At 35.2% G+C, this 127,840-nt stretch overlaps 4 protein-coding genes, 2 non-coding genes and 1 pseudogene across 7 annotated transcripts; 3 read left to right on the forward strand and 4 right to left on the reverse strand.

The window, feature by feature from the left end:
• Positions 1 to 14,824: 14,824 nt before the first annotated feature.
• Positions 14,825 to 14,931, forward strand: LOC128032877 (small nucleolar RNA R71). The gene has a single exon (XR_008189222.1). It is a non-coding gene; the product is annotated as a small nucleolar RNA R71 (small nucleolar RNA).
• Positions 14,932 to 41,199: 26,268 nt separating this feature from the next.
• LOC128033936 (uncharacterized) lies at positions 41,200 to 49,083 on the reverse strand (annotated as a pseudogene).
• A 38-nt stretch (positions 49,084 to 49,121) lies between these two features.
• On the forward strand, positions 49,122 to 50,537 carry LOC128033963 (uncharacterized). Its single transcript, XM_052622475.1, has one exon. It carries the CDS (start codon positions 49,122 to 49,124, stop codon positions 50,535 to 50,537), a length of 1,416 nt encoding a protein of 471 aa, XP_052478435.1.
• Positions 50,538 to 59,740: 9,203 nt separating this feature from the next.
• LOC105785829 (coilin) lies at positions 59,741 to 65,354 on the forward strand. Of its 2 annotated transcripts, none has more exons than XM_052633824.1 (13): positions 59,741 to 60,200; positions 60,300 to 60,364; positions 60,451 to 60,732; positions 60,837 to 61,058; positions 61,262 to 61,331; positions 61,686 to 61,763; positions 62,229 to 62,397; positions 62,527 to 62,567; positions 63,067 to 63,261; positions 63,350 to 63,421; positions 63,510 to 63,663; positions 64,318 to 64,488; positions 64,957 to 65,354. In XM_052633824.1, exons 1-13 carry the CDS (start codon positions 60,012 to 60,014, stop codon positions 65,142 to 65,144), a joined length of 1,896 nt encoding a protein of 631 aa, XP_052489784.1. In that variant the 5' UTR covers positions 59,741 to 60,011; the 3' UTR covers positions 65,145 to 65,354. The 2 variants fall into 2 exon arrangements, with proteins under 2 accessions (XP_052489784.1, XP_052489786.1); XM_052633826.1 differs by having other exon boundaries at positions 62,530 to 62,567.
• A 256-nt stretch (positions 65,355 to 65,610) lies between these two features.
• LOC105785828 (protein-tyrosine-phosphatase MKP1) lies at positions 65,611 to 70,009 on the reverse strand. The gene is made up of 2 exons (XM_012611993.2): positions 67,105 to 70,009; positions 65,611 to 66,048 (listed from the first exon to the last, which is right to left on the reverse strand). The coding sequence occupies exons 1-2, from the start codon at positions 69,622 to 69,624 to the stop codon at positions 65,977 to 65,979; spliced, it is 2,592 nt and encodes an 863-aa protein (XP_012467447.1). The 5' UTR covers positions 69,625 to 70,009; the 3' UTR covers positions 65,611 to 65,976.
• Positions 70,010 to 91,660: 21,651 nt separating this feature from the next.
• Positions 91,661 to 91,767, reverse strand: LOC128032728 (small nucleolar RNA R71). The gene has a single exon (XR_008189017.1). It is a non-coding gene; the product is annotated as a small nucleolar RNA R71 (small nucleolar RNA).
• A 25,128-nt stretch (positions 91,768 to 116,895) lies between these two features.
• Positions 116,896 to 117,801, reverse strand: LOC105787022 (mitogen-activated protein kinase kinase 7). Its single transcript, XM_012613489.1, has one exon. It carries the CDS (start codon positions 117,799 to 117,801, stop codon positions 116,896 to 116,898), a length of 906 nt encoding a protein of 301 aa, XP_012468943.1.
• Between the last annotated feature and the right edge of the window lie 10,039 nt (positions 117,802 to 127,840).

Raw genomic sequence — 127,840 nt, forward strand, 5'->3', positions numbered from 1 at the left:
CTTATCTCCCTGAGATTACAGCGGAGCATATTGAAGCTAGTAATCCTATCTCCCTGAGAATACAGTGGAGCTGATTAAAATAAAGGATCTTATCTCTCTGAAGTTATAGTAGAGTAGATCGCATCAGATTGAAGCCAAAAATCTTATCTCCCTGAGAATACAGTGGAGCAGATTGAAGCTAGTAATCCTATCTCCCTGAGATTACAGTGGAGCGGATTAAAATAAATGATCTTATCTCTCTGAAGTTACAGTAGAGTAGATCGCATAAGGTCTTATCTCCTTGAGATTACGGTGGAATAGACCGAAGAATTACAAATCTTACCTCCCAGGCGATGTAGTGGAACAGATTAAAGCCACATTGGTAAATCTTGCTTCCCCAACATTGCAGTTCAAAAAGATTAAAGCTACAACAGCGAATCTTGCCTCCCAGGTGATGCAGTGGAATAGATTAAAGCCACAATGATGAATCTTGCCTCCCTGACATTATGGTTAAAAAGATTAAAGCTACAGCAGCGAATCTTACCTCCCAGGCGGTGCAGTGGAACAGATTAAAGCCACAATAGTGAATCTTGCCTCCCTGACATTGTGGTTTAAAAGATTAAAGCTACAGCAGCGAATCTTACCTCCCAGGCGGTGCAGTGGAACAGATTAAAGCCACAACGGTGAATCTCGCCTCCCTCACATTGCGGTTAAAAAGATTAAAGCTACAGCCGTGAATCTTACCTCCCAGGCGGTGCAGTGGAACAGATTAAAGCCATATCGGTGAATCTTGTTTCCCCGGCATTGCAGTTAAAAAGATTAAAGCTACAACAGTGAATCTTACTCCCCAGGCGATGCAGTGGAGCAGATTAAAGCCACAACGGTGAATTTTGATGTCCCGACATTGCAGTTAAAAAGGTTAAAGGTACAGCAGTGAATCTTACCTTCCAGGCACTGCAGTGGAACAGATTAAAGCCACATCAGTGAATCTTGTTTCCCCGGCATTGCAGTTAAAAAGATTAAAGCCACAGCGGCGAATCCTACTTCCCTAGTGGTGCAGTAGAGCAGGTTAAAGCCACATCGGTGAATCTTACTTCCCCGAAATTGCAGTTAAAAAGATTAAAGCCACAGCAGCGAATCTTACCTCCCTGGCGATGCAGTGGAATAAATGAAAGCCACATCGGTGAATCTTGCTTCCCCGATATTGCAGTTAAAAAGATTAAAGCCACAGTGGTGAATCTTACTTCCCTAGCGGTGCAGTGGAATAGATTGAAGCTACAACAGCGAATCTTACTTCCTCGACATCACAGTTAAACAAATTAAAGTTATGAGTTACTAATCCTATCTCCCCGACGTTGCGGTAGAATGGATCGAGATACCAATTCCTATACCTCTGATGATGCAGTGGATGGAATGAGGAAACTCGAAGAAGAGGAGCACTAAGGTCCAACTCGACCGGGTAAAATTGGCCATTTTTAGTCTTTGCTTTATTCCCGTTACACGACAATAAGTAAAGAGGGGCAGCTGTAATAGGCCAATTTGCCCGACCCATTTTATTAAACCAAATAAAATAAATTAACAGTCCATCAGTCTTTACAAACCCAAAATCAACAGGCCCAAATACCCACTAAACCCAATTACACCAGGCCCAATAAGCCCAAACCCTGATAGCCCTAAACAGCTTCCAAAAACCCTAGGGTTTCTGGAACAGACCAGGCGACGCAGCCAAGCCTTCTACGACCAGCCTCCGTACGCTCCGCGCCACGTCACCCCAGCCACGCACGCCTCCGTACGCCGTACCTGCAACAAACAAAAATGGACAACGCAGCAGCAAATCAACAACAATAAGCCAACAAACGCAGAAAAGAAAAAGCGAAGAAATAACAAATCGAATTTTTTATTTATTTTTTTGTAATTTTGGCTATAAAGGGCCAATGCAAGCAATGCGAACGTCTTTTTTTGACAGAGATTGAATACAAAAAAATGGGGGATGATATGAGAAAACGAAATAAAAAAAAAAGGTTTCTTTTTCCTCTTTTCGATTTTGTTTCCGATTACTTTTTCTTCTATTTTTGTTATTAATCATATATATAAGTATATATAAAACTAAAGAGAAAAGGAAGAGCAAGAGAAAACTTACTGTCGCGAGCGCGCCAATGGATCCCATTCACTCCGTCCGAAATCAGAGATGGATGGGATTTCGGGATTGCGGCTCTGGAGAGAAAAGGGGTCTTCATTTCGGCTAGGTTAAGAGACTGATGAGGGTTTAGGTTTAGAGCTTAGGATTAGTTTTTATATGATGCATGAAACGACACCGTTTAGGGCCTACCACAGTGGCACCGTTTAGGGCCTACCTCAGTGGCCCTAAAACGGCACTGTATAAGGCTATAACCCGCGCGTGTGACCCCACCCGGGGAGGATCCGCTAATTTTTTTATTGGTCCATTTGCGCGACAAGCCCTTCTGTGTTTTGGGTTGTTTCAATTTGATTTTATTTAATTTCTTTTAATTTGCACCACATATTTGAGTTCGATTTCATTTAGATCCAGGGACAGACGACGTCGTTCTCGCTGATGAGATTTCAATTCTTGGCTTTGTGTTAATTTGCTGTACTGGTCCCTTGGATATTAATTGGTTCTCATTTTAATCATTTGTGCATTATTTTCAAATTCAAACTTAAGATTTTGTTTTAATTCAAAATTTTTCCTTTATTTTGTCATCCTATTATCAAATTAATTAGTTTATTATAATTTCTTATTATCATTATCATTTCTCAAATAATAAACCTAATTTTATTATGGCTTATATTATTTTTATTATATGGTGTTATCTTAAGTTTTATATATTATTACTTAAATATTGTAAATATTTTATTTTGATATTTTCATATATACATATATTCATATATATATTCGTTGGGATTTAAAAACACAATAGCATTTCATGATATTTTTCATATATATAATTTATAAAAAATTATTTTATTGAATATATATAATATAATGTTATTAACATCAAATCGTTAATTTTATTTTTATATGCACAAATATTTTATTCTTTCTAAACTTATTATTCTGTTTTACTCTTTTTATATACATTATTATTATATATGTACTATTTATTTAAATTAATATATGTATATGACTTAATGCATTTTGATTTATCCTTTTATGGTATTTATTTTGAATGTTGATATTCGTGTTTGCATGATGTGTGTTTGATATTTTTGTCTGCATATGTATTATATTATTTATTCGTATTTATTGGTTATCGATGATTATTAGTATACTTTAGCCTATTGTTTTGCGTTATATGTTAACATCCCATTGCATTTTTTTTAAATATTCGGTTTCACTAAAACCCCAAAAATCATTTTTATTTCATAATTTTAAAAAAGGGGGCCTAGCGTTTATAATTCTTGAGAGGATTGTGCCTTAACTTACTGGGTTCAAATTTTTCTCGATGAATTAGATAGCCATGTGTTTCTTTTATTAAAACATAAATAAAAAGCTCATTCTCGGGAATTCGATACGTTGTATCCTAACGCATTGGGTAGGAAATGTTGTTTTCTCGAGACGATGATTTTTCTAACAAATGGAAATAAAGGAAATATTCGATATTTAGGTATTTTGTGAAATCGAACCTTAACTTACTGGGTTTTGATTTTCTCATTTGACCCAAATAATCAAACACCCTTCTCAAGATGTATAGATTTTAAAAGTCAAACTTAATTTTGAGGATTTGAAATGTGCACTCTAACTTATTGAGTGTGACGATTTATTTTTTTGAAATAAGTGGGCCCTATCATCCAATTCATTTTATTCACGATAAAAGGATCGTATTTTAAAATCTTTTCAAAATTTCGACATTAAATAATCAATTCGGTACCAATTTTGGGCGTCACGAGGGTGCTAACCCTTCCTTGTGCGTAACCGACTCCCGAACCTGTTTTCTCAAAATTCGCAGACCTAAAATTATTTTCAAGGTGATCCGATCACACCTCAATAAAAGATCGATGGCGACTCCAATTTTCATTTTTAAGTCGACTAACTAAAATTTTTTCGTTTTCACAAAAAATGGTTTCGACACAAATGATTTATGAAATCAACAAAACTAAACTGAGCAACATTCCACACTTACCATAGCAAAGACGACTACACACGAATTGAATTAAAAATTACAGATTCACCGTCTTCACCTACGCAACCATTCACAAAATTTAGATTCCCTACAACTATCGTTACGCTACTACAACAAAAATAATTGGCAGGCTTACCGAAACCGCGAAAAGAACAGTAAGAGTGAACAAGAATTGAAGGGAACAAAAGAAAAATGATCAAGCCAAACAGAGGAGGAACAAAAGATGAAAATGACAGACAAGTGAAGCAAATGTAGAAACTAACGTCAGATTTCGGAAAGGGAGAGAAAACATAATTAAAATTTGAAAAAGAAAATAAAAGATATTCCAACATATCCCCTATGTTCCTCCCACTAACCCACTAACTCATAACTATCTCAGAATTTTAGCTCCACCGAAACTCTATTAGACAACCGAGCAAAAATTAACACACTCGCTCACGCAGGGATTCGAACACAGGACCTTCAGCACACCAACTCCTTACCATTTGAACCAGCAGGCTCATTCTGATATGAGTATACCAGAGATAGAATATAACCCAATCTACTAAGGATAAGGCTAGGATTAGAATAATAATAAAATTTGCAAATGTGGGACTTGGACCTAATACCTCATACACGCACCCAGAACACTTAACCACTGAAGTAAATACATATTTGTGCCAGGTGTTTACAGAAACAGAAATAAATCATTCAGGGCATTACACCTATTTTAGGTTTTAATTCAAGCAACTATCCGTTACCCTAGTAAGATCTCTCGATTCTCCACTAAACTAACGAGTCAACTAGAACTACTTATCTCTCAACCACAGAGTCTAGGCCGGTTCGGGGATAAAGTGTTCATAGATATGCCATACCAATTTTGGGTTAATTCTTACCTAAATAACTTTCTAGGGTTGTCAATCCTAGGGTTTAATTTCTTCTTTTCCCAAATAGCTGATCTGCTAAGAAAACCCTACATAACAATTAGTCAATCACACCTCCAGTCACTAATCCCCCATAAAAGGATTAGCTCATCATGGAATCCATAAACATAATAAATTAGATAATAAATTATACATAAAGAATAAATCAAGAATAGAGTTTAGAAAGTCTTATTTGTATTCAATTGATGAAGTGAAATAGTCCTCAAATGTTTGATCGCATTTACAAAGCAAGCTCTTTGAAGAACATGACTAGAATATGAAATGTTATTGTTAAACAAGTGCTACTTGGGCCTATTTATAGAATTAGGGTAGCTGTCGTCCTCAACCCTAGGTTAGCTGACATTTTCGTGTTTAATTTCCATTGTGCGGACCAAAATCCACTGGCTCATAGTTGTTTCCCGTATAAGGCTGATGTCGCGACACCTAATGTCTGTGTCGCGACATCGAAGGCAGTATGCTCTAGTTTAGGGATTACTTCATGGGTGTGTTACGACATCTGTCTCGTGTGAAATGGTATGCGAATTATGTATGTATACACGTCGAATCAAGTAATAAAGTGATAAGTGAGATCCTCTTCACATGGATCAGATTAGGTATAAAATTAAAATAGTGGTGAAACCAAGTTATAGCGAAACCAAGTTAAGTACGCAGTGGTAAATTAAAATAGTAAAGATGTGTGCAAAATGTATATTGACTAATACTAAAAAATGCTAAGGCAAAGCAAGAGTAAAAATACAATGGCTATTACGAGAATAATTATGTAAACAATCTGTGAGCGAATAAATAAATAACTAAGAATGACATGCCAAATATACTACTGCAAAGGATTAAGCATTTACGATGTTGATTCAGAAGGTTGCGATTACAAAGAATCTGCCATTACTTTTAGTAATGCCTCAGCCAAATTGTGCTCAATCTACTGCTCAAAAGAGACATAAAGTGACCTGCTTCTTTCAAGAGCTAGATCTCAAGTTACCTAGCCTGTGTCTATAGGCCTTAGCACGATACCCTGCACTGTTTTGTCTTCATTCTATCAAATGCTGCTTTTTTTCTAGAGTCTGTTGTAAATATTCGGTCGAATACCTGCTTGTATCATTCAATTCCAGTCCAACTAATCTAACCTTTTTTGAATTAGATTCAGTTTATGGTCATTACACTCATCTATGTCTTGATAATGTACGCATACAATTGGGAAATAAAAAAAATTGAATGAAACAATAGATTAAATAAATATATGCTTCAACCATTAACAAAAATAAAAGTTTCACCATGTAATCTCAACCCTATGAGATTTAGATCATGGGTTTGCAATAAAAATTCAAGTTCAAAATAACACTCAACATTATTCCAATCAAATCAATTTACGATAGAATAGATTAAGAAATAATGGAAGAACATAGAAAGATGGTTGTCGCCAAGTCAATCCATAATCTAGCATCACAGTCTCCTGTGGTGGCTGAGAGGGATTGCCTTAGGTTTCTTCCTTTTGTTTCTACTCAGTCGCTACCCTCTTTTATTGCCTCCGGATCTCTACACCCTTTAGTGTTTCCTACTTTAGCTTTTTATAAGCTTTTCTTCCTAGTGTAACTCCAACAACCTACAATATTTTCTCCTCTTTTTTAGGTACAATTTTCTAGCACAAGTAGAGTTGGGTTAAAACTGGCATGTGTTGAGTGTTGACTTGGTTATCTTCTTGAAATTTCCACGGCATTCGTCTTGGCAAACTGTCCAACCTTTTGACCTGGCAAACCTTCACTCCTTTATTTCTTTCTCCACATCCTGCACTTGCCAAACCACCAAACACAACTTTTCCACATGCAATTAAAAGTACCTAACATTTAAGCATGGTCTAAGCACCTAATGCAATGATAAAAATACCAATGAAATGTCCAAAAATGCAAATAAATGTACCAAATACAAGCAATTAGCTAGGTCTAAAGGCATGAAATATAACTCTTTTCAAGAGTTATCACACCCTCAAACTTGAGTTATTGCTTGTCCTCAAGCAAAATATGCATGAGTGCATGAATGCAAAAATATTGCCGGCGCATAGACCCATCTTGTACTGTCAATCTATTCGAAGATCAATATATACACCAGTTCTCAGCAATCTTATTATAAACTTGTTCGAGTTTCAAAAGTTCAGTTTAACAAAGGTAGTGTAGAAAATTACTCCCTAAAAACAAAATTTCCTAAGTACCATGTGTTTTCTGGCCATAGAAAATATCTCCTAATTTACTTAGTTCATTTGTTACCTAAACTCAAGTTACTCTTGCTCTAAGCATACTTGAAATGTATAAGCCATTTATATTTGTGTTTTTTTTCTTAACCTTTTTTTCTTTAGAATATTAGTATATTAGGGGATTTAGCATGTCACAAAATTCATTGACTTGATAATCACAATGGAGCATACACCGAATTAGCTAATACTCAATCATGGCACAATTTAAATAAAAACCACTCTTTAAGCTAAAAATTTTGACTTAGAAGATGGATGGAGCAAACAACCACCTCTTTAGCTACTTAGCCCGTTACTACAGTGGAGAGCCCCTAATTTATTTACTTTCTATTACACGCTCTTACTTAAACTCACATTTCTAGTCAACAACATCATGGAGCAAACAAAGTGGTGCTAACTTACTCGGCAATTCTAAGCATTGGAGTGCCTATTGTCTTTTATTTAATAATACTGAGGCAGTATGACTAAATTTGGCTTCAAAAGTCTCTAAGTTCGTTAGAAGATACTCTCTATAATCTGAAAAAAACTGAGTATAGGACATCTCAGTTTTAGAAATTGATTTTTAAGCAACCAATCCTAAGCTAAATTCACCTAATCCATTGTCACATATTCTAGGTGTATTGAAGAATCTAAGCTCATCATTGAACATTATAAGTACAGCTTGTACTCCTCATAGGCAAACAGTACTTAATAGTTACATTGCAGTGGAAAAATAGATTTAAATATATTAAAATGATCATACATACTAAATATAAAATGCAGCCTAAATACACAACACACCCCCAAACCTAAAGGATGCATTGTCCTCAATGCATGACTAGATATGTAAGAGAACAATCAAAAGGGAAATTTGTACAAAAAATGCCATAACAAAAGAAATAGAAAACTTAGCTGGCTTGGACTAGCATGTAGATACTTCAATCTGCCCGACGAGTGGATTTTTGGGCACAGAATTTATACAGTCGTTTCCTCTTTTTAGGGTTCATTTCTTCCCCCCTCCTTATCGATTTCCATGAGCTCATCGATCAGATGATCAATGTCACTATCCTGTATAGTTACGGAAGCTGTGGCGAAGGTGGAACAGGGTCCTTACCTTTGGTGGTGGCAGGAGTGGCAGTGTCATCTTTTTCTTCTTCTTCATCCTTCTCAATATTTAGGGATGCCTTCTTTTCGTGCTCTTCAAAAGTAGGTTGAGTAAGCTCCTTAACAGTAGTTTGAGTGGCTCATTAGCAGCATCAGAAAATGGGAGCAAAATGGCAGGGAAAATAGGAAAGTTTGGGATCTTCTAATAGCCAAATCCCTACTCTTCACATAGGCCTAATATTGAGCTTGTTGCTACTAAGCCTAGACCATCTCTTTAGCCAGGTGATACTACTGAATTTCAAAAAGGGACATCCTCTGCTCCAACTGCTTTAAGGAGTGCAATATTTGCTGTTCGAGGGAGCTATAAGAAACTGAAGGAGTTGTCGTAGGAGATTGTGTAGCAGTGGAAGTGGTGGTCTAACTACGCTAAGTTGCCCTAGCAGTATCAGTGTCTTGAATCTTGGCAAAGCTGATCCTGGACAGTCCATCCTTGTTAGGGGTGATATCCTCATCCTCATTGAGAGGGACTCGGGCAGTTCAACATTGAGCAGTAATAAGAGAGGGAAAGTTTAAGCTACCAGCATTCTTCTTAGCACACCAGTGTACTTCCTGAAAAACTATCCTACTGACATTAATTTTTCTCCCTTTTATGGTGGAGTGTAGTAAAAGCATTCTCTCTTTTGAAATAGTTGTATTGTGCGTAGACGGTATAAGTCGGCTCCTTAGAAAATGATACTATATTTTTTCCAATAGGCTTCAACAAAGCCCTCTCAACAGTATAACACTCTTGACTGGAAACAGTCCATCGTGTTCCTTCGATACATAAATTGTCCAATACCTAGGCTAAACCCTCAATAGTGATACTGTCAACAAACGATGTGTGTTCATCTTGGACACCTATAAGACCAAACTATACATTAATATGATCTTCATCAAAAGGAACAGAAGTGCCCCTTACGTACATAAAAGTGGAATCTGGAGAATTGACACGGGCATAAAATTCTCGAACAATTTTCCCTAAAACATCTTTGGGGTGCAAATAGAAAATATTCCACCCATGCTTTTCTACTATGGAGGATACAGAGTCATCGTATCCCATGTATGATTCATCTTTGAATAAGAACCCTTGCTCAAAATAGAAAAAGGTGTTTCGTGATGTTCATATTGTATCTCGTGGTTACAGGACTATTAAAGATTGTCTATGGCTAAGTAGTACCAGCCCTTGATGGTTCAGCAGTTTTGGAGGCAGTTTTGACGCGAGCGATTGGAGAAGACTGAAAGAAATCTTGGAGAATCTAGTGGAAGAAACTATAAGAGAGATTGAAGAGAAAGACTAATGAAAATGAAAAATGTAGGAGAAACTTAAGAGATATGAGCAGTTGAGAAAAGGAAAATAAGGGAGATAGTGATGACAGTTTAGCAAAAATGAAATGAGCTAGGGGAGCTGCGTGACGTGGAGGAGAAAAAAAGGAATAAGCAAGATTTTTTGTGGGGGAATATGAAGTGCCCTAATCCTTAAACAAAAAGTTTAACTTCTCTTCCATCAGCTCGTGAAGTAACAAAATTAGCCCAACTATTAAAAAATAAATCTATCCCCTTGGACTTATCTGACAGGTCATCCTCACGTTATCCATTTACCCATTTTGTCGCAATGCTACGGCAAACTCCTTTTAATATCGCAACTGCTCAGTTCACATTCTTTATTCTATCTTTGGAAGTCATAGAAAACTATTCAAAAATAAGAACAAAAATGGAAACAATATTAAATGAGTACTAAAAATAAAATTAAAGTAAAACAAGTAAGGAAAAGAGAGATAAAATAAATTGTTGTCTCAAACATCTCGGAGGTTAATAGAGTGCTTGTGTAGATCCACATGGGCACCCCCGTAGTGCTTTAAGCGTTGCCCATTAACCTTAAATGTGACCTCATTTTCAAGTCTTTGATATTAATAGTTCCATGAGGATACACTTGAGCTACTTCAAAACGACCTGACCAGCGAGATTTTAATTTACCAGGAGACAATTTGAGCTTAGAGTTTAATAACAATACCTGTTTTCCTGGTTCAAGTTGCTGCGGCATGATTCTTTTATTGTGGCAATGCTTGGCCTTTTCCTTGTACAACTTAGCATTCTCATATGCGTATGCTCGAAACTCCTCCATTTCATTCAATTCTAACAACCTTTTATGGCCAACAATGACTCAATCCATGTTCAGCTTCTTAATAGCCCAAAATGTTTTATGCTCAAGTTCAACAAGAAGATGACATTGCTTGCCATAGACAAGCTTAAAATGTGACATCCTCAACGGTGTTTTGTATGCAGTACAATACACCCACAAAGCTTCATCCAATCTGGTAGACCAATCCTTACAAGTAAGATTCATCATTTTTTTAAATTTTTTTATTTCTTTGTTAAAATTTCAGCTTGTTCGTTTGTTTGGTACTGATATGTTGTGGTAATTTTATGTTTCACCCCATATCGATGCAAAGCATTAGCTACCAACCTACAGTCAAAATGAGACCCCTCATCACTAATAATGGCTCTAAGTGTACCAAATCTGTAAAAATGTTCTTATGTAAAACTTCATTATTGATGGTGGAAATGGACCCATAAAACAACTCAATCTCCAGTATACTTTGCAATGGCATTTCGTGTCTTCTAGATAGATTTCATGTTCTCTGACAACGATCGTATGACTGATAGAATTCATGAGCATCATTGAACAGACTTGGCCAATAAAATCCTAATTGAAGTACTTTGACAGCAGTTCTCATCCCTCCAAAATGCCCTCCATACGAAGCTGAATGCTATAGGTTTCGCCATCAGGGACACATTTCCTAATTATTTGATCAACACAATGTTTAAACAAGAAAGTTTCACCCCAATAATAGTGTTTGGCATCATGAAGAAATTTTCATCTTTTTTGACTGTTGAGATCGGGTGGCAACACACCACTCACTAAACAGTTCATTATGTCGGCATACCAAGGTAATTCTGTAGTAACTAACAGCTCTTCGCCTAGAAATTATTCTTTAATAAGTGTGTCATGCTCACCTTTACTTCAAGATTCTAATCTCGACAAGTGATCATCCTCTTGATTCTCAGTCCCTTTCCGATCTCTAATTTCCAAGTCAAACTCCTGTAGCAAAAGTATCCACCTAATCAACCTTGGCTTAGCATCTTTCTTGCTCATTAGATACTTAATAGCAGAATGATCTATGTAAACTATGACCTTTATACCAACTAGATAAGAATGAAATTTATCGAACGAGAACACCAAACCCTATAACTCCTACTCCATGGTGGTGTAATTAAGCCACGCTTCCGATAAAGTTTTACTAGCATAAAATATAGCACGTAGTATTTTTCTTTCCTTTGCCCCAATATGGCTCTCACAACATAATCGTTGGCATCACACATGAGTTCAAAAAGGCAGTGTCCATTTCGGAGCTACTACAATTTGTGCTGCTATAAGTTTTTTCTTTAACTCTTCAAAGGCTACCAAATAATGTTCATCAAAATTGAAACGTCTATTTTACTCCAACAAAGTGCACAAAGATTTAGATATCCTTGAAAAATCCTTTCTGAACCATATATAAAAACCTACATGACCTAAAAAACTTTTAATACCCTTGACACTGGTGGGAGGTGGCAATTTTTCTATCACTTCAATGTTTGCTCTGTGCACTTCAATTCCTCTCTGTGATATCCTATGCCCCGGACAATTCCTTCACGAACCATGAAGTGGCATTTTTCCCAATTTAAAACAAGATTTATTTTTTCATAGTGGCACATAACCAATTCTAGATTTTTCAAACAATCCTCAAAATTATTCCCGAACACAGAAAATTCGTCCATGAAGACTTCAAGAAAATTTTCCACCATGTCAGAGAATATAGATGTCATACAACGTTGAAAAGTTTTCGGGGCATTACATAACCTGAACGACATCTATCTAAATGCAAAAGTACCATATGGACATGTGAAAGTTGTTTTCTCTTGGTCATTGGGAGCTATGGCAATCTAATGATATCCTGAATAACCATCCAAAAAATAGTAGAAAGCTTTACCAGCTAATCTATCCAACATCTAATCAATAAATGGTAAGGAAAAATGGTCCTTCTTAGTTGCCTTGTTAAGCTTGCGATAATCCATACATACTTTCCATCTCGTAACAGTGTAAGTTGGTATGAGCTCATTATTATCATTACTTACCACTGTGACACCTCCTTTCTTGGGTAAACATTGTATACTCACCCATGAGCTGTCTAAAATCGAGTAAATAGTGCCAGCATCAAGCCACTTAATAATCTATTTCTTAAAAACTTCTTTCATGCTCGGATTCAGTCTTTACTGTTGTTCAATGGAATTTCTAAGGCAATCCTTCAATAAAATTTTATGCATGCAGAATGCAGGGCTAATTCCCTTTATATCAACCAGGGTCTATCCCAATGCCTTCTTAAATTGCCAAAGAACTTCTAACAACCTTGCCTCTTGCTCGGGTGTCAGCTCCACAAAAATTACTACTAGCAAGGTACTGTTCTCACCCAAGTAAGCATATTTCAAATGCTGTGGCAATGGTTTAACTCCAGTGTGGGGGTTCCTATATAGAAGGTTCAAGAGGATTGAGGGATTGATTTGATAAATCCAAGGATTCAAAGTTTTTCCCTGGTCTATCCACTATCTACTCGAGTGGCTTTCATAAATTCACTGAATTTTCCAAAACTTATTGTATCACTCTACTAGAGTGGGTCTTCGTCACTGTAAAAAATATTGTGGCAAAATCTGGTGAACTCCTTCACTGTTGTTTCTATCAGCCCAATGGCCTGACATTCATCATTAGCATCTGTACATTTCAAAACATTAAATACATTGAAGGTAACCTGCTGATCATTTACCCTCATGGTCAGCTCACCTTCCTGCACATCAATTAATGTCCTGCCAGTAGGAAGAAAAGGTCTTCCAAGAACAATTGACACATCTTGGTCCGCAGGAAATATAAATTTATCTACTCTTACCAGCACATATTCAATTTTACCTTCCGAATGCACGTAGAATCGATCAGCCAATTACAACACACCGTAGTAGGCCATGCTTTTCAAATTCCCAGTTTTTTGAAAATAGACATAGGCATCATATTTATACTCGCACCGAGATCACATAACACCTTACCAACATAATGATTTCCAATTGAACATGGGATAGTGAAACTCCCTGGGTCCTTCAGCTTCGGAGGTAATTTATATGCCAATATTGTTGTACACCCTTCAGTGAGAGCGACAATCTCAAATTCTCTCAATCTATGTTTTTTTGAAAATATATCTTTCATAAATTTCACCTAATTAGGCATTTTCGTCAAAGCTTCGACTAGTGGTATGTTGATGTGGAGTTACTTCATTATGTCCAAAAATCTTTTGAACTAAATATTCTGCTTAGAATTATGAAATTGCTAAGGAAAAGGTAGAGGTGGTCATCCTTCAGGTTGCTGATATTGTTTTGTCGTGGCTTTCTGGTTGACAACATGATCTGATTCTGCCACAGGATTTTTTTGCTTACCCTTTTTAGGTTCAGTATGTTTTTCAAATGACTCTGGGATCTTGTCATGGTTGTTATTCGAGTTATCCTCTCCTGTCATGGCATCTTGAGCAATGTCATCAAGCTGAGTTATGCCTCTAAAAGTGACGGCTTTGTAGTGTTCCTTCCCTTGTGATATTAAACTCTCGGTATCACTTGACAATGCTCCTTGTGGTCTTGAATTCAAAGCATTCGCTATTTTTCCCACTTGATTCTGAAGAGCTCGGAAACATACAGCCTGACTCTGAATTACGACATCATTCTTGGCCATATATTCCTTCAATAAGGATTCAATAGATGATGGAAGTGGTGAAGTCGATGCCTAACCATGCTAGACATTTTGCCTCAAGATAAGATGATTATAATCGGACGGTGCACTATTGGCATTCTGCCTTGTAGCATTGTTAAAATTCCCCACACCTTGATTATTCGAACTAAAGTTTGGATGTTGCTTCCACCCTAGAATATAATTGTTGGAATATAGGTTATTTTTTCAATTGAAATTACCCATGTAACACACGGATGCTAGGTTTGATGGGCATTCATCAAACACATGGTCTTCACCACAATAAACACATGAAAGCTTTGTTGATTTCATCTCCTGAACTGTAGTGGGCTTCTTCATTATTCTAATCATATTAGCCAAAGAAGATACCTAGGCTATTAACGAAGTGATTGCATCTAGCTCTATGGTACTAGCAACTCTCTTGCCCATCCCAACTCTTGTGGTAGGATATTAATAATCATTGTTGGAAATCTTCTCTATAATTTCATATGCTTCATTATAAGATTTATCCAACAAAGTACTGTTGGCAGAAGCATCAACTACCATTCTCGTATGTGCATTTAACCCATTATAGAATATCTCTATTTGAGTCTAGGGTTGAAATCCATGCATCAGACATTTCCGAATTAAGTCTTTAAATCGTTCCCAAGATTCATATAGTGTTTCATCCTCCGATTTCCCAAAAGATGTGATGTTATTTCTAAGTTTGGCATTCATATTTAGGGGATTATACCGTAGCAAAAATCTTTGGAATTATCATTCCATAATGCCACTGTTCCTAACGGCAAAGCATTGTAGTGTTGGATCTTCTGTGGGTAATCCACTAAACTGTCCTACTATTTGTAACATCTAAAATATTACTGGTTTTAGTTCAAACTACTGAGCTTGTATTTATGGTCTGACTATCCCTCAATTAAGGTCATCCAAAATTGGTACAACATGCTTTCGGATTAGTGTATCTCGGTTAGGATTAATATCTTGACCATTCAGATTATCATTGAGACCAAGATCATTCCCATTCCTAGCCATTTTTCACAATTCTTTCCACCTTCTTTGTAAAGTTATTTCGATCTCTGGGTCAAAAGGATACTCTTTATTAGCTGGAATGTCTCTTCTCATGCACTAATGGCAAACTTGTAGAAATTAAATTAAGTAAAATAACAAAAATAAATTTCACCAAATTGATAATCCGCGATAATGGTGCCAAAAACTTGTCATGTGTGAATGGTATGCGAATTGTGCAAGTATACACATCGAATCAAGTAATAAAATGATAAGTGAAATCGTCTCCACAGGGACCGGATTAGGTATAAAAGTGGTCAAGTTATTATAACGAATTATGATTAATGTTATGACAAAACCAAGTTAAGTACACAGTGGTAAATTAAATTAGTAATGATGTGTGCAAAATCAATATTAACTAATGTTAAAAAATGTGAAGGCAAAGCATGAGTAAAAATCAAGTGGCAATTACGAGCATAATCATGTAAATAATCTACGAGCGCATAAATAAATAATTAAGAATGCTATGGCAAAGATACTACGATAAAGGATTAAGGATCTACGACTCTGATTTAGAAGGTTGGGATTACTAAGAATCTGCCTTTACTTTCAATAATGCCTCAGCCAAATTCCATTCAATCTACTGCTAAGAAGAGACCTAAAGTGACCTGCTTTTTTCAAGAGCTAGATCTCAAGTTACTTGGCCTGTGTCTATAGGCATGATAACCTTGCACTGTTTTTTCTTCATTCTATACAAATACTGCTCTATGTCTAGAGTCTACTGTAAGTATTCGGTTGAATGCCTGTTTGTATCATTCAATTCCATTCCAACTAATCTAACCTTTTTAGAATTAGATTCAGTTTATGGTCATACTACACCCTCATCTATGTCTAGAGAATGTAAGAATACAATTTGGAAATAAAACAATTGAACGAAATAATAGATTAAATCAAATATATGCTTCAACCATTAACAAAAATAAAAGTTTCATCATGTAATCCCAACCCTATGAGATTTATCTCATGGGTATGCAATTAAAATTCAAGTTCAAAATAACACTCAAAATCATTTCACTCAAATCAATTCACGCGAAAACATATTAAGAAATAATGGAATAACTTAGAAAGATGGTTGTCACCAAGTCAATTCACAATCCAATAGCACATAGTCCAAAAGGCATTTGTCGAAATGCGTATGTATCGAATGGGCATGTGAAAGTGGTCTTTTCATGATCATCTAAATGGATTGGGATTTAATGATATCCTGAATACCCATCAAGGAAACATTAATACTTTTTTCCTATCAATCTTTCGAGAATTTGATCGATAAATGGGAGTAGGAAGTGATCCTTTTTGGTTGCGTTATTCAATTTCCTATAGTCAATACACACTCTCCATCTTGTTATGATTTGAGTCGAAATTAACTCATTTTTCTCATTTGCAAAAAATGTCAAGCCACCTTTCTTGGAAACACACTGTGTCAGGCTTACCCTTTAACTATCAGATATAGGATAAAGGATCCCTGCATCAAGCCATTTTAGTAGCTCCTTCTTCACCATTTCTTTTATTACTGGAGTACAACACCTTTGGGCATCTACTACTGGCTTCTTTCCTTCCTCTAGACCTACCTTATGTTGACACAGTATTGGACCGATCCCCTTAATGTAGGAAACGGTCCACCCAATCACCTTTTTATGTGTTTTTAGAACCTCCAATAAAGTTTTCTATTGTCACCCAAATACCCGTATTTTAAATGTCCCGAGAGCGGTTTTAGTTCTAGTGTTAGTCGTTTAATGATTGAAGGGACTATTTTAGCCAAATAAATTTTTGGTTGGCCTAATAGTTCCTTATGCTAATTCCACCCACCTACACGATAAATTTGTTCCAACTATTGCCTCAACAATTCTACGAGGAATTCTTTTTTGATTATTTCTTCCAGGTCAGAGGTATAGGAGTCACTATCACTTGACTACTCATCACTTCTTTCTGAATTATCCTCGTCTATTATCGATTTTTCCTGCTTAGTGACATTCATCAGTTCATTTGCTAGTTGTGGTTTTTTTATTCGCCTCCAGCTTTAATTATTACTACTTCCTCTAAAGAGTGCAACTATCTCATGTGTTGTCTTCTTCCAAACACTACTCCCAACCATAATGTCAAACTATCTTTTGCTATCTTGATCTAAGCCCCCATATAAGTGTTATAGTTGAATAACTAGACCAATACTACCTCCAAGGACTTTTTGAGGAATTGTTTTGAATCTATCCCATGCTTGTCCCAATGTTTCTATTGGTCTTTGTTTGAATTTGAAGAATTCATCATAACTATTTAACACAACAAGCATTGATATGATCCTTCGTAAAAATAAATGTACAAATTCCTCCCAGGATGTAATAGTTTCAGGCGATAGTGCTTCTAACCATTCTCTAGCTTAGCCTCCAAGTGCGAAAGGAATCAATAGTAATTTGATTGCTTCATCTGAAATCCCAAAATACCCAACTGTGCTATAGATCCATTCAAATCATCTAAGGAATGCTATAGGATCCATGTCTGTACTATCACTAAAATGTAAATTTGTGGACACCCAGGTTAGTAATGTTAGATTGACTTCAAAGTAGGAATTACTGATGGTCGATCTTGTGATGCTTGGTTTTAACCAATTCGTATCAAACTTAGTTCATCCGAGGAGTGTTTTCATCCTGTCATACCCAATTTAAAACAATTAGTGCGAATTTCGACACATTAGGTCCATTAGAAAATTAATAGAAAATGTGAATCATATATATAATTCTCAATTTTCCTATTTATCCTACTATTTGTAGAAAATAAAATAAAATTTAATGTCAAAACCTCCTCAGCAACGGCGCAAATAACTTGATTATCGTCAAACGTGCAAATGTTTGGAGTGGAAATACTGTGGCAAGAAGATATATAATAAGACAACGATATCCACAAGTATACGAGTCAAAATGTAATATAGTTTATTTACAACAAAACACTGAGTAAGTATTTTGAGGATCGTACCCAGGGGAGGATGGGTTAAACTTGATATTGTTTTCTACTGTAATGGGTCTAAATAGTAATAATTGAAAATCATATTACATCAAATAATAGTAGAATATAATATCATAAAAATAAACTAAATTGGCTAAAAACAAATTAACAATTAACGAAATCTCAAATAACAGAAAAAAGATTAACTTGCTTTAGTGTTTGTAGTTAACTTCAAAACTCGGGTTTTATTAGTACACAATTGTAGAGAATGAGGATAATGAGTTGATTCTAACAACGAAAATCACAGGAAGACAAATTTGTGTGGATGATAGGAAGTTGAATAAAGCAATGTGGAAGGACTATTTCCCGCTACAATTATTTCATTAGATGTTGGATAGACTTGTTGGGTGAAAGTATTGTTTTTTTCTTAGATGAGTATGGTTGGTTTGACAGATGACCCTTTGACCCCGTTTTGGGCAGAGACGACTCCGATAGTAATTTTGAGGGTTTTTCTTTAAGCTCCTTATTTCTTTTATTTTTAATTTCCATTTATTTCTTTTTAATTGCTATTATTTAATGTTGTTTTAATTTTTAGTTTAAAAAAATATGAATATATATGTAATATATATTTATATTTTTTAATAAAAGGCTTTTTGTTTTAACCTAATTTCCCTTGTTTTTAGTTGTTTTATCTCCTCGGGTTAAAATCTTTAACCTAACTCCACCCTTTAAAAATTCACCACCATTACACGCTAACATATCATATAACACCAGCCACCCCCTCCTAAAAAACTCCTATAACTGCCACAAACATCCATCTCTTAAAGCCTAAAAGCCATCCCTCCCTCTCTTAAAAATATCATCGCCAGCCACTCCCACCATCTTATCCCACCACTCAATCCCCAACTTTTAACCATTTTCGTCACAACAATCCATTATCGCAACTCTATCACCACACCTTACCGCTGAACCTTTCTTGTCGCCGATACCCCCACAACAAATTCACCATCTTACCGTCTACCTTGTTGGCCAATTCTAAACCATAATCGCCACCATCATTACCAAACACCCGTTTTGACATAATCCTACTGATTTTCCATAAATCACAAAATTGCACACCAGTTGTTCGTATAATGTCTTGTAAGAGAAAAAGCTTTACATCCCAATTCGATTATCTTCAAAACCGATTCCATACCGAAGAAGCAAGTGAGACGTTTGAATCCATCTTTAAAAATTAATCGATGCTCCTAAACAAAAGGTTTAGCTTGATGAATGTTGACTGTACAACAGTGTTGCCAATCATTTGGAAGACAATATATGCATTGAGATGGAATTTATTTTGTGATGTCAAACCACTTCTGGAAGAAGAATTAGTTCGGGATTTCTATGCGAACCTGACTTCATCCACTACATCAGAGGTATATATTCGAGGAAAGAAGGTAACCTAACTTTGGCTTATATTAATAAACTGTTTGAACTGCCTAACATCAAGGACGATGATTATTCTTCTATTTTGAAAAATGTTGATCGTGAGATGCTCAGAGAAGTTTTACAGTAAGCTAAAGTTCTTAGAACCAAATGGATAACTTCAAATTTTGGTAATCACATTTGCCAAAGGGAATTTCTAAAACCAATAGCAAAGGTTTGGTTTTATGTCCTCTGGTTTAGTTTTATACTTATCTCACATAGTTCCACTAGCTTGATGGAACGAATTTTCTTATTGTATGATATTATGACAAAAAGGTCCATTGATGTCAGAAGAATCATCTTGAAAGAAATTCAGGATTGTGCTGCAAAATGAGTTGGTTGTGCTTACTTCCCATCATTAATCACTCTACTATGTCTAAAATCTAATATCCCTCTGAAGATAGAAATTAGATAAAGATACACCAAAGGATGTATGATGGATGTTGATATTGCTAGAATAGTGGGTAATACTGCTAGAAAGAAGCAAGCAGAACCAATGAGTTAACCAACCAGAGAAGAACCGCCTGATTATCTAGACATGTCGAAATCTGTAAGGCTCTAAAAATAGGTCTAATAGTTTCGGGTAAGTTTGCCGAGTTTCGAGTGAAAATTAGAAATTAATTGAGTTAATTAGAAATTTATATTCTTAATTAGTTACCTTAATTTCATCTAAAAAATTGATAAATAATATTCTAGAAAATAAAAATATTTTTATAGAAATTAGTTTTATGGTTTTAAATCCTGTTTGGGTAAAAATAAATATTTTGGGTTAAATTGGAATTCAAAAATAATTTAAAATGGGGGTTTAATTGGATCATTTACAATATTAATTAAATGAGACTAATTTGAAAAACAACGGAAATGTGTAAGAGGTTTTATATCAAATAAACCATATTTTTAGAATTTTGGAGGGAAAGGAGCAAACTGTAAAACAAAGGAAAATGGAGAGTGGCCTAATGACAAATTCCCCAAATTTTGAAAATCAGGTAAGGGTTTTCATTTTTAAAAACTCTGTAACTACCTCACTTTTCACTAATTTTTCACCCGAATTGAGAGTTTTTTCTCTTTTTTTTTACTTGTTTATTAAACCAAATATTAGAGAATAGATTTAAACCTTTTCTCTCCCAAAATTCTTCCTAAAATCTTTGGAAATAATTTCCAAAGTAAGGAGAAAAGTGATCCGAATTTCTTCAAGCATTTTGATTCAAACTTCCAAATGAATGATTTGAGTTCAATTGAAGGTAATCCTCATCACTAAAATTTTTGTAAGTTTATTTCAATCATTATTTGTTAATTAAATTGATTATAATGGATTTTCAACTTTAATTTCTTCTTTCTAGAACTTGAGGATCAACAATGGTGTATCTTTAATTTTGAGTTGGAATCCAAGTATTAATGGATTTCTAAGCTTAAAATAGGTCTAATAAGAGGTTTTAATCTTAAACCAAAAGATCAAATACATTTTATGAATCAATTTTGAGAAATTCAAATTTGATAAAAACATGGATGATTTTTCAAGAAAATTATGAAACAACTTAAATAATCAAATTAACACTTAGAATACATGTTACTAGGAATGAAGATTAGAAGCGTTTAAGGTGCTAAAAAGGGAGTTTAGTTGAATAATTCCATATTTCAGCTTAGTTGTGCAACATCGATAAGGTAGTTTAGAGCAATGATTTAGATTCCAAATTTTATGTTTCTTCTTGCTATTGTTAGTTTGTAATGTATACTTTGTCCCTGTTAAAGCTCCGCATCAAGAGGAGGAATGTGAAAATCAAAATTGAAGCTCAAACTAGCTTATTTGAACATGTTTTTGCTTAAAGAACTAAGTCTGGAGGTGAGTGATATTAAGGGCAATTTGGTAAATTGGCCTGATTATGTGTTAAATTAAAGGTTTAATTGGAGTTATTAATGACTTAATTGCATATTGGACTGTTGGATTAGTAAAAATAGGTTTCATTTTATAAAAGAGCAAAATGGCAATTGGTTTGGTAAGTTATGTATTACGTTTTTAGCATGATTAAATTTTATGAAATAAATTGATATTTGGAGCATGAATTGTTGATTTATTGAACATTTGATAAAGGTGTTCTAATTGGTATATGAATATTGGGAAAATGATATTTGTTATGCTTAATTTTATTAATGTTAAAATTGCTTAGCAACATACTTTTACTTGCATTTTAACATCCTAAATAAAGTGATTAAACATCAGATTCTATGCCTTGTGTGCATGATTATATTGGCAACATTGCATGATGAATGCATTGGATATAGTTACCATGCCATAGGATTTGTGATTACTCACCATTATTTGTGATATTGTGAGCATATGGCTCTTGGTGGACTAATTTGTTTGGTGTAGATAAGGAAGTGTTGAGCTTGAGTCTCTACTCATCGGGTTATTTGATACACTATAAGGGAGCGTGTGGCTTTGTCCTGCTCAATTCAGAGAATTGTATTTGATTTGTGGGAATTTTGAGTTCCATTTATCCAATGTATGATCACACGTTTACTTATTGCCATAGATGTATTATGCCTGTTCATCAGGGATTACCGTTAGAGCGTTTGCGAGCTGTAGGTGGTAAGGAATTCCGAGGAGTTAGGGGTGGAGACTCTACTTGTGCTGAGTATTGGTTAGAAGGAGTTGTTCGTATCCTTGGTCCAATGGGATGTTCTCACGAGGATAAGCTCAGATGGGACATGTTGTTGCTTGTAGATGAGGCTCATCGTTAGTGGATGACTGTCGACTCTGGTACTACACCCGAAAGAGTGACTTGGAACTCTTTCTTAGAGTCTTTTTGGAGCAAGTTTATGGGAGACTGGCATCTGGAGGCAATGAGATGCGAGTTCATGTATTTAGTCCAGGGTACTTTGTCTGTGGATGAGTACGAAGCTGAGCTTGTGCATTTGAGCAAGTATGCGCCTGAGTTGGTGGCTCACGAGGCGAGTCATTGTAAGAGTTTCAGGTTTGGACTAAACCGTGAGATTAAGTTGTATCTGGTAGCATAATCTACTGAGGCCTTCGATGAGTTGGTTGAGAAGGCCTGTACTTTAGAGGAGACTTTGGGGGTGGAGCCCAAAGCTGTTTCTGCTGGTGCTTTTAAGAAGACGTCTGAGTCTAATAGTGGATCTGGTCAAAAAGGTAAGAAAGGTCGTTTTGGGAGGTCAAGATGACGTGGTGTTGCAAGCTGAGGTCAGGATAGGTAGGTCGCGAGAGCTTAGGCTAGTACGGGTGATCAAGGAGTTGTTACATGGTTGTTATGTGAGCATTGTGGTCATTTTCATCATGGTGAGTGTTGGAGAATGACTGACACTTGTATTGTTTGTAGATCGATGGAGCATCATGTTAGTGATTACCCAAGGAGAGCAGTTGTGGTTCGAGACCAACCCATTGCTGTTGTTGTTGCTATTGCACCTGCTCCGATTCGAGGGAGGTGTCGTGGTAGAGGTGATGATGGTAGAGGTTTTGGTCAGTGTGGAGCTGCTCGGGGTGGTAATAGAGGTCTAGCCAGGGTTTATGCAGTTAGAAAACCCCGAACTAGAAAGGTCACGGATGTCATCGCAAGTACTTTCACGCTACAATCTTTTCCTCTTCTAGCTTTAGTTTATTCGGATGCTACGAGATCGTTTATTCTAAGTGATGTAGTTAGAGAGTTAGGGATTCCTGTAGAGACATCTAGGTTGGGTGTTACACTTAAAATCCCTCTAGGTGATAATGTAGTGGTGGATCGGGTTTACCTTTGTTGTCCTCTAATGGTTCGAGGACAAGTGTTTCCTTTAGATCTTTTAGAATTTTCATTCTGGGGGTTTGATGTTATCCTTAGGATGGACTGGTTGACCGAGCATCAAGTGAAGGTTGATTGTGAGGCGAAGATGGTGCTTTGTGTTGCGCAAATGGGTCCGAAGTTAATGTTGGAGAGAAGTTCGAGTTGTTTTCTAATGTGATTTTTTTGCTTAGAACCGAGAAGTTGGTCCAGAAAGGTTGCGAAGCTTATCTAGCCTATGTCCTGAATGTTGATAGTAAGGAGTTGAGGTTGGATGAGATTCAAGCTGTCTGTGATTTTTTAGATGTGTTTCCTGATGAGTTGTCTGGTTTATCATTGGATAGAGAAGTTGATTTCGGTATTGAGTTCTATCTTGGTACAACTCTGGTGTCAATTGTGCCCTATCATATGACACCTACGGAATTGAAAGAGTTGAAGATTTAGTTGCAAGAGTTGTTGGATAGGGGTTTCATTCGACCGAGTGTGTCGTTATGGGGAGAGTCGGTTCTGGTTGTGAAGAAGAAGGATAGGACTTTGAAGCTATTCAATGATTACCACCAGTTGAATAAGTTGACCATCAAGAATAAGTATCCATTTCCGAGGATTGATTATCTGTTTGACCAGTTTAGGAAAGCTTCAGTTTTCTAGAAAACTGATTTGAGGTCTAGGTACTATGAGTTGAAGGTGAAGGAAGCAGATGTTATGAGGACGGCTTTTAGGACTAGTTATGGGCATTTCGAGTTTCTTGTCATGCCATTTGGATTAACGAATGTAATTGCCACATTTATGGACATGATGAACCATGTATTCGGTTCCTATCTGGATTGGTTCATTGTGGTTTTCATAAATGATATATTGGTGTATTCTCGATCGGAGGATGAGCATGACGAGCATTTGAGAGTGGTTTTTCAAGTTTAGCGGGAGAAGCAATTGTATGCTAAGTTGAGCAAGTATGATTTTTGGCTTCGTGAGGTGGTTTTTCTTGTTCATGTCGTTTCAGCCAAGGGTATTGGGGTTGATCCGAAGAAGGTTGAGGCGATCTTAGATTGGAAGCCCCCGAGGACTGTGTCTGAGATCAGGAGTTTCTTAAGCTTAGCTGGTTACTATCGCCATTTCGTCGAGAGTTTTTTGAGTGTTACTGCTCCGTTGATGGAGTTACTTCAGAAAAACTCTGTCTTTGAGTGGACTGATGAGAGGCAAAAGAGTTTTGAGAAGTTGAAGTCAATTTTGACTGAAGCGCCTGTATTAACACAGTCGGAATCTGGTAAGGAGTATGTTGTTTTCAGTGATGCTTTTTACACAGGATTGGGTTGCGTGCTGATGCAGGAGGGAAAGGTAGTTGCTTATGCATGAGTGTAACTTTCCGACCCATGATCTGGAGTTGGCTGCTGTAACAAATTGTAATGTGTTTATGCAAGTATACATAGTCGTTTAAGTAATAAGTAAGTAAAAATGAGTTACCGTCTCCACAGGGGATTGTATAAGCTTAAAAAATTAATTGCAAAATTATAATTAACAATTTTATGTAAAAAAAACTCAATAAATTTGGATAGTGATGATTAGATTAATTAAATGCAAGAGTGATCCCTAATGCAATTTCTAATCTAAATGTAATTTACCTAAGTGTATGAATGAAGGCTTTAGAAACAAAAACAATCAACATTAAATGGGCTAGGATAATTATATTAATCAAATCAACTTACTTTCATCATGCTAACATGTTCAGAATTACTTCTATAGCAACTCTATCTCTTATGGGTTTGGAAACCAATTTAAGTCCTCTCGGATATTTTACTTAGTTAAATATGCATGTTACTGATCATATTAGACTAAGGGTTTCTTAACATTTATGTAAGGTCACAGGGTCATTTACGTTTGCAACAATTTAATTACATAAATCTAAAAACCATGCAAGATAATAGAGCTAACTAAAGATATTATGAACCTTAACTTAGTCGGTTTTAATGACCTAAATTAACATTGCACTTTTCAATTATGCATCTACTAACCGTCGTCTGGTTAAGATCGCTCAACTAATCTGAGTTCACTCAATCATGTATGAATGAATTGCATCATGATATTAATTGAAAACATAATTGACTGAGGCACAAAACATGTTAACATGAATTAAATAAATCTCATTAAATTAATATAATCATCCGAGCATATAGGAATTAAAACTTCATAGTTGATGTAAAAAACATAAAACACAAAGCAAACATGTTTAAAATAAATGACAAGAGGAAAGAGTTTGCTCAGTTCAGTAGCCTTTCAAATCTATTCTGACTAATGTGCTCAACTCTACTCAATTCAACAGCCTTCGGATCTATTTTGACTGAAGCGCTCATTCGTTTTGATTGAAGATTCTTTTGCTAAGGGTTTAGAAGGTAGCCAACTAAAGAGTGTTATTAACAAAGCTTTTGAGGGTAAAGATGGGAGAGGGGATAGACGGCTATGCAAGGGAAAAAGGGAGAAGGAATTGAGAGAAAACTAATGTGAGTGAGAGAGGAATGTTGAGTGATGAGGGATGATGGAAAAGTAAGGAATGCCAAGGTATTTATAGGTGAAGGTAAGGGTTTGAGTTTACTAAAAATAGGTTTAAATTTCCTTCCTTCCCTTTCTCATGTGGCCGGCCATGCTTCAAGGAAAAAGGATGACCAAGTCTTTTCAATTTGAATTCGAATTTCAAGCTAAAATAGCTATAGAGTGGACGATTTCAACAGGGAAGTTTTTAAGCTAAATTCTGATTATTTTCCAATTGTAGGGACCTTCAATTAAATATCCCAAAACATATTTTGGGCAGCCAACATCAAGTGCCGAAATTGGGCTTTTAACTCCCCTTGTTGGATTGTTTTTCTTAGACCAATAACTTAGCAAACATGTCAATCTTTTATGACATTTCTTTACTAGGTCAAATAGCCATCCTTATGCCCAAAATTTCTTGGTCTTGCCATCCACATGGATAATTTGTGCATGGCCATCTTTTATTTATCTAAATCATGTCTCCAATAGCCTACCTACATAGTGAAAAATACATGCATTAATAAATTAACATGAATTAATATAAAATATGCATGAAAATCATGTACTTAAGCATAATTTCACATACTTTCTAAAGTCATGTCTAAAATTACTAATTAAGTAAAATTCACTTATTTCAATACTAATTACTCGAGATAAACATAAAAATTAAGTAAAAAGGTGGAAAAACATATAGAAAAACCCTATATAATTTCAAGCTTACAACTATTGTAGTCTTTGAACTCAAGATTTGGCGTCACTACATGTATGGTGAGAGGTGTGTGATTTACACCGACCACTAGATTCTTAAGTATCTCCTTACCTAGAAGGAGTTGAAATTGAGACAGAGGCATTGGATTGAGTTGCTGAAGGACTATGACTATGTGATTGAGTATCATCCATGAAAGGCGAATGTTGTCATTGATGTCTTGAGTCGCAAGTCTTTAGTTGACTTAAGGGCAATGTTCACGAAGTTGTCAATTTTCTAGGACGGTGGTTTGTTGACTGAGATTCAAGTGAAGTCGACCCTTGCGCAGCAGATTCAAGAGAGACAACCATTTGATGAGAGTTTGGCGTGTCGTATCCATCAGGTTGAGTTGGGTGTTCTTGGAGACTTTGATCTCAATTCTAATGGTGTTCTTTATTTCTGAGGTCAAATGTGTGTTCCAATGGATGAGAATCTGAGACACTTGATTCTTATTGAAGGTCATAGTAGTCCATGTGTTATGCATCTTGGCAGGAACAAGATGTATCAGGATATTTGGGCTTTGTATTGATGGCCAGGGTTGAAAAAGGACGTAGCTGATTTTGTTACTAGATGCTTAGTCTGCCAAAAGGTTAAATCTGAGCATCAACATCTGTCTGGATTACTTCAACCAATTAGGATTCCAAAGTAGAAATGAGAGCGAATCACAATGGATATTTTTTCGAGTTTGCCAATGACTCCATATTGAAAGGATATAGTTTGGGTGATAGTGGATTAGTTTATGAAGTGTGTGCATTTCTTACCTGTGCGTACGACCTTCAATTTGCAACATTTGGAGTTCCAATTTCTATCATATGATCGAGATCGACGGTCTACGTTGAGATTTTATAATACGTTGCATGAGGCTTTGGGTTCGAAGCTTCACTTCAGTACAGCATATCATCCACAGTCAAATGGTCAGTCTGAAAGAGTGATCCAGATTCTCGAGGATATGCTTCAGATTTGTGTGATCGATTTTCGTGGCAATAGGGATCGTCATTTGTCGTTGCCTAAGTTCACGTACAACAATAGTTATCAGAAAAGTATTCAGATGGCTCCATTTGAGGCACTTTATGGTAAGAAGTGTAAAACTCCACTATGTTGGCTTGACATGGAGGAGTAGAGGAATTTGGGTCCCAATTTGGTTCATGAGATCGAGGACAAGGCGAAACTTTTCTGTGAGCGATTGAAGGTTGCTTCAGATAGGCAAAAATCTTATGCTGACTTGAGACGTCGAGATATCAAATATTAGGTTGGTGATAAGGTGTTTTCGAAGGTTTCACCTTGGAAGAAGGTTTTGAGGTTCGGGCAGAAAGGTAAGCTCAGTTTGAGGTTCATTGGCCTTTACGAGATTATTGAGCGAATTGGATCGATTGCTTATCATCTTCTATTGTCGCCTGAGCTTGAGCTCATTCACGATGTCTTTCATGTTTCCATGCTACGGAAGTGTAGATCGAATCCTTCCTATATTGTTCCTGTTGAGGAGATTGTGGTTCGATCTGACCTTTCGTATGAGGAGGAACCGATTGCAATCCTAGATTGTAAGGTCAATGTGCTACGCAATAAGACGGTTCCATTGGTGAAAGTTTTGTGGCACAACCATAAGACTGAGGAAGCTACTTGGGAGTTGGAAGATATCATGAAGTGTCAGTATCGTACCTATTTGATTTAGGTAGATTTCAAAGACAAAATTTCTTTTAAGAGGGGGAGAGTTGTAAGGCCCCGAAAATAGGTCTAGTAGTTTCAGGGAAGTTTACCAGGTTCCGAGTGAAAATTGGGAATTAATCTGGTTAATTAGTGATTTATATTCTTAATTAGTTAGCTTAATTTCATCTAAAAAATCGATAAATAATATTTCAAAAAATAAAAATAGTTTTAGAAAAATTAATTTTATGGTTTTAAATAATTTTTGGGTAAACATAAATATTTTGGGTTAAATTGTAATTTAAAAATAATTTAAAATGGGGGTTTAATTGGGTCATTTAAAATATTAATTAAATGGGACTAATTTAAAAAAATAAGGGAAATGTGTAAGAGGTTTTATAGCAAATAAACCATATTTTTGGAATTTTGGAGGGAAATGAGCAAACTGTAAAACAAGGGAAAATGGGGAGTGGCCTGATGGCAAATTCCCCAAATTTTGAAAATCAGGTAGGGGTTTTCAATTTTAAAAACTCTGCAACTACCTCACTTTTCACTAATTTTTCACCTGAATTGAGAGCTTCTTCTCTCTCTCTCTCTCTCTCTCTCTCTCTCTCTCTCTCTCTCTCTTTTGCTTGTTTTCTTAAACCAAATATTAGAGAATAGATCTAAACATTTTCTCTCCCAAAATTCTCTCTAAAATCTCTCTAAATAATTTTCAAAGTTGGACAAAAAGTCATCTAAATTTCTTCAAGCATTTTGATTCAAACTTCCAAATCAATAATTTGAGTTCAATTGAAAGCAATCCTCATCTCTAAACTTTTTTAAGTTTATTTCAATCATTATTTGTTAATTAAAGTGATTATAATGGATTTTCAACTTTAATTTCTTCTTTCTTGAACTTGAGGATCAACAATGGTAGATATTTAATTTTGAGTTAGAATCCAAATATTAATGGATGTCTAAGCTCAAAATAGGTCTAATAAGAGGTTTTTAATCTTAAACTAAAAGATCAAACACATTTTATGGATCAATTTTGAGAAATTCGAATTTGATCAAGAACATGGATGATTTTTCAGGAAAATTATGAAACGGATTAAATGATGAAATTAACACTTAGAATACATGTTATTGGACTAGGAATGAATATTAGAAGCGTTTGAGGTGCTGAAAAGGGAGTTTAGTTGAAGAATTACATATTTCAGCTTAGTTGTGCAACATCGATAAGGTAGTTTAGAGCAATGATTTAGATTCGTATACTTTATCAAAATTTGTATTTCTTGTTCCTATTGTTAGTTTGTAATGCATACTTTGTCTCTGTTGAAGTCCACAGCAAGAGGAGGAACATGCAAATCAGAATTAAAGCTCAAACTAGCTTGTTTCAACACATTTTTGGTTAAAGAACTAAGTGTGGAGGTGAGTGATATTAAGGGCAATTTGGTAAATTAACCTTAATATGTGTTAAATTAAAGGTTTAATTGGTGTTATTAATGACTTAATTGCATATTGGATGGTTGGATTTGTAAAAATAGGTTTAATTTTATAAAATAGCAGGATGGCAATTGGTTCAGTAAGTTCTGTGTTATGCTTTTAACATGATTAAATTGTATGGAATAAATTGATATTTGGAGCATGAATTGCTGATTTATTGAACATTTGATAAATGTGTTCTAATTGGTACATGAATATTGGGAAAAATGATATTTGCTATGCTTAATTTTATTGATGTTAAAATTGCTTAGAAACATGCTTTTACTTGAATTTTAACATCCTAAATTAAATGATTAAACAATAGATTTTATGCCTTACATGTATGATTATATTGGTGACATTACATGGTGGATCCATTGGATATAGTTGGCATGCCATAGGATTTTTAAGTACTGACCATTATTTATGATATTGTGAGCATATGGCTCTTGGTGGACTAATTTGTTTGGAGTAGATAAGGGAGTGTTGAGCTTGAGTCTCCACTCATTGGGTTATTTGAGGCATTATAAGGGAGCGTGTGGCTTTGGCCTGCTCAATTAGGAGGACTGTATTTGATTTGTTGGAGTTCGAAGATCCGTTTATCCAATGTATGATCACATGTTTACTTATTGCCATGAATGTATTATGCCAATATAATTGATTGATTGTACCAATATAATTGAATGTTTATGTGTTAAAAGATGATTTTACATGCCATGGAAAAATTGATTCTTAATTCTTGAAATAGCATGTGATGTTATGGTGAAATGTTAACATGTTGTGACTGAAAATTTAATGCTTAATTGCTTTGATTTATGCATGATTTTGTGCAAATTACTTGATATTTTTACTATCATTCACTGAGTTTTTTAGGCTCACACCCTCACATTTCGTGCAGAGAATTTTCAGGCGTAAGGAGTCGAGAAGCGAGTGCAAGGGCGATCCAAGGATAAGGCTCGGTAATGGCTTAAGAAATTTAATTTAGAGACTATATAGGGGTATTGTAATGTTTTTGGGACTAGTGTTATTTTATTTGTAATGGAAATTGGACTTTAAATTTTGGGCTTTAATTTTGGTGATTTTATAATATCTTTAATGCACAATTTTATGTTTAATTGATGTTTGAGTTAAGGTATGTTGATGAGTGTTCGTACGGTGGTTGATAACACGGTGTATGGAACATGTATTTTATACTAACAATGTTTAACTGAAGCTTACAATGGAGTGGATTGCTTGCGACTAAGGTATGTAGCTTGTGTGAATTAATTAGGTGTTTGTTAAGCGAGTAATTTATTTGTTGTAAATAAATTAAATTGGAGATGTGTAGATGCTTATGGTAATTAATTGTAACTATTTAAAGTTTCATGGGTAAGTAAAATATGTACAATTGGGAAATTAAAATGAATTTTTGACAAAATAGGTGCAGTGGTTAGTACACGGGTGTGTGTCTTTTCACACGAGCGTGTAGGTTTTTGGCGGTTTGATTTTTGGTTTTTGTAATCTAGTATTCTAATTTGCTTAATTTATAATTTTGTCCTAAAAGTTGATTAGATTAATTGAAGCCTTTAATGATTGGGAAACTTGGTAGTATTTTAGGGTTAGGCTTGTAACTGTTAATATTTGGTAGAAACACTCTTAATTTTTAGTTTTGAAGATGTACTAAAAGTTTGTAACAGTTACGATTTAGTCCCTGATAATAAAACTTGAATTAGACATAGTAAATGAACTCGAATTAAGCTGAAATTTTTAAGGTTGCACAATTTAACTAATAGAAGGTCAGTAACTATTAAGAAATAAAATCGGGATTGTTTAACCTTAGGTGGTAAAATGACCAAAATACCCTCAGGTTAAAATACTTAGAAAAAGTTTGAAAATGGTTCACAAATTGCTTCCGCATTAATAAATGATAGTTAATTAGTCATAAATGAGGTGTTATAAGGTTGGGGTGTGTGTCAGGTAGTCGTTAGCTGGAGAGTCGCTTCGGTGGCTAATGTAACACTTCGAATTCAGTCCGATCCATCTCGGTCGAGTTTGGGGTGTCACAGAATCGATTTTTGAGCCAAAACCAACTACCTATCTTGACTTCGCTACTCTAATCAAACATGTTAATCCAGGTTGGACCAATCCGATACCCAGCTTTACATCATCCAACATTGCTGCAAAATCGAGCCAATCTGCAATCATGGACATGCTTCATCACATGCGTCGATAGTAGCAAGCTTATTGGAGATATGCGAGAATCTGAGACGACTCAATAAGGGGTGTATTTAGAAAAATCTCACGTAACTTGTTTGACTTTGTGCCTGAATTTCTAGATTTTATCTTTGATCCATGGACTCTAACTCTGGATATTAGGCACAATGATTTCACCACTTCTAAAAGAGGAACTAGATGCAAAGATGGTTATAAAGAAGTGGAAACAATATTGGATAGCAAGGATGCTACCAAATAAATAAGGGGGTTTTCTTTTTCTTTAATATTTTAGGATATTTTAGGTTTAATTACTCTTAATTGTATTTCCCTTTCTATACAATAAATATTAAGTTGCAATTATGAATAAAATTGAGCAAACTTGCACATTATTTTTAAATTCATGAAAAATAAGAAGTGTGTAAATAGGCATGTGCATTTGCATGTCTAGAGTTGGCTTTGGCTAGGAAAGGCTTGGAATTTAAATAGCCAAAATTGACTCACCTTCTTTTCCTAGGACCATAGCTGGTGCACAGTTCACATTCACTTCTTCGATATTGTCCCTTCTATTTTATGTTTTAAACTATGAAGACATTGTTTCTTTCTAGTGGGGGTGACCAAAAATTAAACTTTTTTTGAGATTTTTTACAAAAATTAATTTTTCCATCAAGTTGTGTTTAAGTAAAATATTGCTCAAAAAATTAATTTTTGCTTAATTATGTTAGATTTAGTATATATAAAATTCTATTATTTCAATTATTCTTATGTTAGCTTAATTATGACAAAAATGTTAAACTTAGTAATTCTGTATAAGGGCTGCCATGAAAATTTTTAATTCCTTTGAAAAACTAATCATGCATGAAAGTTTAAGTCTTTAGATTTGACTTAGTAATTTCCTTGAGGTGAAACCCTAGGAGGCATGGTAATTTAAAAATGCTTTAGACAAATTTTTGTTTGGATTGTTTGGGCCTTTCAAGCCAACCTTAGAAAGAATTTTCCCTTGAAAACCTACTTTAAGCTGTATGGCTTGATTTCCTCTGAACCTTACATTAATGAGCCATCTTTTATTTAATATTTATCTTTATTTGTCCCAAACCTTAAACTCAGTTCATCCTGAATATTCTTGTGTTTAAGTTTGGGGGAGTTAGAGAGAAGTACTGGATGCTCAACACAAGTACAAAATGTTAAGGTACATGTAGCAGTATGCTCAAGAAAGCATCTTTGCTTAAAAAAATAGTTGGATGTACAAACAGCATATTTACTCAAATTGAAAAAAAAACTAGGTATTTTTGGGGATAATTGCATTTCGGAGGTTCGAGGTAAGGCAAGTCCAAGGTTTTAGCCTAAAAATTATCTATCTTTTTCCTACCTTGACCCAAGCCACATTACAACCATATTAAAGACCTATTGATTTAGATTTTTGTGCAATACATTAGTGGAGAGGAATTTCTGAGCTCAACATATGAAGGCATAATTAAGCTTTAGGATTGTTGCTTAACTTAATCAAGGGAAATAAAAACTGATTAGAAAGCACTAAGTACACATTTGTTAAGGGAAGGCATTCGGTACATATTTTTGTTGGCATGTTAATAATTGAGAGTAATTGAATGATACATGTACTCAATTTACATGTTTACAAAATTTTTTATTTTTGAGCATAATTTCACTAAACACTTTACTATGGGAAAGAATGATTTCGTTTGAAGGAATCTTGTAAAAATGACTCCTTGAAATCTATTGTAAGTTACCATATGTCATCACTCAAATTGAGAAATGAATTAAGTTCAGGGGTGTGTTGACACTAAAATATATAGAATTTACAACACTTTCTGACGAGTAATTCATGCAAATTTTGAGTTTTTGATTGCAAATTATGTAGTTTTATTACGAATTTATAAAGTGGATGAAATTAAAGTCAATTTTCTATTCTTACTTAATTATATGTTGATTTTACATATTTTTTCCAATTTGCAATAGTTTGGTGCATTAGAAAAAAAGACAGTCTTGAAGCTCACCTATTGATACTCAATGTTATGTATTTTCACAGCATAAGCCATGCAAACATGGGTTGATAAAATCATCAGCATGGGATGCCCCAAATTGAGTTATTGGACTCTTAAATTCACTTTGACCTAGTTCTCAAGTGGGTCACTGAAGTGGACAAGCTTGCTACTAAGAATGAGGCCCAAACAATCCACTAAAGGAATGAAGAGCCTAAATCAGCCATGGGGTGATAAAATTATCCAAAGAGACTTGGTAAACCCCCAAATCAGCTTCTAAAGTCAATAACCAAACTCCCTTTCCAAAAAACATGTTAATCGTCTGCTCTTTCCACCCTCTCTCCCTTGAATCAAGCATGAATCTTCCCAAAATAGCAAACTATTCATCCACCTTCCTTAACTCAAGGGCCAACCACCTCTAAGAGAAATTCAAGGAGATATCAAATGCTAAAAATAGCAAAGACTTAAAGGGACTCTCAAGTATAAATAGGGGAGCTAAATTCACTTCTCATTATCAACTCATTCTTTATTTCTCATTCCTCTACACGCATCCATCTCTTTTCACTTATTTTTCTCTCATTTTCCATTCATGAATTTCCACTTGAGCGAGTATTTGTAAGGTCTTGAGAGCAGCCATTTTAGGTAATATTGAGAGCTTCTAAGCTTGCTAGTCACGGCAAAAAAAAAAGAATGAAGGAGGAGTAAAGTGAGTAGTGCCACAGAGAACACCTAGAATCAACTTCTCTTTCCTTTCATTCTTTTATTTTTGTTCAATTCAAGAAACATGATTGTAACTGAGTTTTCTTCTTTGAATATAATCATGATTGCTTAATTTTGTTGGTGTTAGAATGATTTAAATTCTTTAGCTTATATTATTTAACTCTATTATAGATGTTCTATGCATTTTATATGTTTATTCATTCAAATAAAATTATGAACATGTTTCTCATGAATTTTGAATGAAGGGAAGCAATTGAATTAATTATTTAATCTGAACAAGATTAAAATTAAGTGACACAATATTTGAATGGTGTATTTTAATCATTTAGTGATTGAATTAGTAATAATATTGAAATAAAATATTGTTACCATGCATAACCTTTGTATAATGTTTGCTTATGAAATTATGAGTTGATTAAATATAGAAGTATGCTAGATAAACTTTATAATTAAATAAGTATAAAATTATAACTTAATTAAATAGGGTTAATAAATTATTAACTTGTCATGGAATCTCCGTAACGCTTTTAACATTGTTTAAATATTCTAAGTTTGGAAGGATAATTATTCTAACACATGCATGCTATTGTGATTAACTCTTAAGAACTTGCATCATTAATTATTATGTGTTTATTTTATTTGTACTTAGATTAATTTTTAGGGTAATTAGATTAATTAGAAAATTCATCACACTTTTACTTGTTTTCCACAACCTAACTTGCCAAGTGATAATTTTCCAAATCCTAATTCACATTTACAGTTCATGTGAAGACGATAACTTTTACTTACTACATTATTACTTGTCAACGACTGTGTACACTTGCACATCATTCGAATTATTTCGAGACAAGCACCTTGTATCCAACCCGATCGACGGGTTTGGTTACAAAATGTCACACCATCTCTGAAACAAATTATAAACAATTTACAACTAAATTTTATGACTAACCTGACTAAAACAACCAAATATGCCTTATTTAATCATACTTAACTTAGTTCGCATATTGACAATAACATCTTAACATGTTTAATTAGTTGGTCTACTAAACAAAAATACAACTATAAACTTCTAGTTTAAAATTCTTAACAAGCAGACTTATGAAAAATTAACAATAATAACTTTAATATTTTGAATAAATTTTCTTCGATGAAAATTAAACACTACAGTTCATACTTAGTTACAAAAAAAATTTTGACCCTGAGGCTCTGCCTCTAGTTGACCCCACTTTATGCATGTTACAATAAGAACACAAGTTCACCTAAGATTGAAGAATTCTGGCTTAATCCCTCTTCAACTCCTTATATAAACTATTATACATGGAAAACATAGGAAAAACTAAGTTCAAATGAACTTAGTGAGTTAGTGTCATATCATACTATTTATGAATTTATAAGATAGAACTTTATGGGTCTGATCTCCTGTTTGACATCACTTGCACTAGTATAGTTCGCACATCTTCCTAGCGTACTCTTGTCCTCCCTTGCGTTGACTTAACTTGAGAATTTGCACACTTTCTATATTGTCACAATCCTCCATTTCTATTGCTCATGCTATATGCTACAATGCGGATTGATTTCACTTACCCATTTGTACTAATTTCATACAAGAAGGATTATTACCTCATTCGCCAATAGAACATATGCAATTACCTTAGCAATTCTTATTATTGCAGATTAATGAACAACAGATTTATTCCAGAAAACTCATACATAGAGATTCACACTTGGAGAATTTTTACCTGCGGATTACACTTAAAGTGTAACACCCGTTACCCGAGACCGTTGCCGGAGTCGAGCATGAGGCGTTACTTGACTTAACTTAAAAGTTCGGGGCATAAAAATTTACTTTTAAAAGTTATTTCACTGTTCATAATAAGGCTGTCCACCTGCGCAGCAGTCACTAAATTAATTATAACTCTAGCTACGAAACTTAAAATTTAGATCTGTAAATTTTTCCTAAAACTAGACTCATATATCTTTTTACCATAAATGTTTCAGAATTTTTAGTTCAGCCAATTAGTACAGTTTATTAGTTAAAGTCTCCCATATTTCACTGATCGACTATCCTGACCTCTCGTCACTAAAATTCAATTATCTCATCGTACAGACTTCATATGGTGCTTCCACTTATTTCTAGTTAAAACATACTCATTAAATAATCTAAAAATGTAAATTATAACTCAAAACTCCTTTTTTACAATTTTTAATGAATTTCTAAAGTCAAAATAAGGGACTTCAAAAAACATTCTAACCCTATCTCACTAAAATTCAAATATCTAAAAATATATAACTCTTCTGCTTACTCTATTTCTTTCATGTGAAAGTAGACTAATCCAGCTTTAATTTCATATCTCACTCAGCTTCTAATTCAATTTCCACCATTTTTGGTGATTTTTCAAAGTTACGACAATGCTGCTGTCCAAAAACTGTTCCATTAAAATTTTATTAATAATTTTTTTAAAAAAAATTCAATATAACCCCTTTATAATTATTTAACCTTCCCTGCAAATTTCAAATTACAACCAATTTCAGTATTTCAACTAATTCATTTAAATACTAATAAAGTTCAACCAATAAACCATTCCAAGCTAAAAACATGTATATTTCATTGTCTAACACAGCCATCACATTCAGATTTACTTTGCATTCTTAATCATTCATACTATTACTTTTTACTTCAATTCCCTATACATGCCATATAAATCAAAAATTTGTTTAACAAAATCTACCGGAGTAAATCTGGATTGTGTGATTCTTGATGTAGATCCGATCCTCCGAACGTATTTATATGTCAATCTACAAGAAACAATAAACACACACAAGTAAGCTTATAGAAAGCTTAGTAAGTTCATAGGCATTTAAGATAAATCTTAACGAACTAATCATAATAATTCACATCTTATTATTCACTACACTTCCTGCCATACACAATATCCAATTGATGAAATCATTTAATTGAGCTCAATTTCAACAACTACGATAAATCTACCACTTGAATATGAGTCTATGTAACACTTCCCGACTTTATCAAATTAGTGAATGTCTTACGGAATTGAGTACTTCATTTCCTCGATACCATAGTCCAACTATGGTCTTACACATAATCACATAACACATACCAATGCCATAGCCCAGCTATGGTCTTACACGGAATCACTTATCATTTATCTCTTCTCACTGATCAGATAAGTGTAGCTAAGCTACCACTTATCACTTATCACTTGTCACTGATCAGATAAATGTAGCTAAGCTACCACTTATCACCTATCACTTGTCACTAATCAGATAAGTGTAGCTAAAGCTACCACTTATCACTTGTCACTTGTCACTAATCAGAAGCACTCAAATCCGACGTTCCGCTCAATTTAATCATTTATTCGGTTTTCGCATTGTTATTTTATTTTCAATCCATCAACAAATATATATATATATATATATCATCATACACTATATAATTCATGAAATTAACATTTAATCATTAACTTTCAGCCATATGAACTTACCTGACTACTTTGGAAAAGTTGCGGAAGTTTAGTGACTAATCGGTAATTTTTTCCTTTCCTCGTTTATCTTCGGGTTCTTGATCTAAAATATAAATTTATTCATTCATCAGCATCAAATTCAATTCTAATTCATTTCACAATTTATACCCATTTAATTTTCAAAATTACACTTTTACCCCAAACTTTACAATTTTTACAATTTGGTCCCTACTCAATTAACCTCTCAATTGATCTAATTTTTCTCAATTAACACCTTGTACAACTATTTGATATTCAAAACCGCAACACCAAACCCTAATTCCAAACTTTTTCACAATTAGGTCCCTAAAATCAATTTCTATCAAAATTACTTAATAAAATCATCATATAATAAAATTAAAGCTTTAATTCCATGTTAATTCATCATAAAAATTCAGAACTCATCAATGGTAACTCTCAAAATCAGCCATGAAATCAAAAACTAATGAAATAATTAGTTGGACCTAATTGTAAAAGTATTAAAATCACAAAAATTAGAAGGAATAATCAAGAATTAAACTTACATGATTCAAATATATGAAAAATTAGCTTGGAGGACCCTTAAATGGCGTTTTTTGCTAAGAAATATGAAGAATTTCCTAGAAACTCTTTTAATTAAGATTTTTATTTGTTAATATTTACAAAATTTCCAATTTTGCCCTTATTACATCACTTTTTCAGATTTTTCCTCTCTTATGCCATCTCAACTATTCCATATTGGCATATTTATGCCTTAAGTCCCTCCTTATTTACCACTTAAGCTATTTAATCACTTTTAACAAATTTTACATTATTTTCGCTTTAGTCCTTTTAATTAATTGACCACCCAAACATTAGAATTTTCTAACGAAACTTTAATACCAACTCAATGACACTCTATAAATATTTCTAAAAATATTTATGGCTCGATTTATGAGTTTGATGTTTCGCTACCTCATTTTCGATTCTAATCATTTTAATATTTATTCCTAGTACACTATTCACTATTTCAAAAATTTTCCTAACTTCACATTTAACTTATACTCACTAAATTAATAATATTTTTTACTCATTTGTCAGATTTAGTGATCTCGAATCACCATTCTGACACCACTGAAAATTTAGGCCATTACATAAAGTCTTATATACGCGGACCCGAGCTTGGTAAATACATACTTGTAGACTATAATTGTGAACATTTATATACGGAATCATAATCACAGATTTACATATGCGAGTTCTTTCTTGTGAACTCATTTTTAAATGATAATCGCTACCAGACTCTTGTTTGGCGGATAGTCACTACGAACTCTTGATTTAAAGATAGTCCTTAGCAGACTCCTATATGAAAGAAGATCCTTGTGGGTTTTAGCTTGAGAAAAATAATTTATACGAACTCTCGTAGTTTGAACATAAGGACAAGCCCATGCGATCTCTTGCTTGGATAGTAGTCCATATTGACTCTTGTGAAAGATAGTCTCTTTGAACTCTTAAACTTAAAACGTGAATATAAGATCAGCAGACTATCATGGCTTGAATCATAAAGATAAATCCAGTGGACTATCATACATACAGATTCATATAAAAGATTCATGGATGCAAATTCATATATGACAGACTCATACATGCGGGTTCATAGATGAATTTACATATAGATGTGGCTTCATATACGTGAACTATTCTGCAGACTTTTACATAGAGAAATTTCACATATAACTTTGTCATGAAGCTTAGAGACTAAGTTCGATGGACTATCGTAACTTAAATCATGAGATAAGTCTAGCAGATCGCCTTATCTTACGCGTGCCCATGGCCATGGGGCTTGCTTACATACATGAGGCTTTAAGCCTTAGACTTTATAAAGTCTCATACTTGAAAGAACCCACGTAGGTTTATCATATACATATGCGCATATATCTCTGTCCAATCCAATCGAACCTCTGCAAAACCAAATATCATGCATATACATTCTCCATACAACCCACCCAAACCTCCTCAAAACCAACAACATATGGCACAGGGTGCACAACATGACATTTCTTCAACTTCCACCCGTTATTACATGCCTCCACATTCTGTATATCATTCATTTTTATGATAGACATATAATAAGCAATCAACCAAACATATGGTTAATAACACAACACAGATCATACCAAACATCCCACAATAATTCAACTCCTCATCATTAGCAAAACATGAAGTCAAACGTACCACGACAACACAATATTGATATACATAAAACAAACACTGAGAATTTAAGTTTACAAACTCACCAACACAATACCTGAAAGCTAATACCGACTATATCTACTTAATTTTTCTCTTTTCGCTTGAGCCTCATCTTTCTTAGTTAGCTAAGCATAACAACAACACCAGGATCAAAATGAAGGCATACATATGTAAGAAAACCATGATTCATTTGCATGTAGAAAAACTTTAAAGGTTAACTATGACCTTAATCACCACAGTACATATACAATGAATTAAATTGAAATCCTCAATTTTTCTTCCCTTTTTTTCAATCGAAAGATTCAGAAGAGTTAGAAAGATTACCTATTTACTAAATTCTCAATTTCATAAGCTAATATGTAGTTTCTTTCCTCATACAGACCACTCCTTAAATTTTCTCTCTTACAAAAACAAACCAGAGAAGAAGATAAAAGAAAGAAAATGAGTACAAAAATGAGAGAGTGCTCATAGGAGAATGATGTCCATCACCTATATAACTTTCTCGCACTCAATCACCAAAAGCAATTCATCAGCATCAAAATTAATGTTCCTCATCATAATGTTTCCCACTAAAGAAAGTATCTAATTCTAATGTAACAAGACTAATAGTTGAAATCTAACCAATTACCAAATCAATTAGCAAGATTCACGTAATTACACTAAGACCCTCATTAATAAAAAAATTTTATAATTAGATACCCAGAATTTACTACTGTACTTATCTTTTAACAATTTCGGGTGTGACAATGACCATGCAGAGTAGTCTTGTCGATTCCCTGATGATGATAAGACTTACACACATAGTAAAATACACTATGCCCTAACAACCCCCCAAATTCACTATCACCAACACTCCAACCAAGAATCCCCCATCATAACTCTCCAAGAACCCCATATCAATCCCTATATCCTCACTCTCCCTTTCACTAACTCATAGCTTCATAGCTACAAAATCGTAAATCGCCTTAAGCAACGACACCGCACTAGCCAAATGGCAAAGTGTTGTGATGTAAACATGAACGCCCCAAAACAACACCAAGATCACCATAAATGATAATAAGGATAAAATGACATTTTGGGTATCAACAATAATGACAAACAAGACCAAGAAACCAATCAACAAGCCATTGTAAACAAATATCAAGAACGAAACCCATGTGAAAGTTATAAAAAAGGCGCTTAAAAACCTTGGGTATGGCTAAGATCATGGAAGTGAAAGAGATTAGCTTTAACATGTATATTGATGCTACCATAAAGACAATTGTAGTTGTTGATAAAAGAGAGAAGGCAAAGACAAAAATTAGGTAACAAAACTGAAAGGTTCAGCTTGTGGTGGGTCAATCATATTCCCTTTATATTTTTTATTTTATGCTTTTAATTTAATTTTTTCTATAAAAAGTGTTTTTGCACATAAGAGACAAATGAAGTTAGAGATGTGAAGAAAGAGAGGTTGTTGCTACGACATGGAAGAAATGAGAGGGTTTTAGATGCGATGAACAAATGTGAAAAAGAGAGAAAAGAGATAAGAATAATTTTTTTTGTCTAATTATAGAAAGGTCCCTAAGTTTTAGTCAAAAGTAAAAAAAAAAATTGTCACGTGTCATCACTTAATGGGCTAATGTGCCACACCAACAATCCATTAATAGAAAATAAATTATTGTAACATGAGTGACTAGTTTGAGCAAGTATTTTAACTAGAGTGACTAAATTGAATAAAAATTTAGAGTGATCAAAATAGGAAAATATGTATATTAGAGTGATCTTGGGTGTAGTTAACCCTTACTGTCTGTTTGGACAAAGTAATTGAATGAAAGTGTAATTAGACTCTCTTATAATTACAAAGATTGTAATTCCCTAGGCATGTCTAGCCGACAGAGTGTAATTATATTGTAATTCTCGATGTCATGTTTGGTAGTATAAATTCTAATTATACAGTTACATAATTTATATTCTTTTTAAAAATTAATTACTATAAAAAGTATTATTATGATAAAAATTATTTCTAAAATGTAACAAAATTAAAATCATATCATCATATGTAATATGTTAGTCTAAAAAATAATTGATAATACGATTGCTAATAATAATAATAATAATAATAAACATCATAGGTAATTTTATCTAATTGATCTAGTGAATATTTGTTGAGTTATTTCCTCTTTAATATTTAACATATTCTCCTTATCATCATCTATTGGTTCTTAATTGATTTCATTATCATCTAAATTTGAATCAGCATAATTAAGATAATTAAGATATCCTTCTTTAATATACTCTTGAAGTATGAATCATTTTGATTTCATCTATCATTGAAGTTAAATATGCACCATGCTAGCACGATCCAACCTTATTTTTTATACTATACTAAGATGATGTTGTTAATATAGGAAATATTTTTTAGAACAATAAATGTCTTCTAACCATATTTCAAATCTTAAATGTCTCAAATTAAAGAGTTTAGGAGTTGTCTATAATACTTGTGTCTTACACCATTCTCTCAAATGGTATTATAACCCCATGATATGGTGCAAGAAAATCTTTTGTAATTGTATAATCAATATCGATCTTATAATATTTGAGTTCAAAATCCAAGTAATTTGTAACTTTAATTATAAAAGCTTATATAAACTTAAATTGGAAAAAAATTATACTACGTTCTATCTTTCTTTTATAAATCATAAATTAAGTAAAAAATAATATAAAATTTATAATATCTAACTTTTATAATAATGGCTTTATAAATTGTTTAATAAGTTTCATATCTTTTCCTACAAATAATATATTTTTTTTTGTCATAACTTTATAAATTTTTTTTATAAACAAGCGATGACAAAAAATAATGTTTTTTTTATTAATAAGTATTGTAATAACAGATTTTGCCCGAGCTTAAAAGGGTCCAAATTACAACGGGCCTATGTAGCCCAAAACTCGAAATAAGCAGAGGCCCTAAACAATGGCCCAACACAATATCAGAAACCCTAGGGTTTCTGTGATGAGTCTCGCTTCGCAGCCACCTAGCCTCGCCCTCCAAATCTCGGCCCCCGAATCCTCATCTGTGCACAAAAAAGGAAATAAACAGTATATGGAAAACAAGATCGAAGATTTGCAAATCAAATCAATATAAGCAGATTAGTTTCTTTATATATTTTTAGAATGGTTATAAAAAGCCATTAAACATACTGTAATAGGGGCCGAAAAATCAAATAAAAAATAGAGGCTTTTACTTTCGCAATACAGAGAGCATAGTCGATTAAAGGTTCATACTTGTATTTCTATTTTATTTTTTTCATTATATCTATTTATTTTTATCATTTATATAAATAATATGAATACAAAAGGAAGGAAATAACCTGTATTCGAGTCCTAACCGCCGCGGATGGCCGAGGAAGTCGTCACCGAGGATTGACGGCCAAAAACTGAAGGGTTTTCTCGAGATTTGGGCCCTCTCCATCAATATTTTGGCAATTTCGGGGTTAGATTCGAGTTTAAAGGCTTTAGAAAGGTCAGATTTAAAATTTTCGGCTCTCCGACCACCACATACGGTGGCGCCACCGCCGGTGGCCTGTGGCCGGCGTGGTGGCCGATGACCGGCCGACGCCGGACTTAGGCCGGATGACTGAAGAGGGGGGACAGTTTTCTCAAAGTCTTTTTGTTTTTTTTTTGAAAAAGAATGGGAAATGAAATTTTTTGGTTTAAATTTGGCTTAAATAAGCCCATCAAAACGGCGCCGTTTGGAAGGAGGTGGGATCCGTGCGTCGACCCGATCCAGACCCAGGATCCGCACGTTTTGATGTGGAGGGGAAAATTGCGTTTTTAGCCCCTCCGCCTTTTAATACTTTTACAATTAAGTTTTTTAAAAAAAATTCGCCTTTAATTTGTTTTTAATTTCAATTTAGTCCTCTTCGAACGGCGTCGTTTTAGAGGAGAGGGGAAATTTCCCTTCCAGCCCCTCTATGTAATTCGCGTGTTCAAATTAGTCATTTGGGTTTCATTTATTTGCAGATTTGCCCCAAAATTTTTCAATTACTGTTCAATTTAGTTTTTTTATTATTTTCCTAATTAATTTTAATAATGTAATTGTTATTTTTTATTTTTGCAATTATTTTTCAAAATTTATTTATTTATTTTTATGCGATTTATATTTTTAAACTAATGTTTTTTCATGTATACATTTTTTGAATTTTGATAATATTGACATTATTAATATATTTTATGTTTTCATAAATACATTATAAATTTTATAAATCAAAGTTTTACATGAAAATTCATTTGTATGCCTCTAATTCTTCATAATTTCATTTATTTTACTTATTTTGCTCATTTATTTGATATTTTACATGTCATTCGTTATTTTTGCTTTTGTCTTAATTTAGTTTGTTTAAACTTCATGTTATTACCTCATTATTATAATTATTGTTGTATTTGTTATTGTGACATTTATACATGCATTCAACCTAATATCACTTTGAAGGAATTGTGCCCTAACGTATTGGGCCGCGATTTCTTAAATATTGAATAAATGGATATTCTTTTAAATTTTTATTGCACGTATTCTGGCCTAATTCATTTTTGGGGAAATTAGAATGTCGTGCCCTAACGCATTGGGTGTGACATTTTCCTTCTCTGAAATGATAAGGGTCTTAATAGTAACGTTTTTAAGTTTTTTTGCTAAGGATTATATATTTTCAAACTCTCGACTTCAAGACATTAATTAATCAATTTGGTAACAATTTTGGGCGTTACGAGGGTGCTAATCCTTCCTCGTACATAATTTACTCCCGAACCCATTTTTTAAAACTCGTAGACCAAAGCCATTTTTTTAGGTGATCCAATCACACCTTAATAAAAGATTGGTGGCGACTCCCAATTTTTCATCGACAACTAATTTTTGTTTTTTCCAAAAATAAAAATGGTTTTGACAGCTTGGCGACTCCACTGGGGACATTTTTTTAAAATAAATAAGAGAGTCGAGCTATAAAATTGATTAATTTTTATCTTATAGTCGAAAAATAAAATTCGTTTTAAAAATCCTCTTGCATTCATGCTTAATTGATTTAAGTACTTTAAATTATTTTGCATTGTACATTACATATACTGGATAATTTTACCCTTTAAATGGGAGCGAGAAACTAGTCCTTCGTGAGGTTTTTACCTCCGTGCAGGGTAGTGGACCGCTTTCGGGATACATCCATACCTATGTCTTCGTGAGATTTTCATCTCCGTGCAGTCATAGGGAAATGTATTCCCCTTAACCGAACTCGATCCATATGAGCCTATAATGGGTGAGGATTGAGGAATCTGCTGGTTCGAGTACCTTTACCCTAGAAGCCAAACTTCATAAAATGAACCTTAGGAATCCACCCTAGGTAGAACTATACTAAACCCTAGTAGATATCCAATTAGGAATTTTACTATTTCTTGATTATATCTTATGTTTTTATGTGATACTGACTTTTTGTGTTTTATTGCATGACATGGCATTTCATTTCATCATAAAAGGCGTCAGTCTATATTCAGTTGCTAGATAGAAGGCTTATTATGGAAAGAGGGTTTCTTGATAAAGTGGAGGACAATGCTGCTGTCCGAATTTGGTTTGAAACAACGCAGCAAGAAAAGGGTGTAGTTTGGCTGACGGGCATGTATCGGAGTTATAGGCTTTACGCATATCAGTGTAACTCAAAACAATTTGCAAGAATTGAAGGAAATCTGGGGTCAGTGGAGCGATGAGGTTAAACAGTTATTTTATAATAATTATGGGGAGCTGCCTTATTTGCTTGATGTAAAGGTAGACAAGCATTTGTTTCAAGCCTTCACCCAGTTCTAGAATCCTGCTTACAGCTGCTTTATGTTTGGGAAAGTCAATTTGGTGCCTACGATAGAGGAATATATGGCTTTACTCCGATGTTAAAAGTTTTAAGTAGATAGAGTCTACTCAAGAGCGGTAAATGTACCAACCTTTTCAAAGAAGTTGATGAGTGTAATAGGAATGAGTGAGCAGTGGGTTGTCGCACGAATTAAGCAAAAAAGGGATAGTAAGTGCGTCCCTTGGAGAAGCTTGAAAGATGCAATTCTCACACGCCCAGATGTAAGGAAAATGTTAGATGTTTTTGCTTTAAGTATATACGGTTTGGTTGTCTTCCCTAAAGCCTTGGGGTATGTGGATGAAGCAGTCACTGATTTATTCGACCGGCTCGATAAGAAGGTTACACCGATTCCAACAATTTTGGCAGAACTTTCAGGTCATTGAGTGCATGCCGGAAGACGGGCGAAGGTAGATTTATTGGATGTACACAGCTTCTACTCGCATGGTTTCATAGTCACTTTTGGAAGGTGGATAAAGTTTCGTATCGGGTTTTCTCTAAAAATTATTCACCACTAAAGGAGATAGTCACTACGCCAAGGAGAGACGACATTTCGAATGAGAAGTGGATGGCAATTCTTCAAAATCTTTGAGAGGAGGACGTTGAGTGGAGAGCTCCTTGGTTACTTCCAAATGAGATCCTGTATAGGTGTGGTAGTTTTGATTGGGTTCCTTTGCTAGGGGTTTGGGGAGCTACTGGATATGCCCCATTATTGGTGCTAAGGCAATATAGGTCAAGGCAATTTATACCTGCGACCCAAGGGATAGCTGATTGTGAATTTTCGTACAAGGATGATGGTTATAGAAAGAACATTCAAGAGATGGCTAGTGCGTGGAAACAAACTCGCCGAATGAATATGCTAGCTGTGGGTCCAATGACAACTCCTGAGTATCATGAATGGTGGGCTAGAAGGATTAATGATAATACACCTAAGTTAAATCAGGAAGACAGCCAGTCAATAGAAGAGCATTTGCGAGTCATTCCTTCTGAGTTGGAAATCATAAGGCAAGATTTTGAGAGGAGAAATATGGATTTGGAGAAAAAGAAAAAGTAAATGGAGGCAGAAAAGACGAACTTAAGATTGGATATAGAAATTCAGAAGCTTGAAAATGAGAAGTTAAAGAAAGAGAAAAACAAGGCTAAGGAAGAGCTGGGTAGTCTGGAGACGGATTATAAAAAATGCGTTTGTCAATAAGAACTGCTGGGCTGGGAAAGACTTCAGAACAATGGCGAGCAAAAATTCGAGAAGAAAAGGACAAAGCCGATAGATGGTAACAGAAATGTCAGGAGATGTAGAGACGAAATGAAGTTTTAGAAAAGAGTTTGTCAGAAAGCCAAAGGGAAAAAGGCGAGCTAAAGGATAGGGTGGTTGTGTTGGAAGGATGTCTTCGTCAATATCAAAATCGAAATTTGGCAAAAGAGTTGAAAGCTAGCTTGAGCAAGATTGAAGAAATGAAGAAAAAAATCGAAGAGCTAGAAACGGAGCTGTAAAATTGTGAAATCCAGATCAAGCACTTGAAAGCAAACGAGAGTCGCAATAATGAATAGCTTCACCGCTTTCAGAGTCAAGTTAGAAGCAGAGATCATCTTATCGAGGAAGCTGTGGTCCAGATTCGAGAAGTAGCTGATTATATCTGAGCTTTAGCGAGACAAATGACACTGAGTGTGAAGTATGAATTAGAATCGGATCTGGGGCAAGAATTAGCTTTGTTACTTAGAAAGATTAGAGTTCTGGGTACTAGGGCAAAGTCTTATTTGTAATTCACTTTATGTAAAAGAATTTAATTTCTAGTAAAGTTTTCTTATATGGAATTGAATCAAAATTGACACCTTTCTGCATTCATTTCATGCATTGCATTGTTTCATATGCATTAAGAAATACATTAAGGGATTCTAATTAATTTAAATCACTCCTCAGTTAATCTGGAAACCAACCAACCTACCAAACACCACTACGGTACTCGATCAAAAACTAAGGATATGGATCAAAGGATGGAAAGACTAGAACAATCCCAAAAGGAAATGCAGGAGCAGCTTCAAAAGTAAATGAATGAGCAGCAAAAGATGATAGAAAAAATGATGGAATCTCAAGAGAGTATGATGGCTCATTTAACTCAATGGTTCAACAAAGGAACTGATAAAGGAAAAGGCTCTGTGCTCAATATTGAAGAAGGAGACAATGAGGGACCTGTCTATCCTCCGGACTTTACCCCCCAACAAGTTGAGATATACCCGCGTAGGTCCTCTGTTACCATTAATCCTCCGGGTGACGCTACAACGCTAATGAATCTCCAGGCAGGATCAGGCTCTAACCCCGGAGCCAACTTTGTTAATCATGCTAATCCTGATTTTGATGAGACGGCTGGAAAGGAGAAAATGAATGATGAATTGCCAAAACAGCTAGAGGAAAAGTACAAATGGCTGGAAGAGAAATTTAGAGCGATGGAATGTACAGAAGGCTACTATGGGATGGATGCTAAAGAATTGAGTCTGGTTCCTGATTTAGTGCTCCCTTACAAATTCAAAATGCCAGAGTTTGAGAAATATAATGGAACCAGTAGCCCCGTAGCTCATATTACCATGTTCTACAGACGAATGACCGGTTATGTCAATAATGACCAACTCTTGATTCATTGCTTCCAGGATAGCCTCACAGGGGCAGCATCCAAGTGGTACAATCGATTGAACCGTACTCAGATTAATTCATGGAGAGATTTGACACAAGCGTTCATAAAGCAGTACAGCCATGTGCTGACATGGTACCTGATAGGATCACTCTACAGAATATGGAAAAGAAACCAGGCCAAAGCTTTAGGAAATACGCGCAGAGATGGAGGGAGGTTGCCGTACAAGTTCAGTCGTCTTTTCTAGAAAGAGGGATGACGATGCTTTTCGTCAACATATTGAAGGCACCATTTATTACACATATGTTAGGAAGTACTACTAAAAATTTTTCCGACATAGTTATGAATGGCGAGATGATAGAAAATGCTATCAGAAGCGGGAAAATAGATGCTGGAGAAAATAGCAGAAGGGCGGCCTCGAAGAAGAAAAAGAACGAGGTCAACAACACAAGTTCATATTTGAAGACGATTCTGATGAAATTAGCGGAAAAGTGGTCATTAACCGAAGGATCATCAAAGCAGAGATCTGATACAAGACAAAATACAGAAAAGATTCAATTTACGCCAATTCCAATGACGTATATTGAGCTATATCAGAATCTATTCAACGTACACGTGGTTTCCCCTTTCCACTTGAAACCTCTGCAGCCTCCATACCTCAAGTGGTACGATGCAAATGCACAGTGCGACTATCACGCGGGAATTGAGGGGCATTCTATAGAACATTGTACGGTGTTCAAGAAGCTGGTGGAAAGACTTATAAGTATGGGTGTGGTTAAATTAGATGATTCGCCCAGTACAGAAAATCCGTTACCTAATCATAACAGAGTGAACATGATAGGTAGGAGCATGGGTAGAAAAATTAAGGAAGACATAGCAGAAGTGAAAATTCCTTTGAAATGGGTCTGGAGAAATATGGTAAAAAGGGGATTGATTGTTCCGAATTCAGAGAGAAGCTTCGAAAGGATGGAAAATTACTGTGAGTTCCATCACGAGGAGGGACATGAAATCCAGGAATGCACTGAATTCAGAGCCCTAGTTCAAAGCCTGATGGATAATAAAGAAATGGAATTTTATGAGGAAGTTAGAGAGGAAGGGAGTATTTGCACATCCGAATCCTCGAAGGTTCCAAGAGTAGCGCAGCCTGTGGTCATCATCTCGCGACCAAAGAAGGATGAAGTGAGAACGCCAGTGATGCCAAGAATCATAATAAAGAAACCTGCAACCTTTTCTTACCAGGACAGTAGGAAGGTTCCATGGAGCTACGAGTGCAATACAACTGTCCCTGGAAAAGAGACTACAAAGGACCAGTGTGTGAGTGCCAAACCAGAACCTATGAAAGGGGCCATAATAGGAGAGCAGAAAGGGAAAATAGTTGAGCTAGTAAAGGAGGAAGAAGCTGTGGAATTACTCAAATATAATATTGTCGAGAAGTTACATAAACAACCGGCTCGCATATCTGTACTAGCCTTACTCTTGAATTCAAAAGTACATCGAAATGCACTAATGAAGATGCAAAATGAGACTTATGTGTCCAATGATATTTTCTGTCAGCAAACTAGATCGGTTGGTCAATAATATCAGTGCTGATAATTTCATATTTTTCAATGATGATGAAATACCTCCTGGGGGCATGGGATCTACCAAAGCTTTGCATATCACTGCACAATGCAAATGGCATATTTTGCCAGGAGTACTGATTGACAATGGATCAGCTTTGAACGTATTGCCATTATTCACACTTAAAAGGCTACCCATAGACAGTTCGCACATAAAAACATGTCAAAATGTAGTAAGGGCGTTTGACGGTATAGAAAGGAAGGTCATGGGAAGAATTAAGATACCCCTACTGATTGGCCCAACAGTTTATGAGGTAGATTTTATTGTGATGGACATCAAACCTTCCTATAATTGTTTATTAGGAAGACCATGGATACATTCGACGGGGGCAGTACCGTTATCATTACATCAAATGTTGAAGTTAGTGTCAGATGGTCGGCTAGTGACAATAAAAGTCGAAGAGGATATAATAGCAGTTGTATCCAATAAGACGCCATACGTGGAGACCAATGACGATTCAATAGAATGCTCATTTCGATCTTTGGAGTTTGTAAATACGGCATTTGTTCCTGAAGGGAGTAAAATTTTGGTGCCAAAATTATCCAAAACTACAGAGATGTGTTTACAATTGTTGGTGGGAAAAGGAGTTTTACCCGGAAGAGGGCTAGGGAGATATCTTCAAGGGAGGACTGAGGTTCCAATGCTGAAAGAAAAGCAGGATCACTTTGGCTTAGGATTCAAGCCAGATAGAGGATAGAGAAGGATGGAGATAGAAAAAAGGCAGGAAAGGAGAAGGGCGCGTTTAAATGGGGTGGAAGCTAAGTGGGAGCCAATGATAATTCCCCACATATCCAAAACTTTCATATCTAGAGGAGTTATTCATCATGAGAGAAAGAAACCGGTTGAGGAAAGCATTGAGGAAACGTTGGGAAATATGCACATCAATATCATTCATGAGCATGTAAATGAAGAGATGAGCTGGCTGAACATTCGTCCTTATGAGCCCGGGAATGTTCCAGATAATTGGACTGCGAAAGAAATACCTAAAGTCTTTAGAAATGTCTCAGGGTAATATTCAGAACAAACTTGTTGTTTTAGCCTAGAAATAACAAGAACTCTTTTGTGAAATAGGCTTATGTTTAAACATCATTATTTTAATAAAATACATATTTGCAATTGTTTCGAGTAAATATTCTTTCATTCTTTCCATACAAGTAAATATATTTTTTCATTGCACAAATAATTATACATAAATTCATACATTCTTTTGTAACCATATTAGGTCCTTGTGTATCAACGACGTGAATGACGCCGCTACGAGCACAGAGTGCCCTTTTGAACAAAACGTGTGTTTAGAGGGATCACACGACTTTGAAGGTGACGAAGATAGTGGTTTATCTTTGGACTTGTTGAGGATGGTAGAACAAGAGGAAAAGCAAATCCTACCTCACAAAGAATCAGTAGAAATTGTGAGCTTGGAAGAAGAAAAAGAGGTGAAAATTGGAACTGAGATTTCTACAAAGAAAAGACGAGACCTCATTGAATTACTCCAAGAATTCAAAGATGTCTTCGCATGGTCATACCAGGATATGCCCGGATTGAGTGCTGACATTGTAGTGCATCGCCTGCCCATAAAAGAGGATCGCAAACCAATTCAACAGAAGCTCAGAAGAATGAGGCCTGATATTGTGCTCAAAATAAAAGAGGAGGTTAGGAAACAGTTTGATGCTGGGTTTTTGCAGGAGGTTAAATATTCTGAATGGGTAGCCAACATCGTTTCAGTCCCTAAAAAAGATAGAAAAGTACGAATGTGTGTGGATTACAGGGATTTGAACAAAGCAAGTCCAAAGGATAATTTCCCATTGCCACATATTGATACCCTGGTGGACAATACGGCAGGCTTTTCACTGTTTTCTTTTATGGATGGGTTCTCAGGATATAATCAGATAAAGATGCATCCAGAAGATATGGGAAAGACTATGTTCATTACTTTGTGGGGAACATTTTGCTATAAGGTGATACCATTCGGATTAAAGAATGCGGGAGCAACATATCAGAGAGCCATGGTAGTCTTATTTCATGATATGATGTACAAAGAAATTGAAGTATATGTTGATGATATGATTGCCAAATCCAGAACAGAGGATGAACATGTACAGGTCCTGAGAAAATTGTTATTAAGATTAAGGAGGTTCCAACTCAAGCTTAATCCGACAAAATGCACTTTTGGAGCCAGGTCAGGAAAGTTGTTAGGCTTCATAGTCAGCGAAAAGGGAATTGAGATTGATCCAGACAAAGTCAAGGCAATACGAGATTTATCGCCACCACGTACCCAGAAAGAAGTTCGAGGTTTCTTAGGAAGACTGAATTACATTGCTCGGTTCATTTCACAGTTGACCGAGAAATGTGATCCCATATTTCACCTTTTGAAGAAACATAATCCTGATGTCTGGAATGAAGAATGCCAGAAAGCCTTTGAAAAGATAAAGCAATACTTATCCAATACTCCAGTTCTGTCACCACCTAGCCTAGATAGACCCTTGATTTTGTATTTAACGGTGTTCAACAACTCCATGGGAAGCGTGCTGGGTCAACATGATGTGACCAGAAAGAAGGAAAAGGTGATTTACTATCTCAGCAAGAAGCTCACTGATTGTGAGATGAGATATTCGCCTATCGAAAAATTGTGTTGTGCCCTGATTTAGATGACCAAGAGGTTGAGGCAATACTTACTCTATCATACGACTTGGCTAATTTCAAAATTAGACCCTTTGAAGTATATGATAAAGTCAACAACATTGAATAGAAGAATGGCTAGATGGCAAATCTTGCTCTCTGAGTTTGATATCGTATATGTAAGTTAGAAGGCCATTAAGGGGAGTGCGATAGCAGATTTCTTGGCTAGCAGAGCTCTGGAAGATTATGAGCCTCTGGACTTTGATTTCCCGAATGAAGATTTAATGTATGTGGCAAATGCTGAAGAGGATCCCCAAGAAAATCATTCTTGGAGATTAAACTTTGATGGAGCATCGAATGCACTAGGCAATGGGATTGGGGCAGTCCTGGTGTCTCCGAATGGAGATTATCATCCTTTCACCAGTAAGTTGGACTTCGATTGCACTAATAATATGTCCGAGTATGAAGCTTGTATCATGGGGATTCGAGCAGCTATAGAGCGGAAGATTAAGATACTAGAAGTATATGAAGACTCAACATTGGTAATTTATCAATTAAAAGGGGAATAGGAAACGAGAGATCCCAAGTTGATCCGTTATCGGAGATTGGTTCTGGAATTAATTGAAGAATTTGACAACATTACCTTTTGTTATCTCCCACGGGAAGAAAATCAGATGGCTGATGAATCAGTTAGAGGACATGAAGCCCATTCAAATTAGTATTTTCGAGATCCTTGCCCACTGTTACAGTATTGAAGAAATGGAGAATGATAATCGTCCCTGGTACAAAGATATATTGCTATATATGAAGAATCGCGAATATCCTGATCAGGCAACGAAGAATGATAAGAGGACATTGAGGAGACTAGCTATTGACTATGTCTTAGATGGGGAGATCCTATACAAAAGGGAAAGGATCGAGTATTGTTGAGGTGCGTGGACGCTGTAGAGGCTAAGAAAATTTTAGAAGAAGTCCATGAGGGTGTCTGTGGAACGCACGCTAATGGATTTACCATGGCTAGATAGATTATGAGATTCGGATATTACTGGTCCACTATGGAAAGAGATTGCATCAATTATGCCAAAAAATGCCATAAATGCCAAATTTATGGGGATAAAATGCACGCGCCTCCTTCTCCTCTTCATGTGATGACTTCTCCGTGGCCTTTCTCCATGTGGGGTATGGACGTCATTGGACCAATATCACCGAAGGCTTCTAATGGACATCGTTTCATTTTGTGGTTATTGACTACTTCACTAAGTGGGTGGAAGCAGTATCATATGCTAATGTCACGAAGTCAGCAGTCAGTAAGTTTTTGAAGAAGGAGATCATATGTCGATATGGAATGCCTGAAAGGATTATATCTGATAATGCATTAAATTTGAACAACAGCAAAATAGCAGAAGTCTGTGACCAGTTCAATATCAGACACCATAATTCGTCACCATATCGTCCAAAAATGAATGGTGCAGTAGAGGCGCCGAACAAAAATATTAAGAAGATTGTGGCAAAAATGGCTGAAACTTACAAGGATTGGCATGAGAAGTTACCATTCGTTCTTTTGGCTTACCGAACATCTGTCAGGACTTCCACTGGAGCAACACCTTTTTCGTTGGTTTATGGAATGGAGACAGTTTTACCCATTGAGGTTGAAATTCCTTCTCTCTGGGTATTAGCGGAGTTAAAATTAGATGAGGCCGAATGGATCCAATCTCGGTATGATCAACTGAACTTGATTGAAGAGAAAAGATTAAAAGCCATTCGTCATGGTCAAATGTATTAGAAGCGAATGATGCGAGCTTATAATAAGAAGGTTCATCCCAGAGAATTTCATGAAAGGGATTTGGTTTTGAAAAAGATCCTACCTTTACAAAAGGATTTCAGAGGGAAATGGATGCCAAACTGGGAAGGATCTTATGTTGTGAAAATGGCTTTTTCTAGAGGCGCTTTGATTTTGAGTGAAATGGATGGAAAAAATCTTCCGCATCCTGTAAATTCAGATTCGGTCAAGAAATATTTCACTTAAAAGAAGAGAGGAATCAAAGTGAAAAACCGCAAAGGGCGCTCTGATTTCCTAAAACAAAAAAAAAGGAAAGGCCAAGGTGAAAACCCGAAAAGGGCGCCTTGAGACCAAAGGGGGTTTGAGTTGAAAACCCGGAAAGGGCAGCTCAAACATTGTCAGATTGGGGCATATAGTGATCTTGCTTCACTTAAGTCAACAAATAAAAGATACGACGTCTTGGGGCATTGACAGAGTACTGTAGATCCCCTAAACACATGTTAAATTTAGAATGGTTCTTGGCTTGCACGGAGAAGTTCAAGCGGCGATATCTAAAGCACCTAGTCTTCATATTATTTGTACCAAATTTGTTGGTTCTTGTAAATACTTCATTCTTTGCTATTCTTGAATACTTTTTCTTTTCAGGACACTTACTATCAATAAACTCTTGAATTAATTCATCTCTTACTCAGTATTTTTTATCTTTGCGCAAGCATGTCGCATTAGAATAATGATTGATGGACTAATAAACTTTCACAAAAGAAGTTTGGTAATTTGGTAACCTGAAACAGGACTATTGTTTAAAACACCCCGAGTTCAAAAGATAAAGAGCCTAAAAAGGAAAAAGTCTAAATTAAGACTGCTTTTTCGGATTTGGTTGTCTAAATAGTGAATGAGACAGCAAGAAGTCTTGATGGGGTAGGAAGAAGTCCCCTATGGAAGGAAAGCTCCTCATTTAGGCATAAGCATTTGATAAGACTACCCTGAGAGTGGTGTAAATAAGTTTCATAATCTGTATCCTTGAATTACGATAGGAGAAGATTGAGAAGAGTCAAATTTTCCTACTCTTAAGTCACGGTGGAAGAAATATAGTACAAATTCTGTGTCCTAGAGGGTTGAGCTTTGAAGTGCACAATGGGGGCAATTTGATTGAGTGTTTTCGAATATATTAGCCAAGCAAAAGGCGTCAGCGACAAAACCTTAATAAACTTCAAGAAATGATAATTCTTGAAAAATGACATTCTGCATTCATTCAAATGTCATTCACACATGCCTAGTTAGGAGCATTTGATGCATTTTATGCCATCCTAATCATTCAGCACAATTAGGTTCACTATACAGGTCATGTTCCCCAGAGAACAGATCAGTGAAGATAACAGATCGAGTCTTATCCTCCTGAAGTGCAGTGAGGCAGACTAAAGATGACAAATTTTATCTCCTGAAGTTACAGTGGAGCAGATTAAAGTCGGTAATCCTATCTCGCTAAAGTTGCAGTGAGCGGATTAAAACCTTAAATCTTATCTCTCTGAAGTTACAGAGAGCAGATCGCATCTAGTCTTATCTCCCTGAAGTTGCAGTGGAGCAGACTAAGTGGACAAGTCTTATCCTCCTGAAGTTGCAGTGAGGCAGACTAAAGATGGCAAATCTCATCTCCATGAAGTTGTAGTGGAGCAGATTAAAGCCGATAATCCTATCTTCCTAAAGTTAAAGTGGAGTGGATTAAAACCTTGGATCTTATCTCTCTGAAGTTGCAGAGAGCAGATCGTATTTAGTCTTATCTCCTTGAAGTTGCACCAGGAGTGGACTAAATCAAGTTGAAGCTATAAAAGTTGCAGTAAAGTAGATTGAAGCATTAGTTCCTATACCTCTGAGGATGCAGTAGGAAGGAATGAGGCTACTTGAAGAAGAAGAAGAGTACCAAGATCCGGCAAGACCGGGCAAAATCAAGAGTTTTAAAGTCTTTGCTCTGTTCTCGTTACCCGACAACAAGCAAAGAGGGGCAACTGTAATAACAGATTTTGCCCGGGCTTAAAAGGGCCCAAATTACAATGGGCCTATGTAGCCCAAAAATCTGAAATAAGCAGAGGCCCTAAACAATGGCCCAACACAATATAAGAAACCCTAGGGTTTCTGTGATGAGTCTCGCGCCGCAGCCACCTAGCCTCGCCCTCCGAATCTCAGCCCCCGAATCTTCATCTTGCACAAAAAAGGAAATAAATAGTATATGGAAAACAAGATCGAAGATTTGCAAATCAAATCAATATAAGCAGATTAGTTTCTTTATATATTTCGAGAATGGCTATAAAAAGCCATTAAACATACTGTAATAGGGGCCGAAAAATCAAATAAAAAACGGAGGCTTTTACTTTCGCAATACAGAGAGCATAGTCGATTAAAGGTTGATACTTGTATTTCTATTTTATTTTTTTCATTATATCTATTTATTTTTATCATTTATATAAATAATATAAATACAAAAGGAAGGAAATAACCTGTATTCGAGTCCTAACCGCCGCGGATGGCCGAAGAAGTCGTCACCGAGGATTGACGGCCGAAAACTGAAAGGTTTTCTCGAGTTTTGGGCCTTCTCCATCAATATTTTGGCAATTTTGGGGTTAGATTCGAGTTTAAAGGCTTTAGAAGGGTCAGATCTAAAATTTTCGGCTCTCTGACCACCGCATACGGCGGCGCTGCCGCCGGTGGCCGATGCGGTGGCCGATGACTGGCCGACGCCGGACTTAGGCCGGATGACTGAAGAGGGGGGAAAGTTTTTTAAAAGTTTTTTTTTTTTTTTTGAAAAAGAATAGGAAATGAAATTTTTTTGGTTTAAACTTGGCTTAAATAAGCCCATCAAAACGGCGCCGTTTGGAAGGAGGTAGGATCCGCGCGTCGCACCGATCCGGACCTAGGATCCGCGCGTTTTGATGCGGAGGGGGAAATTGCGTTTTTAGCCCCTCCGCCTTTTAATACTTTTACAATTAAGTTTTTTTTTTTAAATTCACCTTTAATTTGTTTTTAATTTCAATTTAGTCCTCTTCGAACGACGCCGTTTTAGAGGAGAGGGAAAAATTTCCCTTCCAGCCCCTCTATGTAATTCGCGTGTTCAAATTAGTCCTTTGGGTTTCATTTATTTGCGGATTAGCCCCAAAATTTTTCAATTACTGTTCAATTTAGTTTTTATTATTTTCCTAATTAATTTTAATAATGTAATTGTTATTTTTATTTTGCAATTATTTTTCAAAATATATTTATTTATTTTTATGCATTTATATTTTTAAACTAATGTTTTTTCATGTATACATATTTTTTGAATTTTGATAATGTTGATATTATTAATATATTTTATGTTTTCATAAATACATTATAAATTTTATAAATCAAAGTTTTACATGAAAATTCATTTGTATGCCTCTAATTCTTCATAATTTCATTTATTTTACTTATTTTGCTCATTTATTTGATATTTTACATGTCATTCGTTATTTTTGCTTTTGTCTTAATTTAGTTTGTTTAAACTTCATGTTATTACCTCATTGTTATAATTATTGTTGTATTTGTTATTGTGACATTTATACATGCATTCAACCTAATATCACATCATTTTTTTTACTCGATTTCAAACTTTTCAAAATTGAGCGAATGCTTGTATTTAGGATTTTCAAGGAAATTGAGCCCTAACGTATTGGGTTCCGATTTTTTTCGTTAAATCTAACAATCGAGCATTTCTCTTTAATCAAAAAAATAAGAAATCATTATTGGGAATTCAACACGTTGTGTCCTAACACATTGGATATGACACATTGATTTCTCGAAATGAAGATTTTTGCTAAAAAATAATAAAAGAAATATTCCAAGTTTGGGACTTTGAAGGAATTGTGCCCTAACGTATTAGGCCGCGATTTCTTAAATCTTGAATGAATAGATATTCTTTTAAATTTTTATTGCACGTATTCTGGCCTAATTCATTTTTGGGGAAATTAGAATGTCGTGCCCTAACGCATTGGGTGTGACATTTTCCTTCTCTAAAATGATAAGGGTCTTAATACGTAACGTTTTTAAGTTTTTTTTTTTGCTAAGGATTATATATTTTCAACTCTCGACTTCAAGAAATTAATTAATCAATTTGATACCAATTTTGGGCGTTACGAGGGTGCTAATCCTTCCTCGTACGTAATTTACTCCCGAACCCATTTTTTAAAACTCGTAGACCAAAACCGTTTTTTTAGGTGATCCAATCACACCTTAATAAAAGATTGGTGGCGACTCCCAATTTTTCATCGACAACTAATTTTTGTTTTTTTCCAAAAATAAAAATGGTTTTGACAGCTATATTATTTTTATAATATATATAGCATAAACATATAAATAAGTTATGCCAATACTTCTTAGTCATAATTTTTTATTATAAATAAATATTTTATAACACTTTTATAACATGTAAATTGTTTTTATAATAAACTTTTAATCATAAATTTAAAATTTTTAAAATTTATAATGTAAGAAATTATTTTACCATAATCATTCCACTTATACTTATTCATGCTTATAATATAATTTTATAATTCATATAAAAATAATTTTAAAATTAGATTTAAATGTAATTATGATTACTCTAATTCTTACTCTCTCTCTTAATAATTAAAAAGTGTAATTAAATATTCTAATTATAAATAGGATTAATCAATTACCGTGATTATCCAAATATATAATTATAAATCATTACACATAAATTCGATTATTGGGTAACTTTCCAACCTAGAATCAATTAAACCAATTTGTGAAATATCGCACCCGCTGCTTTGTGGCCTGTAGTTCGAAATGAAAAGGAATTAATCCAGGAGCAACCATCCGGCCCAAAGCCTTTTGAGCGGACCCAGACAGCTGGTGAGTCATCTTGACTCGACGGTCGACGGTCGCTAACTCACAGTCACAGTACAGAAACCACGAAACCCCGGCAGAGGGTTTATGAAACGAAACGAAGGCCAAATAGCAAAGGTCACCTTTGGGTTTTCTTCAAATTTCCTCAGACTTCGAAAATGGAGACGGCAAGGCTCCGTTTGGTGTTCGAGGATCCAAACATTCTCAGCAAGTCTCAGAAGAAACAAGGCCTAAAGCGAAGCTGGTTTATCCTTAAACCCCAACATCAAACCATCTTCGATCTTTCCTCCGATCTTCTCCACATTTTCGACCTCCGAAAATCTTGCCCTAATGGCCTCATACTCTCCGTATGTCTCTCTACCTCTCTCTTTCCCTCTCGCACCCGTCATGCCCTAATATATATATATATATTGTTGCCATGTTATGCCATTGATTTTTCATTGCAGATGGATGGCTTTGTTTTGCCTCCTTTCGAGCCAACTTGTATTTTAAAAGATAAAGATATTGTTAGGTTAGTATATGCAAATCGTCTTCTTTTTTCTTTTGTAAAATGTGTGTGCTTTGTTCTGCATTTTTAAATTTTAACTATGAAAACAGTGTGAAGATGAAAGGAGGGAAATCGGCCGAGATTATTAAGGCTGGAAATGGTATGAATTATTTGGAAGAATTGGAAACAATGGAGCGACTGCCCGTTAAGACCGGCGTCAAGCATCTAGCCAATGAGGAGTTTGATAAGGAAACCGGGGGATACAAAAGCGAACTGGAAGAAGATGAGCAAGAACTTGCGCCATTGGAGGATCAAGCACAAGTTGAAAGCACACCAATTGAAAACATGGTTTCAAAGAAAAGAAAGGCACGGGATAAACTTCCGAGCTCTAGGTAATTTACTTCATACAATTTTCATTAAACCTTCTTTTTTTACTCGGTTTGTTAAGTACTTGCACTGGTAATTACTTATTATCTTTAATTACATTTACCTTCAGGAAGAAGAAAAGCAAATTGGCTAGTGCTGAAAAATATCCGGTTTCTGGAGATGATGGAATTGATGTTCGTCCAAAGAAAAGCAAAAGCTCTCATAAAAAAAAGGTTTCCATCAATGACAAGGTTGTTGGTAAGGACAAGCCAGCTGACATTCAGGGAGAACCAGAGAATTCAAGCACCCCTGAAATTGATGAAACTGGTGATGACAAAACCAATCTGGGGAGGTAACATTTATCTTAAATGTAGGTGATTACAACGTATTGTAAGAGAGAAAGATTGAAAATATTGTTTGGAGTTTTAAATCCCTCTATTTGGTTTTGGTTCACCTTTTGTGCAAAATTAACCCTTTTTATTTTCCTTGTCATTGCTTCTCTTATATTTGCCTTGTGGAAGGGTATTTCTTCATTTGCTTGCTTCTGTATTATAGGTCTGCCCAGCTTCAAAACACTGGTAAAGGGAGTGCTGATGAACTTATTACAACTACTGAAGTTAAAAAGGTTATTATTGACATTATTGTTTTGAATGGAATGAATCATTAGTTTCTAATAAGATTCATTGATGTCCGAGATGGTATCTTATATCTTGGAAAAATGGTTTATGAAGTTGTGTTGTGTCCATGAAGAGTCAATGTCATTGTTAGTAGGAGCAATAAACCTGAGCCATGCACTAGCTAGCACACATATCCATGTCACATAACATAGTTTGATGTTGATGGTTAATGTTCTTGGCATGGAATTTAGAATTTTACTTTCATAAATTTCAGTTTGTCAACCAATCTTAATGGTTTATTGCTTTATCCATATTCAAATTCTAACACAAGCAAACCTTCTATTTAATTTCTTATTGTGCAGCTCCCTAGCAGAAGTGCACGACGTAAAAAGGCTAAAAGGCGATGGTTGAGGGAGCAGGCCAAACTTGTAAAGGAAAAGGTAATTTAGTCTTTAGAAAAACTGCTAAGTTATTTTGGACCTTTTAAGGCCAAGATTCAGATAAGCAGTTCTAGCAATAAAGAAATGATGCTTACACATAAATTATTGAAGTTGACAATTCAGTGTTTCTTTTGTTTACCATAGATGACTGAGTATATACACTTTTTTTTTTTTCACTTTTAGATGCTTATAAGCAAATTGTACATGGATGCAATTGAGAGTTAGTGTGATTTCTCCTTGTTTATTATAGTAAGGTGAACATTAAAGGTTGCAGCTTTATGTATTCTAGTATGTGAATGCATGCAGACATGAGTGCAATATTTCTTACACTGTTTGGTAAGCCATAAATTTTGTTAACTAATAAAGCATATGTATGGTTTGTTTGTCCATACCTATTTACCTTTAGAAAAAAGAAACTCGTACATTATTGACTTTGAAGATAATTAAGTTTTATCCGACTTGCAGCCGCAGTCAAAAGAGCTGCTGGGAAAAGATGATCAGCAATCACCTGCAAAAGAAAATCTCAAATTTTCTGAAGAATGTCTACAAGCAATTAGCAATAATGATGTCGAGGATAACGTGGTTCCAATAGTAGTAAGGCCAGGACATATTCGCTTTGAGCCCCTTGAAGAAGGTCTTGGTTCTATCTCTTTCTGGTTCTTGAGGCTTAGCTGGGTGATATTAGTGATTCACAATCTGGAATTGCAACATAAAGCTTGAGAAATGGTTTACAATGTGTCTGACATGTGTTCTTGTTTTCCAGAAGATGCTGAGCAAGCTATCCAACACAGTCAAATTTCTGTGGTATGTTTTATTGATACTTTTATCTAGTTTATAAACTTCACCATGGCTCTTTTTTTTTTCTTTCTTTTATTATCATTTTTTTGGAGAAAGTAGTTTGAGGAGTTGTACTGTCTAGCAGCAATTGGATGCCAGGGTGGGGGTGGGTGGTGATCTTATCTTAAAAGGAAGGGGAAGGAGGGGAGGGAGGGGTTAGTTTGCTGGTGAAGGTGTTTTTTTGGTTATGTCATACCTACTTTTCTGCAATTCTTGTTTACATATATCTGCATAACATATTTCCTTTATTTTCAGGTTCACAGTTTACTTGAAAAAGATAATAGAGCTAATTTAGCATACCCTTTGCCCTAAAATTTTATCGTTGTTGTCACGACCATCATTTTTTATATTGCTTAATCCAGGTCGTCAGTTTGTAGATGCATTAACATTTTCCATCATGGTTTCTTATTCAGATGGCTACTATGTTTTCATTGATGTCAAATTTTTGTTGTTTGGTTATGGCCAGAAAACCTTTCAATGGAATGGAATAACCAGCAAGAAGAAGGGTCAAAAATGGGGTATGGAGAAAACTCCTTTTCTGAGAAGGAATGATAACAATTTTAGCCATGTGAGTTCAGAAATGGTGGATGTTAACGATAAGGCCACTGTAACTAATGACATGGACTTTGACAAGCTTATGCCCTATTCTAGCTTGCCTAAGGTATATTGTGTTATTTTGCCATATATTTATTTTGGTTAATATCTTCAGAGATAGAAGCATTAATTCTTTTTCTTTAAACATAATGCAGGAGGGAGATTTAGTTGCATATCGCTTAGTTGAGCTATCTTCAACTTGGACCCCTGAGCTTTGCTCCTTCCGGGTGCTGCTCTTAACTAAAATGTTATTGTTTTATAGTTCCTAATCTTATCAACATTGAATTTTTTTTTTTGACCTAATTATGCTTATAGGTTGGAGAAATATCACATTATGATGCTGAATCCAACAGGATTATGCTGACACCAGTGCCAGGATATCCAAATGCCTCTGGGAAGAAAACAGATGAGGAGGCTTCTGAACTACCAGATACATCTCTTTACGGAGAAGATGGGTCATTAGAGGCATGTAACTGGAATTATATATTCCTCATCTGATTAGGGATTCCTTTAGTTTTCTGTGCCTGTAAAGTAGGTGGTCAGTATTCAGCTTAGACTTGTCAAATCCTTCACCATGTCTTTCTGCAATGTATTCTCTCACATGTTATACTTGCGCTTTTGAAAAATTTACATGCATGTTGAATGTTCCTTGTTTTTCTGGGACCTGTGTCATTTTGACAACTTAGACATTGAAGCCTGTGAAGTAGGTAGTCAGCTTAGACTTGTCCAATCCTTCAACATTCACCTCTGCTACATGGTCTCTCATTCATTTTAGTTATGCTGGGGAAAATTTTCATGCATGTTGAGTGACCATTTGGACTAGTCAAAGTCTCATAGAAGTTCAAACTATTTTTTAAACCATCTTATATGGAAATATATACGAGAGTGATGACCTCTCCCCATCAGTTGTTCAAGGTTACAGGACTAGGAGTGTCTTTAACTATAGTTGGGTAATATGAATAGAACTATGGCATCTTAACATCCGCATATCTGTACCTCATGTCTGTTACAAAAATTACTTGCCAGGGCTGAGTTCCAGCAGCTGTTTTATTCTTGTTGCTATTGTGCTTTCTTCCTTAGTGCAGAAAGCTAACTAGACTTATTATCATTTCTACCCAGATAGATTATTCCTCTCTAATTGATGTCCGCCTCGTCAAGCTTGGCAATTCAAATGCCACAATAGCAATTGCTGATGACAACAATGAAAATTATGCACAAAATCAAGATGTTTTAACAAGACAACCAAATGGCAGCAAGGAAGCAAACAGTGTCTCAGCTGCATCTCCTGCACAAGGTATGGATAATGCTCAGTGTTGTGAATGTTTTGTGGGCCAAACCTATGCAAGGATAGGCCATTAGTTTCAATTTTCTACTTAAGACTTAGTTTTCTCGATTGCAATCTTATTTCAGTTCATTTCTTTCCTTAGGTTTCTCAATTGTGATTTTATTTCACTTTACTTCATTTTTTTTGGTTTCAATTGCAATTTTATTTCAGTTGATTTCTTTCCTTTCTAGAATACGTTTCCAATTTCTGCAATAAGACTGATCCTTATGTAAAAGGACAAATGGAGTAATAAAACTGAAGTCAAACTTATATAAAAAAACCCTAAAGAGATCTGAGTCTTTCTAATGAGTCCCGAGATTTCAAGCTCCTTTTCATGATCTTGAGTGATGCCCATGACTCAATGACTAACTTGTCATAACATTCTGTGTGTTGAAATATCAGGTTATTGAACTGAACTAACTTCATGTTTTTTGGCAGCTAATGGTGCAGTCAATGTATGGGAAGAAATTAACCAGGCTTTGAGTGCAAAGAAGGCTGAGCTCTCTAAAGAGGATGGTTGGAGTCGAGCAGATAGTTCAGGTAGGAGCGCCTGGTCTTTTAGGGCTCTCAGACGCAGTGCTCTTGGCCCAACTATGGCCTTCTTAAGAGCACAGAATGGGATCTGAGGATTGGCACCAGCATCAGTTTGAAGTGTAGTCTCTCAATGTTTTTGAACCTCTGAAAGACGAGAGCAAGGCAATTTTGTTTTGGCTTTTGCTTTGTCATGTACACAAATTTTTCAAGTGTCGTCCAAAGTTAACGTCTTTTGTGTAGAATGCGAATGCGCTGGTTTTCACTTGTTTAACTACAGAGGAGTTTTAATCTTCTTTTTCTCATATTTAATTCCATGAGGGCGCATTTTTTGGCGGAGATAGCTCGTTTATTAGCAGCAGATTCAGGTTTAATCAGATGAATTACTGATTGTCGAGGAAAGTCTTCAATCAGAGCTGCTTCACTTTGAAGAGTTGCAAGAGATGTTAACTCGAGAAATTCTCACAGGCTTGGAGGTTGGCATTTGAAACTTGAAACTTGAATTCAATTATCATTTACAGATAATTAAACAATCACCTTGGTAGATGATGCAAATAAAGGTGACGATGTTGAAGGCTTGGATTGAACATGTTCCCATACAAACAAGGCAACATCTGTGGTACAACTGAAAGACTATAGAAATGATTGCAACTGAGTATTTATTTCAAGTTCCTATTGCTAGAGTACGGCAGGGCTTTATTTTCTTTACATGTTTTGTTAAACAATACCTTAGATGTTGTCAACAATACATCACACAAGCAGATAGAAATCACTTGCACTGCTTGGGATGCTAACTCACCTTTTACTGAGCTGCCATTTTTCCTTTTCTTAATCCATTGAGGATGTTAGGAAAAAGATCATTACCAACCTCTTCAAAGACACCCCACATCATGGTTAAGCCCCTCTTAAACATGGAAGCCCCCCCGTTCAGCCTTCTAAAACCATATAACAGTTGAAAAGTTTCAGGAACTGCTCTGGCTCCTCACCTTCTCGAACTATCTGCAGGTTGAGTAAAATTTACACGTTAGATTTTACTTCTGTAACTTATATCCATTAGCTCATACTATCACACCATGAGCAGTCTAGAACGGCTTTACAACCTAATGCATTTAAGTTCATGTTTAGGCAAAAGAAAAAATGAAACAAGAATGTCAAAGGACACTTAAAACTGCTCCAAAAGAAATCTTCAGAGAAAGTGAAGACATGTAATATGCTAACAACGATATACAATTGAAAAGCATAAAATGCCATCCGCACTTGGGACTACATCACACCCAGTTGCGGAGCCAGGATATTAATCTTAGGGGGCCAAGCTAAAATTAGCTTCTTCAAGAAGATTTTTTTTGTTTTCATCAAGAATAATTTTTTTAATATTATTTTTAATCCTATAAAAATATTGGAGAGGCCTACTTATATTTTTAGGAGGGCTATAATATATATACAAAGGGGAAAATTGTAAAAATCTTAAACCTCAGGGGGGCCTACTTATATTTTTGAGAGGGCCATAGTGTAAATTTACAAAGGATTAAATAAAAAAAATTTAAACTTTGGGGGGGACATGGCCCCCCTAGGCCTCAACGTGGCTCCGCCACCGGTCACACCCCCCATTTTTGTTTTATTGTAGAAAGGGTGTTCAGCTCACTGCTAAGGTTCAAGCCCTAGCTTGCGCAGTTGATGGGAAAGGGATCAAACTGTGTATCCAACTTGCCTTGAGAGGATGCCCATGGAACTTACTCATCTTTACTACTGTTAGTTAGCTGCAGGTATAGTCCAGTTTTCCATGCCATTTTTTCTTGTTATTCTTTATCTTCTTTATTACCTAAGAGGAAACTGATTCCACTTTGATGGCTCATGATGAATTCCAAATCAGTAATAGTGATTTATTGTAGAATGCTGAATTCTAAGTTCTATTGCCAAGGTACAATCCTAAGTCCTAACTACCTAAAATACAAAAAAAAAAAAAGGGGGAAAAAGACACGTACAATTACAAATTTTGAAAGAACATATAATTTGTCATGTAACATTCAGAACAGAAGTGCAGGGTAGCCAACTAACCTGTACAGAGGCATTTAGGGGCAAATCCATTTTATTAAGAAAGTCATGGCCAATAGATTCCCAGTGATGATGGCTATTCCCGTGTGTGTCATCACAGCTTAAAAATTGGCTCTGCCCTTTTTCACACGCGTCACGCCCTAGCCAGATATATAAAACAGTAGAATGATCACTTGCACCCAAACTTCTTTCTGAAGCCAACAACACATATACTGCAGCAGGCTCAAGGATGTCAGATCTATGCATCTCCACTTTATTGAGTGTAGGCCACTGATACAGAGCCGGGGTGGTTACCCTGGTAGGTGTCTTAAAGATACCACTAGATTGAGCTTGACATTCTCCATATTCCCTTTTATCTTCACCCCTACTATGTGACTCAATGCTAGGAACAGCTTCAACATCTAACATTAACTCTTCTCCACCATCTTCAGGTTCATAGCGATTACAATCAATGTCATTCATTACATCATCCTCCAAGTTGGGCAGAGAAAAGGACCTAGACCTTACAAGAGTACCAGGGACCTGTGCATCCGCTGATGGTAACCACATGCGTGGTGGACGATGACTCCCCCTGCGCTCTGCAAGTGAGGGGGGAGTACCTTTACAAGGCATGCAAGGATTTTCCACTCTCAAAATACAATCGGAAGAAAATGACTTTGTTGATGATGGGAAACTTTCTTTATATGGTAAACAAGAATTCTCCATCGAGGAAACATTCTTTTTGATTGGAGACAGATCGGTGGCTTCCAGGCCAGAGGGTGAAGGCTGCTGAGAAGACAAATATGACAAGTCAGACCAATTAGAGGATGAGGGTGAAAAGGTAAAAGAACTGGCATAGTCAGATGCTGAAGGTGAAAGTGAGGGAGACTTGGAACTGAGTTTTGGGCTAATAGCTGCAAAACAAGAAAAAGAGTTTGATGAACCGCAAGGAGAGCTTGGTAATAATGGAGAACCAAAAGGTGTGACTAACTTTTCTACTTCTTCACAAGGATCTTTACTTTGAATTGGGCTACAATCTGGGAAACAATCAAAGGATTCTGGTTTACCACATGGGAAGATTGATGAAGATGATGGTGACAAGATCAAAACGGTATCTTTTGTATCTTTATGAATTTCCATAACCATATCTGATCTATCATAAACTGGAGACAGGTTACAACAACCCAGTTTAGATGAATTTAGAAACTCTTTCATGATTCCATTAGCAAACTTCTGTCTTAGCCTACCCCATCCATTTTCTCTGGCAGGAAGGCAAGTTTCTGATTCAGTGTTTGACACTGAAAAAGGTGGAACAACTCCACCAGCAAGTGCTTTGTGGAAAAGTTGAAAATCCAAATCATAATCATCTACCTTCCTTTCACCTACAAAAATTTTGCTTACTGCAGCTATGTTATCATTCTCAGAAGCCAACTTAACTACCTTCCTGACCTCAGCTCTGTCACATCCATCTGCTGAGATCTGTCCACTAGCAAGGGCATCCCAGAATTCCAAGGGCTCATCCCCTTCTCTCACAGTTAAAATAGGACCCTTTGCCTGTTCATACCGAATAACCTGATTGGCAGCTGATCCAGCACTATTTGACATTACACAGTTGCATTTCTTTCCAACCCAAACATATATGGCAGAAGGAACATGCACAATAAAGGCCCCACGAGAGTCAAGTGCGAGTTTACCTGGATAATTTACCATTTTTGGCACAAGATGAAGAGCATCGTATGAGGAATGTGGAGCCATCCTATACATCCTAAGCACAGAATTGGGGCTTGCAGGCACAGCATGAACCCTCTTCTGGCACTGCAGAAGTTGGAAAGCAAACCCTGTATTTGGATTAGTCACCCCTCGAGCTGCCTTCACATACTGAAATGCGTCCTCAAAGCTCTGTCCTTCCCTCCACATGAGATAGGCAATAACCAGAGAAGATGATCTTGAAACTCCTTGGCAGCAGTGTACCAGCACCTTCCCGCCTTGTTCTTGGACATCTTCAAAGTAATCAAACACATCATAAAGAATGCTGGTGATATCCTCAGACGGGCTATCTTGTAACCAAAGTGTTTTATAAACAAGATCATGCTTGAAATACTCGGGACAAACAAAGCCAACACAGTTCAAAACATGAGTAATCCCATTTTTTCTCAAAAGTTCCCTATTCTTAGCCACGGCATCACTCCCTAAATAAATATGTTCAGCAATCCTGGAACACTCCTTATCAAAGAAAGCTAGCTTATCCCTCCTCAACTGAAACTCCCTATTGGAACCAGGACTCTCAAGGGGCTTAACTGAGCCCCTAGGCGTCTGGGGATTAGGCCAAACACCAAGATCATCAGAACCAGCTTTTGGCCACTCTTCCACAGGTCTTCTTGTTATAGAAAGGGGAGGCAAGCAAGACCTCCCCTTTGTGTTTTGCGGCGGTCTGGGGTGAGGCTTAATTGGGGAACGGTCAGTCCAAGAAACAGACCGTAGATATGGTTTACGGGCAGCAACACCGGCCCTGGCATGCCGGTCTTTTTCATCTTCGCCTAACATCTCTAATAACAAAAAAGAAAAAAGGGCCGGAGAATTCTAACAAAAAATTCCAACAACTTAATTGATACGCATTAAAGGATACTTCCAGGAAATGAAAATTATAGTCATTTTGATAATAAATAAAGAACCCTATTTTCAACCAAAACCCCTTGACTCTTCTCTCTCTTTCTTTGTTTATATTTTCCAAGTAAATGTACAAAAAGCCAAGACAAAGAACGAAGAAAATTCAAATACGAATGACCCAGTAAAACTAGTACCTGCTAGTCTTAGTTATTTACCAATAAAAAACCGTGATAGACAAAAAAGAGCAACAAGAAAGAGAAATATGTATTGTTTATTTATTTTAATAAAGCTTAGCTTAGCTGAGAGAGCCTGAGATATTTGAAGAGAGACTTACTTGAAGTCTATGGAAAACTCAACTTTGGGCAGCGGAATTTTGAGAAAGAAAAGAACAGAGTCTGATGGAGCGAGTTATGCAGGACTTCGAAATAGCCGGTACAACAGTTTGTTAATATTTAGGGATTTCATATTTAACTTATTTTCGTGACCAGATAGTACAAAATTACCATAAATTATAAAAGTAGTCACTTAAGTTTTATTTTCATCATTTAACTACTGGATTTTTCGATTTAGTCACTTAGTTTCTCAAAATTAAATATTCTAGTCGTTAACTATTGGATTTTTCGATTTAGTCACTTCATTTTTAAAATTAAATATTCTAGTCGCTATTGGATTAGTTTCCTTAAATGAGTGATTGAAAATTAATGTGGCTTTTTTTATTGGTTTAAAACAAATTTAGTCCTTTAATATTTACATATTTTATCAATTTTATCTTAAATCTAAAAATTCAACAAATTTTAGCCCTCAATGTTTACAAAATTTGTTATTTTAGTTCGATTCTTAAAAACTCAATAAATTTATCCTCAACATTTATCAAAACTTTAGTTGTAATTCTAAAAGTTTGAAAAAGAAAATAATAAAAATTCAATTTTGAATTAAAAATTATAAAAATATATTTAAAATTCTCAAAAGCTTAAATAAATTATAAAAAAACAAAAACATATGTATTAAAACCCCAAAAAATACAAAAAAAAAAAGAGAAAAGTATATCAAATGATTCAAAAAGAAATGAACACAAAATAAATTGATGAGTATTAGAGAGATGAAATTGGACATCCCCATGCGACATAGAATCGATAAAGTTATCTCTTTTGGTTTAGTTCAACTTACATTTGCAAATAAGACCTCCCCAAGAGGCTATCCCTTCATGATTCGCTACAAAGGCGTTTCTTTCATATTGTGCCACATAGGCGTTCCTTTCTTGATGTATTATCATATGATGTCATGATTCTACCTTTTGGTAAGTCTTATAGCTTTTCATGTTACAATTATAGATGGAAAAAGTGTTACAAGAAGGCCTTGCATGAGGGTTGCATGTACTTGAAATGTTAGTAGAATGTCTGTGAAGAGGATTCTAATGGAAATCTTATGATCTGTTAAGTAGTTGCTGCTACTGGATTGGGAAAGATAAACGAAGCAGAAAATCCAGATTAAAGTAAAGGTAGGCCTTTGGTTAGTTTCTAGAACTGACTCATGTATATCATTTTAATTCAAATAAATGGTTGATGCCTTTGCAGATAGGTATGCCTCATTGGGAAAATATCTATATAGAGGTAAAATATGAGAATTGATATTTGTTTGAATAAGAGGTGGTGTGATAAGTGTCTTTGTTGTTATAGAGAGAGTTGCTACATTGACTTTGGAATGTGTGGGTGATAATAATCAGTACTACATGTGTGTGTGGTCAAAGTCTAAGTAAAAAGACCTTTGATATGGTATGAGTCCAATATAGGCGAGTCTATGATATGAATAACTATGAATAGGAGATATATTGTCTAGCCTCTAGTAGGACAAGTATATTGTTAACCAGACAGACATATTACTGTGAAATGGAGATTGATTTTGTAGCCTCTGGTAGGGCAGGTATATTGCTAACCAGACTGATAGATCACAAAATAAAATTTGTGGAAAGTCCATAGCCATGACATCATATGATAATATGCCAAGAGAGCGTAAAGGTATAAGACCATATGGGAGAGGCCCTATGGCATCCACAACAATGGTCTGTCGGGACAGTAAACTTGGATTACCTGAAAAGCTTTTATGGCAATTTCTTTGGAAAGCCTTTGTTGCAAATTCTCTAGAAAGATTTTGTGGAGAATTCTCTAGAAAGCCTTTGTAGTGAACTATCTGGAAAGCCTTTGTGGTGAATTCTTTGGAAAACCTTTGTGGGAAACTCTCTAGAAAGCCTTTGTGGCAAACTCTCTAGAAAGCCTTTGTGGCGAATTCTCTTAAATGCTTTTATGACATATTATCTGAAAAATCCTTTGTGGCATATCATTTGGAAAGTCTTCGTGGCATATCATCTAGAAAGCCTTATGGTGTGTCAACTAGAAAGCTTATACGGTGGATCACCTGGAAAGCCTATATGGCGAATTCTGTAACGTTTAAGTGGTAAGTTGATATTCCGCCCTTGTGGCAAAACCTAGGCACGTCTATGAGGCATCTTCTGAAAGAATTCTCGACAATGTAATCGTTTGATGAACCAACCATAATAGTGTGCCAAAATAAAGAACTTGACGAGTCCGTAGTGATAGATAGCGTAAAAGACCATCAAACTTAAAAATGTTCTCATTCTATATAGAAACCCTTTTGAAATCCTTGAGATGATCTAAGTTATTACATTAATCTATGTAAGTATGTTTATATGAATTAATTGGAAGATTTTGTGTGAACTGTGTTGGTGACTACCAAAGTTAGTAGGAGAATAAGTCAAGATTAATATCCATATGAATATTATCTTGAGGCATGTATTTAACTACTATGTTTAAAGAGAATGCAGAATAGATTTTTTACTAAGGTTGAAGCTTGTAATCCACTAGTCAGATGGATCGTCTGTAAGGTGTTCAATTGTAGAGGCAGGCATATAATTATCCGCCAAGAATCAGAAATGTATCCTAAAAAAATCTGAAAGGAATTTCAGAACTCTCAAGTTGAGAAATCCAACATCATCGTTTAAAGGTAAACTAATTGAGACTCACTAGGTTCCATTGAACTTATGGGTATTTATTTGTAATGTTGGTTACTGAGTTAAATCAGCTCGCTTGGAGAGGCCAAGCCAGGGATACGTCAAGGTGGATGACTGTAGAGCGATATAAGGCATATAGAGGGACACTTTTGAAAACATTTTTTCAAATGGAAAATAGAATTAGACACCACATTAAGTCTGTTTTAATAGAGTTTTAAATAATATGGTCTTATACTATCATTAAGAATCAATTGTAATCAAACAAACATTTACCTTTAGAATCTCTGACTTAGAATAAAAATAAATAAGAAAGCAACATATTCAGTAAAATATTTGCCAATTTAAAAATTTTTGTTAATTTCTTAAGTCTGGTAACATCCTAAATTCAAATTCTATAAGTCGGGTCGAGAATAGGGTGTTATATCCTCAATTTTTCGATTCTATCACTTTGATCGCTGCCAAACACGCGAACGTCTGGACTAGAAATACTGCAGCAAATAAATATCTAATTAAACAACGATGTCTATAAGTATATGTGTCAAATTATAATATTGTTAAGAATGTTATAATGAAACACTCCGGGAAGCATTCCAAAAATCATACCTAAGGGAGGTTGAATTAAACCTAAATTAACTCTCTACACTAATAGGGCTAAATAGTACTAATTTAAAATCATATTACGAAAACCAAATTAAAATGGATTAATTAACATAAAATTATTTAAAACTAAAATCATCCAACTAACAATTGAATTTATATCCAATAAAACAGGCAAGTGATCAACTCATTTTAGTGTTCCTAATTAATTTGAGATATGAATTTATTTGTTTATTTAAATCATGATATTTGTAACTAGCATTTGGATGATATTGATGAGACATTGTTTCATTGCTAAAATGAAACTTTGTAGATGATTATAGAATATAAATAATTTTGGTGGTTGTTTTGTTAAAACCTCAAGCTAAATGGGTTTTATATATGATTGCATATTTTTTATGTTATAAAATTTGGATTAGAAGTGGTTTTGACTAGAAATGAAATAAGTCATATGCATATGCATAGTTAATTTTTCTAATAAGATCACTAGTCCGGTATGAGATCGTCTAATGACAATATATAACATGATAATCATATATTTGAAGTTGAGATCTTATTATGCATATTTATGATTATGTATTTTTTATATGGCTTGGATATGATCTATAATCTCATGGTTCTATAAAATTTTGAGATGTGGTAAATTTTAAAATTTATCTTAGAAGCCATGAATCAAAGATCTCATGAGTATGAGATAGTAATATGAATGTTAGTTGACCCATATACGTAATGGACATGATTTTTATCATAGTCAAAAAATAATTGATAATGTCCATGATGGAGGGTGAATAAATGTGTGATTTTATAGTTGTTTGATTGGACAATTGATGGTCCTTTAATATGACTATATGTTACACCCTTGGAAAACCTCAACCCCCATCTGGCGGACTGAGGCGTTATACAGCAAGCAGGCTTAAACTTGATTTATTATTTTTATAATTTTAGCAAAACGTAGGAAAACATTTGGCAATTTACCATAATAAAAATAGTTGAAGCTATTGAAGCATGATCGACAAAGTAGGGCACTTTAAAACGATACGCCAAGCAGGCCTTTTAGAGTGCACCATACATTTTGTAAAATATATTCATAATAAGAAACATGTGCATCGTTTGAAAATACAAGATTGATATATCACACCACCTCGATATAATCATATGGATGTTACATAACAAACATAGCCGAGGCTCACAACAGAGGTTGTTTTATCTGGCTGAGTCCCTTCTACAAGCCCTTTACGCCGAGGTGCTGCCTGAAAAATGGAATGAAAGGGAGTAAGCTCAAAAGAACTTAGAAAATGCTCAACCCTTTCCAAGAAAATTCCATGAGTAGAAATGATTGGACATATATATATATACATATATAAATAACAATAAGTTAACAGACTTCCCATAGAGACAGTTGGGCTTCTACCCTCTTACATACAACAACGTCGGATACATATACCTGGCGGATAGTATCCCCTGGCGGACTCTACCATTTGTAGAATACAATATGCAACTACTTTCCCAGAGAACAGTCTCGTTAACATCAATAGAATAGATACTTCCCAAAAGCTACGTTCACTTACTCTATCATCCCAGACATACTTGTTGACTAGAATCTATATGCCTACGGAGCATGACTCTCCTTTGGCGAATATACGCTAAGCACTACAACTAACATATACATTTCACCAAAAACACAATAAATAAGATTAATAATTAATACTTATCATGCAATACAAGTACATAATTAACCTTTCTATTTTGTGGTCTTATAACTTACTTCGAATTATGTAACATGCATTACATGCAACAAATCTAGATTCATATTTTCTTACCCTTTTCCACGTCTTTCCTTGTGCTAACCTTGAATCCAATATTAAAACATCATAATGGATCTCTTAGTCCACACTATTTCGTACATATGCATGTTTTCCCATGAGATTAGGTCTCTTTGCCTTGGTTAACAACTAACATGCCATACAGATGGCATCACCCATAACGCCAGGTTGGTTAGCAACTAACATGCTCTACCAGTAACCCAACACATACGCCAATTTGGTTAGCAACTAACATGCCCTATTTGTGGCCTACCTTATTCGCTTGTCTGGTTAGCAACTAACATGCCCTACTAGTGGCCCAACTTATCCAGATACTGGGTTTGCACACTAAGGAAGTCATGTTTGTTTCTTATCACTTATATGAGTCTGCAGATGATTACATGCAACAACTTACCACGGTTCAGAGAATAGTTTTACTTGTACTCATAACCTTTAACTATGATAAACCATAAACTATCAGTATATATGGACATGAAGGAGACTCACAAAAGATTCAAACAAATTAGATACTCACTAAAAATCTCAAAGAAGCTGGTTACACCACAAGTATTTCACTACACTCCACGACCTCTACTTATTATTCAGACCCTCGTTGGTTTTTCTTCAATGAGGTTATTCCCTCTTATCGGGGTATAAGAAATAAAACAAATTAGAAGAAAGAAAGAAGAACCCCCTACTGCGTCAGTTACACAATTATTTATATTCCACATGATTCTCACAATAAACCTACACGTGGCCAGCAGTTAGAGCTGATTTTGCACCCCCTGGTGGCCGACATATCAATCTATAGACAACCCTTTCTACCAAACACCACTGCTACCACTAATTAGAGTGGTACACTTTGCTTGTACTCATAAGCAACCAACTAAACAACTCATTTAACTACCTAAACACATCAAGTTGTCATTTACAATGCTTTAGTTCAAATCCAACTAGGTCTTAACAAGGAACCTACTAAAACTGAACAATATACTCATGTCTCACAAGCAAGTATGGTAAACTGTTCTACAGTTGCGACCTCACCCATCGTACTTACAAAGAAAACTATCGGGTCTAACAATTTGCCACTAGTGGACTTTACATACCAAATAAAATAGACCACTTGGCGAATACTAACAGAAGGGTCCACCAACACAAAACTCACCAGGAGAATCTGTTCATTGGTGAGTTCTCCACATCAACCATGCCAAGACATATAGATCAGTAACCTACACTAGGCCAAGAGACGAAAATTCTACCACATCTTTACAGACTTATCGAAGTAGTCAAACAATGCGCCAATCATAGCACAACAATCAACACTAACTTAACCTAACGATAGGGCATAAATCAGCCTTCCTTAGCTTATACTTTAGCCAACAACCAGCCCACACAAAACACCAACTGGGACTATGTCGGGCGGGGTGTTACAACCTTTGTATGTATATGGTCTATTATATTTGACTATAAATACAAAAAAAAAAACAAAGGTTTTAAAGTCAAGTATTGACTTTGAAAAGAAATTACGAAAAATAACAAATATGTTGTCTAGTTTCACCAAGGGAAAAGATATGATGTATGGTTTCATATATTTGGTGTTTGTGAAATTAATTTCTTGGACACCAAGGAATAAATAAAGTATCCAAATATGAAATTGTAATGATAAAAAAGATAAAGTGATCATGTAATTTGACTATAGTAGAAATGATATCCTTGATAATATTTTTTTTTCTGAAAGAATCGATAATTGAACATGGTGGGGATGTTGGTCTTGTGAATTTTCAAGACACAAATAAATATAAAGTTTCACCTTGTAGTATAGTTAACTACCATAGCTATGTTGGAAAGTTGAAATTTTGGGATGAGATACAAGCCTATTATATTTGAGTCACCCGTTATGGAAACTCAACTGAACGCTTAGTATAATGTCAAGTCTTAAGTTCAATGAGAAAAAGTACATCATCAATATGTGTTAGAGTGTTATAATTATGGGAGCACTCTCGATTGGATCTACCTATGTGAGTGGAAGTAAGGTCGCTTCTAGGAGCTCAAGGCTTGGCTCTGAAAACACTCATGAAAAGAGGTTACAGACACATGGTCTTAATAATGTCTTTGTATACTATACATTGATTGGTGTTGAAATCATTGTGCAGGATGTGTTCGGTTAATCAAATGGAATATTTGGTTCAAATCATAGCCTACCATGCAATTCCAATTAAATTTAACATGTTTTCACTAAGTGAAGGTTCAATCATAAGACACCTTCATTTATGTAATTGATTTCCAAGATTATCAAAATCTAGATTATTTTGAAAATGGGGAGATTGTTGAAATATTTTCAAAATATATATAGTGTTCCAATAGTTACAAATGAAAAGCTTCAAGTAATCAAAAGTTATGTCACTTGGTTATTAACAAATAGTCATAATTATTCAAGTAGATATCTATTGAATAATTATGTTTATTGCTAAAGATATGACTACCCATTTGAGTTGTTATGTCTTTATGAAGAGACATAAGGCCTCTTATAAATAGGAGTGAAGTTTCATTTAGATGACAACCAAAAAATATAGAAAAATTTTACTTTCTAATCTCCTACCATTTTTTATATTTCTAGATTGTTCTATAAAGAATTACTCTAGAAATTCTTTATAAACATGGATATCCTTGTTATGCTTCATTCAGTGCTTAATGGATTGTTTCCGTTAATGCAAAACATAGACAATCATTAGGCTTCATTATATCCTTGATATAACACCCCAAACCCGGCCTAGACGTTATAGCCGAATCTGGCGATGTCACATGAAAAGGGATTTGAAGATAAGATTGCCGATTTTAAAAACCGTTACAGAAGTTAACTTATATTTAATTGAAAAAAAAACTATTTGATTTGCTTTAAAACTTGTCTCTTAGCGGAAGCTTTTGTAACCAATTAATTTAGGGAAAATCATTTCTATTTACGAAAAGCCTTAGCTTTTAGAAAAAAATCGTGTTTTGTGGAGTTGCAATTTTTAAAAAAATCGATAAAAAATAGTATAAAGTCCCAAATTAAAAGCCAACCAGTCCATAGTCCAGAAGATACATCAAAAACCCAAAATAAGTAATAAATTCTAGGTATTAATGGAAAGCAGTCTAAAATTTATGTGTGGCCACCATTGAGTCCTTCACTGCACCGACCCGTCAAGTTTGGGGATTACCTATACAGATTAAACAGAGAAAGGGCGAGTTTTCGCAAACTCAGTGTGTAATCCCCACAGAAAACATGCTTACAGATAATCAACAGAATTGAGCTAGATACAGTCTGGGGCCCGTGCCCATCACAGAATCAGTTTGGGCCTTAGCACATTCAAATACAGTTTCAGAAATATATTAGGGCCTTGGCCCATATCAGATACAGAACGCAGATACAGTAAATCAGAATCCTACCCACCAGCCTCTACAGACCATCTCCTTCCAACCCTACACACCATGTGTGGATTAAACCAACCCATCCATCCCTTCACACCATGCTGTACCAAAATGCGACACATAGTCAGAAGGTTGCAGTTGAGCTACCAGATAACAGGCTTAATAGCCTTTCAGACACTTCCTCCAAATATCATCAACCCACCTCGATGCAATGCAACATAAAAATTATGTCATGCCATTATGCAATTAATAATACATACATTCAGATATCTTAAGTCATGCTCGATATAGAAATCAGACAGACAGATCACACATATAAGAGTGTAAGTAAAGCTTACCGACCCTACAATAGGTCCACAGTCGACTTGGGCGACCCGTGCAACCTTACAAAACTTTTTAGAGAAATGGGCTTACAAACCCATATGGCCCACTCGGCCCAAATTGGCCTTGGCCACGTGATCCATTTTTAATGTAACTCGTGCTAGTTATTTATTCATATATGTTTTCACTATTTACTTATATGTTCCTTCAAAGCTGTCTACTTGAGTCACTGTTGCTAAATTACTTATATCTTGAGGTACAAGATTCTGAATTAAGATCCGCTAAATGTATTTGAAACTAGACTCAAATACCTTTCTACCATAAAATTTTTAGAATTTTTGGTTCAGCCAATAAGTACAGTAAAATTTTCTAATTACCCCTGTTCTGCTGTCTGACAGCTTCGTCCTTTCTTTGCTAAATATTAATTATCTCTTAGTACAAAATTTTGATAATTTAAATATGTAAATTTTAACCCCTAATTATGTTTCTCCAATTTTTGATGATTTTCCAAAGTCAAAACAGGGGAACCTAAATTCAATTTGACCTTGTCTCACAAAGTTTATTACACCTCACGATTTACAATTCCATTACTTACACCGTTTCTTCTATGAGAAACTAGACTCAACAAGATTTAATTCCATATTTTTTTAATCCTCTAATTCGATTTCCACAATTTATGGCAAATTTTCAAAATTATCCTACTGCTACTGTCCAAACAGCAAACAATTTCTGCTTTTCGTTGAATCTTTTTTTTTTTTGTGTTTTGGGTACACACCTGGTTTTTTTTATGCTAAAACAGTTTCCGAGCACTCCAAATCCTATAATCAAGACACTCAACATCAATTTAACGGATTTACAAGCGAATTGACAACCAAGAACGAATAGAAACCCAACTTAACACCAACGATAACCCTCCATTTAACTATTGTTAAGACGAGAACATTGAATTCACCAGTCTGAGCCTCCCCCTATGCCCAAATCGCAGAGAAAAAATATTGCTACTTCAGTTGTTAAGAGATTCATGATAGAAACGAAGAGAAACATTTATCGAAACTAAGCGAGCACTAACCGCGTGCTAAAATGAAGGGAAATAAATGGATTAGGGAAAAATCAAGAAGAAGAAAAAGAAGAGGAAGATGGAAAAACTCAGAGAATTTCGACAAGAGGAGAGGGAGAAGAATAGATGGCAAATTTTTTTTGGAAAAAAGAGTCAAAATTTGATTAAATGAAAAAATATAAAATAAAATCCCGATAATCCCCAAAATCCTTTAATCTTCTCCCCTAATTCCCACTGCACATCCACTACTCAGAATCTCCTTATTACGCAACTCTATCCCGAAATATGAGCACAAAAAATAATATCGTTGCCTGCACAGGGATTTGAACACAAGACCTCCACCATAATAACACACCATTTAACCACCAGACCAACAGACCCATTCTGATATAATTTACCCAACAATCAAATAAAAGCATACTAAACAAGAGTAAGGCCTAATTCATTCAAAATACCAAAATTTGCTCAAGCAAAGGCTCGATCTTGCGACCTCCCAAACACACCCAGAACACATAACCACTAAAGCAGATATATATTTTGTATCATATTTTCCCAATAGTGAAATTAGAAATTTTGGGGTGTTACAACTCTACCCCCTAAAAGAAAATTTCATCCTCGAAATTTTACCTGATCAGAACAGATGAGGATATTGCTGACATATCTTATCCTCAGGCTCCCACATGGCCTCCTTAGTGCTATGATTATGCCATAGAACCTTCACTAAGGAAATAGACTTTTTCTGAAGGGCCTTTACTCAAGCTCCAGAATCTGAACCGACTCCTCCTCGAAGGTCAAGTCTGGTCTAACCTCAATCTCCTCAACAGAAACAACATGTGTGGGATCAGAGCAGTAGTGCCTCAACATCGAGACGTGAAAAACATCATGAATGCAGTCTAACTCCGAAGGTAACTCTAACTGATAAGTGACAGGTCCCACACATTTCAGAATGCAGTAAGGTCCAATAAACTGAGGGCTCAGCTTGCCTTTGCGACCGAACCTCAAAACCTTTTTCCATGACGAGACCCTAAAAAAACAAAGTCCCCCACAGAATACTCGATCTCATACCTCTTCAAATCTGCATGCGATTTCTGCCCATCAGAAGTCGCTTTTGAACGATCCCGAATCAATCTAACCTTATCCTCTATCTTAGAGACCAGTTCAGGACCCAGAACACGTCACTCGCCCAACTCTGTCCAACATAAATGAGTGCGACACTTATGACCGTACAGTGCCTCGTAAGGTGCCATTTGGACTGGAAGTTATTATTATAGGCAAACTCCACTAACGGCAAGTACTCCTCCCAACTGCCTCGGAAATCATTAACATAGCTCTTGAACATGTCTTCTAGTATTTGAATCACCCTTTTCGACTAACCATTTGTCTGAGGATGAAAAATAGTACTGAAGTCTAATCTTAAACCCAGAGCCTCATGAAGCTTCTTCCAGAATCAAGATGTGAAACGAGGATCCTGATCGAAAATGATCGAGACAGGTACCCCATACAGTCTCACTATTTTTGGTATGTAGAGCTTAGCTAATTTTTGAAGAGAAAAGTCTGTCCTTACCCGGATGAAGTGAACAGATTTGGTAAATCAATCCATGATGACCCAGATAGAATCCTTCTTAGTGGGTGTTAGAGGCAACCCACTAATGAAGTCTATCGTTACTCGCTCCCATTTCCATAACAGTATCTTAACCGGCTGCAGCAAACCTAAAGGTAACTGATGCTTAGCCTTAACCTACTGACAAGTCAAACAGCGAACAACAAAGTCGGTAACCTCACGCTTCAACCCTGACCACCAGTACAATTCCCGAAGATCTCGGTACATCTTGTTCCCACCAGGATGCATAGTATAGGGACTACCATGTACCTCTCTCAGAATCGACTGCCTTAAATCCTCATCATTCGGTACACAAATCCGATCGCAGAAAAAAGTACCCCATCACTGTTCATCCCAAAATCAGTAGTGCCACCATTCTCAACCTGATGAAAACGTAACCTGAGAGATTTATCCCCAACTGTTTACCTCGAATCTATTCAATCCATGTCGGTTTGACCTGAAGTTCTGCCAACAGACTTCCATCGTCGAGTAGGCTAAGTCAAGCGAATATCACTCTCAGATTGGTCATAGCCCTACGACTCAATGCATCGGCCATCATATTGGCCTTGTCAGGATGGTACTCAATGTTACAATCATAATCCTTAAGCAGCTCAACCCATCTACGCTACCTAAGATTTAACTCATTCTGAGTGAGGAGATACTTGAGGCTCTTATGATCAGTGTAGATAATACACTTCTCACCGTACAGATAATGCCTCCAGATTTTCAATGCAAAGACTACGGCGACCAACTCCAAATCGTGCGTCGGATAGTTTGCCTCATGTGTTTTAAGCTGACGAGATGCATATGCAACCACCTTACCATCCTGCACCAACACACATCCCAAACTGACATGTGATGCATTACTATAAACTGTGAACTCCTTTCCAGGTTCAAGCTGTACCAAAATAGGAGCCTCAGTCAGTACAGTCTTAAGCTTCTCAAAGCTCTCTTGCTGCGCATTAGTCCAGTCAAACGGTACACCTTTACGTAACAGCTTAGTCATGGGTGCTGCGATCAGTGAAAATCCTTTCACAAACTGTCGGTAATAACTTGTCAGCCCCATAAAGCTGCAGATCTCAGACACATTCTTAGGCTGCTTCTGTTCCAATACAACCTCAATTTTTTGAGGATCGACTCGAATCCCCTTAGCAGACACCACATGACCCAAAAACGTTACTTCATATAACCAGAACTCGCACTTGCTGAACTTAGCATAGAGTTGTTTTTCCCTCAAAATCTGAAAAACAATCCTAAGGTACTCGTCATGCTCATCCTAAGTTCTCGAATAAACCAATATGTCATCGATGAACACCACTACAAACCGATCTAGGTAGGGCTGAAACACTTGGTTCATCAGATCCATGAAAGTTACCGGTGCATTAGTCAGTCCAAATGGCATCACTAGGAAGTCGTAGTGACCATAACAAGTCCTAAATGCCGTGTTATGCACATTAGCCTCCTTAACCCTCAAGTGATGATACCCAGAACGCAAGTCAATTTTGGAGAACACAAACGCCCCTCGGAACTGGTCAAACAAATCATCAATACTCGGAAATGGATACTTGTTCTTAATATTCAACTTATTTAGTTGTCGGTAGTCGATACACATCCTCATGGATCCATCCTTTTTCTTAACAAACAGTATCGGTGCTCCCTACGGGTACACACTAGGGCAGATGAACCCACGATCCAATAACTCCTAAATTTGAGCCTTAAGCTCCGTAAGCTCCCTCGGGGCCATTCGGTAAGGGGCGATAGACACCAGAGCTATACTAGGAAGGAGCTCTATCCCAAACTCCACTTCACGATTCAGAGGTAAACCCGGCAACTCTTCAGGAAAGACGTCCTGAGCATCTTATGCTGTTCTGATATCCTTAACTATAGAGTCTCCAAAATCTGAAACACTTACATAGGCCAAGAATGCCTCACATCCCTTACGAACCAACTTCTCCACCACCAGTGCAGAGATCACATTAGATAAGTAGTTTCGACGTTCTCCGATCCTGACTACCTCTATATCCTCCTCGGTGATTTTTGCCTTCTCGACCAGGGCAGAAAGATCTCATTCCCTCTGCGGGGCTATCAAAACTCTCAAATTATCTCTGAGCCCATCCTCAAAGCGGACACATCGCTCATACTCAGCTGCCACCATACCTCGCGTATAGCGGCTTAGTTTTAGAAACTCAGCCTCACACTCGACCACTGATCGATCCCCCTGTGTAAGATTCAGAAACTCCCCCTACATGCATCCACATAACTAGCTCTGACATATTTTCCCTAGAATGCGATCTTAAAGAACACCTAGGTCAGACGTTTGGGCTGAGTGCCCTCCTTAACGGTCAGCCACCACTGATAAGCCTCGTCCCGCAACAGCAAGACTGCACCCTTTAATTTCTACTTAGGGGTGCAATCTAGATCATCCATGATCCTCTCCGTGGCCTCAATCCAATATTCAGCCACATTAGGGGTGACCCTAGTAACACCCTTGAAGAGCTCATCTCCATTGGACTACAGTCATTCTGTAACCGACCCTAGACCCCTAAATCTAGTATTGGGCCCAGCGACCCTCTCCGAAATCCTTAGCATAGCCTGGGACAATGCATCGTCCCAGCCATGCAATCTGGAGACCCAGTCTCAGTAGCGGGCGACACTGGCATCTCAATCGTATCCAAATTTGGCAGGCTACCCAATGACGAGGACTCAGCTCGAGCCCCTCTACGGCCTTTACCTTGGCCTCTAGTACCCTGTCCACGGATACCTCGTGCGCTCATATCTAATTAGATATATCTAGTATTATAAGTTTTATGAATCAGTTACAGTTCCAGTGTTTATTAACAAATGTTTTATGTAAAATTGTATCGGTTATTCAGAGTTTATTTTCATAAATCACAGTCTCACTATAGTTTCCAGTTTCTCTACAATTTTCAGTATACACTAACTAAAGTGTTTTCAGTACAGTTTACTACCTATAGTAGTTTTAGAATATACTATCCATAACAGTTTCAGTTTAAAATAAATCACAATTCAGAATACTTATAGGATCGGCGCTGGAGACTCGGTGTACCACTTACTCAGTAAAAACATTTCAAATCATTTAGAAATCAATCAATTTTTTGAAAGCCCAATTTTTATAAAACCCATAATCCACAGCCGAGTTTTGTAACCTGACGCTGATACCACTAAATATAACACCCTAAACTAGGCCTAGACGTTATGGTCGAATCTGGCAATGTCACATGGAAAGGGATTTGAAGACTAGATTGTCGAGTTTAAAAACCGTTACACTAAGTTAGCTTTTATTTAATTCGAAAAAAAACTAGTTGATTTTCTTTAAAACTTGTCTCCTAGCGGAAGCTTTTGTAACCAATTAATTTAGGGAAAATCGTTTCTATTTATGAAAAACCTTAGTTTTTAGAAAAAAAATCGTGTTTTATGGAGTTGCAGTTTTAAAAAATCCATAAAAAAGTATAAAGTCCCAAATTTAAAGCCAACCAGTCCATAGTCCAGAAGATACATAAAAAAACCCCAAATAAGTAATAAATTCTAGGCATTAATAGAAAACAGTCTAAAATTTATGTGTGGCAACCGTCGAGTCCTCCGTTGCACCAACCTGTTAAGTTTGGGGATTACCTGTATAGATTAAACAGAGAAAGGGTGAGTTTTCGCAAACTCAGTGTGTAATCCCCACAGAAAACATGCATACAGTAATCAACAGAAATTAGTTAGATACAGTCTGGGGCTCGTGCCCATCACAGAATCAGTTTGGGCCTTAGCCCATTCAGATATAGTCTCAGAAATACATTTGGGCCTTCGTCCATATCAGATACATAATGCAGATACAGTAAATCAAAATCCTACCCACAAGCCTCTACACACCATCTCCGTCCAACCCTACACACCATGTGGGGATTAAATCAACCCACTCATCCCTACACACTATGCTGTACTGAAATACGACACATAATTAGAAGGTTGCAGCTAAGCTGCCAGATAACAGGTTTAATAACCTGTCAGACACTTTCTCCAAATATCATCAATCCACCCGATGCAATACAACATAAAAAATATGTCATCCCATTATGCAATTAATAGTACATACATTCAAATATCACAAGTCATGCTTGGTATAAAAATTAGACAGATAGATCATACATATAGGGGTCTAAGTAAAGCTTACCGACCCTACAATAGGTCCACAGTCAACTTGGGCGACCCGTGCAACCTTACAGAACTTTTCAGAAAAATGGGCTCACATGCCCATGTGGCCCACTCGACCAAAATTGCCCTTGGCCACGTGATCCATTTTTAATGCAACCTGTACTAGTTAATTATTCATATATGTTTTCACTATTTGCTTATATCTTCCCTCACGATTTTTCAATGTTAGCCTACTACTGTTGTCCAAACAGCAAGCAATTTCGACTTTTCGCCAAATCCCTTATTTTTTTTTGCTTTTCGGGTACACACCTGGTTTTGTTTGATGCTAAAACAGTCCACAGGCACTCTAAATCCTAGAATCAAGACACTCAACATCAATTTAATGAATTTACAAGCGAATTGACGACCAAGAATGAATAGAACCCAACTTACCACCAACGGTAACCCTCCGTTTAACTATTGTTAAGACGAGAACACTGAATTCACCAGTCTGAGCCTCCCCCTATGCCCAAATCGTAGAGAAAAAATATTACCACTTTAGTCGTTAAAAGATTCATGGCAGAAATGAAGAGAAACAATTACCGAAACTAAGAGAGCATTAACCACGTGCGAAAATGAAAGAAAATAAATAGATTAAAGAAAAATCAAGAAGAAGAAAAAGAAGAGAAAGATGGAAAAACTCAGAGAATTTCGGTAAGAGGAGAGGGAGAAGAATAGATGGCCAAAATTTTTTGAAAAAGAGAGTCAAAATTCGGTTAGGGAAAAAAATAAAATAAAATCCTGATAACCCCCAAAATCCCTTAATCTCCTCCCCTAATTCCCACTACACATCCACTACTCAGAATCCCCCTACTACACAACTCTATCCTGAAATCTGAGCAAAAAAAATAATAACCTTGCTTGCATAGGGATTCAAACACAAGGCCTCCACCATAATAACACATCATTTAACCACCAGACCAGAAAGCCCATTCTGATATAATTTACCCAACAACAAAATAAAAGCCTACTAAACAAGAGTAGGGCCAAATTCATTTAAAATACCAAAATTTGCCCAAGCAAAGGCTCGAACTTGGGACCTCCCAAACACACCCAGAACACATAACCACTAAAGCAAATAGATATTTTGTCATATTTTCACAATAATGAAATTAGAAATTTTGGGGCGTTACACTTGAGGCTCATTTTTCTGTAACTCTTTTGCACACCATAATATAGGTGGGGGGTGAATAGAACCTTAAAGAAAGTGGCATTGATACATGCCTTGAAGCCTTCGTTAATTTCTCATGAGTTTATTTTTATCCCCACTCACCAACATATTTTTCCTTTATCAATATGGATTACTCATTTGTTTGTCATCTTTCACTAAACATTACCATTTCAATTTATCATGGTATATCCCACGTTTATTTACCAACTATATCACATTCAATTTCAACAAAGCATAAATATTCAACTCTTGCGATTATCCACTTGATGCAATGACATAACCATGCTATATATGCCATTTGTTACTTTATACATTTAATCCAACCTTTACCATTTAAATGCTTATTTGACAAGTATAAAAAATGATCATGACAAAAATTGACACCAATGTCTTTACAAGTCAAATATTTAATATTTAATTATTTTATGTAATGAAGTTGAATTATGCTAACACAAATCGATTTCGCTATCCATCGTCCCCTATCACCTTGCTCCTCGACATTTCGACCTCGTCATTAGCTATTTACAAAAAATTCGAAATAAAATGATATTAGTTTCTCATCAATAAACATACAACTTATATCTAAAACATATTTTTCACACTTTTCACTTTAGTCCCTTATAATCCTAATATCCAAAATTTATGTATATTTAAATTTTCCCGATTGAATTTGAAATCCAACTTCATAATTATCCTCTAAGAACTTCAAAATATCATATATACTAATAAATCTCATAAATCTCATATCTTACATATAGGTCCTTAATAATTTAATCGTGGTTTTAAAGATTAAGCTTAACCAAGCTTTGTTCGAACATCACCCACTTCAATTCTAACATGAATAACAAATAATCTAAACACAAAACTAATATTCTATGATTTTCTAACTTGACTCTCTACAATCTCAACCATTGAAATTTAATCTAACTTTACCAATAATTGATGAAATTAGAGATAAATACTCTAATGTATTGAAGAAAAGCTCTCTCAAAAGTATGTATTTCTTAGAAATATGTACAACTATATATACATGAAGCATTGATTCAATTAAGGAAAGAAAATCTCTAATTAATATCTATAATAATCAACTGTAATATCTAAAGATATGTTATTCAATGCTATCAAATAATTAAAGATTCTCAACACTCCCCCTCAAGTTGGTGCATAGATGTCTCGCATACCCAACTTGCAAAGAAGATTATGATAAGTCTTATAGTTGAGCCCTTTAGTAAAAATATTAGCCAACTATTTTTCAGATGCTAGATAAGATAGACTTAAGGCACCACTGGCTTCTTTTTTCTTTATAAAATGATAATCTATTCGATTTGCTTGGTTCTATCGTGCTACATTGGAATTTGAGCTATGCTCATGGTCACTTTGTTGTCACAGTACAAGGTTGATCCATTTTCGTTCAACAACTTTAGCTCTTCCAATACTTTTTGCAGCCATAAAAGCTCACAAACAGTTTGAGCCATGGCCCTATATTCAGCCTCTGCACTTGATCGAGCTATAACACTTTGTTTGTTGCTCCTTCAAGTGACAAAGTTTCCTCCTACAAGAGTACAATAACTCATTGTAGACCTTCTGTCATTAAGAGAGCCAGCCCAATATGCATCTGTAAATACTTTTATCTTGAGATGATTATTTTTGGAGAGGAGAATACCTTTTTCCGTTGCAGACTTCAAATAGCACAAAATTTACAATACTGCTTGCATATGGGGTTCGCAAGTGTCATGCATAAACTGGCTTACTAAACTAACCGCATAGGCTATATCAAGTCAAGTATGAATGAGATAAATCAATCTCTAACGTCTTTGATATCTCCCATTATCCACCATTTTACCAATCCCTGCTTGTAACTTGTGATTACTCTCAATAGGTAATTCTGTTGGTTTGCAACCTAACATGTCAGTCTCTGTTAGAATATCTAAGACATACTTTGTTTGAGAAATAAAGATTCTCTTTTTCGATCTAGACACTTCTATTATGGGGAAATATTATAACTTTCCCAAGTCTTTGATTTCGAATTCCTGAGCTAATTGTTTCTTAAGTTGGGTCATTTCTTCCCTGTCATCTCCCATCATAATTATGTCATCAACATAAACTATAAGGAGAGTAATCTTATAATTACGATTTTTTATAAAGAATGTATAATTAGCATTACTTTATGGATAGCCAAACGACACCATGTCCATACTAAATCTATCAATCTAGGCTCTTGGAGATTTCTTTAGTCCATATAGGTCTTTTTTCAGTCTGCATACCTTTCCTTGAGAGCCCTTATCCTCGAATACTAAAGGAACTTTCATATACATTTCTTCTTCCATGCCTCTATGTAAGAAGATATTCTTTACATCAAACTATTGTAAGTTCCAATCGAGATTTTGTACACATGATAGAAGGATCCTGATCATGTTCAATTCAGCAACTAGAGCAAATTTTTCTTGATAATCCACTCTATATGTCCGAGTGAATCCTTGCGCTACTAATCTAGCTTTGAGTCTTTCAATTGAAACACCAGCCTTATACTTAATAGTAAACACCTTTGCAGCCAACCATTTTCTGCCCTTCAGGAGGATTAACCAGTTCCCACGTCTTATTTATTCATTTATAGCCTTTTTCCATATTGGATTAGTGATAGCTGATAACTCTTGAAAAGATTTATATTTCATTCCTTTAGACTTAGCTAATTGCTTGTACTCGGGTACATTTAGTGGCATTTTAGGACATTTTATTAGTATTTTTATCATTTACATTATGAGCTTGGACTATTTGTATATGTTAGATACTTTTAATTGCGTGTGGAAAGGTTGTGTCTAGTGGTTTAACAGGTGCAGGATGTTGAGAAAGAAATAAAGGACAGAAGGTTTACCGGGGCAAAAGGTTGGACAGTTTGCCACCTTGTATGCCGTGGCAATTTTAGGAAGATGACCAAGTCAACATTCAGGGCATACCAGTCTCAACCTATCTCTACTTGTACCAAAAAAATCTACCTAAAAAAGAGAAGATATCATGGGCTGCTGGATTTACCCTAGGAAGAAATTCTTGTAAAAAGCTGAAGGAAGAAGCCCTAGGGGTGGAGATCTGGAGGCAACAATAGAGGGTAGTGGTTGAATAGAGACAGAAAGCAGAAGTTGAAGGATGTCCTTCTCAGCCACCAAAGGACACTGTGCTGTTGCATTGCGGAATGGTTTGGCGACAACCATCTTCCTGAGTTCTTCCACTATTTCTTATTTTGTTCTCCTATAAATTGATTTGATCGAAACAATGTTGGATGTTATTCTGAACTTGAATTTTAATCACCAACCCATGAATTAAATCTCATAGGGTTGGAATTACATGATGAAACTTATATTTTCTTTAATGGTTGAAGATTTGATTTAATCAATTGTTTCATTCAATTTCTTTTATTGCCTAACTGTATGCATACATCCTCTAGACATAGATGAATGTACAATATGCCCATAAACTAAATCTAATTCTGAAAAGGTTGGATTAGTTAGATTGAAATTGAATGATATAAGTGGGTATTCGACTGAATACCTACATCAAACTTTAGAAATAGAACAACATTTGTATAGAATAAAGAAAAAATAGTACAGGGTGCAATGCTAAGGCCTATAGACACAGGCCATGTAACTTTAGATCTTGCTCTCGAAAGAAGCAGGTCACTTTAGGCCTTTTCTGAGCAGTAGGTTAAGTACGATTTTGTTAAGGCATTATTAAAAGTAAGGGCAAATTCTTAGTAATCCCAACCTTTCAATCAATATCATAGAACTTCTATCCTTTACTGTAGTATCTTTGCCATAGCATTCTTAGTTATTTATTTATTTGCTCGCATTTTATTCAAATAATTATTCTCGTAATTGTCATTACATTTTTACTCTTACTTTGCCTTATCATTTTTCTGTATTAGTCAATGTACATTAATCATAATTCGTTATAATAACTTGACCACTTTTATACCTAATCCGATCTTTGTGGAGACGATCTCACTTATCACTTTATTACTTGATTTGACGTGTATACTTGCACAATTCGCATACCATTTCACACGCGACAAGTTTTTGGTGTCGTTGATAGGGATTGATAATTTGGTGTAATTTGGTTTGGTTATTTTACTTAATTCTGTTAGTTTTATTTAACTTAGTTATATTTAATTTCTATAGGTTTTCCATCAGTGAATGAGAAGAGGCATTCCTGCTAAAAAGAATATTCATTTGACCCAGAGTTCAAAAGAACTTTATGATGAAGGCAAAAAGAATTGTGAAAAATGACTAGTAACGGGAATGATTCTAACCTCAATGATAATCTGAATGGTCAAGATGCTAATCCTCCTGTTCATGGGGTTATACCTGGTCTGAATGATATTTTGAATGGTTAGGGCACTGATCTTCATGTTCGTGGGGTGATAGATGACCGAGATAGACCAATTTGAGGGCATGTTATGCCAATTTTGAATGACCTTAATCCTGGGATAGTCAGACCACAAATACAGGCTCAGCAGTTTGAGCTGAAACTAGTAATGTTTGAAATGTTGCAAACAGTAGGACAATTTGGTAGATTTCCCACTGAAGATCCAAGACTGCGTTTAAGACTTTTTTTAGAAGTTTGTGACTCATTTAGGCAATAGGGTGTTCCTAAAGATGCTCTGTAACTTAAACTGTTTCTATATTTTTTAAGAGATTGTGCGAGAGCGTGGTTGAATACTTTGATGTCAGGAATAGTGACATTATGGAATGATCTTTTTTAGATGTTTTTGATATGGTATAATCCTCTAAATATGAATGTCAAGCTTAGAAATGACATCACATCTTTTTGGCAATTGGAGGATGAAACACTATATGATGCTTGGGAATGATTTAAAGACTTGATTTGGAAATGTCAAATGCATGGATTTCAACATTGGACTCAGATGGAGATATTTTATAATGGGCTGAATGTACATACGAGAATAGTAGTTGCTTCTGCCAATGGTACTTTTTTGGATAAATCTTATAATAAAGCATATGAGATTTTGGAAAAGATTTCCAACAATGATTATCAATATCCTACCACAAGAGTTGGGATGGGTAAAAGAGATGTTGGTACTATGGGGCAGGACGCGATTACTTCATTGATAGCCTAAGTATCTTCTTTGGCTAATATGATTAAAATAATGAAAAGGCCTACTACAGTCCAAGAGATAAAATCAGTCGAACTATCGTGTGTTTATTATGGTGAAAATCATGTGTTTGATGAATGCCCACCAAATCTAGCATCTGTGTGCTACATGGGTAATTTCAATCAGAACAATAACCCTTATTCCAATATGTATAGTCCTGGGTGGAAGCAACATTTCAAATTTAGTCATAATAATCAAGGTACGAGGAATTTTAACAATACAACAATATAGAATGCCATCAATGCACTACCTGGTGATACTCAACCTATGCTGAGGCAAAATGTCTAGAAAGATCAGGCATCAGTTTCATCATCATCATCTATTGAAGCCTTGTTAAAGGAGTATCTAGCCAAGAATGATGCTATAATTCAGAGTCAGGTTGTGTCTCGTTGAGCTCTTGAGAATCAAGTGAAGCAAATAGTGAATGCTCTAAATTCGAAAACATAGGGAGCATTGCCAAGTGATATCGAGAATTCAAGATCGCAAAGGAAGGAGCAGTGCAAGGCCATCACTCTTAGAAGCGGAACTTAGCTTGATGATGTTGCTCAAGATGCCACGGCAGAAGAGGATAACTCAAATAACAACCAGGTAAAGATCCTAGAGTCATCTAAAAAGCATACTGAACATAAAAAGGGTAAGCAGCCAAATACTGTGCTAGAATCAAAACATGTTGTTAATAAGAATTACACAGCAAAACAATATCAACAACTTGATGGGCGACCACTTTTACCTTTTCCTCAGCGATTTCATAATGTAAGCAGGATATTCAGTTCAAAAGATTTTTGGAGGTTTTGAAGCAACTCTAATCAACATACCGCTAGTAGAAGCTTTGGAGCAAATGCCTAATTACCTAAAATTTACGTAAAATCATTGAAGGGTGTAGAACAATGTTGAAAAATATATTACCTCCGACATTAAAAGACCTAGGGAGTTTCACTATCCCATGTCAATTGGAAATCATTATCTTGGTGAGGCATTATGCGATCTAGGAGCGAGTATAAATCTAATGCCTATGTCTCTTTTTAGGAAGCTAGGAATTGGAAAAGTAAGACCTAAAACGGTTACGTTGCAACTGGCTGACCGATCCTACGCGTATCCGAAAGGTAAAATTGAAGATGTGCTGGTAAGAGTAGATAAGTTTACCTTTCCTGTGGATTTCCTTATTTTAGAATGTGAAGCTGACCAAGATGTGCCAATTATTCTTGGAAGACCTATTCTTGCTACTGTCAGGACTTTAATTGATATACAGAAAGGCGAGCTGACCATGAGGGTAAATGATCAGCAGGTTACCTTTAATGTGTTTAATTCTTTGAAATGTACTGATGTTAATGATGAATCCAACGCCATTGGGTTGATAGAAACAATAGTGGAGGAATTCACTAGATATTGCCCACTACAGCAAATTAAGCTTTTAAAGACGTTTTTAGTGGCGTTTGGATCGAAAATGCCATAAATATATACCATTAGTGGTGCTAACCAAAAAACGCCACCATAAGTCATTATATAGTGGCGTTTTTCATTTTAACGTCACAAAAGGTAAAGCAATAGCAATGTTTTACCCATTAACGTCACAAAAGGTAAAGTAATAGTAGTGTTTTTCCCATAAACGCCATGAATTTATTTAATTTTTATTGAAACGGTGTCGTTTTCACAAAGAAATTAGAGATTCCTTTTCTTCTTCAATATCATCTCCCACGATTTACCTAGTTTCTTTCTTAGTCTAAATTTTTATACCCCAAAATCCTGTCCCTTTTTTTTCTCATTTTTTCTTTGCTTGACTAAAATATACAAAAAAAACCCGACTTCCTGGACTGCTGACGCCTCTCGGTTCTGCTCTACAGGTTATTTGATTTCTTGAAACCCTAAACATCCACTGTGCTCCCTTTCCTCAAATGCTGTCACTGAGCAACCAATGCCTAACCACTTTACCCAACAGCCAAGGCACTTTCCTGCCTCCGTGAGTCTTAGGAAAATTATCTTCTATTACATTTTAATTTGGGTAGTTCATATGTGCTTTGTTCATTAACTGACCTGGAATTCGAATTTTTGATTTAGATTAAGAATTTACATGCTTTCCTAACTATGGGTTATGTGAAGAAATCCATTCAAAGGGATTTGGACAATTGCAATGCTAAGTTTTAAGTGATTGATAGATTTTTGTTTCTTTTTTTTAAGGATGATAATTCTTTTGTCGTTGTTGAAATGTGGGTAAATCAGCTTCAGATCGATGGGGGTTTTTGGATAATTCTTTAATTTCATGAGCTTTTGTTTGTCCTAAATATCTTTCCTCTTTTTCTTCTTTTTTTAATTGAACTTTTTTGTTTCGATTTCACATTAAGAAAAACTATAGGTTTGCTAATGCTTATTGGATTGATGATGCTAATAGTCTTTTTTTAGATATAAATTTGGTTAAAGAGTATAGGGATTGATTTAGTTTTATGAAATACAAGCATGAAAATGAGAGATTTAATTGCATTCATGTATTTATTTTTTTCATTGGTTTTATGTTTTTTGTTTGTTAAGCCTATATGATGATAAATTTGTAACTTAACTGTTTCATTGGTGCACTTATTTGTATTTGAGAGCTTTATTTGGTCATAGTCATAGAGAATTTTAGCCAGCTTTATTATATTGTTTTAATTAACATTACTAGAATTTGGAATGGAATGTAACGATCATTCCCCACTAATTTTTCATTGTTCTCTTTTTTGAGAATCATCGGAAACTTTGGTTGGGCTAATTGTTATTTGATAAAATTTGGTTTTTCTATGGTATGGTATGGTATGTATTATTGATTTATATTGATTTGATGAATCTTTTTTTTCTTGATGGTTATTGTAAGTCAAGAAGTGAAAGGTGCAAATGGAACATACACTTTAGCTAGAAGTAGCTATGATATACATGTGAGTTTACTCATTCGATCAAAGATATTAAGGAGATATAAATTTCTCATAAATTTGAACATTATGAGGTTGGATGCTTAGGTGGTTGTTTGAAGGTACACTAAGTTCTTTTGCCATTAAAAAATTGAATGTGTATTCTTACAAAAGCTTACCCCATGCAAGTTTCTGGTTATCTATATTTTGAGATGCTTTGAAATACATATGAGTTTAATTATTGTGTTTTTAAACCTTTTCCATTTAAACATATGACAAGAATCTAAGCAAGAAAATAGATGATAGGTTGTGGAAATGTGCCTGATGGGGCATTAAAAGAGTAGTATGTTACTGATTAGAGACGTAAAAGAGTAGTTGAAGAGATGAGTAGAGAGATGATAGTACATTTTGTACTGGTTCTACTTTCAGAATTAGGGATTAGGGTAGCTTTATGATGTTTCAACTCAAAACTTACTAGGAATATGTTCATTCTTTTTCTACCCTGACAGAACAGGAAAATGTAAACCATTGCTATTCTTTAAACAAAAATTAGTAATTTATTAATCCTTTGTTAAACAGATTTTTCTTTAATGCAGTTACGAAGTTGGTTGCACACAGATTCATCGTTGATTTGAATAAACCCCTTGTCTTCTAGGTACCAAGATCATATGTTGGATTTCAGTTTATCTTGTGGAACAAACATATGTGGTGACAGCTTTGGCGTTATTGGTTTTCAGTTCACTTATTTAGTTTCTTATGTGATTAAAATAGCGACATATAGATATGTTATGTGATTACAGCAGCAAGTTCTTGATATAGAGCACGGTTTTGCAAGGCAGTTAGTAAGCTCTAAATTTTCTATTTCTTTCTCTTTTTTGGTCAGACTGAACTAAGCAGGCCAAAGTTTGTAAAGGTAATAGTAGTGAATTTCACCATTATATTTAAAACTGGTGCTTTCTCTTCACTTGGCTTTTATATGTTCTATAAGCTGATGATATTTACTTAGAAATGTCTATTGTATTAAGATATTTGATATTTGATGCTTAAAAATATTGCAATATGCTAAATACAACACATTTTATCTGGTAGATACTTTGAGAATGGAGTTGAATTTCAATAGGCTGTTTAGTTGTAAACCATTTTGCATGCTTTGCCATTTCATGAAATTGAAGATGAGTGACAAAATTTACATTGAGCATGCTATTGTCTTTCTCTGGATATGCTACTTGCAAATTGTTAAAGCCTTCATTGTCCTATATTTACGGGTTTTGGGTACCATTTCAAATAAACTTATAGCCTTCATTATCCTATATTTAAAGCCTTCATTGTCCCATACTTGCAAACTGTTTGGCTAAAGTTTTGGGTACCATTTCAAGTAAACTTATAGCGGGTTTTTATTTGTTTCTCTAGACTAGTCCCAAGAACTTGTAGCCTTTACTTCCTTGTGGAATTTAAGTTCCAATCACCACTCTATCGGCAGGTAATGTCTCGATAGGCCATAGGGCGTTTATAGGTCATTACCAATACTTGATTTTCCCTTTCGTGGTATGCATGTAACAATCACCCTGCTGTTTGTTTTTTGACTTATTATTTCTTTTCTCCTTTGATGAAATGTTGCCAACCTCTTGAGTAGTTGTGTTAGATTCTTGTTAACCACCTGAACCTTCTTCCCTTTTGTTCTTTTTTAATATAACTGCATCCATATTGTCAGCTAGATGGGTTTCAAAGCATTTTATTACTTGAGAGTGCATATTTTAGGTTGTGAATACATATAGCCAAATATATAAATATCCAAGGACCAACAAAGTTTTAACTATTAATTTATGGGTTTTATATGTTGTTTTAAAACAATTAGAGCTTTTTATCCTTTGCTCTATTTACCTTTATAATAGATAGGTTTAAAAAGGAAAATTTTATCCGAGGTAGCTTGAATAATCTCTATGTAAAGATTGGATCAATTTTTATTTAGTGACATTTTGTAAGCATCTTTGATTTCAATTCCATAGTCAACACCATATGGTATTGTTAATGTCTTGTTTTGGTGGTTTAATTTCAATTTTCTAACTCTTAAATTTAATTTAGAATGTTTAATTAGTATTAATATCATTATTGTAATTTATTTGTATTTTTGATTCTTTTATATTTCTTTAGATCTTTTATAAAATTTTGAGTCGTTGAAATAATGATTTAATTAATTAGGTCGAAAATACCATTTGTTGAATTCTAAAAGAGTTAACATATTCAAGATACTTGAATTTGACATTTCTAAATTTTTTATTTAATTGATATTTAAACATAGAAATCGTAAGCCAATTTAGGTATCAAGTAGGGTAATTTAGCAAATTCAAGTAGGTAGGTATATACTAACCCATTCTATGAACATTCTTAAAAAAATAAAAAAGCAAAATAAAATCAAGAAAATGAAGGCATAATAACTTATTTGATCATCTAACATAAAAAATTATTTTAATCATTCATTTAATTATTTTGACTCTTTTAAATTTGAAATTTGTGTTTTTTATCAAATTAACTCAAATATAGATAAAAATAAAAATATTAAATTTATTAACGATAATTATTAATTTGTTAATTTTGTCTTTTAAGTATAGTAAATATAAAGGTGATAAAAAAATTTCAAAATTAAAAGAGTATAATTGAAAGAGTCAATATTTAAAGTTATATTTAAAGATGATAGTCATAACTTACATAAACATTTAAAGAATATAAAAAATGCAATTTCTAACATTTAAAGAATATAAAAGTATATATCATATCATAACTTACATAAAACTTTGGATCAAAATATATAAAATCACGTAAATTAGGGCAACACTATTGTTTTTCCCTACTCTTAATTATTCTTATAAATAAACAACTTACGAATTAGTTTACACCCATTAAAATACAATGCATTAAATCTTCAAGGTAAATTTTTATAGCGAATTTGGAGTATCCAAACGTAAAATGTTGTCACTAATATATATCTTTTAAATAATTAGATACTTGATACTTGATATATATTATCTATTTCAGCGCCACAACATGATTTAAATCTATTTAGAACACATAACTAACCGTAATTTATTGTCAACTTTAGGCTTAAAGAACTACGAAATGGATAAGAGTTGGATGGATTTGTCAAGATAAGCAATGACTATTGAAATGGAGTACAAAATTTTCTAGATTTTGCATTTCAAAATGCAAGCCAAGAGAATATGATTCTTTGCCTGTGAAAGAAGTGTGGCAACATCAATTGACATATTCATGAAGTTGTCTATGAACATCTAATTGTTGATGGCTTTATTCGGGGGTATAAAAAATGGATTTTCCATGGAGAGTGTACACCTCGTAGAACCTCTTCAACGATTAATTTAACTTGTCCTCATAATGCTCATCATCAGTCTGTTAGAGAAGATGACATGGAAGGTATGTTGCGGGATGCATTTAATTTGTACAGTCATGGTTTGCAATCGTTTCCACCTGAAGTTATTGCATCCAATGATTGTGATATTGGTGGAAATGTTTTTACCAAAACGGGAGGAAGTGCACCTGATGAAGAGCCAAATGGAGAAGCGGCAAAGTTGTACAAGTTACTTAATGAAATGAATGAAGAACTTTATGAGGGATCGAAATTTTTAAAATTGTCATTCTGCATTCGTCTTTTTCACTTAAAATGTTTGGGAGGCTGGACCAGAAACACTTTTACGCTTCTGCTAGAGTTTTTGAGAGATCTGTTTCCATTTTCAAAAATCCCTCATTCATGCAAAGATATGAAGAAACTGATAAAAGATTTAGGCCTTGGGTACGACAAAATTCATAGTTGCCCAAATGACTGCATGTTGTATTAGGGTGATCGGAAAAACCAACAGTTTTGTCATGTTTACGATAAATCTCGTTGGATGAATAGGAATGCAAAAGATTTGAACGGGGATGAAGGTGAGGGACAGTCAAGAAAGAAGCTAGTAAAGGTTTTGCGATATTTTCCACTAATACCAAGGCTTCAAAGGCTTTTCATGTCGTCAAAGACAATCGATTCTATGAGGTGGCATCATGATCAACGAATCGATGATGGATTATTAAGGCATCCTATGAATTCTTTAGCTTGGAAATCATTTGACAGTAAATTTCCAAGCTTTGTAAGCGATCCTCGGAATATGAGGCTCGGGCTAGCATCTGATGGATTTAATCCTTTTAAAATCATGAGTACTTTGTACAGTACTTGGCCTATAGTTCTTGTTCCTTACAATTTGCCTCCGTGGATTTGCATGAAGCAATCTTCTTTATCTTATCTATGGTTATCCCTGGAGAAAAGTATCCCGAGAATGATATTGACATTTATATGTAGCCACTTATTGAAGAGTTGAAACAATTATGATGTCTTGAGAAATGAGAACTTTTATTTACGTGCAACTTTGTTGTGGACTATTAATGATTTCCCGACTTATGCCAATTTATCTGGTTGGAGTACTAAAGGACGTTATGCTTGTCCTTGTTGTGCTACGAAAACATGTTCAAAGTGGTTATATAATGGGAAGAAGTTCTCCTATATAGGGCATCATTGGTGGTTAGATAGAAATCATAGATTTAGATTTCAGAGGCCTCTATTTGCTGGCACTGAAGAGTTCAGAGAAGCTCATGAGCAGACCATTAGATATGAAACCTTGTTCATGTTAAAAGATATCAATTCAGTTAGGGGAAGATGAATCAACCACCCAACATGCAAACAAAGAAAAGATCGAGGGAGGCGTATGTTGGCGATGTTGACCGGCAGAGTGTGATGAATCTGATGAAGAGGATAATCCTAATGAGGAGAACTTGTGGAAAAAAGGAAACATTTTTGTTGAGTTTCCTTATTGAGAGCATCACATTTTGTGACACAATCTTGATGTTATGCATATTGAAAAAGAATGTTTGCGAGAATATCATCGAGACAATTCTCAATGTCGATAGAAAATCGAAAGACAATCTTAAGAGTCGACTTGACCTAGTTGACATGGGAATTCGATGTGATCTTCATCCCCAATTACTTCCAAATGGAAAATCTCGGTTGCCGCCTTCTATTTTTGTAATGTCGAAGAAAGAAAAAGAAGTGTTTTGCACGGTGTTGAAGGATATAAAGGTCCAAGATGCGTATGCATCAAATATATCTCGATGTGTGAGTTTTAAAGATCAAAGACTTTATTCCCTAAAATCACATGATTATCACATCTTGATGCAAGATTTACTGCCAGTTGCTTTACACTATTGTATGTAAAAAAAGGTGACGTCTTGTATAATTGAACTATCCAATATAATGAAAGCTATTTGTGGCAAAGTTTTTATTGTTGAAGAACTTAAGAAAGTACAAGATCGAGCCGCCTTGACTTTATACAACTTGAAGAAGATCTTTCTACCTTCTTTATTCACTATTATGGTGCACATGTTAACCCATCTCCTTCATGAAGCAAAATTTGGTGGATTGGTTTTCTATCGGTGTATGAATCCTATAGAGAGGTGCTAGTTTATTTGAAAAGTTTTCATTCATTTATGAATATACCTTTAATTACAACTTTTGATAATGTTGTATATTAAAGTTTTCATTCATTCATGAATATACCTTTAATCCTATGGAAATGGAAGTCTTATTGTCGTAATAAGCGCTATCTAAAAGGATCAATTGCTGAAGGACTTAGTAGAGGAGTGTATGACTTTTTGCTCTAGATATTTAGAAGATGTTGAAACAAGACTGAATAGACCAAGTAGAAATGTTGGGCTCATTAATCATAACTTAGCTGAAACTTATCTATTTCGAAGTTATGGACAACCAATCGGTAAAGTTGAAATTGCACACTTAGATGATAGATCTTGGGTATAAGCACATCTATATGTTCTTTTTCACCACGATTCAATTAAACCATTACACAAGTAAGTTTTAGAATTTGATAAATTTTCATCTTTTTCATTTGTTTATTTTCTAACCAAGTAATCCACTTTTTAACATAGTGAGTTTAAACAAGTCTTGAGATTTCGTTCACGCTCCCGAAGATTACAACATTGAGAGATTTATAAGTTATTCACAGAATCTTTTCATGAATGGTTAGGGCAGACGGTATGCAATTGAAGCTTTCAATAACAAATAATAATGTTTTCGTATAACATTATAATTAATCAATTTACTTTGAATTCAATAGGTTTTGAGTAGAAAGAACATCAATGAAGAATGGCTTTCCCAAGGTCTGAGTAGAGTAGTAAAAAGATATAATGCCTTCCTCATTAATGGATTCAAGTTTCATACAAAATCTCGCGAAAGATTGAGGAGGACTCAAAATTGTGGAATAGTTGTTAATTCTTCAATTAAAAGTTATGCTAGTGCTAGAGACAGTAATCATGCTGAAGGAAATGTGGAGTATTACGGACTTCTTATGAACATTATTGATTTGGATTACTATGACAAAAGGGAGGTTGTCTTATTTCGATGTGATTGGGCTGATGTTAATACTGCTTGCGAAATTAAAAAGATCAAATTGGTTTTACAATGGTGAATTTTTCTCAATTAATTCACACTGGACAACAATTGATAGACAAGCCGTATGTATTTTCTTCTCAAGTCAAACAATTTTTTTACTCGAAAGATCCAACTAATGAGGGTTGGTACGTTGTACTCCGTAACACCCCTAGAGACTTATTTGACATGGGCAATGGAAGTAGAGATGACATCGATGAAAGATCAGAAACTTTGTCTTTTCCATAATAAAACTTAAACAAAACTATCCCTAGTACTAGTACACAATTTCAATGGGTTCGCCAGGATGTGGATGAAGATATTTACGAATCATGATGTAGTAAGATTTTAAGTTTTTTTTTAATTATATGTAGTATTATAATTTAAATCTTGATCTTGTTAAATATATCCATTACTATTATTGTTGTAACTAGTTACTAATATTTCAACTATTTTATGTGTATTGAAGATAATATGCTTAAAAGAAGATTGCGAGATCTAATTATTATTCAAAATCCTCCAAATTTGGAAGAAACAAATAGTGATCAACAAACTGCTATTGGATCTTTGAATGTTCCGAATATAGTTAATGAACCTATAGAAATTCAAAGTAATGTTAACTTTAATTTACATGCATGTTGACTGTTATTATTGATTTTTGTTTCAAATTCCTATATTATCATATACAATTTTTTTAGCTGAAAATGGTGGGAGGCGTAAAACTCGAGGACGTACGCTATTAAAGGATTTATACGATCTAAATTTTGTGGAGCTTGTCAAAGTATCCAGAAACAGTCATGGTTAGCCTATTGGATTAGAAGCTCGACTTTTAGTAAGATACTTGGGCATTATAGCACAAAATACCAATTTGTTGCCAATCAACTACGAGTCATGGCATAATATGCCTGATAGTAACAAAAATGAAGCTCTCGATAATATTAAGGTAATAATGTGAATGTAATTTATAATACTTTGGTTTAATTTTCATTTATATTTACTATCTAAACTTGTGTTATTTGCAGGAGAGATTTGCTTTAGAGGTCTCGGATAATTATGTGAAGAAGGTATTAGCAAAGAAATGGAGACACCATAAAAGTACTTTAAAGAAGGAATATTTTAAAAAGAATAAAAGCCTCGAAGAGAAATTGCGAAATGTCCCGTCGGGAATGCTTAGGTATCGATGGGAAGATGTAGTTAGATTCTGGAATTCAAAGAAAGGAGAGGTGTTACGTACTTCTAAACTCTTATAATTATTTTGATTTATAGTATTTACTATATACATAATAATAATTTCATAATGTAGGACCGTGAGCGAGTTGGAACTACAAATAGGCAAAAACAAAAATTCACGCACACAACTGGATCAAAAAGTTTTGCTTGTGTAGCTGATGAGAAGGTATTTTGAATTTATTAATTGTAACAAATATTAATTACTTTCTACTAAATAATATTTTTCCTACTATATTGTAGGAACTGTCGTCTGGTTAAAAAGTTGGACGCCTTCAGCTTTTTGACATTACACATAGAAAGAGAGATGGATCTCCTATGACTATTGAAGCTTCAGAAATTATGGTATATTTACTTAATAAAATTTGAATTATTTTAAATATTTGTCATGTTTAATTATAATGGTTTAATTCGTCGTTTGTAATGCAAATAATGCCAAGTTATGTTGCATTTATTTGATTATATATTTCGTTTCTAACTCATTGATTGATTTATTAGGAGAAACTAAAGGATAAAATGGTGAAGTATGAAGCGATGGCTTCAAGTGATAGTTCTGTTAATCTGGACGACAGTGATAATCGAATTATTACTCAAGTTTTGGGTCCTGAAAGGTATGGCCGAGTTTGATTTCAAGGATCTTTTGTTAGCCCAATCCAATATTTTGGATCTAGCTTGCGGCAATACATGCCTTCAGTGAATCAGGCTCAATCTAAAGTTCAGAGGTTCAGAGACCAGATGGCTCAGATACAAGCCAGCACAGTTGAGCAAATTGCTCAACTTAAAGTGGAGGTAGCATCGAGAGAAACAAAGGCTCAAAGAAAATAAGATGAACTCCAGCTACAACTTAAAGCGGAGGCAGCAGCGAGGGAAGCAGAGGTAGCAGCAAGGTTAGCAGAGGCAACAAGAAAATATGATGAACTCCAACTACAGCTTCAAAATATGATGAAGATGTTTCAGCAGAATCAATCGTAGAATCCGCCATTTTAGACTTTTGTTTTCTTATTGTAAGAATATATTAACAATATAACTTTTGAATATATTTTGTTATTTTATTTATTAATTTAGATCATATAAATATTTCTTTCATGATAGTATCATTTAGATTTGAAGTTTTTGGTTGGATTTGAAGTTACAAGAAAATATGTTGAAAATTCAGGTTCTATATGAAATAAAATTAAGTTGGTAAAATCTATTAACGTTAGTGGCACTTTTCCCACAAATGCTGCTAAACTCGCTAAAGAATATGACCTTTAATAACGCTTTAACTACAAACGCCGCTAAAGAACATGATCTTTTGTGGCGATCGTAGCTACAAATGCCACAACATGCTCAACTTTCTTGCGACGTTTGTAAAAAAACGTTCCTAAAAATCATGTTCTTTATCGGCGTTTGTAATAAAAGCATCGCTAAAGATCATGTTCTATATCGACATTTTTAGGAAAAGCGCCACTAAAGATCATGTTCTATAGTGGTGTTTTCCCACATAAATGCTGTAAAATTTAGCGGCGTTATCTATAGCGGCCTTTTTTACGGAGCTTATATGCCCCACTATAGGGCTAAAAAATGCCGCTAAAAACCTGTTTTGTTGTAGTAACAATTCCGACAATGACGAAGACTCACTTGAGTAGTGTGATATAATAAGTTTTGAGGAAGTCAGTGAATTTATGAAAGCCAAGCAGATAGTAGATAGACCAAGGAAGAGGTTTGAACCCTTGGATTTATCAAATTGACCTTTCAATTCTCCTAAACCTTCTATAGAGGAACCTCCTAAACTAGAGTTAAAACCTTTGCCCTAGCATTTGAAGTATGCATATTTGGGAAAAAATAGTACTTTCTCGGTAGTAATTTTTGCGGAGCTGACACCCAAGCAGGAGCCAAGGTTGTTTGAAGTTCTTCGGTGATTTAAGAAGGCATTAGGATGGACCCTGGCTGATATAAAGGGAATTAGCCTTGCCTTCTGCATGCATACGATTTTGTTGGAGGATTGCCCTAGCAATTCCATTGAACGACAGAGATTATTGAATTCGATCATGAAAGAAGTTGTCAAGAAAGAGATTACTAAGTGACTTGATGTTGACATCATTTACCCGATTTTAGACAGTTCAAGGGTGAGTCTTGTGCATCATTTACCCTGTGCAATGTGTGCCTAAGAAAGGAGGTGTCACAGTGGTAAGTAATGACAACAATGAGCTCATACAAAGTCGCATTGTCACAGGATGGAGTGTATGTATGGGTTACTACAAGCTTAACAAGGAAACTAGGAAGAACCATTTCTCCCTACCATGCATTGATCAGATGTTGGACAAATTAGTTGGGAAAGCTTTCTACCATTTTTTGGATGGTTATTCGGGATATAATCAGATTTCCAAAGCCCTCAATTACCAAGAGAAGACAACTTTCACATGTCCATATGGTACTTTTGCGTTTAGATGGATGTCGTTCAGGTTATGTAATACCTTGAAAACTTTTAAACATTGTATGACCATATTCTCTGACATTGTCGAAAATTTTCTTAAAGTCTTCATGGACGAATTTTCTATGTTCGGGAATGATTTTGAAGATTATTTGAAAAACCTACAATTGGTTCTGTGCCATTGTGGAGAAATGAATCTTGTTTTAAATTGGGAGAAATGTCACTTAATAGTTCGTAAAGGAATTGTTAGAGCCATATGATATCACAGAGAGGAATTGAAGTGGACAAAACAAATATTGAAGTGATAGAAAAATTGGCACCTCCCACCGGTGTCAAGGGTATAAGAACTTTTTTAGGTCATGTAGGTTTTTATAGAAGATTCATTAAGGATTTTTCAAGCATATCTAAACCCTTGTGCACTTTTTTGGAGCAAAATAAACCTTTCAATTTCGATGAACAGTGTTTGGTAACCTTTGAAGATAAAGAAAAAAATTATAGCAGCACCAATTGTAGTAGCTTTAGAATGGACACTGCCTTTTTAACTCATATGTGACACTAACGATTATGTTGTGGGAGCCATGTTGGGGCAAAGGAAAGACAAAATACTACGAGCAATATACTATGTTAGTAGAACTTTATCGGAAGTGTAGCTTTACTACACCACCATGGAACACGAGTTATTGGATGTGGTGTTCGCGTTCGATAAATTTCGTTCTTATCTAGTTGGTGTAAAGGTCATAGTCTACACAAATCATTATGTTTTTAAGTATCTAATATGCAAGAAAGATGCTAAGCCGAGGTTGATTAGGTGGATACTGTTGTTGTAGGAGTTTGACTTGGAAATTAGAGATTGAAAGTGACTGAGAATCAAGTGGTTGATCACTTGTTGAGGTAAGAATCTGGAAGTAAAGGTGATCATGATGCACTTATTAAAGAAGAATTTCCAGACGAGCAGCTGTTAGTTGCCACAACATTACCTTGGTATGCCAACATAGTGAACTATTTAGTGAGTGGTGTGTTGCCACTTGAACTCAACAGTCAAAGAAGAAAGAAATTTCTTCATGATGCCAAGCACTATTATTGGGATGAACCTTTCTTGTTTAAACCTTGTGCTGATCAAATAATTAGGAAATGTGTTCCTGATGACGAAATACATATCATTTTGCAGTATTGTCATTCAGCTCCATACGGAGGACATTTTGGAGGGATGAGAACTGCTGCCAAAGTACTTTAGTCAGGATTTTATTGGCCAAGTATGTTCAAGGATGCTCATGAATTCTATCATTTATGTGACCATTTTCAGAGACAGGAAATCTATCTAGGAGACACGAAATGCCAATGCAAAGTACATTAGAGATTGAGTTGTTTGATGTAAGGGGAATAGACTTTATGGGTCCATTTCCACCGTCAGTGGGCAAGGTGTACATACTGTTAGCAGTGGACTATGTCTCTAAGTTGGTTGAGATTGTTGCCCTTCCTACTAATGATGCAAGGTCAGTAATGAAGTTTTTACAGAAGAACATTTTTACAAGATTTGGTACACCTAAAGCTATTATTAATGATGAGAGGTCTCATTTTGACTGTAAGTTGGTAGCTAATGCTTTGTAGCGATATGGGATGAAACATAAGATTTCCATAACATATCACCCCCAAACAAACGGAGAAGTTGAAATTTCGAATAGAGAAATTAAATTTTGTTTAGAAAAAGTGGTGATTCCTACTCGTAAGGATAGGTCAACTAGATTGGATGAAGCTTTATGGGCGTATCATACTGCATACAAAACTCCATTAGGGATGTCACCTTTTAAGCTTGTCTATGGCAACCCATGTTAGATTTTTGTTGAACTTGAGCACAAAGCATTTTGGGCTATTAAGAAGTTGAACATGGATTGGGTCACTATTGGCCATAAAAGGTTGTTAGAATTAAATGAAATGAAGGAGATCTGAGCACAAGCATATTTAACTTTAGGTTCAAATTGTTTTGTGGTAAATTAAAGTCTTGCTGGTCAGGACCTTTTAAATTAGCCAAGGTGTATCCTCATGGAGCTTTTAATATCAAAGATTTGAAAATGGGGGTCACATTTAAAGCTAATGGGCAGCGCTTAAAACACTACAGGGGTGCCTATGTGGATCGACACAAGCACTCAATTGATCTCCGAGATGTTTGAGCTAACAATTTCTTTTATCCATCTTTTCTTTAATTGCTTTACTTTAATTTTATTTTTGATACTTATTTAATATTGTTTCCATTTTTGTTCTTATTTATAAATATTTGTTTCCAGAGACAGAATAAAGAATGTATATTAAGTGGAGTTTGCCGTAGCATTGTGACAAACTAAGAAATGGGTAACGTGAGGATGACTGGGTAGATAAGTCCAAAGGGCGAGATTAGTCCTTTTGTTACCTAGGCCAATTTTTGATACTTGGAAAGCCAATAGAAGAGGAGTTAAACTTTTTGTTTATGGATTAGGGCACTTCACATTTTCCCCCCAGAGTCCTCTTAATTTTCTTCTTTCCTCCTCCACGTCATGCAACTTCCCTAACACGTTTCACTTTTGCTAAACTATTATCATTATCTCTCTTATTTTTCTCTCCTCAACTGCTTACGTCTCTTAAGTTTCCCTTAAAGTTTTCATTTTTATTACTTTTTCTCTTGAATCTCCTATTTTTTCTTCCACTACATTCTCCAAGATTTCTTTCAGTTTTCTCCAATGGCTCACGTCAAAACTGCCTCTAAAACTATTGAATCATCAAGGGCTGGTGGTACTCAGCCAAAGACATTCTTTAACAGTGTTGCAGCCACGAGATACAATAGCAACATCGCAAAACGCCCTTTCTATTTTGAGCAAGGTTTCTTTTTTAATGATGAACCATATATGGGATATGATAAATCTGTATCCTCCATAGTAGAAAAACATGGGTGAAATATTGTTAGTTTGCACTCGAGGACATTTTAGGAAAAAATGTTTGAAAATTGTATGCCCATGTCAACTCTCCAAATTCCCTTTTTATCTGCGTAAGAGATACTTCCGTTCTTTTTAATGAAAAACATATTAATGCAAAGTTTGGTCTTGTAGGTATCCAAGATGAGCACACATCATTTCCTGAAAGGATCACTGTTGAAGGTTTAAACCAGGTACTGGAGGATTTATGTATTGAAGGAACACAATGGAATGTTTCCAGTTAGGAGTTTTATACTGTCAAGAGGGCTTTGTTGAAGCCTATTGGGAAAATATGGTATCATTTTTTGAGGAGTCGACTTATGCTGTCTACGCACAATACAACTATTTCGAAAGAAAGGATGCATTTTTTGCATTCCATTATAAAAGGGAGAAGGATAAATGTTGGGAGGATTATTTTTCAAGAAGTACATCGGTTTGATGATAAGAATGGGAGTAGTTTAAACTTTCCCTCACTTATTACTGCTCTATGTCGAACTGCTTGAGTCCTTCTCAATAGGATGAAAATATCACCCCTAACGAGGGTGGACTGACCAAGAGTATCTTTTCCAAGATCCAAGGCACTGATGCTGCCAGGGCAACTCAGCAAAGTCATGTCATTACTTCTTTTGCTACGCATACTCCTATGACAGCACCTCTAGTTTCTCGTAGCTCCCTTGAACTACAAATAGTACACTCCTTAAACCAGTTAGAGTAGAGGATGTCCCTTTTTGAAACCCAGCAGTTTCACCTGGCTGAGGAGATGGCACAGGTCTAGTAGCAGTAACTGAATATTAGGCTTATGTGAGGAGTAGGGCTTTGGCTCTAAGGAAATCCCTACAAAAGAATTTTACAAAAAAAATGCCAGAATTTCCTATCTTCCCAACTATTTTACTCCCATTTACTGATGCTACCAAGGAGTCCACTCAAGTTGCTACTAAAGCACCCACTCAACTTGCTGCTGAGGCACCTACTCAAACTGCTAGGAAGATCCTGAAAAGATGACATCCCTGAATGTTGAGATGGTGGAAGAAGGAGAAAAGGATGATACTACCACCACTGCCACAACAGAGGGAAATGCCCTGTTCCACATTCGCCACCAGCTCCCGTATCTGTACAAGATCGTGACATTGGTTATCTAGTCGATGAACTCATAAAAATTGACAAGGAGGGGGAACAATTGACCCTCCAAAAGAGGAAGTGGCGGTACAAGGTTAGTGCCCGAAAATCCACTCGTTGGGTAGAATTAAGTATCTACATGCTAGTCCAAACTAGCTAAGTTTTTCTTCTTTCTTTCAGGCATCTTGCATTTCCTTTCTTTTGCTATGGTATTTGTTGTAAAAATTTCTCTTTTGGTTGTTCTCTTATATATCTGATCATGCATTGAGGTCAATGCATCCATTAGGATTGAGGGTGTGTTGTGCATTTAGGTTGCATGTTATATTTAGTATGTATGATTATTTTAGTAGTCATTTTAGTTTAGTTGAATCCACTTTGCCACAACAATGTAACTATTACGTACTGTTTGCCTATGATGACTACAATCTGTACTTATGATGTTCAATGATGAGGTGAGATTCTTCAATACACTTAGAACATGTGACAGTGGATTGGGTGAATTTACCTTAGGATTGGTTTCTTGAAAATTAATTTCTAAAAATGATATGTCTTATACTCAGTTTTTTCGGGTTGTAGTGACTATCTTCTAATGAACTTAGGGACTTTGAAGCCAAAATTCAGTCATTTTTCCTTGGCACTATGAAATAAATGACAGTAGGCACTCCAATGATTAGAATTTTTGAGTAAGTTAGCACCACTTTGTTTACTTCATTGTGTTGTTGACTAGAAAGGTAAGTTTAAGTAAGTGTATGTAATAAAAAGTAAATAAATTAGGGGCACTCCGCTGCAGTAACGGGCTGAGTAGTTAAGGAGGTAGTTGTTTGCTCCATCCATCTTCTAAGTCAAAAGCCTTAGCTTCAAGAGTGATTTCTATTTAAATTGACATGATTGAGTACTAGGTAATTTAGTGTATGCTCTATTGTGATTATCAAGTCGAAGAATTTTGTGTCATTCTAAATCCCCTATTATACTAATATTATATGAAAAAAAAACAAAACAAGAAAGAAAAACACAAATGTAAATGGTTTATACAAGTATGATTAAAGAAAAAGTGACTTGAGTTTGGATAACAAATGAATTGCGTAAGCCAAGAGATATTTGCTATGGCCAGGACATATATGGAACTTAGAAAATCTTATTTTTAGGGAGTAATTTTCTGCACTACCTTTGTTAAATCAAACCTTTGAAACTCAAATAATTTTTTTTAAAGAGAGAAGATAATTGAGAACTGATGCATATATTGGTCTTTGAATAGATTGACAGTACAAGATGGGTACATGCACTGGCAATACTTCTGCATACATGCATTTATGCATATTTTGCTTAAGGATAAGAAATAACTCAGGTTTGGGGGTGTGATAACTCTTGAAAAGAGTTATATTTCATTCATTTAGACCTAGCTAATTGCTTGTACTTGGGTACATCTAATGGTATTTTAGTACATTTTATTAGTATTTTTATCATTTGCATTAGGAGCTTGGACTGTGTTTACATGTTAGATACTTTTAATTGCATGTAGAAGGGTTGTGTTTGGTGGTTTGGTAAGTGCAGGATGTGGAGAAAGAAATAAAAGAGTGAAGGTTTGTTGGGGCAAAAGGCTAGACAATTTGCCACATATGCCGTGGCAATTTCAGGAAGATAACCGAGTCAACATTCAACGCATACCAGTCTCAACCCAACTCTACTTGTACCAACAAAATTTGCCTAAAAAAGAGAAGATATCGTGGGATGTTGGAGTTACCTTAGGAAGAAGTGTTTAAAAAATGCCGAAGGAGGAAGCCCTAAGGGTGGAGATCCATAGGCAACAATAGAGGGTAGAGGCTGAGTAGAGACGAAAAAAGGAAGCTGAAGGCAGTCCCTCTCAGCCACCACAGGACACTGTGCTGCTGGATTGCGGAATGGTTTGGCGACAACCATATTCCTAAGTTCTTCCATTATTTCTTATTTTGTTCTCCCATAAATTGATTTGATCGAAACGATGTTGGATGTTATTTTGAGCTTGAATTTTAATTGCCAACCCATAAATTAAATCTTATAGGGTTGGGATTACATGATGAAACTTTTATTTTCTTTAATGGTTGAAGCATATATTTGATTTAATCTACTGGTTTATTCAATTGCTCTTATTTCCTAATTGTATGCTACATTCTCTAGACATAGATGAATGTACAATATGCCGATAAACTAAATCTAATTCTAAAAAGGTTGGATTAGTTAGATTGAAATTAAATGATATAAGTGGGTATTCGACCGAATACCTGTAGCAGACTCTAGACATAAAGCAGCGTTTGTATAGAATGAAGACAAAATAGTGCAGGGTGTCATGCTAAGGCCTATAGACATAGGCCAACTAACTTGAGATCTTACTCTCGAAAGAAGCAGGCCAGTTTAGGTCTCTTCTGAGCAGTAGGTTAAGTACGATTTTGCTGCGGCATTATTGAAAGTAAGGGCAAATTCTTAGTAATCCCAACCTTCCAATCAACATCGTAGACCTTCTATCCTTTACCGTATTATCTTTTCCATAGCAATCTTAGTTATTTATTTATTCAATCACATTTTTTTTCACATAATTATTCTTGTAATTGCGATTGCATTTTTACTCTTGCTTTGCCTTATCATTTTTTTGTATTAGTCAATATACAATTTGCACACATCCTTACTACTTTAATTTACCACAGTGTACTTAACTTGGTTTTGCCATAACATTAATCATAACTCGTTATAATAACTTCACCACTTTTATACCTAATCCGATCACTGTGGAGACGATCTCACTTATCACTTTATTACTTGATTCGACGCGTATACTTGCACAATTAACATACCATTTCACACGCGACAATAGCTTCTCTCTAATCCTGTGGAATAGACATAAAGAATAAAGATAAAACAAAAGCTTTATAGGATGGGGATAAGGAATCATAAGAGAAAATGTCAGAGATAATTTGTAAAGTGCAAGTTGTAACACCTTTTCGTTGGGCTATTGGTAATTCTAAATCAATAGTAACCTCAGGTAAAGAAGACTCACCTGATAGTAAAGAGTCAAGGCATAAAGTAGATTATATGATGACGCTTTCTTTCTTGCCATTCCTAGTTTATGTACTTAAATCAGGCCTATCCAACAACCATCCACTAGTCTTCTCTTAAACCAAAGTCTCTATTGGAACTAAATTCTCCCTCAGAAGGGTAATAGAATAGGGTGTCATCTCTTCATTTTCAGTAACCTCCCCTTGAACAGATGGTTATGATGAAGAAAAGTAGGGTTCATCCTCATGAAATCTTATATCCATACTTGCATAATACTTTTTAGATGGCGAATGATAACATTTGTTACCCTTTTGAGTGGGAGAGTGTCCAATTAAAACACATTTGATTGCTCGAGAATCCAGTTTGATCCCATGTCGAAGATGAATGAAGCAAACACAACCAAAGACCTTCAGTGAAACTAGGTAATCCGTCTTGCCCTGTAAGGTTTCAATGGGACTTTTAAAATCAAGGACCCGAAGAGGCATCCAATTAATGTGATAAGTAGCAACCAAAATCACATCCCCCAGCAAGGCTTTAGGAGGTTCATAGTGAACATAAGTGATCTAGCAACCTACAAAAGATGTCAATTTTTTCTTTTGGCAACACTGTTCTGAGCACTTGTACCTGGACAACTGGACTGATGCAAAATCCCATATGATTCTAAATTTATACTCAATTCCATTATCAGTTAGCAAAATCTTAACCTTATCATCAAACACGATAAAACATGACTTTTGGATTTTAATAAAAATACCCATGTTATCTGAGTATAACAGTCAATAAATGTAACGGACCAACGATTTCCAGATAAAGAAGTAAGGTGAGTTGGGCCCTAAACATCCAAATGAATAATCTCAAAAGGAACAATACTTCTATGATTACGTAAAGGATAAGTGTTTCTTGTATGCTTAGCAAACTCATAGGCATAAAAAACTAAAGAGTCTAACTCAGTTATAAAAAACAAAGTAGGAAACATCTTGGCAAGAATAGTAAATGATGGATGCCCTAACCGCCTATGCCACTGAATTATCTCCCAGTTGACATCTTTATTGTCTCCAAATAAGGCTTGAGACATACTGGGTGATCAATCCAAAAGATATAAGCTATCACACAATTTACCACTACTAATCGTCTTTCTTGTCTGGAGGTCTTGAAAGACACAGTGACTGGGAAAGAATTCAAGTTTATAATTTAAAGCTTTAGTGATAGTACTAACAGATAAGAGGTTAACCGAGAATTTAGGAATGTGGAGGACAAAGGATAAAGTGAGATTGGGAGTACAAACAATAAAACCTGTTCCAGAGACGGAAGTAAGGGAGCCATCAGCTATTTGCACACTATCTTTAGATGGACAAGTAGTTTAGTAGATGGAGCATTTAAAAAATACCTAATTTCACATTATTAGACTTGGCAATCGAGGTAGAATTTAATTCAGACAATAGGAGTATGCCTCATAGAGATAAGGGAATGGAGTTTTTCCAAGAACTTGAATCTGAATCTGATCGTACTCAATATTCAACCCAACCAAGAAATAAAAAAATGTGCTATTTTTACACCATCTTCTGAAATTTTTCAACATCATTGGTACAAGACGCCTGAAAATCTTAAAAATAATCAAATTCCTACCACAACCTACTTAATTCAGCAAAATATTGGAAAATCATTAGCTCCTCCTGTTTTGTACCATGGACCTTATTACGAATCTAAAAAATTTATGCATCATTCCTAACACAAGAGTAGGTGAGAGTAGTAACATTCCAATTTTTTTTCGCAGTATCAAGCAACAAATAAGTTTTGGAAATATTGAGTTGCATAGAGTTGATAAGCCATGCCATAACAAGAGAGTTCGTTGAATCCCATTAACTAAACATTGAATCAATGAGTTTAGGTTTTGAAGTTGTACCGGTGATGTATCCCAACAAGCCATGAGCCTTGATAAACAACAAGCAAGACCTTGACCAAGCAACGTAATTATGTCCATCAAGCTTCATAAGACTAATTTGCAACGAGGGGTTATCAGTTTGAATCATGAGCTTCTTGTCCTTAGACATAAGGCTGGAAAAACAACTAATACCCAAAAAATACTACTTGGAAAATTAGAGGAAAAACACCAAAAAAGAACACAAAAGAGATCCCAAAAAAACTTAGCCAAACAACACCACCACTTAGAGGAGAATGACTAAAAGGGAGCAGAAAGCACAGTGACAGCGCGTGAAGCCCACGTGCGGGTTTTTTGGTCACCAGAGTTTGGGTTTCATCGGTGAGTGGATTCTGACTCCAATGGTAGGGGCGGTGAGAGAAAAAAAATAAGGCTGGGGTGAAAAGTTCCAATTTTGTGTTTCTAGGGTTTTTTTGAACAAATTTTAAAATCATAAAAAAAATCCCAAATATCAGATACAAAAACTGATGGAGATAAATACTCTAGTGTATTGAGAAAAACCACTCTCAAAGTATTTCTTAGAAATATGTACAACTATATATACATGAAGCATTGAATTAATTAAGAAAAGAAAATCTCTAATTAGTATCTCTAAAAATCAGCTGTAATATCTAAAGATATGTTATTCAATGCTATCAAATAATCAAGGATTCTCAACAATAATGAATGCTAACTATTGGGTTCATCAAATCTACCTTCCTAAGTTAAGAATTCACAAAAATTTTGAAGAAAACTCAAACGTACCTTAAGAATTGATGGATGAAAATGATGAAATAAAACCTAATTTTCTTCCTCCTTAAATGATTGTGGACGGCACTTGAAAGAGGAGAATAAAGTTACTAGAGATTGAGCCCAAACTCTTATAGCTACAACATACTTCTCTTGCCAATTAAAAATAAATAATCAATGGTTATCATCAAAGCATAATGACATTAGTGGGATCTAATGGTTCTTCTCATAGTCATCGGCTATCCATATTTTAAATATGGTTTTAATATCATTTGATCCTTGGTTTAATATCCATTTAAGACATTGCTTGGTTTAATATCCATTTAAGACATTGCTCAATTCTTAATGAATTCTCACTACTTTTGGTAACTAAGCGATTTAGTTCCTATTTTATTTTCTTTAATCATTCCAATAAATAACTTTATAATTCCAATTACAAATTTCGTAATTTGCTCATAAATATTCTCGATTTAATGATCTTAATTTAAGGAAATTCAATTTTGAATCGGATTACAAACTCATTGTTCTCAAAATTCATGGAGCAGTTCTAGGACATTTAACTCTTCTTGATGGTCGTTATGGTTGGGTGGTTTTCAGCCACCTCCATTGGCCATCGATTTTAAATGGGTTTCATCCTCTTTCTTGTTGGCTCTTGGTGATGTTTTGGTTTTATTTTGCTTGAGTCAATGTTGCGACCTTGTTGAACTTAATTCTATTTGTAATTGTCTTTTTTCGTTTGTTGTAGACCATTTGAACCTTCATTGCTGGATCATTTGTGGTCTCTTTTTCTTGGTTATCTGGAGTCGATTGATTAAGACGTTTGTATCTTCTCGGGCGTGGCCTTGTTCATTTCGATTATTTGTGGCCAAATTTCTCTGAAATGTTTGGTGGCCGTGTAACCCTATTCCACAAGTGAATGGTCTCTAATAAAAAAAAAGGCATTAGGGAAATTTAGCTTTAATTTTTTATTACAATTTGTCGAATGATACTAAAAAATTCTAGTTATATAATGATAATAGTACAATTTTATTTATTTAACTATTTCTTACAGAAAGCTTTAAACTTTCGTACTTACGATTTCCTGAGTCAATATTCTCATTAAAATTGATTTTTTTCATTTTTATCATATTAAAAATCGTATATGTCACAATCGGAGGTGCTAAATGAATATAAATGTTCTTTACTATTGAATTAAAATCATGATAAAAAGAGTAAAGAAAAATTATTGTAATTTAAAATTTAAAATTATTAGAATTGGAAGAGGAACCCAATGTTTTGAAAATGAAAGGTTCAAAGCCTAAATAATTTTTGTAACTTGTATTTATTTTTAAAACTTTAAAGAGATAGATTATCTAATTCACTACCCTCTCTCTCTCTATATATATATATATATTATACAATTAGTGGGAAATGTTCAAGTATCAAACCTAAAATTTGATAGGCGTAATGATAAAATATATTGCATGTTTAAAGAAGATATATATTTAAACTTTAGAGATAATATTATTAGGAGAAAAATTGTGAATATGGAACTTCAACAATAAAACAAAGAGAAAGGATTGTATATAACAGGGGTGCCACATTATCTTCTATCTCTTTTCAATTATCTAATGACATTTTAATAATTTTATCCATTTCATTTATACATGATTTTGGTAATTTTTTTAACCTCAACTTTAAATCCCAAACCCTGAACCTGAACATCGAATTTAAACCCTGAACCAAAAGGCCAAGTTTAAGGTTCAGGATTTAGGGTTCAAGGTTTGGATTCGAAGTTTGAGGTTTAAGGATCAAATTTGAGATTTAGAGTTTAAGGTTTAGAAATTAGGGTTTCAATTTTTGAATTTGGATTCGAGGTTTGAGATTTGAGGTTTAGGGTTCGAGATTTAGAATTTATGATTTAGGTTAAAAAAATTACCAAAATTATGTATCAATGACATAAAAAAATTGTTGAAACACCGTTAAATAATTAAAAAAAGGATATAGGATGACGTGATGCACTATTTCATACCATCCTTTCTCATAAAATAGATAGGAAGAATAAAAATAACCTTTAGCGATTATATCATAGGATGACTTTTATATATAATATATACGGTATAGTTATGTATTATTACTCCTGGAATCTGGAATTCATGCAGATGAAAGGATGTGAAAGAAGTTGCGAAGCGGTCCATCTCTTGCTAGGTTCCTTTTGCAAGCAGCAATTGATAAAGCTCCTGAAATCCTCCGATGCTTCTTTGGGCAAGCTTGGAGCATCTCCAAAGCGCATAAGCAGCACTAGCTGCATCCAGTTGGGCTTTTCTCCTGTTGGGAGAAATGGGAAATGGCCTACATAAAACTCCAATAAAGTTACACCCAAGCTCCAAATATCAGCAGCAAATACATACCTAGAATTGTAACCATTGGAGTCCAATCTTTCCGGACTCATATAGGCATAGGTACCCACATAGATATCCCAAAACTCCGGTGATTCATTCTCTCTTATTATCTTGCTTACACCAAAATCACAAATTTTCACATTCATGCTTTGATCCACCAACAGATTCGAAGGCTTAATATCCAAATGAACAATACTGAAGGCATGAAGGTAATTGAGGCCACTAAGGACTTGATAGGCGATGTGGGAAATTGAGGATTCGGAGAAAGGACCATTTGCTTTAACAAGTGTATCAAGTGTTCCCGCATCCATATACTTCATCACAATTGCTTTTTCACCTGAGACTGATTCATAGGTTCCAAGGCATTCGATAATGAAAGGAGAGTCCGTCGAATGCATGATTTTGATTTCATGGGAAGGGTCCCCGCCACGGATAATTTTCAGAGCATAGATTGCTGAAGTTTGCCTGTGGCGCACCTTGTAAACGGTGCCATAGTTACCATGGCCTAAAACACAAAGCTTTTCCAAATGAAGAAGATCAGCTACTTCTTGGGTTGCATTCATTATCGGCTTACAATTCTTGACTTCTGGAACAGTAAGCTGGAGACTAAGTTGAAGTCTATGCTTAACTAGAGACATAAATGTCAATATATGTTCTTCAGTTTTAGAAGAAAAAGTAAAATCACTTAAATTGCAAAAGTTAGAAAGGGTTAGGCAGATAAAAGACTAGGGAACTTATTGCCGAGAAGTTCTGTGACTTGAATTTGGGTAAGGCTTATATAGCAGTTGATTTTCAGGTCAAACTACTCAGAGAAAAGAGGCAATAAGGCATATTTTCTACGAAGCAAGTCTTCAAGAGTTCCATTTGGAGGGAAATAATATTATTTTAATTTAAAATTTTACCATATGGTCGGTTTAGGAACAGCGTGATTGCAATATCTGAAACGTTGGTCGGGAAAGGAAGGACTGTTTGCAATTTGGGAAGAGTGTTTTTATTACAGCAAACATGGATAAAACGCACCAGTTAAGGGGTTATGTATTGAACCGCGGCTGTATGTTACGTAGTTTCTTCACATACATTACGGCTACGCGGCTCAATTGTATGATCTCGAAGTGGAGGAAATGGTGCACATGTTAGTGAATACATGAGACACATTTTACTCTAATTAGATTAAAATTTTCAACGAGATTTTCATGTAATACATTTTTTTAGTTAAATAAATTTAAAGTTTAAATGTTATTTTCATTAATTACATAAAGTATAAATAAAAAATTACAAAACATAATACAACAAAAATAATTTAAACTATAATAGTCACTTAGACTATTAAAACATGGTATAATTTTTTTAATGTATTTTTATCGAAACATGTTTAAGATGGGCTCAATATTAATAATATATAGGATAAGCAGGTTTATCCATGGTTATTTACTGAATTCATCGAGCTCAAATGTTAGTGGTTTAAAATGTATTGGATTGGATTCAATGAAAAGTACAAGGTTTGAGCTTAGTACCTTCTCAACATCAATCATCTTGAGGTTGTACATCATTATTTTGGATGTTTATGATATTAGGAATTGACATGCACATAAAAACTTAATTTGGATAATGTAATTGTAAAACATTGATTTGAAATTCAGGTCATTCATATGCTTTTACTCAAGCTTTATTTGGTGGTTTATTTTGAATAGGTTTATGGCTTGTATCATGACTTGAAATGAAATTTGAAATTGTTTTAAAATGCCCTAGAACATAATGAAATGGTTTGGACATGTTTAGGCTTAATTTTTAAGTGTTTTAGGCTATTTTTAGCTTTATGGGCCCAGGGTCCAGCACCCTTGCCATAGATATGGGACCGAAACAAGTTAGTAGCTAAAATGCTATAGTACAAGGAATGCTATAGTACAAGGACTAAGTACCAATACCTAGTCCTTAGGTACTAATACCTTGGCCCCTAGACAAGGTCACTCCGGCCATTTTGAGTCCTTTGATGCTTGTACTTGATCTGGGGCACCTTTGATCACTTGAAAAATGTTTCTAAATGGTTTTAAAATTGATTATAATCCTTCAAAATGTTTTTATATTAATTTTATTTAATTTTTTTAAAGTTCTAAATTATGATAAAACTTCTATTTTTCTCACTCCAGGTGACTCAATCTAAGTCGATGAGCTTTGAACTTTTATTTTATGAATTTAATGTGCCCCTATAAGGATCCAATAATTTGAAATGCTTTTAATCGATTTGAAATCTTCTAAAATTTATTAATTTGATTTTAGGAACACTAGCACATTGTGAAATTGATACTTTTATAAAATAAAAAATTTAGCCCAAGTCTAAAAGTTCTTTAATAGCTCTCCCACTCGTACCGTATGTCGAGACAAGTGAGGGTTGTTACACCTTATCTATTTTATCTCATCTAATAAGTATACAAGTTCCCACACTAATTTGGATTTCATAGAATCAATCTCAACATTCATAGCTACTTCCCCAAGCTTAGAATTAGCACTCTGCATAGCTTCGTCAAATGCAAGTGGGTCATCATCTTCTTATTCAACAAACTCAGTGTTAAAAATAATTTTGCTAGACTGGAAGAAAGTAGGCCTTTTGGAGACCCTCCCACCGTGACGATGCTCCCTATATTGTTGATTTTTTGCAAGTCTATTGTTTGAAATCGAATCAAAAATTGAAACTAGAGTGTTTTGTCTTTCTTTTCTAGAATTTCCTCTAGTAACAATCTATTCAAGGTTTAAATTCGTTCATGTAGCTTTCCTATAGGAAAGTATCATGTGTCGACACCATAATGGTTTAATGTTTTGGGTTATAAAATAATCCACCTTTTGTTCCATTCGGATAGCCAAAAAATACACAATTTCATCTATGAATCCAACTTCTTTGCATCTTTATCCAATACGTGGGTCGGGCAACCCCAAATTATAAATTGATTCAGGCTTGGCTTCCTGCCATGCCATAGTTTGTTTGGAGTTTCTAAGGTGGCCTTAGTTGGTAAAAAATTCAAAATGTAGCAAGCCATTTGAAATGTGTATCCCTATAAAGATATCAACAAGTGCAATAACTCAACATTAAACTAACCATGTCTAGCCAGGTTCTTTTCCTTCTCTCTACTACGTCATTGTATTGTGGAATACTCAATGTTGTTAAATGGGATAATATCTCATTCTCTATAAGGTATCCTAAGAACTCATATGATAAATATTTCCCACCTTGGTCAAACTAGAGAGTCTTTATGGGTAAAACTAATTGTTTCTCCACTTTTGCACGAGACTCTTGAAATTTATCGAACTTTTCACTCGTGTGGTGCATTAGATATACATCATATCTGAAATAGTAGTATATAAAGATTATGCAATAATCTTAATTGCTTCGTGCTCTAACATTTATGGGACTGCATACATCAGTAAGTACAAGTTCTAAGGATTGAACGACCTGTGTACCTTTAGATTAAAAGACACTTGGTTTTTTTACCTTCCAAGCAAGATTCACATTATGGAAGATGTACTTCCTTAAGTGAACTTAATATGTCATCTTTCACAAGCCTAGTGGTTCTATCTTAGTAAATATGACCAAGTCTTAAATGCCATAGGTACGCCTTATTCAAGTTTGATGTTTGAAGTTTCTTTTTCACGAGTTTAGTAGAAGTGAGTATGTAACGCCCCAAAAATTTAAGTATTTAATTTTTTTTGCATGATATGACACAAATATTTGTTTGCTTTAGTGGTTAAGTGATTTGGGTGTGTTTGGAAGTGTTTGAGAAGCCTGGGATAAAGTATTGGCTTCTATAGAATTTTTAGTTTTTCTCTTAAATGAATCTGGACACTGGCATATAGGCCTTATAAATAATAGTGCTTGTTTTATGTCACAAAAAGAGCTTGTGGTCTAGTGGTAAGGTGGTGTGTTGTGTCATTATGAGGATTGAGGTTCAAGTCCTGGGTTGTGCAATGGATTTTTTTTTTTGCTGCTTGAGCTATGTAGGTAGTGGAGTTGGACTGAAACACAGCTAAGGGGAGATTGAATAGAATTTGAATGGGGTTGTTGGGGGAGTCGAGGAGAAATCGGTGGAGTAATTCAAGGAGGGATAAAGGGAGAGATACTAGGAGAAAATCAAGGTGTTCGATTGAGAGGAAGTGTTGTGCCGTTTGGGGGAACTCTAGCTTTGAGAATTCGGTTGGGGAAATGTGTCATTTTCGGCATTGGAGAAACATTTTGGTGTTAGCATCTGCCGAATTCTCCTTTTCTTTTCTTTCATTTATCGGCTTTTGGTTCATTCGGGTTTGTATTGGTTGCTACGCATTATTCAACAAAAGTCCCTTTCTTTTCAGTCAATAGTTGTTAGTCAGTTTTGTGAGCAACTCTTCCATTTCTTTTTCTATCTTCTTCTCTTCCTCAATTTGTACTCTCTTTTGGCTGAATATCACCATTTTGTTTTATCACTCTCTACGCTGATATTCTCTTCGCTGTTTTTGTTGTTCCAGTGCTACAAGTGTTTTTGATTATCGGTAAATTATTTAAACTCCTTACTTTTTGATTAAACTTGTTCTCTTCTATTCTTTTTTTTTAAACTGAATACCCTCCTTTTTATCCTTTGATTACTAATTGTTGATTCTTTCCTCACGATGTGTTACTTGTTGCGATTCTAGGGTTTTCCTTGAGGAGTGGTGGAGTGTAAGTGGTTTTGAAGTAGTCGCAACCCTTGTTCTCAGCGTTCAATCGAGGTAATACGTTACGTTACTTTTGGGATTTAGGTCGTCTACTGATTATGTTATTATAGGATATCATTTGTGGATTGAGGTCACTTATATGGCCTACCTTGGTTAACGAGATCGATGTTTGTGGTACAGATAATCAATAAATGCGTGTAATCACTTTTGGTAAGCGGTCTTGGAGTACTAAAGTCAGCCCCTTTCAAACAATGTAAGGATGTTGTTTTTGGATTAAGTGTCAATAAGAGGGTGATTTACCCTAACGATTAAAGGACTGACATTGAGTCATGTTTGAATTAGGTTGGTGTATGTGGAGATTTACGCTCTTCTCATAAACAGGTGTGTAAACACCCCACTGTAACTGTCAAACGGCAAAAGCCGAAAAGCCAAAAATACAACGTTTGAAACCACACGAGCGTACGATCGCTTGTGTGTTAAGCCAAACCCAGGAACCATGGGCGATAGACTGTAGAGGTCTCCATAAGCTTTTTCATGGGCTTAGGTCGTAATGGGCCACGTTAGGCCGAAATGGGTCGTGTGGGCTCAATGGGCTCGTGGGCCCCACACGAATGAAATCCTCAATTTGTGGAAAATACTGGACTAGGCTATGTAGATCTCATAGCCGTGGTGAAATCTGGGCTAAACGGGCCGCACGAGCGTGTGGGCCCACTTGGGCATAGTAATGGGCCTTGGAGCCATTTACACTTGTCGAAACCCTTTTTTTTTTATAGAAAACGTGGATCGACTTTTAAAATGAAAACGGGAGTCGCCACCGACCTTTTAAAGAGGTGTGATCGGGTCACCTTGAAAATAATTTTCGGTCTGTGAATTTTGAGAAAAACAGGTTCGGGAGTCGGTTACGCACGAGGAAGGGTTAGCACCCTCGTAACGCCCAAGATTGGTACCGAATCGATTGTTTAATGTCTTAATGTCGAAATTTTGAAAAGATTTTAAAATACAATCCTTTTATTTTGAAGTTAAATTTGATTTTTAAAACTATGCATTTTGAGAAGGATATTAGATTATTCAGGCCAAAAGAGAAGATCAAAACCCAGTAAGTTAGGGTTCGATTTCACCAAATTCTCAAATACCGAACATTGCCTTTATTTTTTTTTAAAATCCTCATCTCGAGAAAATAACATGTCATATCCAATGCGTTAGGACACAATGTGTCGAATTCCCGAGAATGGATTATTTGAAATTTGTATGTTGAAAAAATATTCGATTATTTAGATTCGGCGAAGAAAATTAGAATCCAATACGTTCGGGCTCAATTCTCTCGAGGATCCCAAATACCGAGTATTACTTATATTTTTTAAAATTTCTTTTTTGAAGTCTAAAAAATGGGTGTAATAGAATAACAATGATAATGATGTAAATAAAATAATACAAGCAAAACAAAAGATAAATAAATAAGAAGACAAATATATAACACAATCGCAAGCATGTAAGCAATAAAGTTGAAACATTCATTCTAAATAATGAAAATGTAAATAAAGAAATAAACAAAGAAAATGCATAAAGCTATAAAAACATATATAAAAAAACATGCATATATACATAATATTATGGAAATATGAAAAAGATATGTATGTATATATTTTAGAATTATTATATATAAATTTGAATGTATGTAGGTATGTATAAGTATTATAAGATATAAAAATATGTGTGAATTATAAAAACAAAGTAAGATAAAATATATATATGTAAAAATATACACATTTTAATATGTAAAAGTATATTTATAAGTATGTATATACATTTGTGAAAATGAAATGCACATATAGATGTATTTGGAGATGTATACAAATTATAAAAATATGAAAATAAGTACACGTTTATATGAAATATTTACGTATAGATATATTTTATAAAATGTATGTGTATATATATCATGAAATTATGCATGCCTATATGTGTATGTAAATCATAAAGTATGAGTATGTAGATATATGTGTATATAGATGATCAAATACAAAACAAAGAAGTGTATATATATATATTATAAAAATGTATGAATGCATAAACAAAAATAATACGAAAATAATAGTGGAATACAGTAATAATAATATTAAAATGATCAATTTCATGATGAATAGTCAAAGTACTAAACAAAGTACTAAATCGAAGCTAAATAAAACATTAGGGCCGAAATCGGTGATAACAAACACTGTAATGGACCAAATTGTGATGCGCGCGAAAGCAAAAGGGGCCAAAAGGAAATTAATCCTGGCCTCCAGAGCGCACCGCTTTGATGAGGACCAAACCAAAATGAAAGAAAAATAATAGGGTCAAAATCGCAAATAAAAATAAACTGCATTAGAAAAATAGAAAATTCGGAAGGACCAAAACGGTGAATATCCCCAAAAGTCAGAAAACGCGTGGATCCTCCCCCGGGTCGGGTTACACGCGTAGGTTACAGGGACAATACGGTGCCGTTTTAGAGCCACTGATCAGACTCCAAACGGTGTCGTTTCACACACCACATAAGGGCCAAAAACCCTAACCTGATAGCCTCCATTCCATTTTTTAAACAAAAAGAAGAAAAGAAAAAAATAAAAGAAACATAAAAGAAAGAAGAGAGCCGAATGCTCTCCCCTCTACGTCGCTCCAACTCGATGTCCTGGAGCCCTTGAACCTCGCCTCAACTCCGATGACTGCGGAGAGAGCGAGAGCTCGACTACCAGGTACGCCCTAAGAGTGCCGTTCCGGCGCAAAACCTTCACCCTTCCTCTCCGATTCAAATAGAGGTGATAAGGGCTCGACGGCGCACCGATTCGGGTAAATTTTCTCAACCCCCTCTTTTTACTACTAATCAATCAAAAAGGTCCAAAGAAACCAAACGAAACGCAGCCAAAGCATAAAGAAAAGAAATCGAATCACCTTTCGAAAAATTGTTTTTCTATTGATTGTGTGTAATACAATGTGCGTGTGTGTTTTACAGATTCTCAAAATGGCTTTATAACCGAATCGAAAATAAAATAAAAAATACATCATTTTTCTCCTATTTTTCTGCTATTCTGCTTTTTCTTTTGCGTTCTGTCTCTGCTTGTTTTGCAGGCGTTTCTGCAGGTACGGATGTGTGCAGGCGTGCGTACAACATGGTCCTTGGTGGTGGCGTGGCTCGGCTCGGAGGCACTACTGCACAAGAGCACAACACGGCGAGGGAAACACTGCTCTGTTGCGGACCTGAGGCTTACCCTAGCTGCTAGTGTTTTCCGATTTTGGTCTCTGTTAGGCTAGGTGTTGGGTTTTTATTTTGGGCTGCAATGGGTTTGTAATTTGTTTTTGGTTTATTTGTGTTTGAGCTTTTGGGCCCGGGCAAATTTGGGCTTTTACAACACTATTATGACCATTTAGGTTACCTGAGTTGCTCGAGGCGACTGCAGACCTTTCGAGAGGTTGATATCTGCACCGGAACCCCAAAATAAGTAAAATGACCATGACCAAAATACCCTTAAAGGGTAAAATGATTGTTTTACCCCTAATTGATGGAAATGACCGTTATACCCCTAGAGGTAGGTTGAATGATGTATTCATGATTTGTATATGACTGTTACTGAGTATGAAATTTTGCATACACGTATGATTTATGACACGACATACTGCATGGGGTTGGGATACTGTTGTGGAGGAAATATATTGTCTTGTAACTTTCTTTGTGATCTTTATTCTCGGCGACTTTGTTGCGATACTATCTTGGCGACTTTTTTTGCAATATTGGTGTGTTGGCTGGGTGGGTCAATTTTATCCTCACATGGTGTGATGGTGGTACGAAGTGGTGTGTTGGCTGTATTGGGGGAGTTTCATTATTGCACTATACTGATACTGTATTGGGCTAAGGCCCATACTGTATTGATACTAAATAGGGCACAGGCCCAGACTATTACTGCAAGTTGTATACTGACTGATTGATAGGGGCTTACATGCTGAGTTTTCGTAAACTCACCCTTTCCTTTTAACTATGTGGGTAATCCTCAGCAATAAGCGATTTGGCGCTGCGAGGGACTCGGAGGTGGCCATACAACTGCAGTTGTTCTACACTTGTTTTTATTTAAATTTAAATTTTGTGTTAGGTTTTGTTTATGTAAAAAGGCCATTTATGTTTGTTTAATTTTTTAATTGGGCTTTTGCATACTTATTTTAAACTGCTAAACGAATTTTCAAAATAATTACTATTTTCAAATACACGAAATTTAAACATTAGAGTTTTCAAAAGCTTCCTTGATTTTAGATCAACCTATTATAACAATAGCAGATAACAAGGAAAATGTTTTGACTAGTTGATTTGTTAAATAATAATAAAGGGGTTTTAAACTTAGAAACGAAATTTTTACCAACAAGTCCAATTTTCAAAAGACACTTTAATGTGACATGCCAGATTCGACCATAATGTCTAGGCCAAGTTTGGGGTGTTACAGAGTACATATTTGGTTTGATAAAATAGAGATTATTTTGCATCCATCATTTACTAGACAAGAGGCCAATTTATATAAATTGCAATACTATTATTGAAAGTCATAGTAAAACTGTCTTTAAATAAACATGCAACAAATATTAAATTTCTCTTAAGTTTGGTACATAGAAAATGTCATTCAAAATAACCTTCCTAAAACTGTAAAAAAAATATGTACTTCTCCCACTATTTTTGTTGCCACATTGCTCGCCTCTTCGACTCACAATGAGGGATTATTATCTTTAAGATCTTTTGTTTCCTTGAACCCTTGCCAAGAAACACAAACATGATTATTGGTTACTAAATCAATGACCCAATGGCATATTGAGTCTTCCATTAAAAAAGTTTAAATAACCAAGAGTTTCATATGTGGCACCCCACAAGTTAGACGACAAGTCCAAATGCGAGACGTCACTTTTGTTGCCGAAGCAACTTCGTCTACGATCATACATCGTAGTCATTAAGTAATCAATTTTAAAAATTTTTAATAAATAAATTTAATAAATTATAAAATTTAATTTTTATGTTTTTAAAATAAATTTGAAAACATTTTAGAATGATTTCTAGGTGTCCGAAGGTGTTTGGGACCAAGTTTGGGTCTCTGTGTAACATCTCAAATCTGGCGAGTCAAAAGGTTTGGCATATAGCTATAAATAGTGTCTGGCGTAGTGTTAAATGCCCAAATGATTATTTTGGCATATACGTCTGGGTGTATAGAATCCTCCACATAAGAAAGTAAGAACGTGACTTCACGATATTCTACTATATTAATGAGAAGTCTGTGTTAAGAGATAAAAGGTAAGTATGGAATGAGTATTCGCCAAAGGTATGGTACACTTGATTTGTCTAGAATACTATGCTAATTAGATTTTAACTTGGTTAGAAATCAATGAAATAAGCAAGCAGGGTAATTGTGATTTTAAGTTATTTATTAATATTTCTCTCGAAAACTGTAGGCCATTAAGAAGACAAGTTTTGAAACATATGACACTTGTTAAACTACACAAAGTAAGTTAAGCTATATATATGTATGTGTGTGATGAGTTCTGAAAGGGTTTTTCTTTCTTCTTCATTTCCCTTAAGTGGTATTCATTGAAACCATCCTTAAGTTTGAATGTATCCTACTTCGATGATCTAAAGGCTATGGTTCTTTTATGATTGATAGCTACTTCGCAACAGGGTAAGTGCTTTAGCTCTACATGTTAAGTAGTGAATGAGTAAGTTTATATGTAGTTTTTAAACAATAAGTTGAAAGTATAAGATTTCTTCATGAGATTGTCAGCGATTGAATTGATAAGTAATTTGTATGTACAATAGTATTAATAGTGAAATTATGTTTCTAAATAGTGGTTGTTGTTGGTTCATGATGGATATCTGGATCTAGAACTTTGAACTGCAGTAGGTGAATTCTACACTGACTCTTGTATGTATTCTGTTCACACCGAAGTATGTCTATAGGAGATTAATCGAATTATGAATTCCAAAACCATGGAAAGTAT

This window comes from Gossypium raimondii, chromosome 1 (assembly GCF_025698545.1).
Source record: "Gossypium raimondii isolate GPD5lz chromosome 1, ASM2569854v1, whole genome shotgun sequence".
Taxonomy (NCBI): Eukaryota; Viridiplantae; Streptophyta; class Magnoliopsida; order Malvales; family Malvaceae; genus Gossypium; species Gossypium raimondii.

Excerpts from the sequence above, each read along its gene's own strand:
- LOC128033963 (XM_052622475.1), top strand. The coding sequence starts at position 49,122 with ATGGAAAAGAAACCAGGCCAAAGCTTTAGGAAATACGCGCAGAGATGG.
- LOC105785829 (XM_052633824.1), top strand. The coding sequence starts at position 60,012 with ATGGAGACGGCAAGGCTCCGTTTGGTGTTCGAGGATCCAAACATTCTC. Across the intron at positions 61,059-61,261 it reads GACAAAACCAATCTGGGGAG|GTCTGCCCAGCTTCAAAACA; the intron begins GTAACATTTATC and ends TCTGTATTATAG. Across the intron at positions 63,422-63,509 it reads CTGAGCTTTGCTCCTTCCGG|GTTGGAGAAATATCACATTA; the intron begins GTGCTGCTCTTA and ends TTATGCTTATAG.
- LOC105785828 (XM_012611993.2), bottom strand. The coding sequence starts at position 69,624 with ATGTTAGGCGAAGATGAAAAAGACCGGCATGCCAGGGCCGGTGTTGCT. Across the intron at positions 66,049-67,104 it reads CCCTAAATGCCTCTGTACAG|ATAGTTCGAGAAGGTGAGGA; the intron begins GTTAGTTGGCTA and ends CTCAACCTGCAG.
- LOC105787022 (XM_012613489.1), bottom strand. The coding sequence starts at position 117,801 with ATGTCTCTAGTTAAGCATAGACTTCAACTTAGTCTCCAGCTTACTGTT.